General features: G+C 45.0%; 2 protein-coding genes across 2 annotated transcripts; one reads left to right on the forward strand and one right to left on the reverse strand.

The window, feature by feature from the left end:
• Positions 1 to 19,680: 19,680 nt before the first annotated feature.
• Positions 19,681 to 20,541, reverse strand: LOC120846496. Its single transcript, XM_040218276.2, has one exon. It carries the CDS (start codon positions 20,539 to 20,541, stop codon positions 19,681 to 19,683), a length of 861 nt encoding a protein of 286 aa, XP_040074210.2.
• A 1,685-nt stretch (positions 20,542 to 22,226) lies between these two features.
• Positions 22,227 to 107,107, forward strand: LOC8040416. The gene is made up of 4 exons (XM_042292730.1): positions 22,227 to 22,265; positions 70,655 to 70,851; positions 87,457 to 87,741; positions 106,906 to 107,107. Exons 1-4 carry the CDS (start codon positions 22,227 to 22,229, stop codon positions 107,105 to 107,107), a joined length of 723 nt encoding a protein of 240 aa, XP_042148664.1.
• The last annotated feature ends 37,072 nt before the right edge of the window (positions 107,108 to 144,179 follow it).

Below are 144,179 nucleotides of genomic sequence, written 5' to 3' on the forward strand. Positions count from 1 at the left end.
CATCAAACAAAAATAAAATCCAATAAACCTGGAATTTCCAGCGAAAGAAAAAACTCTGAAAAACACCTTTTGAATTTCCCAAAAAAATAAACTCCGAAAGCACTGAACCCTAGTTATAAGTGTCTATTGCGTGGAATTCACATGAAATAGCAACGTTATTGTACTTGGGAATTACTCAAAGTATACGAACCGTTAGAATGGGAACTACCAGTCTTAGTGCACGTATTATTTTTGCTCAAAATATGTATCCTTGAAATTTGCTAATTGTGCTTCATAAATCGAAACACCCCCTCCTCCTTACTTTCGTGGTCTACAAGGAGATAGACGCTTGGAAAGCATTTTATGGGCTCTCATTATAGAACAGGCCCCAGTAGCTTGGTGCAGTGAGCTGGTATTGCCGTCTCTAAAGAAAAAAATAAGATAAGAAACCTAACCTCCCCCAGGGTTTTCAACCACCATTTCCCGAAAGGATAAAATAAGGGTCTTTTGAACGGCGCATCGTGCCAAGTACTCCCATTTTATTTTTTTGAAATATTGTGGTTGGCATCTTCGGTGGTTCCTATCTTTTCTTTCTTTGCAAAGGTAATGGCTCCGGCGGTCTGGAAATGCGAGAATTATTACATTTCACAAGTAAGAGAATTCAACATTACGAGCACAGAAAAAGAAATGCAGTAAACTTCAACAAATAACCCTCAAAGTGGTTCTATGATTAGACCTATTATTTTTAACGAAGAGCCCAATTTAACCCACTGGTTGGTGAGGCAACTCCAGTCGACGTAGCGTTTTTACCAGCGAACTCTAGAACTCAAAAAAAAAAAAAATCTAGAAATAAGATGAGCGAACAAAAAAAAAATATATATATATATATATATATTGGAAACAATTGAGGAAAAACAATATGCGGGCTTGGGAAATCTTTCGAACGTGTGCAAACCCTTTCGAAATATACCTGCACACGTCCTGCGCCCAAAAAATCCGCCCTTCTTAGAATCATATCATCCTACTAAAAATGCATCGAGTGCATAGTATAATATTGTTTGGTCTCGGCACCTTCATCCCCTTACCCCTTCAAGAAAATCTTCATGGGCTCGAAAAAACTAAACACGAAAAATTAATTATCTTTATTCATACACAAGACCTAAAGGAAACTGCGCGGAATAAGTGTATTTCTTGCTCTTTTTTCTTTCTCCTTGTTTGGCTGTTGCAACCCTACCGAAAAATCCGGTATAACTTTCCCTATCCGGAATATGGAACCGGAAATTTGTTACTGGAAACTCGAAATCCAGATTGCAGACAAAGGAATAATTTCTGAAAACCTAAATTCCAGATAAAGTCCAGATAGAATCCAGATAGATTTCCGGTTCCATAATCCGGATAGCGAAAAGTTATACCGGATTTTTCGGTAGGGAAGTCAAGAATATTTAGCCAACAAGCTGAAGCTTTCCCAGCGATCCTCGAAAAAGCTCGTAGCTACGCGTACCTAGGGAACTGTCGAACAACCCGTATCAAATACTGTCAGGCGTGGGAATTAAGCCGGCGACTCTCATGTCCCAAACTAAAACCGAAATTGATTTTCTACGAGGTACGCACACTCTGTACGCATTTGGCATAATTACTTTGCGGGCGCCATCTTTTTTTTTTTTTTTTTTTACTAGTTGCCTGAACGTGAACGTGGGAGTGTGTGCGCACGTGCAATAAAACCTTAGCATTGTGGGCGCGTGTGCGCACATTGACTAAACCTATAGGAGCCCGGCAAATTAAACTTTTTTCTTTTGATCAGTGTCATCGCCGTCGATATCGTGTGCATATATAAGTTCTTCGAATGATTATGGGTCATGATTAGGCGCTCAGTCTTAATTTATTTTTAAACTTCTAGCTTTTTTTCGGTAACCGGTCGAAATCAGTAAAAGTATATATTTGTAAAGGATCGGTGGCATCTGCCACGTCAGGTAAAAAAAAAACGTGAATTATTACCTTCTGTTTAGGGCGCATACTTGAAACTCGATCCGTTTTTACCGCGAGGGTTTGGAAGTCATCTTGAGATTCTGACAGTCTAGCGAACACAGCGAGGAATTTGGAAACCGAATAAACAGGCCAGGGCTTTTTTAAAGTCCACCAAGCAATATCGGCGGTCGCTATTTCTTGGGAAAGAAGCGTGTGATTATATCTGAGTCCTTTCCGAACGCTGGCGAAGTGTTCCTGTCAAATACATGCTCAGAGCACGTGCCCAAACAATGGCGGACTTGGATATTTGGCGCCAGGGTATTGAACCGAACCCGAACCGTGAACCCAAAAACGGAAAAAAAACTTTATTTTTGCACGAACCGGAGTTGAACCGGAACGAAATAATATTTTTCGTTTCGGAGCGGAACCGATATGTTTTCCATTCGGTTTTCGGTTCATACGTGAAGTCAGGTCGCGTAAAAAGTGCGTGGCGAAAAACACAGTAGCTCAAAGAAATAAACTAAAAATGTAAAGAAAAAAAATCTTATTTTCGCGCAAACCAGGGAAAGCCGTGCGCTTGTTAAGAGACCACGTGTCCAATGTGCTATGTCCCTGATCAGAAAGCTAGGATGGAAGAAACCAGTGCTTGATTGTCGAACGCGGTGGGTGTCCACGCTGCACATGCTCACCAGGCTACTTGAACTAGGAGGCTTTGCTGGAGGGTTGCTTTGAAAAGAAGAAAGCTCCAGGTGGACTGAAGACGTATGAGCGGAAGTTGAAATGCTCGCAGTATCGCTTCGCCTGGCAGAAGTGGCGACGAAGACATTGCAGGAGGAACAGATCACTGCAGGAGGTTTCTACGGAGCATGGCTGACATATTCCATGGACACTTCCAAGGTATCCTCGCCGTTAGCAAAGGCCTTCGTCCAGTCAATGAAAAGGAGGGAGCGACAACCTCTTCACACGGATGTCTCTGTGGAGCAGTGTACATGGAACCCCTTTACCGCCTTCTTCTTTCCCCTGAGCAAAAGTACCGGGCCACGTTGCATTTGACAAAGACTTGGAGGCGGATCACAGCTCTGCAGTGCGAGCAAGATTCTACCCTGTCTTCTGAAAACTGCGGCGGCTTCAGAAGATCCGGAAGGCACACCGGAAGTGCTCCTCTGGGAAAGAATGGTTGAGACTGGCGTGCACATTCACGGTACCAGTAGCCCACTTAATAGCTCTTGTGCTGTATACTTCTTCTTGTCTTTTTTTGCGTTATGTTACATATTTAACTAAGGTGAACCACTTGATATGGCATTGCTACTGAAAATGCTAGAAAAGGAGCGGCGGCTTTCAAGGCACGCTACCGTGTTGCCGTTTTGGGAGGAGAGAAGGGAACGCCATTTCGAACTCTACGCATTGGCACAAGTAGCCCTGGGAGTGCCTGCTGCCCAGGTCAGCGTAGAGCGAGCCTTTTCTGCACTGAAGTTCATTCTATCGTCTCAAAGGTGCCGCCTTTCCCCGGATATGCTTGACGACGTTCTGCTTCTTCGGTCGGTTGCCTGACATTGAACTGCGTTTTTAGCAACGCCCCGAAATGCCCCAGCACTAGCGCGTTCGATCCACAGAGTAATGTTAGCCTTTGTTTTTTATATGTAACACTTGCATAAAACATGCATAGTTTATTTTTTGGGATAAAAGATAAGCTATGCATGCAAACAAGCTGTCGTGAAATGTTTTTTTTTTAGCATATGAGTACGAACCGGTTGGAACCGGTTTGTACCTTTTGTTTTTCACCCCGGAGTTTAACCGGAGCTGAACCACTTTCCCTGAACCGGAACGAAAACCGGAACGAAAAACATTTCGGTTCGACACCCTGCTTGGCGCAACAGCCACTGGTTTGTGCACACCTTGAAAAAGGGTCTCTATAGTGCTCCCTTCGTCACCTTGTGCTGTTGTTGTGCACCCCGACCGTATCTTGATGGCATAACACGCTGTATATACTGCCATCGCGAAGTGAACTTGTTCCAGCAGGCCACGAACGCCACCCGTCAGACCAAGTAACGGCTCTGCCCGCAACGCGAGTGAAGCATTAAAGGGATACGGAATCGAAACTTGAAATATAGAGAAAACATCAAGAAATGAGTTCAATATGATCAGCTAAGCCTGTAATGAATAATCGCACGGTCGTATTTTGAGCAGATGGCTATATTTTATGCTCTAAATGCCGCGATTTTGGCGAGCGCTTCAAAACCAGCCATGGAGGAGCGCGATGCATCTCGGGAGATCCGGCAGACGTCTTGACGTCATCATGCCTCGGACGACCAAGCGTACCGTAGTGACGAGTTTTGCCACTTGGAGGCGTCAACGCGTTACAATCTCGCTTTGTCGAAGTACCCAAGGGCTGTAGAGATCGCGGGGCCAGCACGCGCACCAAACCTGAGAACAACCGAAGCACGCGTTTGCACGTCGCGCGAGACCTGAAACCAAGGTGGCTCACTTCGTTTTGGCTCTTTCCACCAAGACGCCTCGGTATTGCGTTCAGGCCTAGGCAATCTATACCAGTGAGCGGACATACCGCTGCGGCGCTGCTTTCAGAGGCATGTTGTCGTCACGACATTCCATTGAAGCTTCATAACCAACTACCAGGTGGTTTTTGATTATCGTTTAATTCACTTTAAAATATGTTTTCTTGCGTTTTCTAGCGCAATAATTATGTTTCTGTGGTTGTGCTGCTACCTGCGTCGTGTTGAAACAAAGAAATGAGCTCCAGAATTTGGTTTCCGTACCCCTTTAATATGACAGTCGTCTTTCGTCGTAGGCTTGCGCTAAATAATATGCGACTTTTAGATGAGATATATACGCCTAATTACGACTAATAATATTTAAAATAATCCTTCATTTTCAAAAGAAAATTTAATCTACAGGGTGAACCCCCCCCCCCCCCCCCCGCCCCCCGACACGCACACATACACACACGCACACACAAATTACAAGGTTTTATTTTTATTTTTTTATTTACCGCAAAAAGAACGCTCGCGTCGCAGAACGTTGATTCTCTGCCCTGATGTAGCGCTACAGCGCTATATTTAGGCGGAGAATCAACGTTCCGCGACGGTTCGAACCAGATGCCAAAGTTTCAGCGCCAATTTTTGTCGTATTCAAGAGTTTTAAGTGACTTTCTGAAAACTTTTATGAGAAAATGGCAGCCGACCGAGCTCTCAACTACATGGAGTTCTATGACTACAGTTGCCGAAAACGGGCGAAAATGGGCCCCGTTTGTCCGTCGAAAGTTTGGAAAAATCGCTTAGAACTTTTGACTAAGACAACGGTTAGTGCTGAAACTTTTGCATCTGGTCAGGAACTCTAGCGCTACATTTGGGCGCAGAATGAGCATTCGGGGAGGCGTAGTTTACCTTTGCGGTGAAAAGAACTGCGTTCCTTTGCACAAATTTGTGTCTTATTGGGAGAAATTCGGCCTACGATGAAAATATTCTTAAGAGAAAATCTTGGCATCGTAACCGCGTCTGACGTTACCCCAAGACTGGGGCACAAAAATAAAATTCAATGTAGGGATAAAAAGGATGACCCCGGGGAAGGGAGCAGACAGCGACCCAAGTTTAATTTAAAAGAGCTGGAAGACAATGGGGGAGAGGGGGGGGGGGGGGGGGGGGGGAAGAACACCTTAGTTAAAAGGGACTTGAATGTAAAAATCTTGGACAGAAATCTGTCTGATTTGGGGAAACAATCCAAAAGAAAAAAGAATACTAAAAAAAAAATCTCGGGAGCAAATTTGAGTTTCCAACGGTTATGGGACAGCGAGAGCTTCGACCTCTTCTTTTTCTTCTACGGAGTTGATGTTTTGTTAATGTGACACCATGGCCTGCGCCACGTTAAGAAAACGTCTACTCTATAGAAGAGGAAGAAGCGGTCGAAGCGCTCGCTGTCCCATTACATTGTAATACCCTAGTTACACGGGAGCTTTCAACTGCCATTGAGTCAACGACAGTTGACTCAATCGCGATCGGCCGGAGTTACACGGCGGCGCCAACTGTCATCGAGCCGCTAATGACAGTTGAGTTCAACTGAGCTCCCCTACCTCAGTTCAACTGAACGGACTTCCCCAACTGAGGTAAAATGGCGCCTGTCCGCGGGACCGCTGCCGCCGACCATCGTTTCCGAGGTACTTACTGTTTCGGAATGCAGGGGGAGGCGTCTAAAAGGAATCGTAGCAGCAAAATATCCGGTAAGGTATAGATTTAGGCGTCCGAGCTGCCGCTAAAACGATCTCGGCCAGCCGGCAAGCCACCAAACGAGCGAAGATGGCGGTGGGACCGGTTGTATGAATGGACAAATAGTAATGGGTGCACCCATCGTAGCGGGCGGTAGTTTGCGCCACCTATCCTAAAATATGTGCAACCTAGCCCTGAATCTGCTTTGGTACTCATGTAAACGCCGCTAAAAAGCAACAAGGTATAGAACGTATTGTCCGATATACTTATAATAAATAAAATGTGTGTCTCCGAGTAAATTAGTTTACCAATTAAACTGATCACGTGGCACAAGAACTAGTTTCGTTTTAGCTTCAACTGGGTTCTAGAGAGCCGTGTAGCACCATCTCAGTTCAGTTCAGTTCAATCACAGTTGGGGCCGGTAACTGTGATTGAACTCAACGACAGTTCAAAGCGCCCGTGTAACTAGGGTATAAGTCACCCCCTGAAGAAGTCAAGTCAACCTCGAAACGTTGGGAACTGTTTGTCCCTGAGCTCCTGGTTCGAGTTTTCATTGTTTTCGGATAGTTTAAAATAGTATTGATAGGAAAAAAGGGGAGAGACACCATCTCGACGTGTCATTATTTCATCATGTTAAACATCCACCAGCCTTGTGCAGACTGTTTTTTCAGGAGTTATATATTTTACTTTTGATAGCCTCAACAACCATGGCGCGAAAGTTACGCTGAAGCTTGAAACAGCATCACTTCCGCTTACTTGCTTTTGCTTTTAAATTTCGTTCGCATTCTGTCTGGCTGTGATAATGACTGCGGTACCTCTTGCGTATGCGCACGAATAATTTAGGCACAGCTTGGTAAAACCGCTTCGCGTGTCTACTATTCTTCCCAGAATGCACGCGTATAGCGATCATTACTACAACTGAAGGAAGCCTAGCGAATGAGGGGACACGGGAAGCCGTTTGTCCCCAAACGTGCGATTCACTCTAGAATCCTAGGCGGGTGAGAAACGCCATGCTCGCTGTCACAGGGCAGATAAAATTTTCTCTATCAAAATATGTCTTTGCCTCATCATTCGCTGCGCTCCCTCTGTAACTTAAAACGTCTCTAGAGAGCACAATCTCAAGTAATTCAATCTCTAGTAGAAACTCGGAAACTGCTAGAATTAAGAAACGCGCAGGACGTGGCGAGTTCAGAACACCTGAATATCGCTCCTCATTCCTTCAGATTAATGTAATGGCTGATAAAAACGCCGAATAATAAATCAGCGAGAAGCCACGCCCCGCATTTTTTTTTTAACTGTCAGTGATCATAGCCTGTGCTAAAATCGGAAACTCTTTTGCTAGCACATTATCGCTACGGTTAGCATACCACAACATGCCGGTTGTTCCGATTATTACTCCAACATAATACACGGACGACAAAAAGGCGGCGCAGACTCAGCGAGGCTATCCTGGAAGTACTATGCACTCCATAAAGACCGCTTACAGCGCTTTCAAGTCCCCACTTTTGTAAGCTTATCGGGAGCCTGCGCGCATAGCCCCCGCCACCGGCGCCACGCGTGGGACCATTTGCTCGTCGGCAACACTAAACGACCATTAGGAGCGACATCTTCTCATGGACTCTGGGATGTAAAGAGCCCGCATTACAGAGAGTCTCCAACTGCTCGTTCGGGGTGACGAGGTTTATCGGCCGCGTTTGCAGCACGCTTAGAGGAGGTGGCAAAAACGTTGATCGTCTGCCAGAGTTTTTATTCCGCTTGCTTTCCTCTTAGCCACGTAAAAACGCAGAGCATGCGCACTTGCGACGAATTTGTTACGTCAACAATTTGTCACCAATATTTCCCATTATTTTTTACCCGTCCGATACTGTTTAAAGTATTGAGGGACTCACGGCGTCGTCAGCATCGGGCATTGACGGCATAAGCGCAAAATGTCTTAAGAGCACTAAAATGTACTCATCAATCATCGTGTTTTCAGTGTTTCAGCAATATTTATATCAGGGTGTCCCTTGAAACGACGGGAAAATGGGAAAGGTTGTTCCATATCACGAAGCTGGTGACCGTGTTAGCTCATAAAATTATAGGCCACTATTTCTTACCAGCTTACCCTGCGAAATTATGGAGCACGTCATTTCTTCGCAGCTATCGCGTTTCTCTTAGAATCGAACTCTTTTTTCCGCCCTTGAAGAATGTGGATTTCGAAAATGATTTTCATCCGACAACCAACTCCTAGTCTTCGCCAGTAACGTCCACTCAACACGGGACCACGTATCTCGAACTGATTGCGCAATCCTAGACTTCTCAAAGGCATTCGATAAAATGTCCTATAAACTGTTACTGTAGAGCCTTAGCTTGTTAAGTATTCGTCCAAATATTTTATTTTGGTTAGAGTGTTTCTTGGCTAATAGATAGCAATTTTTAACCGTAGATGACAATAACTCAAGGTCTGTACCCGTAAACTCCGGTGTGCCGCAAGGCTCTGTACGTGCTTTTTTTGTTATTTATAATCGTCATTAAAGACCTACCAACTTGTGTCTGCTCTTCCATAAGCCTGTTTACCAACAATTAAGTTCGTTATCGTGGAAGGAACGAAAATTCTGTCGTCGAATGGCATTTCTTCTTCGTGTGATGCATGACAAACGAAACTAAATATGAACAAGTGTAAGGCAATTATATTATCACGGAAGGGTAAAGCGTGTCCTATATAACATATAAAAAAATTAACTCCTTTGAAATCGTAGTTTCTTCGAATCTGTCATAAAAAACTCGCCCCAATTATGTTATTAACAACACAAACCGCGCACCTGAGACGTAACTTTTCGCAGGCTCCGCGTTTATTAAAACTCATTCTTTATAAAACACGAGTTCAATCAAAAATGGAATATTTAGTCCGTGACCCTGGTGCAGAAAGTTGCACATCTTCACTTGAAGCGTCACCTTATCAAACTATCGTCGAACATTGAGTGTCACATCCATGACATCGAGTCTCAATTCGCCACACGATCTCTCGTTTGTGTTTATTTCATAAAGTTGATTACGGTAATCTAAGCCTAAAAAAAAAACAACTAATAATTGGACCAGTCTACGTCTCCTCTCACCTCGAGCACACCTGCGAAGTTGGCACAGCCACTTGCCACTCAAATTATTTTTTTCATCTCCTGCATCCCTATAGAACGTCTCGTGAATAGAACTGCCTTCCCCATCCACAGCATTTATCGCACATTTTGCCCTTTTTTCAAGCAAACACTAACAAGTTATTATTCGTGTATTTGAGCCGTATTAACTATTCGGTTATTACGTTTGTACTTCTGTCCCCATTCCCCTCTACAATGCTTCGGGCCTGAGGGCACAATAAACAAAAAATAAATAAATGAATCCCCGCACGAGGTGTCCGCCATTACATTGCAAATACTGGCCACTGTTTGAGTTGAACCCTCTGTTCAATCGAGGCTCTCTTGTCGGCTAATGAGAAGAGGGCTAGCGGCGGAGAAGGTGTCGACGACGAGCCCCACTCCAGCGCATGCGCGCATTTACTTCGCGGTTCGTCGCCAATTCGCGACATGGCAGCTTGGATTCCGAGGAACCGCGGCTAGGGCACTAATTGTTCCTCGTCTCCGCGGATCCTCACCTCTTGACTCGGGGACCGTACGTGCGTCCGTGAATAACCTTTCATCCTTAATTACCGGCGTGAGAAGAAATGAGCCTAATTATGGGCGCTATTAGCTCGCCCGAGAACAGGGCATGCTGCTCCCGTGATGAAGCTGTAGAGCACGCGACGGACTTTTATCGCGGGCTGACTTTGCAACGTGGGCCTCAGCAAGGGTACGTTTTATCAAAAGCTACAAAAGACTGGCGTCTGGCGTTTCCGCTGTTAGCTTTTTTCCACATTTTGATATGAACACACTGTGTCTATTAGATAAAGTACAGTAAATAAAGGAGAAAGAGTCAGAGCTGTAGGAAAAGGTATTATCAGGAATTGACTACGTGTCTGACAAATACGCCTACGAACCACGCATAACTAGAATCGCTTAGTATAGTAAAATAAAAATATTAGCCCGCTTGTAATGCCGCTGATCCCTTGGGAAGTGGCAGTCTTTTCCTATCCGTAACCTTTTCTTTTTCTTTTTTTTTTTTTTTTGTTTTTTACAGGAAAGAGAATTGAGCCGTCCAACAGCTGTATTTTAGACCTCTAACACTAAAAAAATAATTGGGTCGATGCGCACGGAACCCACTTTTCGAGATCAACTTGGCTGGCTTCCCTTTTTACTTTTCTCGCTTTATTCACGTGTCAGATTGTAAAACTTATCCGGAGGCTAAATATGTTATAAGCGTCGAAACCTATTTTGTAAAGCGATAGGATCCACAATAAAAACTTTGTCGTTTATATAAAAAAACAGTATTTTGAACAACGTAGAGTGTTTAATAAAACACGACCTGAAGAGGGGCACCGGATGCAAACATTGAAACTCCACACGGCAATGATTTTATATTCGCTTTTACAATTTCACTGCCGATAAAAGAACAAAACAAAAAAACGACAATATTTTTAGAAATTGTCTAGGTGTACCCTACGTGGGTTTCTATTTAATCAAACAGTATACACACCTATTCTCCCGTCCGTTCTTCACCTTAAGGCTTCGAGATACTCTAAAGGCATTTAAAAAGAAAGAATCCGTGAAATACTGAGAACGTCAATTCATGACGTTCTCAGTGTGTGTTTTATACATCTATTCAAACGAGACCGTCACCTTTGGCTCGATGCAAATTTGTTTAAATGAATTTCCGACTCATGCAGACATATTTTTAAATTTTGCTGCGTTCAAACGACTACTTGATATGCATATTTTTGGTTTCGGATTTTTGAAAGGTTTTAATTTCGAGAGCATATGGGGGGGGGGGGGGGGGGGGGGTGAGATTGTTTACTGTTTCATGTGTTTTTTTTCCCCTTTCTTTAAACTGTTTTGTGCCACCACACCGTAACCAATAGGTTGTTCTGGGGCATGATACAAATAAAGGAGTATTATTATTATTATTAATTTTATTATTATTAACATTTTTATTTGTTTTTGCTTTTTTGATTGACCTTGTCTTTGTAGCTCTAGGACATTCTAGATGATGTACGGTTTTCTTTATTTCTATCATTCAGTATTGTAGTGCTATCGTTGTTCTTTCAGTGTTAGAGTGACCTTGTTTCTTTTTAAGAGATCCTTCTTGGTGTTCGGTTTTCTTCGCTTGTATTTTTATGTTTTTCAGATTTTTTAAATATTTTTCTTTTTTTTATTTCAAATAATTTATGGTTTTTGTTTTGTTTTCATGTGAATAGTTGGGGTATTTTCTACGCCGCTGGCGGGTCCAATCCCACAAGCCTCTATTGGCTTTTGACGGACCCGCATTTGTATATATGGTCTCCTTCACTCGTCTGAAGAAGCCCACAAGCCCAACACTAAGTACAAAGATGAGTAACGTCGATTTGTTTTACCAGAATGTCCATGGCCTGCGGACGAAAGCTGAATGTTTCTTTGACATCATTACTCTTTCTAATTAGTCAATTGTTTGCTTAACGGAAACTTGGTTATGTCCTAGTGTTAGTTCCTCCGACTACTTTCCGCCTTGTCCTGATGTCTGCCGTCATGATCGTGATTTCTTTTCCCGGGGCCGAATAGGAGGCGGTGTATTGGTCGCGGTTAACAAACAATATAGTTGACGAAGACGTGAGGATCTGGAGAGATTTTCCGAGTCTCTGTGGGTGGAAATCGAGTGTTCTAGGAGAAAACGTATTTTAACAGGTCTGTTTTACCTTCTTCCTCAAACGACACCAGATGATTTCCAAAGATACCTCGCTGACATTGAAAATACAATTAATGATTCACAAGGGAGCAATATCTTAATCTTGGGGGATTTTAACGCTCCAGGTATTAACTGGACACAGTTCAATGTCCTTACTGGCAAATTTTATTGTAAACAAAAGTGCAACTATCTCCTCACCTTTACTTCCTGTTTAGATCTTAGACAGCACAATAACATTGTAAACGACCAAGGTAATGCTCTAGATTTATGCTTTTCAAACACGGAGGGTATACGTGTGGCTTGAAATGAACATTCTATGGTTCCTGAGGATAGCTATCACCCTGCTCTTGGTGTAGTTCTTTCTGTTTTTGATCCTCCGGTCCTCAGTCCCTCTAATGGTCCTTCCCCGCACACATCGTATAAGTATTCAGCGGGGGACTACACTGGAATGTATCACCATCTTTCGGGTGTTGACTGGGCTTCTATCTTGGAGTTGTCTGATATCAACGAGCAAGTATATCTCCTCACATCTGTTGTTCAGGAGGCCATGGATATATATATCCCTCTTAAAACGTCTGAAAAATCTCGCTTCTTTATCTGCTTCTCTCGTGAACTCAGAACGCTTTTAAAACCGAAAGAGTTTTTTGCCCAGGAGGTTTAAGAAAAGTGGTCTTTCAAAGGGGGAAGCTGAATTTAAAACTTGCAGAAAGCGATGTAAGAAAATTTTAAACCGTGATAGCCGGGCGCATTCTGACTCAGTAGAATCAGATCTTGTTAAAAATCCCAAGAAATTTTGGAGGTACGCTAGATCGCGCATGGGAAAAAATATTCAGTCCGAAATCGTCTTGAATCAGCATAGCGACAGTGCGAAGGGCATGTCTGAGTTGTTTGCGGATCACTTTGCGTCAATTTACATTAATAATAATAACTGCTCCTCAACTATTTTGCCTCACTCGGACGCACTTGGTGACTCATTAGGTTCTGTGGTTGTCGATGAGGAATCTGTTAGATTATGTATTAAGAAAATGAAACCCACATTGTCTGCAGGTCATGACGGGATACCCGCTGCAATGGTTAAGGGTTATCATGAATTACTTACGCATATACATTGCACAATTTTCAATAACTCCTTGACATCAGGAATATTCCCTGACGACTGGAAACTGGCAGTGGTTGTTCCGGTCCTGAAATCTGGAAATAGTGATCAGTCGAAGCGTTGATGCAGTATTTGCTTTTTTCTCTCACACCTGGTGATGTCTCTGTTTTGTGCTTTTGATTTTCCTTGTTAATTTTAGTCTTTTATACTCGTTAATATTTTTATTCTCAGACTGGTGAACTACGTTCTCCTTCTGCACTCGTATGTACGCGTGTTTGTATGTGTGTGTTTTTGCTCTTTTTTTGTGTGTCAGCACTAAGACCGATTGGTTGTTTCTGGACACTTTAATAAATATTGATTGATTGATTATTATTATTAGTATGGCCAGGCAAGGCAGCGCACAGTGACGTCAGGTTGAAGTAAGTGTATCAGCTTCTGGGACGTTTTCTTTCCACAAGCACGCGGTTCTCGGTATAGACGTTTGAGGAGTTACTCAAAAGTTTTTCTTTTATTTCTAAATATTTTCTAGAGCATTTCATGTCTTCCATCTTATAAAAGTTTTCAGCATATGCTTCTGAAATATTAAAATTTATACTGAATTGAATTTATTCTTGTTTACGCTCGAGTAACCACGACAACAGTCGTGTTGGAATAAATTTGCAAAGTCGGGGTTTATTCATGAACGGGAAAATAATATGCAAACTGATAAACTAACTCGATGTTATACCAAAATCCAGGAAAAAGAAGCGGGCAACTAGACGTTGCGCGTGGGTCTTCTTTTCTTTTTCTTTTCTCGGGTTTATTCTGATGGAGGCTTTACCTACGGATGTGTCCACAGAATATATTGGACGAGCTAACACGCGACAGTTGTTCAAACACTTTTAACGGGAATTGGTAACCATGTTTCTGAAATCATGGAACGCGCGTATTCAGAAAACACAACGAAGCCTCCATCCAGTCTTGCATAAGGTAACCATACTGATGAAAGGATGTCTCTCTACGTAAAAAATGTAATCACGAAATGTCTGAGGTAGCAATGCAAGCTCCCTGTCAGGACGCTAAGAGTATACGTCCGGCCGCGGGTTATACATCTCTCTTTTGAGTCGCAGATCACATATTGAACGAGTCGTTACCAGAGTGTGCGGTTAGTCTCCCTCTCTCTATCTTTCCTTTTCTTCAATGCCATGTGGGAGACAAGGCCTGCGCATTACGTCATCGTTTGTGGATCCCTGAACCTCTCAAGCGCCTCTCTCTTCTCTCGCTCTCTCTCTCTTTCTCGTATTACACGTCGGCAGGGCGACGACCCCCCAGAGCAAACGCCCCCGCCAAGACCCTGTTTCGAATCTCAAGCGCAAAACAGGAATGTGGAAAAAAAACAAAAAAACATGTAAACGTGTTGGCGTCCCACGCTGAGCGAGCGTCTGCTGGTTTCTCGCTTTGTGACTCGCTTTGAGTGCATCCCTCCTGCAGCGGAATCTGTGTTCCGCCTGAAATTCCCCGGCACTGCCGCGTTGCGTCGCTTGTCGCCATCGATCAATGTCATCGCGGCCGTATACGGCGAGCCACTGATTGGGCCGTGTCGCCGTCGTTGACTTCGATGCCGGTTCATTAACTTCCTAGCTCCCGTCGTGTCACTTAGTTCTACGACTTGGCGTCTTGCAGCGAGCGTCCCAGCTGTCAACCTTTATTTGACGGAGGTAACAACTGCCGAGCTGTTTCCGTGATAGCTTCTTTTCCATTTCGTTTTTTTTTTTTTTGGTCATAATATTTATTTGCCTTCTTAGAGCCAAAAAATAAAAAAATAAAACTACGAAACATTAGGCACGAATTATTCGCTCGTCTTCATCCGAAATCATTAAATGCTTAGAAGCGACAAGTCGGGGTTCACGACGAAAGCTTTCACCGCTTAGAGTTTTAGCATTTCGCATACAGTATACGAGCGAACGTAAGCACTGTGCGTTTTGCGTTAGCGTTGCGTGTTCGACCCTGCGCGTGCGCGGAGCACTCAAACTGAGTCTTGGGTCGGCGAACGGCGACGACGCGCACACGCAACGTGGACCACGCAAAGCTAATGCAAACGAACAGCGCTTGCGTTTGCTCCTATACGCAATACACTCTAAGTAATGCCTGCGCGTCTTATTACCCGCAAAACGCTCGAAGAGCCGATCTCTATGATCTAAGAAATGAGCTCAGCGAATGAGGTGTCGGAGCATGTGTTTAGACCTCAAAATTAAGTCTGCGCTGTGGCATTACGCAATGCAAGCATGCCGCTTTGCATCGCGTAATGCCACAGCGCGGACTTCATTTTTAGGTCTAAACGGATGTTCCACCTCATCATTCGGTAAGCGAATTTCGTAGATTGCAGAAATTGGCTCTTCGAATGACTTGCGGGAAAGTAGACGCGCAGGCATTTCTTAGAGTGTACTAAAACTGACAGCGCACGAAACGCAGGACAGGGCAAACCTCGAGCTTCTCATAATCGCTCCGCAGCCAATGACATACCGGCATTAAGAACCGTGTTGCTTGGCCCGCGTAAATTCTGCACTCTAAGAAATCTGGAGCGTTTGATCTCCCGCAAAAAAACTTGGTAAATTTAATGGCCGTAACGTACGGAGATCGCTCGGCAAAAAAAAAAAAAGAAAGCCGTTTACAAATCGCTGTAACGCCGAATTGGAGCGCAGCTCTTGAGGAGGAGGAGTGAAGGGTACTGAGGGGGGTCACGTGACCTCGGGGGGGGGGGGGGGGGTCACGACCCCCCCCCCCTCCGGTTACGCCGACGCCGACGCCGCTCAGGCTGGAAACGGGCCCCTAAGAGCTGTGCTCTAAAACGTTGCTGATAATGGCATAAAAAAAACGGTCTGCGACGTGACACTGAGCACTGCGAAACGTCTTGCTCAATGTCACAACGCAGACGTCTTTTTTAGGCTCAATGGAATTATTGGCCCCGTCATTCGCCGAGCGACCTCTGTAGATTCCGGCCATTGGCTCACCCAAGTACTTTGGGGGAGAGCAGGCACTCCGGATTTCTTAGAGTGTATACACGCATCGCAGGACGCTCAAACTCCAAGAGAATGTGACGCTAGCAGTTGGGATAGAACGCGAAATTTTGAGAACATGACGTAACCAGGATCAAAAGATAAGAAGAAAAGAGCAAATATCTCTATGGAGCCAACGGTTCACCTAAAGTTAATATTGTCAAAACAAGAAACGGTGTTGCGTAGGAATGTGATATTTCTATAAGGGAAAAAAGAACATGAGGCAGCAAGAAAGATAATGTATTTTTTTTGCTTTTTTTTTTTTTTTTTTTTTTTGGGGGGGGGGGGGGGGGGGGGGACAAGTTTCTTTCTCGGAAACAAACCCCAGAAGGCGCGCCCAGAACCGTGTTCCTTGCTATGACGATACTAGGCTGAGATAAACGTGGGTTCATAAAAAATATCTTGTTTTCTCTCTCTTTTATCTCTTGATTCGAACTAACGTCATGCTTTCAAAGTTTTGCGTTCTCTAACAACCACCAGTCCCACACAGTTTCAGCTTCCTGTGATGAGCAGTTTATTTACGAGGTCGGAAAATCACGACTCGGTTTTGGCCAGAAACAAGCGGTACGTCCGAACGATACACAATCGCACGCTAGTTGATACGACGTTCATCCGGATCGAAACAAATCTGACACGAGATTGATCCCTGGATTCTACAGCGCGGGTTTTCAGTCCAAAATTGCGCTATATTGTTGTGCGCCCTCAACTATCGATTTCACTTTGGCGATGTGAGTCGTATATCATGGATATAGAGCTCTTGCCGTGGTTCGATAGCCATAAACGGGCAAGAAAATAGAATAGAGGAATGGGCAACAGACAAGCAGAGTTGAACTACCTGCTTTTCTTGTTACGGGTTGCGTACTCTATATTCTCTACAAATTGCTTCGAAACTGTTACAAAAAGGGAAACTTTTCATTCTGGGGTCTGTGAACCACATATTGTGCTGATGACACCTTACTTTGTAAATCTCAATTGGCCGACCAGTTCAACGAGTTTTTCTGCAGTATTTTCACTGATGAGGATATTCTTTTAAATTCGACTAAATCCGAAATGCCAGTTCAAAACAATATGGAAGATATTGTAATTTTTGCCTATGGGGTTATATGTGCCATTGACCAATTGCTACTAACTCTAGTCCTTGCCCGGATGTCGTATCCAGAAAGTTATTAAAGCTAACCAAATCAATTTCTGGCCCTCTTCTGTGAAGGCTGTTCCAACAATTCCTCTCCATGGTTGAATTACCTGACGATTGAAAATATGCCCATGTTGTTCCTATATTTAAAACGGGAGATAAAAATTTATTTGACAACTACAGACCCATCTCACTCACCTGCATTTCATGTAAACTTCTATAACACATTATATCGTCGCAGAACATGACCCACCTAACTACCAACACCATTCATTTTATTAACCAGCACGCCTTTCTGCGCGGATGTTCATGTGAGACGCAGCTGTTTGAGTTGTTAAATGACCATCATTGCGTTCGCCACTCCAGACACGACGATGCCATTTTTATTTACTTCACGAAAGAGTTTGATCGCGTACCACATAACCGGTTGATATATCAGCTGGCTAAACTAAACTTATCCACTCGTGTTGTTAAATGGATTAAAAACTTTTTGACTAGCAGACGCCAACCAGTTGTAATTAGCAAACGCCACTCCCCCTCTCTTCCCATGACGTCAGCTGTCCCGCAGAAGTCTGTACTGGGTCCTGTGATTTTTCTTATGTACATCAATGATCTTCACCCTAACATCAAACCCCGCTCTCGCCTTTTCGTGGATGATTGCGTCATCTACCGTCTCGTTATGGACTCTCACGATAGTACAATTTTTTTCAAAATGACTTAGACACAGCTTCAAATCGGTGTGGCACGTGGCTGATGAAAATAATTACACATAAAACAAAAGCTCTGACCCTTCACTTCGAAACGACATCTCACCCCTCACACGTGCTTCATTGGTAGTGACGCCGTTGAAAATGTCTCATCCTTTAAATATCTTGGCGTTCATCTCTCGTCGGACTTAGCGTAGAATCTTCACATTGAACACATTGCTAACAAGACGTCCCGAACTCTTGGCTTTATCAAACGAACACTGTTCCAAGCAAACTCACATACAAAGCTTTCTGCCTACACTGCCCTTGTCAGAGCTAAACTTGAGTGTGTCTCAGACATTTGCCACCCTCATCAAATATATCTGGCAGATAAGACTGAATCTATTCAAAACAACGCTGCTAGATTTGTAGCTTGTGACTACTCTCAATTCACATGTGTAAGCAATTAAAACTTCGACTTAACTTGTAACCTTTTCATACAAGAAGGCACCTCGCACGCTTATCGTTTATTCATAAACTTTATTACAGTCCCGCGCCTTTTAGGAACTCTTTCCCACTACCGGCTCACCATATATCGTCCCGCTTAGATCACCCATTCAAAATTAGCCCCATATTTGCACAACCCAACATGTTTAAAAACTCTCCACTAGTCCTCGCTATATCGGACTGGAACAGCCTCCCCAGACAAATTGTTTCCATCAGGGACCCTTAGTCTTTTGTCTCCGCTCTCAACAGGAATAGTCTTGAACCTTGAATACTCTTGCATCCCTGCAACATCTATTGTTTTCAGTGTCTTGTTTTCGATGTACATGTTTTATTGTGCGCCATTTTTTTATATCATGTTTGAATGCCAAAATTGCACAGAACTTCAACTGAAGTTTTACCTTTACTTTTTATCTTTTATCTTTTGGTTGCCACTTGGCTCAGTTGAACGAATCCTCGTATCACGTTGCCCTTACGTAATGGCCGAAAGGGCCTTTATGTTGAATATAAATAAATAAATTAGTGCGCTGCAATACACTAATGGGTGATAAACAGCCACGTGGCTTCCTCGTCTTTTTAAAGCAAGATGTTCAATCGTCCTCAGGTTCTAGCTGGTGTCTAGAACCTTATATTATTGTGAGCGATGCTATATGCACTACGTAGTGCACTTTCGACGGAAATTGCTATATGCACTACGTGGAGAGCTCATGCCGCTCGAGCCACCCTTTTTCGAACTGCGCGTGTGTCACTGGGGAGCTCGTGAACACAGCCCCCCGCGTGCGTTCACGCCGCTTCGCGGCGACAGTATGCGGCTGCTAATTAGAAAAATTAACCAGTACACGCTGCTTCGCGGCGTCCAGCCGGCAACCCAAGCCCCGCTGTCCCCGATCTGTGAAGTCTGCGAAGTTTCGTCGACAACATTCGGTGTTTTTTTTTTTTTTTTTTTTTTAGTGTTCATCGCAAAAAAGAAATATAAATATCGCCAAATGCCTCGACAAAACAACGTTCAAAAAAAAATAAAAAAAGGTAGGCCCACCGTGATTCGAGCCCGCGTCCACTTGCGTACGAAGCGAACACCTTAACCCCTACGCTATGCCACTTTTTTTTTTTTTTCTTTATTGCATGGAAGCACAGACGGGTGGGCACATGGGTCATAGTTGCAGTTTTGAAACGAGAATATACTGAGATTATACAAGCTTATTCAGATACATTTTCACCAACACTTTTACAATTCAGACACATTTGCACAGCTCTTCGGGTGCGCAGGACTGAATCGGCTGTATCAGAAATCAGGAAACGAAAGGCACTTTTCAAGTCGCCAGTACCATCTTGGCTTTTCCCCGAGTTCATCAAGGACACTTATTACGTGATTGCATGTTTCGATAAAATTTGATTTGGTAGTCCTTGGTGGTTCAGCGTTTCTGTCTATCATGCGAGTCTTCCAGAGACTGTGCATACCAAGCAAAATAAAAAAATCTGCGGGAAATGTGTCTGGATCTTCCACAGGAAGAAAACGAATAGAGTATGCGTTGATATACAAGTCCTTTTTGATAGTCCTTTGAAGCACATCCCAGAAAAGGTATGCATCTGTGCAAAAAATAAAGCAATGCTCAATAGTCTCTGGCGTGTTGCATAAACGACAGTTGACCGACCACGGTACAAATATTCCTTTGTCACGTAGCCATGGTTTTACGGGTAGTGTGTTAGTATGAAGCTTAAAGAAAAATGTTTTTGCAGTCGGGGGAACGCGCATCCTGCGAACTCGTTTTAAAACATCTTGATCTGTACTGTTTGGATAGTGGCTGCGATATAAAGGGTCTGGAAATAGCGAATCTATTAGGTTATGGTAGAGCTCTTTTCTGGAAACGGTGAATAAATAATCCAAAGAAAAACGCACTTTCAAAAACTCAAAAGCTTCGACGACTTCTTTGAGAAAGCCAAAACGTCGCGGCATTGCCACATGATCGGATGAAACAACGAGGTCAGGGAGGAGATCCATCAAGTGAGTTTGGAAAAAGGTCCTAATGAACGGGTGGGAAGACGTTCTGAGGAACATGAAACGTGAAACAATTTTCCGTACAAATAAGTGGGTTAAGCCTAGTCCTCCCGCTTCGATAGACCGAAACAGATTGTCGCGCCGCATTTGCTCCCATGAAGAGTCCCATATGAAGGTCGCAAATATCCTATGGAAACGCTGTAGGTGTCTTCGGGCACAGTGAATAACCTGAAGCACGTACCACAGTTTTGCGACTAGGAAGATGTTACATGCAGTAGCGCGGCCAAACACCGAAAGATGATTAGGCTTCAGCATGTCCGCTCTGCGCTTAAGATTTTTGACACTTTCTGTCCAGTAGCGTGAGCTATTTCGAACACATTCTAGTGGCGCGCCAAGGTAAGTAGTTGGCACGCCAGACCACGCCATTCCTGCATAATCCGAGGGCGTTGTCCCCCAAGTCCCATACCAAAGTCCACAGCACTTGGAGGTGTTAACCAGCGCTCCAGCTGCCTTACAAAATTGCTGGGTTAATTGTAATGCAGCGTCGATACTTTGCTTATCGACACAGACAAAAGCTACATCATCGGCATAAGCCAGAACTTTCACTTCACGAGATAACAATTTATAACCTTTTACGTCTGTACTTTTCAGTATACTTAAACACAGAGGCTCCAAATATAATGCAAAACAGAAGGGGAGACAAGGGACATCCTTGCTTTACAGATGAATGAAGGTGAACTGGTTTGGAAAGAGCTCCGTTAACTATTAATCGAGTTGTTGCTTCGGAATAACATATTTTTATACCGTTAAGGAGGACCTTTCCTACGTTTATGTGTTCTAAAAGAGCAAACAAAAAGAAATGGCTTACGCGATCGAAAGCTTTCGCTAGGGCAATTTGAAGCATGGCTACTTGGTCTTGTAAACTGTCGCAGCAATGAAGAACTGATCGCGCTACGTGAATGTTTGTCTGGATTGTGCGGCCTTTAATCCCGCATGTTTGATGAGCTCCAACCACTCTTGAAATGGCACATTGTAAACGTTTAGTAAGAATTTTGGCAAATATTTTGTAATCGACATTGCAGAGCGCTATTGGGCGATACCCTTCAACAGTCCTTAACTTGTCGGAGTCGGAGCTTTTTGGTATTAACACGGTGTGACTTTGATAGAACGATGGAGGTAACCTGCCATACTCAAGTGAAGCTGTGAAAAGTTCAAGGAGGAATGGGCATATCATGTCTATGTGTTGCTTATAAAATTCTGCTGAGAGGCCATCTGGTCCAGGTGCCTTCGAGCTAGGAAGAGACCCCACGGCCTGGCATATCTCTTTGAGAAAAAACGGTCTAGTAAATAGTTCGGAGTCCTCGTCACTCAAGCTGGGCAGCAGTGAAACGAGAGGCGCATACTCTTCATTTGATGAGGGGGAGACCTGACTAAATAAGTTTTGATAGTGTTGTGTGAATGTGTTCATAATGTTTTCGGTATTTCTTGAGTAAGCGCCGTTACATAGCAACTCCGGAATTTCTTTAGCTAAGGCGTGCCTGAGCTCGTCATCTAAAGTCTTTTTAGTAGGTTGTTCGGCCGACACAAGGCGTTGACATCTTGATCGCACAGCCGCTCCTCGGTAACGCTGAAGCTCGTGGCGTTGGAGCTCAGATTTGAGAAAGCAAATTTCCTCATGAAAACTACCTGGTTTTTCGCATTCCAGCTCATACAGTTCGTGAAGGCTATGTGTAAGTGCACGCCTGTCAGCTTTCTCATGATATGCCTGAATACACGCACACTCAATTGCGATGTTTTTAGCTTCTTGCTTAAAACTATCCCACTGTGCAAAAATGGAAAGATCGGTATTACTACGAATAGCCATAAAACAGGTAATTAGTCTCTCATTAAAGTCATTGTTTTTAAGGATATTGCTGTTTAACTTCCACAGCGCCCATTTTGGCCTAGATATTTGTTTGCGTTTCTCGCCTAGCCTCACAGTTACAACACAATGGTCAGAGAAGGATACCGGCGTTACCAAATATTCAAACGTGTGTTCCAAAAGACAACTAGACACGTATATTCTATCAAGGCGTGCGTGGCCAGAACTTTGCAGGTGCGTGAAGCGATTGATGGACGTTCGAGAAGCACTGACGTCACTTAGGCAGTGTTGGCGCACAAGATTCTCGAGAGCGATACTGCTGTTGTCGCGTCTCAGACTGATCGTCGAGCGGTCGTGGGCTTCGCATACACAGTTAAAGTCGCCAAATAGGACAATACATTTGTCGGTGTCAAGAAAAGCATCTAAATTTTGGAAAAGTGAAAGTCGACTAGAAGAGTCATTATAGGCATAAACGCAAATCAGCCGCCAGTGAATTCCCTCTAAGTAAATGTCACAACAGATAAAACGACCTTCAGTGTCAACCGTGTACGAGAGCGAGGTGTAGTTCAAGCCTTTGCGAAGAAACAAGAAACAACCAGCCGATAGCCCCACAGCGTGACTCACACAAACTTCATACCTGTGTAGAAAAGGCTGGAGCGCACTTGTTGTGGCCTCCTCCGACTCTATCTTTGTCTCCTGAATCGCAACAATGTCCAGCCGCTCACGTTGCAAGAGCCGACAAAGTTGCACCTGCCTCGCACGAGATCTTAAACCTCGGACGTTTAGTGTTGTGAAATTTAGGGGAATATTCTTAGCTTCTATCCGTCCTCATAGAGGCCGCATTTCTGCGTTGAACGACACTCGCCACACTTTAGGTAGCTCCTGGCTTCGCATTCGGCTTGGCACGGGACCCCGATGCCTTCTTTTTGGCGACGTCTCCGTCGCCAACACGGTTGAGTAGTGTTGAGGACCCGCTTGAACACGAAGGTGCCTCAGTGTCAACCGTTGCCGGTCGCTTGAGTGGTTGGCTGCTGCTCGAGGAAGGGCCGTCCTCGCTAACTGCGTGCTGAGGTGTAGTCGGAGCCTTGGAGACAGTCGGTACGGGAGTCGCATCAGGTTCCACGTGCGCATTCTGTGTGGTGCTGGTGTTTGGGGATGCTGCAGGTTCCAACACTGGAAATTCTTCATTCTTGTCGATGTTTTGTGATGGCTGGGTGTCTGTACTGTCCCCGGGCCGTGCGTCTCCTGAAGGATGGGCCGATTCGACGGGTGGCAATTCCCCGGTGACGTCAGCTACCTCACTGACGTCCATTAGGAGCTCCGCCGCTGTGTCATCTTCGTGTGTTTGACGTTGTCGTAACATGTCCGCATAGGTGGCGCCGTTGACACACTCCTCAGTTTGGTGGCCATACCGCCGGCAGTTGGAGCACCTCGGTGTTCTACAGTAGCGTCGAAATGTCCCACTTTGTTGCAGCGCAAGCACAACGGAGGTCGGCCAGGAATAAGGACGAGGCTCTGGCATCCGTAGACTTGAAGGAGATGTGGTATCTGACTGGCATTGACACCATCCCCTAATACCAGTACTACCTCTCGATTTAGAGTCTCCATGTGCTCAAGCTCGCTGCACCTCCATTTTTCTCTCTTGATCGATCGCACTTTGCCAAACGGGGCGAGAGCTTCGATAACTCGTCGATCCTCTAGATGCTGTGGAAGCCAAAGAAGCTTTAGGTTTACTTCTTGCTTGTCCGGGTCAATGATGAGGCACTTTCGGCCTTTCACGCGGAGCTCTCGTTGAGCGACGAGCTTTGCCTTGGTAACAGCGTTGACACACGTCAGCATCCAGACGTGAGACATCTGGAACTGTCCGAGGCTCATAACGTCCTTCAATTCGACGATGCCACGTAGGGCGTCTCGAAAATCAGGAGCTCGATACGGGCGCGCCGAGAGGTCCCCATGCAAGAAAACGGAATTCAGGCTCAGGTTACCTGATGTCAGACGTGGCAGGATTATCCGGTAGTCTTCTGTAACGTTATCAGACGTCATAACGTTTCCTCGGCCAGCGGCCGATAAATTTTCCCCGGAGAACATGGAAAACGTGGCCGTTCGAAACGGCGTCTTCTTCTTTCTCCTACGCTATGCCACCGCTTAGGAAACTCGTCGTGACTATAGATGTTCTTTCTATACACGCGCCAGAATACAGCCACTATTGCTGACATTCTCTTCTTTTACCAAGATACCGAGCCACTGAAATTGGTGTGGACGAGCCTCCACAAAGGCCAATGCTGGGGAGAAAGACAGAATAAAACCTAGGATGGCAATGACCTAGCCTGCTATGGTAATAATGAAGTGAAGTAAACGTAATAAGGGGAAACAAAAACTGAAGGTCAGTTATGGCGGCGCCCATGCACAGCTGCTGCAAAGCGTATATTCGTTTTATACAAGACAAACGTAGTGCATATAGCAATTTGCGGCCGAGCTGCGCTCCGGAGTGCATATAGCATTACTCTATTATTATATTTGATATCTTCTCTTTATGTACTTGACTGTCGTAACATATAGACCGCATTTTATATCTTGCATTATTTGTTTGTTTTACACGGGGTAAATTCTAAGCAGGGTTGGGCAGTATCGCGATGCAAATGTATCGCGATAGTATTTTAGGAATACATTTTTTATCTCTATTTCTGTATCGAAATACATTTTGAATGTTTATTTGTATCGCAATACAATCAGGGTGGAATGTACTTCGTTACATTTCTTGAGAAGTACTCCCCCCCCCCCCCCTAAAAAGAAAAACAAAAAAACAACAAAAGCTTTTATTTTATTTGTTTTTTTTACTTCTGAGGGCACCAGGGTCAAGGAGATGCTGAAGCATTGTTACCATGCTGACCAAGGTTCCTTCCGATTCTCCAGACTATTTTTCTATGCGTCCTCTTCCCTCTTCTGTTGTTGCGCAGGTGGCGTGACAGAAGTGAAGTCAGAGCATCTTGTGCCGCAGGTCCTTAGGTAGGGGTTTCTTGAGTCATTGTTTGCGGGCATCCAAAGCCCGCTGCTAACAGTCTCTCTTGCCTTAACGTACACAGTACACCCATCCGGCAAAGCTGAGTCACAGTCCGTTGCAGCACGAGCCTGGCGGTGGTTGATTTGAAATAGTAGGATAACTCGCGCAGTGAAGTTCAACACAAATTCGAACGCGTCTGCGGCTGCGCCCGTAATATTGCACGGCTCAAGGGTACGTCATCAGCCGACGTGAAAGTGACCCACTGTTCTGGTGATCAGAAACCCAGGAAGGAGGTCAGACGTGGCCTCGCTGTGCCGACCGAGACTTCGTACACCTGCGACTCGTCTCGAGCGCGCTGTTTCTCGAAGAGCTCGCACCACTGCCGGCGATATCAGGTCGCAATACACGAGGTCTCTATTTGGAGTATGCAAGGCAAAACTTGATGACTGCAATCCATGCGTCGATGGCGGAGGGTCATCCGGAAGCACCTTCACAACAGGAATACCACCGTATCGTTTTTTCAACCGTAACAAAAGATAAGACATGTGTTCCAGGATGTTTCAGGTGGTCCACCATTCTCAAAAATTCTGCACGATCTTCAACGAGGTAACCTACAACTTCTGCAGGGAAGATAATCCTGTTAAAGCCCTCCTCTCTTAAACTGCGAAGGGAGCCGTGTTGGGGCAAGTTGAAAGGGGGAAAGGATCTGGGAAATAAGGGAGTGAGGAAAAGTGGAAAGCGCGAAGTGTGCGTCGGCCTTTAAAGTTTCAACTTCAAGCCCACACCTACAGATAAAGAATACCAGTTCATTCCACCGTGACGTCATGTGATAAATGTTGACAGGGGCGTCCTTATTTGACAGGGGCGAGGTGACGTTTTGATGGGATTTAGGATGACAGAGAATTTATCTACAGGTCGAAGTCTTTTCGCATCCCTCGTCAGACAGACAGGATGTCAGGGAAGAGACCACGGTCAGTCCTTGATGGAACGTTTTTCTGAGCCCCTTGAAGACTCCTCGTCGTCCGAAATCACTACCTTCAAGGCAAAGTGCCAAGCCTACGGGAAAGTAATTCCAGGATCAAAAACTTCCACTTATAATTCCAAGCTTCATCTAATTTAGTCTGAAATAAATTTGAAAATGTATTGCAGTATCAGTATTTCTGTATTTGTATTTCTGCCCTCCCTAAAATGTATTCCTGTATTCGTATTTCCAAATACCTTTTGCCTCTATTTAAAATGTATTTCCGATCCGTATCGCATTACACTTTTACAGATTTATATCAGTATCAGTATTTTAGGTACTATTTTAAAGTATCCCAGTATTTGTATTTCCAAATACATTTTTGAGTATTTCTGCCCAACCCTGATTCTAAGGCATAAATACGAATCTGCGCTTTAAACAAATGTATTCAGAAGATTATTTGGAGAGCATAAAATACTTTTCTTAACATCTGCACTTTGTATACAAATGTCTGTTTCGAGGTTGTAATTGACTTTTTAATCAGATACTTTGTAAACGCATATTTATTTGTATTTCGATAATTTCTTTTGTATGTTATGTTCATTGCTGGTGCCCTCTAGTTTCATGTTTTTTTTGGATATTTCATATCTTAACCATTTTAGTGACTGTTATAGTCACTAAAATGGGCAGTTTTTTTTTTTTCTTGTGTGCTTACATTTCAGTACATTGCGCTTAGAATTTAACTACTTGGAATTAAAATACCTAACATTTTAAACTGCGTTAATTCACTAACTTGTTTGCCCTCTTTCTCAAAAGAAAAAAAAAAGTTTTAGCCGATGGTGGGATCCGTAGAGAAAAAACGTACGCAACACTGAGAACGCCGTGATGGCATCAAGGCTCGTTGTAAAATTTCAAAGTTATGCGATTATTTACGAAATCAGTCTTTTCCTGAAGTAAGAAAAGACAGTGTGCCGTTGTGTGCAGCTTATCTAGGTAGGAACTACAAATGCACCCTACTTTCAAGCATAGCTCGAGCTGAAATGTGTGTGCGTGCGTTCTGAAATATTAGGCTTCCGACACCGCTGAACCAATCTATTTTCAGGCATTATTTAGAAACACAAAGTCACGCGCAAGCTGAAAACAAAGCTGCTGAATATTTCATAATTTAATGTATTCGCAAAGACGGATTGCTTCTTTCTTTTTGTTGCAAAGATCATTAATTTTCTCAGTCATACTTCCCACTGTTTTTACCGCTACCGAACTTTTTGCCACCGGCTCGCCGAGTCGCTCGCAACTTCACAAGCTCCATCATGAAGACGAAGCGGTCGTGCCACAATGCGGTGATCCCCGCGAACTTATCGTGATAAGGTGCCGGCGGTCCTGCCTCCGCTCATAAAACATCCAATCCATCAACGCTCTCGCATTTTTTTTTTTCTAATTTCTCGCGTTTCTTTTTACCAATCCTATTTTTGATCACCTTTCCGCAAATAAACCACACACACACACACACACAAAAAAAAAAAAAACGTACGCCACGTGCCGCACTTTTCAGGGCAGTGCTCGGGGCTCCACGGTAAGCTTGCCGATTGTGAGTCTGGTCGGTATACACCGCAAACGTACATTTGTCCTTCGGGCAGACGCTTGCAACGTTATCACACGGTTAGGCCGCAAATGAACAGCGCTTGTGCTCTCTATTTTCTCGTTATATTGTCTCGTTGCACCGTTTTATTTGTAACTAAACACGCGCCAACTGGTCCAACAAAGTACTTGGCTACTCTACGATATTGAGAGTGAGCGGAGACGAAATGATTGGCCAGGTCGATAGAGAAAAAAAGGTAAAAAAAGCTATTTTTTAATCTAATTATTAATTTCCATTTCGGTCCAACGTTCACTCATGAACAGACGCGGGGCGTGTCAAATCCCGGGCATTTTATTCTTGACGCGCAGCCGAGGACTATTGCGGAATGAGCCGATCAGTACGTCGAAGGACCAATCACGAAGTGAGGAGCGTGAACGTGATTAAGCCCGCACCCTGCGTTTTTTGAGCTGTCACTGACAATAAGCGCTAATCACCAGACGGAGGAGTGTATTGTGTAGTTGCGAAAATCTAACATGTTTTAAAGTGCGCGTCATTTCATGGCTGTTACGCCAATGATCGCAGGACGCCATATTTTTGAGTGCACTCTGAGTACACCGGGTGACTAAGAGAAAAAAGAACGGTGTTGTTTTATTGTTGTTGTTGTTGATATTTTCTTTTTTCACCACAGAAACAAACTACGAATTGCCGAACGCTTATTCTCCGCGCAAGTATAGTACTAGAGATTTGAGCCAAAACGCCAAAGGTGCATAACGTGCCCTTCTCTAATTCAAATATCTTAAACGACTTTCGAATGTTTTTTCTAATAAATAGATTCAGGTTAACAGAATTGGATTGATCCTGCCGATGAATGGTGGTTGCCTCCGGAAACGAGCTTGATTTTCTTACTAAAAAAGTCAAAAATCGCTCCTAAATTTGATTCTGACAGCGGGTGCTAGGGCTCCTGGGTCTTATGATGTAATAGGGCGTTCTATTTCGAGGCACAAAGCCGAGTTTTTTTTTAATACAATTTGACTGAAGTTGGGTTACTTCCAATAGTAGACTGTCCATATGTCTGAAACATACAAAAACGGAAACTTTGTAATAGATCGACTCATTAAGGTTCAGTACCGAGCATTAATTACAAAAGATACGCTAAACTGCAGATGTTAGTGCTCTCAGATATGCATTACATCTGTAGAAGAATTCCGTTGCTGCCAATTTAATTCAAATGTCAATCTACCCTCACAAAGTTTGTGGGTACCTTGAAACAAATATGCAGCATACAGAGTAAATTTAGCATGTTCGTATTCTGGGATATAAATTACATCATCTGTAGGACTGCGTCGCTACCGAATCAGTTCCTCAATGTTTTGTGATTTTGTGGCACATATTTGTGCTGTACTAAGACATTTCGCCGTTTAAACTGAAACACAAGCAAGACCTCTCGCATCTTTTTGCACGTTGACTAGATTGTCGGTTTTGGAAAACACTGCAATGACTAGGTATTTCTGGAACGTCAGCTCAAGCGGTTGTGTGTTCGTGTATTATTTTGCAGTAAACTCAAAAAGGCATAATTACATACACTGCAAAAAATGTAAAAATCTGGAGCATCTAGTTATCTCTCAAAGAACTTGGGAAAGCTAATCACTGCAATCTTAAAATGGAGTTCAATGATTGACGGGGCTGAAACAATCCTTAGACCCTAAAATACTCTCTGCAATGTTGCACTGTGCTTTGTGAAACGTCATACTCAATGCCGCAGGGCAACTTGGAGTTAGATGTTAGCTACAATACTTTTTTAGTTTGTTCTCATGGAACAAATAATTGAAGTGCACATGTTAAATTCTCAAAAAAAAATCGTTTTGTCGCGTTTTCAATAAATGACAAATTCTCCATTTTATGCAGAAAATACCTTATTGAGAGCGAGAAAAAGCAGTTTGGGCATCCGTGCCCGCAACTTACGAAATAGCCAAACATTTAATCCACCTAATTTCTTCAACAGATCAAAAAATTAGAAAAGTAATTTTTATTGTTGCTGATAAATTAGTTTTTAAAGATGAGCCTTCTCTGACTATGGACATTTTCTGCCTCTTAGGTGACGCACGACGGCGTTCGCCAACGAGGCGTCAACGGTGTGAGACACCGCCGCAAGGTCTTCCATCCTCTCCTGAAAACAACCTTTATATATTTAAAGTGGACGTTATCCTGGCTTTCATGCATCCGTATCCCCTTTCCTTTACATAATGAAACTGGTGTCTGAATTTTACTCTAGTTCTGCCCAGGTAACTGCCGACGAGCGCATGTCCTGCACCATCTGCTTCTCGAGTTTGGGAATGCATACTGCGCGTCGGCCCCGTCTGTCGTATGTCCAGATGCAAAAAAGATTCAGAGAGGATAGTTCTCCATCGACGCAAAAAGATAACAGTGATGTAGCTTCTCCATTTAACTTCAATGTGTTTTGAAAGAACTAAGATGGATTGAAGTTCGTTGGCACATTTTCCAAGGACGCGCTGCCAGATAGTGACTCCTGGCTGGCTCAGTTGGTAGAGCGCACCACTGGAAATAGAGAGGTCCCGGGTTCGATGCCAGGACCAGGCAGATTTTTTCGTTCACGCACCAGACATCTAGCTGTGTTTGGAGATTTGTGTTTGTCCTATTTCCCCTTTATTCCCCTTCTCTAGGGACTATTTCCATCATTCTTGTCATGCTCGCTTGCAAGTTTGCATTTAATTACATTATCAATCATAACCTTAAAAATGCAAGCCGTTCACCCTTGTTGCTGTTAAAATGGTGGCAGCTGATAAAACCCGTCTGCTCTACTGACGTCTGACTCCTGGTTAGCTCAGTTGGTAGAGCGCTCCACTGGAAATGGAGAGCTCCCTGGCTAGATACCAGGACCAGGCAGATTTTTTAGGTCGCGCACCAGTCACCTAGCTGTGTTTGGGGATTTCTTTGTCGTTTGTCCCCCTTGTTCCACTTCTCCAGGGATTATTTTCGTAAAAAACTGTGCCTTTTTCCAAATTCTGTAAATTGAACAAGTCTCAGAGGCTTGACCCATTTTACAGAAGTAGTTGGCGTCAAAACTGGAATTGAAACATCAGCCATGAAACCATTATTAAAAAAGTTAATGAGCAATTTGTTTAATGAACCGAGTTATTATGACGTTTATTAACTCCTCTAATGTTCCTCCGAGCCTGGCACTTGGATGGCGAAGACGGCACCCGCGTAATTGGCACCTCTTATCAAGCAGACTTCCTCTAATAATACGAGTGAGTTCAGAATTCGAGACATGTTCTGTTCGCTTCCAGTGTCTTTCGGAGCCTAAAATATTGCACATGTACGTGACCTCAGGGATGCGATGCGTCCGCCGCAAAGAGTGGAATGCTTTTTCCATCAATACACTGTTTTTGGTAGACTATATGTACGATCAAAATACATTTAAGTTCAATGGGAAAGCTGCACCACCTATCGCTTTACATCTGCGAAGAGTTAACCGGTCTGAATTGTGTTTATATCTGGACTTACGACAGACGAGGACGACTCGCGGTATTCATTCCCACACTTGGGAAGCAGACGATGCAGGCCATGCGCTCGTCGGTGGTTACCTGGGAAGAAATAGTGTAAAATTCAGACGCCAGTATCATTACGTAACGTAAAGAGGAGGCGGATGCATGGAAGTCAGAATAACGTCTACTTCAACTATATAAAGAGTGTTTTCAGGAGACCATTGAAGACCTTGCATGCGGTGACGTCTCACAACGTGATACTCCTCCGCAAAATCACGAGCCTCTCCGACCTCGCCTCGTTGGCAAACGCCGGCAGACGTCGCGTACGAGGCGGACTCCTGGAGGCATGGTCGGAGAGGCTCATCTTTAAAAAATAATTTCCCAGGAACAACAAAAAGTGTGTTTATAATTTCTGATATGTTGAAAAAATGATGTGGTTTTAATTTTTGGCTATTTCAAGAGTTTAGGGGTACCGCTGTCCACATTGTTCTTTCTGGTTCTCAATTTGGCCGCTTCTGCATTAACTGGAGAATTTGTCATTTAGTTGAAACGTAACAAAACGTGGCTTCAAAAATTTAATACGAGCAATTCAATTACTAGTTTTAAGAGAAAAAAAAAGACATTGTAGAGGACACCCAAATCCAAGTGGGTTAAAAAAAAAGAAAAAGAAATCTTATAAAGTATTTTCGTTTTTGGAGCTCCTACTTGGACTCAAAAAGGCGTCTTTTAATGTTTATATTTTAGTGTAAGATAGGGAATACTATTTGGTAATGTGACGCCCACCTATATTTGTGTTGTGCGCAACCGTTTTTTTTTTCACAGTATATTTCTTAACAACTTGGGTAATATGCAAAAAATATTTTTTTTTCACAGTTTAAAAGTTTTTTGTTGAAACTTTTTTTCTTTTTTTTACATATCGCAAACATTAAAAAGTTTCCGCGTCTCCTTTGTCATGGAATGAGCCTACACCTATTGGCTCTCCTCGAGAGCTTTGCGAAAAATATCGGTGCTACCAGGGATGGGCAAAATACATGCAAATATGTATCTAAATACAAATACAAAATACTTCGTCAAAAATGTATTTAATCACAAATCTAATTACATTTACAAAAAGGCATTTAAATACAGGATACAAATACAACCAAATCTATTTGGTCCCCTCCAAATACTTTTCCAAATACATTCCTCAAAATTTGCGTCAGCGACTTCAGGGCACCTGCAACGGGTTTCTGGGTATCTCATTTTAATTTTGCATCGCACACTCGGGAGTTAGTGTGCGAGGCTCTAGTAACGTAATAGAAATATAATCACAAAAAAAAAATGTAATCAGCTTGGACGTAATAGGTGAAAAAAGTAAAAAGCTTCAAGCAGCTTTTTTTTTTTTTTCGATTACATTTTGGTATAGACCAACAAAGAACCGAGACGACCAAGACTCGCAGCACTAGCTAAAGAATTTTTTATTGTTGCAACTCGCACCAGTTACGAAAAACTGGACGACCCGCGCATTTAGAATGTTCCAGGTAAAAATATGGACGAAAGTCAGGCTGGAAAGCATCACAAGTTGTCACAGGCACTTATTTAGCCAGGCTGCCTGTGAACGTCGATTTCTTCAGTCTTCTTGCCCTGGACTATCACAGTAATCACAAAGTCACTAAACGCTTGTGCTTGATTGAGAGACACTGCATTCGGTGCTGAACGTAGTTTTCTTCCTGTTCTGGACAGTGACAATACATTTGAGGGATGTATTTTCGCCCACAAAATTGTATTTAATTACAATTGTATTCGAAATACCCACCTATTAGTATGTAAATACACACGTCAAATACATTACCCAATTTGTAATTAAATACAAATGCAAAATACACAAAGTATTTGAAATACGTATTTCAACTACTTGTATTTGAAATACTGTTTTATCTCTGGGTGCAACCAATTCATTATCTCGAAGACATAAAACAATGTCGACAGAAACTAAGCCCCGTGAGTAGCAAGATACGGTGGGATAGATAAAATACACTACATAAATAACACCAGGTGTACGTGTTGACTGCTGCTAAGCTCCACAAAATAGCGAGATACGTTGAGACCGGCGGGAGAGCGGAATACCATGCATAAATACGTGGTGCTTATATCATCCTGCTGAGTTACGTATAATTTTCCGCAATTAGCTTCATATACACCTTCTATGTTTTTTTTCGTATGCATAAACGTTTTCTGAGAAAACATTTTTTTTTAGCGTAAGTGCATCGAAGAGTGCTAGACATCCTTATGTTTACACGTAAATATTTAATTTCCTCGTGGATGCTAGGAACGGTTGTCTAGTATCAATATAAATAAATAAACTGCACTTATTAATAACATGAGCAAAAAACCTGAGCAAACACTTTTAGGGTTTCTTCGAGAGTTCCAGAGTTTCGCAAATTGTGATTTCATTTTTTGTGCTTATTTCTCATACAGTAACCAAAGATAATTCATACTAGTCTCTTTATGAAAATTGCATACGATATCAACTACTATTCAGCTCACTTTCAGTTTTGTTTTGTCTTTCAGAAAGCACGCAAAAATACTTAAAAATACAAATGAACCCGTAGTTAATCGGCTAGTGTGGGTTCATTAAAAAAAGAAAACTTGTCTAACATTCAGAGCGTTTAGTAACATGTGGATTAAAGGACAAACTGAAAAAGCTACTTAACAGAATATAGACAGAATTTATTTCAAGCTATATAAGTTAACTGAACTAAAGCGGTGGCTCATGAGGTGAAGAGGAAAGGGTCTGTGCATTCGGAGTTGTCTCCTTGAGTTTACACAGTTCTAATGCAATTAGGGTTCGGTCTACCCAGAAGCAACCTTACAGAAACGTGCGGAAAACATGTCGTTATAATTACGCACCAAGCTTCCCCCGCTGCTTTCTAGTACTTTATTGATAACCTTCTAATCAAATGTGCGTCAGTTAAGCAGAAAGAACGTGACGCGTGCTACATGACGCACGTTCTACGCAGTTGTAATCGTAATTTAGGCTGCAGGGCATTGCGACACGCTTACTTTTCGTTCGCATTCCATTTCGTGTTTCTGTAGTTCACGGAAGCCTTACACGGGCATAATACCCCTGTCAGACGGGCAGGTTGAAGGCGTCCAAGACGAATTCCTTCAAAGGATTGGCGAACTTACGCACAACTGCCCATTCTTTAATTACAGCGAAAAAACGCGGGCAAGCTGGTGAACTAACTTCATAATGATAAACCCAAGACTGGGACGAATTAAAAAAAAAAAAAAAGGCCAACCGCACACACCGAGACAGTCCGTCTAATTTTAATTTTTTTTTTTTTTAATTGGTTCTCAGCTTTCAGTTATCGTTGTTTTTCTCCGTCTTTTTAGGAAGTTTACTTTGAAGGCTATTGACGTGCCCATCTGTCAGGGGGTTTAACTTAGCTTAACACTCCGTTGTCTTGAACGACTTCAGTGCCGCTGTAGCACGGAAGCCCCTGTCCAGATATAATGTGCGTATTTGTTCGACGCAGTACAAGAGTTCTCGCACCTGTAAGCAACCGACTATGTTGATTGCGCTTGATAGACCTGACCTCTGGACGTGGTAGATGTTACTTCACTGACATTTCTTTAATGAATGAATACAGCGACAGGCTGAAGCTTGCGGTCAGCATAAACCTTGTGGTGAGTTTGCCCTGCCGCACAACTGATCTGGAAGGGCAACACGGAGCCAGCGGTTATTTAATTAAACGTATGGACTTGGCGGCCGGTTTGGCAGCCTGCCGCAAAGTTCCCGCGCGCCGCCTCTGTTGTGCCTCGTCAATGCGACGCCCTCGAGGTGCACGTGGCTTGGCGCTCTTGGCCACCACGCGGTCAAACCAAGGCAGGCTGGGTTGGAGGTTGGGCAACCTGGCTGACCCGGATCAAGGGCGCCACCGGAGTACCCACTACTTCAATGTCCTTCTAAGGGGCATAAGCGGTGGCGCTATACATCAACTCATGTTTACAAACAAACTGGAGCGCCCCTAGCGGTCGCCACCGGCGCCACGCGTGCGCGAAGGAGTGTGGGCAAAAAGCTCGCCGTCGCCCGTAAACAAACCATTGGAATGCGATGTTGACGGCGTCGGTGTGAGCCCCCGTGCTCTTTTTCGCGTTGGAATGGTCGATTGTACGTCTTCCTGGTAATGTCTGTCTACTGTGGCGACCTCAGCGAAATTACCGAGGCTCGTTACACCGCAAAACTTGGCGTGAATAATGTGATATGCGGCGATTAATCCCGCGTGGGCGCCGCAGAATGGACGCTAAAGCCTGATTCGAAACGCTGAGATTCAGCTCGCTATTTTCAGTCATGACGTCGCTCGAGCTGCAAAAGTGTGAACCGCAGCTGAGATGTCGACGTTGATACTGAAAATCGCAACCAGAATCGGACCAAGTAAATCAGGCATAACAAGTCGGTGATGACCACTGGTAACAATTATAAACATATGTTTGCATCTACAGCCTATTTATTCCAACCAAGCTTCAAACTTAAAAGTATTTTGAGTCCTGCCCTTACTTCTTATTGCAATGACCGGGCGTTTGGCATACGGTCGACGTCGTTTGAACAAGCAGAAAACAGCAAGCAGAAATGTTTAAGAGCAGACGACAATGCGAACGATCAGGCGACCGTTCGAACTAAAGACGCACCGAACGTAGCCCGCAGGTGGTCCGTACAACTCTCCGGTTTTCCCGCGTTCGTGTTGGAACAAAATAAATAAATCTGACGACCACAAGTATCCGTGAATTCAACCCAAAGTGCTTCCCGCACAAGCGATCGTGGTCCGACGGCGTCTGGGTTTCCTTTTTCACGGCCCTAACCACGTTCTCGGTCGAACCGCGAAGACAGAAAACACATGAAAACTTACCTTCACGCCTTTCCCAGCTCTTTTGGCACCGCCCTAGTCGCGGTATTTTTACAAGAAAGCAGGTTTTTGTCTGCTTTCTTCAACAACAACACAGGAATGCACGTCTCGCATGGTGAGTTCCGCCCACAGCCCCAGACCGCAAGTGCGCCCGACGCGCCACAAGCGCGCCGTGACGTAACAGAGCTGAGTTCGTGTATGCGGAGGTTTTTCAAGACAATTTTCTCGAGTTAAAAAAAAAAAAAAAAAGAAGCATTCGCTATCTGTGACACCATTGTTTTCAAGTTGATTTTTCTTTTAACATAGTTCTTGTTCTTTTCTTTTTTATGTGTGTTTTCTTTGCTGGTATATATTTTAGCGCGCTACCGTATACCCTCTTGGAAACCAATTTAAATGAAAAAAAAAAGATATGTAATACCAAATGCTTTCTTCCCCCGCCAGGGCTGCACAAGTTGATTTTTTTTTCCTCGGGTTTTTAATAGTAGGGTTTTGCCGAACATTGCACATTTAAAAAAAAAAATAAAAAAAAATAAGGACGTCACAACACAGTGCACACTGAGCGATTCTGTTGCCGTGAGGACTCAGTCTGTGATTCTTATTACCCAACTCCGAGTTTTAACGCTCCAAACGCGTCCGAATCCTCTGCTAACTCATGCAAAAAAAAAGCGTGAACCAAGAGCGCGTTTTTGACTGGTGTGTTTAGCATCCTATCCCGCCCATACATCAAAAGTCGTCCCGAAGTGGCAACAAATGCCGTAACAGAAGACGCAGTGTCATGCTGTCGGATGTCGCGATCTGTCGGCTGGTTGTAGAAATGCTGGTGAAAAGCACGAGCGAACTCGATTGTCGCTGTCGTCACGGCGTCCAGACTTCTGACTGCCGTAGCTCCCGTGGGCTGCCGCACTGGAGCGAGACCTGCAGCAGAACAGGCGTCTTCCACATTTACCACCGTCGCTGGGACACCGCTAGGATTATGGTGCCTGGATCGCGTCTTTGACTGGTGTGTTTAGCGTCCTATCCCGCCCATACATCAAAAGTGGTCCGCAAGTGGCAACAAATGACGTCACACAAGCCGGAGTGTCATGCTGTTGCCTGTCGCGATCCTGGCGGTTGGCCGTAGAAATGCTGGCGAAAATGCACAAGCGAACGTGAGTGTCGCTGTCGTCACGGCATCCCAGGCGTTCCAACTTCCGGCTGCCCTAGCTTCCGTGAACTGTCACAGTGGAGAGCGTCCTGTAGCAGAACAGGCGTCTGCCATATATACAACAACTGTTGGGACGCCGCCAGGGTCGCGACCGGCGACAGCATGACACTTCTATGACGTCATCAGGCGGAAATCGAGGGACCACTTTTTTGGCCGCGGTAAACACACCAGTCGGAGACGCGTTTCAGGCACCATACTAGGATCGCGGCCGGCGGCACCATGACACTTGTATGACGTCATCAGGCGGAAATCGTGCTACCCCTTTTTTGGGACTCGGTCAACACACGAGTCGGAGGCGCGTTCCCGGCACCATGGTTCAAAGAAGTCGCGGGGCGTTGTGAGTCCTGAGCTGCTCTTATACCGCTTCGCGGCCAATGAGATGGCGGCGCTAATAAGAACGCCAAAAAACAGAGCACAAAAAGAGATACATAACATGAACATAATAAATAGGGTTCCGTGTTTTCGGGGTCTATTTTTCTCCGAAATCGTTCTTTTTTTTTTTTTCCTGATTTATTTTTTTAAACGGGTTCGGTGTTTTTCGGTGTTAAATTCAGGAATCAGAAAAATAATCGGCGTTTATTGGGACTCATGTTTTAGAACATAAGACACGGGAATGGATTTCCCACCCTTCAGAAAACATCGGATATTTTCTGAATACTGGTGCCGTAAAAGAATGAGAATGTGATATGAGATCTGGTTCTTATGAATGAAACAGCCTCACGGACAGTTCAGTGGTGTTTTGATTTAGGGTTAACATAAATGAAACTGTAAACATGTCATCTACTGAAAATGTATATTCGTCGTTATTGCTATCAGTGCTCATCACCAGCGCAAGGTGCGTTCGTTTGTCATGACGTGCACAGTGTATATAAAATCACATACGGCAATAAACTTTCAGTTCCGTTCCAACCGGGCTAGCTTAAGGACATTTTACATGGCTGTGGGACCGTTCGTCGAATGACAATTCGTCAGACGTCAGCTGGTAGCAAGGCTAATCGCCACATAGGGCAATTCGTCTTAGGGCAGTTCGTCACTGCTACGAGTTGCCCTATTACGAATTGTCTTTTGACGGACGACCCGTATCCCCTATTACATCGGCGACGAGGAGGATCTACGGACGGAGAGTCACGGTCAAGCAAGGTAAGATGTCGGTCGGCAGGATCGGTGAATATCGTCTCGGCAAGAACGCGCGTCCTGGGATGAGTACGTCGAACGGCTAGAAATGTTCTCCGCAGCAAACAAGATAACGGACGAGCAGAAACAAGCGGTTCTTCTTAGTTGTTGCAGCTTGGACACTTGCGGCTAATCGTGACCTTTTTCAAGCCAGCAAGATAGACGGCGGCAACCTACGACGACATCAAGATGACGGTGCGGAAGCACAGGAATCCGAGGCCTTCGGAGCTTTACGCGAGATTTTTATTCTAAAAGAAGCCAAGCCCAGGGTCGGTCAGCAGCGCAGCATGTGACGGCGGCACTCCGTAAGCTGGTTGAAAACTGGTTTTGGTAACAAACAGCTTCCACTGGACATCATGATGAGGGATCGTTTCGTATAAGGCATCAAGAACGACGCGGTTTAACAGCGCCTGCTCGCAGAACACGACCTTACGTTCGAGGTGGCGTAAGACATGACATTAACAGCGGAAGCAAAAGCGAAGCAGCCGCGCGATATACGCAAGCAAGCTCAAGAGTGAACCAAAAACGGCGAGGATCTGATTTAAACGACACGCATAAAACTGGACACCATGGCGGACGACGTCACCTGATTCTGCTGCAACGGTAAGCACGCTCCGTATTTGTGGTGTTTTAGAAATAGGAGAGTAAAACATCTCGGAAGTCTACAACTGACCAGGGAACGAGGGAGGGGAAGAGTTAGAATAGTTGGCGCAGGCTGCCGCCAGTTACAAAGAGTATAATAGCCATTAACATTCATCCATCCAGTAGAAGCTATTGTTAAATTGCTATGCCTGTTTTCTCAAGGGAAAGACAGAAATGGCGGAACTCTTTTATCGACTGTTGAACAGCGACCAAGAATGGAAATGGGCAGATGAGCACCGGGGGCATTTCAAAAGCTGAAGGATTTGCTTAGCTCTGAAGCAGTACGTGCTTGTTTTCTATGACCTCAAGCGTCCGTTGGTTTTATGCTGCGGCACGTTCTTGTAGGGGTGAAAGCCGTTCAGGGCTGATGACCAAAAAAAAAGAAACCTATAGCTTACGCCTCACAAGCTCTCAGCTCAAGTGAACGACGAAGTTTTAGCAGTCGTCTTTGGGGTAAAAATATTTCACCTGGCCGGACGAGACTTTACCATAGCAACGGACCATAAGCCGCTGTGTGGGTTGTACAACACAGACAAACGGGTGCCAGAAGTGCTTCCCCCCAGGATGTTTCACTGGATTGTATTTTATAGGGCTTATAATTGTCGGATTCAGTGAAGGCAAGGCGAAAGCAACTCCATCGGTGATGTACTCAGTCGTCTGCCGGTCGTAGGAAACGAGAAGAAGTCACAGCCACCGCGGGACGTGCCGCTGCTAGAAGCTGTCGAGTACATTCCACTATATGAGCAAATCTCGCAAATCTGACCAAGAAAGACGGAGTCTTATCCAAGGTCAAGGATTGGATCCTCATTGGCTGACCGCCGAAGCAACCAGACAATAGGTTCGCGCCTTACGAGGTAAGGAATATTGAGTTGTCATTGCATCGTGATTGCATAGGGTGGAAAACCGTGTTCTCATCCCTCAAGGAGCCAGAGAAATGGTGCTTCAGTCGCTACATGCAATTCACACTATAATGAGTACCATTAAAGCTTCAGCAGGAGGGCTTATGTGGTGGCCAAGGATGGACCACGAAATTAAAGAATTTCTGCGGTCCTGTCAGCCATGTCATAGTAACCACAAACGGGACCCCAAGGCTCCGGTGCATTTTTGTATCAAGCCAGATCAACCATGGAGTCGACTAAACATAGACTTCGCGGAGGCGGTCAAGGAAGAAGTGTTTCTAACCGGGGTTGATGCGTACAGCAACTGGGAAGAGTTGAATCATGCCATCAATGAAGGCTTCGGCTGCTGTCACCAGCTTAAGGAAGATGTTAGCGACGCACGGGGTGCCAGACGTAATCGTCTTTGTTAATGATACAACGTTCACAAGTGCCGAATTACAAACGTTCCTGAAATTAAACTTCGTTCGCACAGTGTTCGCAGCACCTTCACATCCCACCAGTAATGGCATGGCCGAACGGATTGTAAGAGAAATCAAAGAAGCTTTAAGGAAACAACAGGAAGGCACAACTCAGTGAAAGATTGCGCGTTTTTCGTTTAGGCAACACACCATGCAGCATTCTGTCACGAAAAATTCAACGGCTGAACTAATGATGGGGTAAAGGTTGTGGAAAGCCTTGGACAGACTGAACCCAGACCGTCAGAGTGAACCTGAGCTTCCGGCTCCGCCAACAATGTGGTTTTCAGAGGGTGACGCGGTCTAAGACAAGAGCTTCAATCCAGGGCTGGTCAGCGGGGAGCGCCATCACAAGCACCGGAACCAGCTGAGACGAGCTTGGACGGCGCCTCAAGGGGACGACAGCACAAGGACGGGCTACCACGTGAGGCAGGACCTCCAGAGAAACTGGAGGCGAGTTTAAAGTCAGCAACGCAAGCTCCGACTCCACCACGAAGATCGACACGCAATCGATAGTCTGTTCTAGTTATAGCATTAAAAATTAGCACAACGTAGTTCATTGTTTTGTGTAACTGTTCGTAGGAGAAATCAGTGTTATGTACTGAAAACGAAAATTCGTTGTTTTCGCTATCAGTGTCCATTCCCAACGCAAGCCGCGTTCACTTATCATGACGTGTACAGTGTATACAAAAGCACATGCGGCAATAAACGTTCAGTTCTGTTCCAACCGGGCTGTCTAAAGGATCTACAGTCGAGACAGGTTATAACGAAGTCAACGGGAATCGGAAATCACTCCGCTATATCCGCTATTTCGTTCTAACTGACTTCGGTTATAACGAAGGGCAAAAGAGAATAGGAAATCGTGATCGCTTCGATGTAGCCGCTATTTTGTTATAACCGACTTCGTTATAACCGGTCTCGTCAGTATTGCAAAACACAAATTTTCATCCCGTATAGCTTCGGCTTTTCTTAGTGAAGGAGAGCTCCAATTCAGTGTTTTTCGCTTTTGGCTGATTTTCATAAAACACTCTCGGGGATTAGTTTACGGAGTCTATAGGTATATAGCGCAAACACAGAACCCTAATAATAAGCCGCACCCTGCAGTTCTCTAAGCTGACAGCGATTGACGGTCTAAGAAACACAAGGCGTTCTTATTCTATGTTCAGGCCTCTTTGTATTTAGTCTGTCGGCGATAATAAGGTGCACGACACTCGCCTCACTCTGCACTTCTTAAGCTGTCAGTCACTCTAATAGACCAACTCCACCTTCTGACGTCACGCCCCTGCGGTGGCGCTGCTGTCGGCACTGTACATGCGCAAATGCTTCGTCTCGGGCAAATCTGGTTTCTGCGCACGCGCAATGCCCACACCTTTGTGTATACAGCGTGTTGGTCGATAAGTGAACAAAGTTCTCATGCGAACGTTCACTCGACATTTTGATTATTATTGTTACCCTATGTAAAAACTTCCAACTCTTTTTTTTTTCTTTTCTTTTTTTAACAACAGCTTTAGTTTGATGTTTGTGTGCCTGATCAAGGACGCTTGACCTTTTGCTTTTTTTCTGTCTAAGTTTATAGGGCTTCCAGGAACCAATTAGGTTTTATTCCTAAAGCAAATCTCCAAACATTGCGCACCTCCTCACTAATCGCAGAGTGCACCAGAGGAAGACGTGACCTGCAACGCGAAATAGTTCTAGTAATCCAACTAGCAGGCACAGCCCGACCCCAGTCGGTGTTGCTACGGTGACTGGGGCGGTTTAAAGCGAGTAGGCCCTCTTTTTCCTTGTGGGTAAACAATCTTGTCGGCTGAGCGTCTGACAGAGGTCAACTTAATCCTGTAGATAAAATTTCGTGTGAAGTTTTCTCGGTCAAGTACCCCTCTCTTCGTCGCTACCTGGATAGGCATGCAAGCACGATCGTGCGATTATGCTCCCGTGAAGCGCGATACGTCTAAATAAATAAATGAAGAAGGCAGTCTGGTAAGTCTGCCTTCAACGTAATGACATCATGGCCCGCTACAATTGAAGCCAAGTATTTAAAAAAATGAAATGTGTATTCCAGTGCAAGTATGTCTAATCAACGGATATTAGATGCCCACGAAATAATTCCAAGTATAATTCCAAAAGTATTCCGAAATATTTAAGAAAAGAGACTCGCAGCGGTTTTATTGCAGGCCCCGGAAAGGGGGGAAGAGCGGCCGGGGGGGGGGGGGGGGGGGGGGGGGGGAGGAGCGGGACGAAACAACAAGCAGTTATACTCTGTTCCACCCTAAATGAACAATAGCGAACGCCACGAGCTGTACCAGTCAATTCCGCGTTGATAATGTAGCCAACCGTAGGGTCACGGGAAAAGCACTCGGAGATAGATTGGCTGGGTTGTGTCTTAGAGTCCACTGAGGTCTATTAAATACTGTAAGGGAAAAGAGTGTGGTACTCAATGCGATCGTTCTCGTGTCGCAGGGAGCTCCCCCTAGTAACTCGGCCACCCCGCAACTCGGAGCAGGTGGAGCGAAAGCTTGCGCTGCAGAACCCAGGAACCCTGTGTTTTCAATCCCCACCCCTGCCCGTTTCAATATGGATGAGCATCGTACCGACGTGCGTTCTTTGTATCACTGCGAGACCGTACTGGATAAATTTCTTATTTGCAGCGGAGACGCCAGACAGCCACTAGGGCTGATTGAATTCCCGCTGACTATTCAACCCACCCAATACAGTTTATAGAATAATTAACGAATGAACAAAAAAAAGAAAAAAGAAAGACGTTTACAAATCTTTGTGATGGGAATTAGAGCGCAGCTCTTGAGGAGGAGGAGGGGAGAATACGGAGGGTAAGGTATGCAACTCCTCCTCCTCCTGCCCTCCTCCTCCTTATCCGTACCCTCCCCTCCCCTCCTGCGTACCCTCCCATTCTCCTCCTCCGTACTCTTCCCCCCTCCCACAGTTTCCCCGCTAAATTTAGCTAGAAAATTAACGCTACGTGACTTAAACAGCATTTCAATCCCCCCTAAATTTAGCGGGGAAAATGACGTCACATGACTTCGTTTAGTTCTATGAACAAATACAGTTTCTCTGCCAGATTGAGTGGAAAAATTGGCGTCACGTGATTTCAACATCAATCCAGTTCCCCGCTAAATTTAGCGGGGAATCGAATAGGTTTTAAGGTCACGTGACGTCAATTTTCCCCCTAAATTTAGCGCTTTTACGCCGACGCCCACGCCGCGAAGCACGGAACTTTGCGCCTAAGAGCTGCGCACTAAAATATCTTGTAAACTTATCTCACTGGAAACAGTATCTTGGAAGTTCGACTGAACTTATTATGCAGAGAAGCCCATGAGTCGCCGTCCTACGGGTATTAAAGAAGATCTCAAAGTGAGTATTATACTGAAACTTCATTCCTATTGCAAGAGGTGCGTTATATGTCTCAAATAACGCTTGTATATGTTTAAATATGTTGAAAGCAGCAACCCAGAAAGATGTCGTCTGCCGGTCATGAGATTGAAGTTTATTCAGTATTATAAATGAAAGGTGAGCAACATTCGTGCGAGTTTCACTGCGACGCCCATCAAACCCAACATGCTTTATACTTTACGTGTTTAGGCCTAAAATTTCATTAAAAAGATGTAATAAGAGGTCTAACGCAAGTGTAACACGCAATTGAATCGGTCCATAAACATATGCCAATATAGATTTACTCGCTAACATTAGCGGAGAAACGCTTCTTGCAAACTTTTGCCCGATACAATAAAATGAGACAAAGAGGAGTGCTCTTCAAGTTTCCCACCATGGCTAGGCTGACAACAAAAGGCAATCCCTTCCACTGTGTCCCTGCAGCCATCAAGTATAAACACATTTCCTCACATTTCCTGAACCCCAGTTTCATCAAAAAGATCAAGCACCCTCGGGGTTGTTTTTTCTTCCTGTTTTTAGTAGTTTTTTTTTAAGACTAAATAGACACCAGTTCGTCCTTTTTGGTATTTTAACAATAATCCCAAAGAAAATATTGTTGTTTACAATGTTTCTATTTCTATTTTACTATAGAAGTCAGATCATGGATATATTTATTCAACGTTCAAACTTCAAACAGACGAACTTTTTATCTCTCCTCCCATCCGCTTTCCTTGCCTAGCACTGTTCGGTTTCGTATCGACCTTTACTTTTCATTTTGAGTGTCAAAGTGACCGCTCCTTCGTCGTTAATACTTTTTAGATCGGCGAGCTCTATTTTCCGGTAGGCCAAACTCAGGGCAGCTGCAGAATTGAGAGCTGCAGTATAAGCACTGTTGCCTGTGAATGCTAGCTGCTGATTCGCCCGAAGCAAGTTAGCTGTCGGATGTGGCAATTGGTAACAGGGGATAGTCAGACAAAGCACGTAAAACGCGAATGAAATAAAACTTAAAACGACTAAATAGAAGGAAAAAAAAGAAATAAAAACACGCGTCGAGTGTTGGGGCGTGTTTACCGAGGCCATAAATAGCTTTTCGTACCTTTGAATACCTTACTAAATGTCATCTCAAACAATAAATTAATACATTCAATCGCTTTTCTTAACTTTCTTTTTGGGATCCCGATCGAATATTGCGTCGAGGGGAGATAGGAGATATCAGTATCAAGATATTCACTTCATCGTAAGCTTTTCTATTCTTCGCCATGACCGCTAAACTCAACTGTATCGCGAATCACGCTTATCGTGGCGATTATTGAGCCTATTTGTTTTATATATGAAAACAGTTAAACCAACCAGGAATGCGTTGAGAAAACGCGACACAATAATACACATTTTAGTGCTGAGAGCATACTCAACATCACCTAATGAATTCATGTCATCAAGTAAGCAAAAAAAAAAAAAAAAAAACATCGCTTGTCCGTGTTTCCTCATTCATTCGTGTTTGCGCATAGAGGTTTGTTTGCGCAAATAGGTTGCCTCAGCATCATGGACAAATTATCCAAACAACAATTATCGTTAAAGAAAAAAGACGGTATGCAGCATAAAGACCGTACACCACTGGGGTTTGTGTTCCTTATGATGAGGTCAAAAGGTATCAATTTCTTTCTTTCCTTCTTTTTTCTTTTTTTTTTTTGTAAGTTGACTATTTGATTTGATTAAAGCATTTTTTTTTAGGTTATTCAAGATTGTTCACGCCTCAAAAAGGTACGAATGGCGAATAACAGGAACTCATACGAGATTACTCGATATTAGTGCTGTGTTATCGGGTTATCGGGTTCAGCGGTTCGTGGGTACAGCGTTTGCGCCAACCGGACGTTGAACCTGAAACGGTCGCGTTCTAATCTCCACGCAATAGTCTGTACGAATTACGGCTCGAAATACCTGTCTCTGCGACCGTCTGAATAAAAAAATAACCGCAAGGATCCTGGTCGAACAGGATTTTCTCGACTGAACGCAAGAAGCGTTGCATTCCTTAAGTCACCCATTTGTGTTTTTTTTGTTTTGTTTTGTTTGTTTTTTTTCCTAAGAAAACGCTCGAAGCGCTCTTTGTCTTAAGTGCTATATCTTACGGGAAATACGTTTAATGCCTAAATCGAAAAGCACACTCGAGGGATTGTAATTTTTGACATTAGTTGACTATGTAGGTCACACGGGTTGTAAATGTATCGAGACATACAATACAGATAATAATCATATACTCTGCTTGTTTGTTTGTTTGTTCGTTTGTTTGTTCGTTTGTGCTTCTTGCATTCAAGTATCTCAAGGTAACGCCTGCCACACTCCTGCCCATCTGTGGAGCAGCAGGGAACCTGTGTCATATTTATTTGGCAATCGTCCACTGTTTTCTCACCTGGTCACTGAATGTGAAAGCCTTTTCGCGGACACCGAGAGGAAATATAACGAGCAATAGTTTTGTTTCTTTTAATTATTGTGCGTCCTTTTGGTTGTTGGTCTCTCCGCTTGACTAGATCAGTCAAGAGTCAGTCTTCTGCGCAAAAAAATAGTGACGCATGAGACACTAATTTATCAATTCCTTTAATTTTTTCGCGAACCCTGCTTCAAGGACGTTTCAAAACGTATACCGTAGAACGGATCGAAAATTGTTCATTAAATCGCCAACTGTCTAGTAGTACGTTTAGAATGAGATATAAAAGACTGGTTTCTGCATTACTCTGATTTCTGCAATGTTCTACTAAGCCGTCTGACACTTGATGTCAGTGAGCCCACTTTGCACTGTACTTGGTATATTAATAAGAGATATTAAGTATATTGAGTATATTGCTGTCCAATTTTTATATGGGAAAGCACGTTACTATACCAAAGAACTTCACCATAGCATGCTCTACGTGAGGTGGTCGCATCCGCACGGTGCGGCATTCCTCAAGACCAAAAAAACTTCGCAACAATCACGAGGAAAAATTCCAGGTTGCGCCAATCCTTTGTCACTTTTTACCGAAACTTGAAGGAACGACATACTTTAATTGAACATTTGCTGCTACGCAAGAAGTTTCCGATTATCTCTTCTCGGGTGATAGTTTTAGTAACTACACTCCTTTCTTTCAGTTTATCTCGCTATTACATGATGGAAGAGGTTCGGCTTTACAGACGCCTCTCACCGCGAATATCGCGGTGGGAAGCTCGCGAGGGGCGCTGCTGTTTTCCTCGCTATGTGTAGTGCCCGTGCCACCCACGCGGCAATGTTTTAATTGTCATGGTGCATAGAAGTTTGGCATGGTACGTGCTTGCAACGGCAGAGGAAGTTGAAGTATCCTTACACAGGGTTGTAAAAAAATTCCGCTAGGCGGCGACACCCAAACTTCTCGCCGCGAATAAACCATTGCCTGATTTCGAGCACGTGCTCGTTGGCTTTCGCAGCGCCTTGGCTGTCCACGCACGCCCCACGCTCACGAGAGGCCGAAACGGTATTCGCAACTCCAACGCCCTCAAGGTGGCGGGGCGGAAGTTCCAAGATGGCGGAAGAGAAGGGGATAGATTCTCCAGGATTTCCCGTGCGCCTTCTCGCTGACGCTTCTCAGTGCGCTAGAAATGATTTGTTTCTCTACAAGGGCGAAGCGGCTAGGGCAGGATCGTAGTACACGCGACGGAGATGTTGATGCGCGTTCGGAAAACGAGTACGCTGATAATTAAAAGTTGCAGAAACCTCGACTTACGAAGCTTTGTGGTGGGCGAGCGCGTTTTAGGCACCGGCCACGTCACTGTTTGTGGCACAATATTTTTTAGGGTGATGGAGATATCGTATTTGCGCTTTACCTGGCCATTAGTACTATAAAAAGCGAGCCGCACACGGTGACCATCACGTTTCCGAAGAGCAGCGTTCAGACTTGGATGTCTTCGTGTCAAAGATTCGCAATTCGCTGCTCGCCGTCTCGGTTTTAACCCCTGGCATCACGTGATCAAACTACAGTATGGTTATTGATAGGAAGTTTTTTACCGCAGGCTACCGTGCGGTTTAAATTTACAACCAGAAGCTCGCGCTGCGCCTTTGAAGCAAAATTTTCAGCACACGCCAGGAGTGTTGCCGTGCTCACGGTAGCCAATGGTAGCCTGAGGTAACACTATGTAAAACTGTCTATTAACATAATCGGCATGTTTAGGGATTTTGTTTACTGCTCTGTCAAAAATAAATATTTTAATAAACCGTGCATTTTTTGTACCATGTTATTTTCAGCGCTGCGGCCTCTCTCGCCAAAACTTCCCGTTCTAAGCTTTCGTCACGAACGGCTGGCTAACACAGACGCGCTTAAAATGCTTCGAGCAGTTCTTTATTTGCTTTGCAATTACCTGAAAGCAAGTACGCGTATCCTGTCTTTTGAAAGTGCTTAGAATACATGCTCATGTTCCTTGTAACGGCCTTGAGACGCGAACCCATTCCCGATGTGTATCGTCGACATAGTGTTGCGCGACCAGTTCTTTCTTATTTAGGGCAAAAAATAGACTTTTCGGAGGCCCTACGCTAGAGCTCTACGTTACTAGCGGGAGCGGTTGCCGTCACTTTGTACACAGATTGAGCTGGCCAGAGTAAGTTGGCCCTGGAGCTGGCGGCCACGCACGAGATCAGAAGTCCGCGGCGTATGCGATATTGCCGCCCGCGGAGCTGGCCAAGTAAGCAGCGAGCGCGTGGCCTAACGGTTATCGTGCCTGTCTCCCACGTGAAAAGCCAGAATTCGATTTCTGGGAGCGACGTGTCTTTTATTTATCCCTGCAATTAACTGCTCTGGTAAATTCGAGAACTCTGTTGCATGTTCGAGGTTAGAATGCTCTATGCGCGAACCTTTTACACCGATTGTTCGAGAAGCCCACGCGTGTACAAAAGGGGCTCCGCGTGGCAAGCCGCGGTCAGTTGCGCCCATGCGTTCGAATCTGCTGTCACGCCAACTTCGACGCCTGTGACGCTCTGCTTTCTTCTGCTCCCTTTTTATTTTTGGGCACACGTTCGCCCCATTAAACGTTTCAGTCTTCCCTAGTTATTCTTTGTTTCACCTTGTCATTCGTGACATTTTGGTGTAGGTGCGGGGTAGTGCATGTACGTGCAGCGTTCCCTTCCAAGAGCCCGCAGTGCAAGTCCGATTCTTAGCCCGGTGAGAAGACCACTCTACGCGGAACCTGAAACTCGAACCAGCCGATGCACCAAGGGAGAGAATCCTGAATACGGCTTGCTGCTGGACAAGCCCCAGCCGAACAAGACGACGATGGCCAAGCAGGCGCAGACCCCGGCCGCTCCTGCCGTCGTATACCTGCCCGTCGCACCCAGAACTTCGACGCCTTTTCACGGAGACGCCCACGAAGACATCGAGGACTGGCTGCACCACTACGAACGCGTGGCTCGCCATAACGGGTGGACAGCTGAGCAGTGCTTACAAAACATATACTTCTCGCTGGAAGGGACTGCGAGGTACTGGCTGGAGAACCAAGAGGCTTCTTTAACTTCGTGGGAGGTGTGCAAGCAAGAACTAAAGACGTGTACCAGCCAACACCGACGCGAGAGGGCCGAAGACATCCTTCAAACAAAGTCCCAGGGCCCTAATGAAAGCATCACCAGCTTCGTCGAGGATGTTCTTCGCCTGAGCGCCGGCGCCGACCCTCAGGCTGCAGAAGAGAAGAAACTGCGACACCTGATGAGCGGTGTGAAAAGCGAGATATCCAACGGTCTCATTCACAATCACCCGACAACTGTCGACGGGTTCGTCACGGAGGCGACGAATTTGGAACGTGCCCTACTAGCACGCGCCAGACACTACGAGCGACACCCTGACGTAACTACTCTGGCGACATCCGGATCCGGCCTTGGTACCGATTTCCCTGGCAACTGTGACATTATTCGTGAAGTCGTCCGGGAAGAAATCCGCAAGATCCTCCCCGCTGCGGATCGCCCGTCCTCAATTTCGCTCGCCGAGGTCGTCCGAGAGGAGGTTCACCGAGTCTTCGAACCTGAAGTCCCGATCAACAAGACGACGCCAGAGAAACCGTCTTTGAGCTACGCCGCCATGGCCCGACGTCCACCGCAAGCTAACCGCCCGGCCACGGCGCCGCCCTGACGAGACCCTCCGAGGCCGCAGTATCCTCGACGCCAGGAAGGACAAGTCCAGGACGTCCACCCGGAGCGACCCTCGCCAAGGAAGTCCGACGTGTGGAAAACGGCCGATCGACGCCCGTTGTGCTACCACTGCGGGGAAGCCGACCATATTTACCGCCGTTGTCCCTACCGGCAAATGGGGCTGCGTGGGTTCCACCCGAACGATCCACGCCCGAGGTACGGCGAACGCCCTCATGACATCGAGGACCACCTCCAACGCTTTCCACCCCCCCCCCCTCCCCCCAGTGCCGTCTGTCCGCCGTGAATCCCGCTCACCATTGCCACGACGTTCAGCGTCTCCAGCTCCCCGACTTCGCCGAGAGAGCCTCTCTCCCCTGCGTCGCCGGGAAAACTAAGTGCGGCAACGCCTGGAGGTGGCGTTGCCAAAGACGACCGAAGCAAAAAGCCTCCAAGAACGCCGGAAAGCTCCCACTCGCCCGACACCCCACATCGCAACGACGACCCTGCAACGATGTCCAACAACCTAAACGTGGTTATCGACGGCCTCCACGCATCGGCACTCGTGGACACCGGAGCAGATTGTTCAGTCTTGAGTGGAAGGCTCTCTCGCCGCCTTGGAAAAGTGACAACGCCGTGGGAAGGCCCTCAAATACGAACCGCCGGTGGACACCTTATCACACCAGTCGGGAGATGCACTGCTCGCGTCAAGATCCATGGTGAGACATGTCCTGTGAAGTTCGTCGTTCCGCAAGACTGTGCGAGAGACGTTATCCTCGGAATAGACTTTCTCTGCGAGTATGGCGCCGTCATCGACCTCGGGGCAAACCAGTTGACACTGCGAAAGCCTGTTCTGCCGCCGGTGGAGACCACCACGACGTCAACGGCAATCCGAGTTATCGCCGACCATGTGAACCTGACGCCACGGTCGAGCGTCCTCGTCACCGTCCCCCGCATCGACGATACGTTAGACCGAATGCGCAGCTCCCGATATTTTTCGTCGATGGACCTGAATAGTGGTTACTGGCAGATTGAAGTCGACGAAAGCGACCGCGAAAAAAGTGCCTGCGTCACTCTCGACGGGCTGTACGAATTCAAAGTGATGCCTTTCGGACTTAGTACATTACCAGCCACCTTTCAGCGTGTCATGGACACCGTGCTGGCAGGTCTGAAATGACAGAGCTGCCTCGTCTACCTGGATGATGTCGTGGTATTTTTAAGGGATTTCAACGAACACCTGAGACGACTTCGAGCCGTGCTTCAAGCCGTCAAGATCGCCGGCCTAACGCTCAAACCAACAAAGTGTCGGTTCGCCTATGGTAAACTAAAGTTCCTTGGCCACGTCGTGAACAGCAAAGGCGTTCTCCCTGACTTCGAGAAGACCCGCGCCGTAGCTACCTTTACGCCGCCGTCTGACAAGAAGGCCGTGAGAAGATTCCTCGGACTCTGTGCCTACTACAGGCGGTTTGTTCGGGACCTCGCCAAGCTGTCTTCACCGCTGACGCACCTCACGAAGGACGCCGTAAAGTTTGAATGGACAGAAGAACACCAACGGTCATTTAATGAGCTGGAACGAAGACCCCGATTCTTGGCCTTTTCGACCAGTTCGCTGAAACAGAGATCCATACGGACGCCAGTAACACCGGACTTGGCGCGGTACTAGTGCAAATTCAAGACGGGGCAGAGCGAGTCATCGCATACGCGAGTCGGACGCTGTCTAAGGCGGAGACGAGCTACTCAAGGACTGAGAAGGAGTGTCTTGCTGTCGTCTGGTCAATAACAAAGTTCCGCCCATATTTCTATGGAAGTCCTTTTCGCGTAGTCACGGACCACCACTCGCTCTGCTGACTCGTCAACCTGAAGGACCCCTCCGGACGCCTCGCGCGGTTGAGCCTACGACTGCAGGAGTTCGACCTGAACGTAGTGTACAAGTCCGGCAGGAAGCACAACGACGCCGACTGCCTGTCAAGGGCCCCAGTCGAGGCCGGTCCTGCCTGCATCGAAGGCGACGACGGTGAGTGTTTCCTCGGCGCTCTGGACATCCGTGACATGGCAGCACTCCAACGAGACGACCCTGAACTGCGAGCGCTCATCGAGCACCTAGAGGGTCAAGCGAGTGCGGTTCCCCGTGGTTTCTGACGAATCCTGCCTAGCTTCTCCATACGGAAAGGGGTGCTGCACAAAGAGAACTTCGTCAACAACAACACAGCATGGCTGTTGGTTATTTCTTCTAGTCTTCGAGAAGAAATTGTCCAAGGATGCCACGACGACCCCACGGCTGGACACCTTGGCTACAGCAGAACGCTCGCCAGGGTTCGAAAAAAATACTACTGGCCGAGGCTACCGAAGACCATTCACCTCTACACTCGATCATGCCGCGAGTGTCAGCGACGCAAGAAACCGCCGACCAAGCCGTCAGGACCTCTGCATCCAATTTCTCCCCCGTCCCCGCCGTTTCAGCAGGTCGGAATGGATTTACTTGACCCTTTTTCACCGTCAACGTTGGGAAACCGCTGGATAACCGTCGCCACAGATTATCTCACACAGTACGCCAAGACGAAAGCCCTTCCATCAGGCACGGCTGTTGAAGTCGCCAAGTTTTTCATCGAGTCCGTGGTCCTCCGACACGGCACCCCCGAAGTCGTCATTACCGACCGTGGATCATCGTTAATGGCAGAGCTGACGCGAGAGGTCCTCCGTCTCAGTGGCACCGGCCACCGTCGAACCACTGCTTACCATCCGCAGACAAATGGACTAATAGAACGGCTAAACAAAACTATCGCCGACATGATCTCCATGTATGTCGACGTAGAGCACAAAACTTGGGACGAGGCGTTACCCTATGTCACGTTTGCTTACAACACGGTGGTGCAAGTGACCACAGGAGTTAACCCCGTTTCAGCTGGTGCATGGCAGAAAAGTAACGACCATGCTCGACGCGATGCTACCCCATGAACCAGTTGACAATGGGATCCCCGACGCTTAGGTGGTTGCCCAACGAGCCGGAGAAGTTCGCCAGCTCGCCAGACTCCGAATTCAAGATCAACAACGTGTCGACGCTACCCGGTACAACCTTTGCCGGATCGACGTTCGCTTTAAGCCCGGAGATGTGGGTTTGGACCCCGATACGACGACGCGGCCCAAGCGAGAAACTCATGAAGCGCTACTTCGGACCCTACAAGGTACTTCTTCGACTTGGAGATCTGAACTACGAGGTGATGCCCGATGGAACAAGAACATCATCACGCCGCCCACCACGACCTGAAGTCGTCCACGTTGTGCGCCTGAAGCCGTACGCTCGACAAGACTGTGGACCTTATATGTTCCAAATTACTCTTAAGCTTATTGTTCTTTTTTTATTTTGTTTTGTTTTGTGTTACATCGGGGCTATGCACTTTTTAAAGGGGGAGTAATGCCGCGCGCGCAGCTGGCCAAGCAGGCGGCGCGCGCGTGGCCTAACAGTTATCGTGCCTGCCTCCCACGCGAAAAGCCAGGGTTCGATTCCTGGGACCGACATGTCTTTTGTTTATCCCTGCAATTAACTGTTCTGGTGAATTTGAGAACTCTGTTGCATGTTCGAAGTTACAATGTTCTATGCGCGAACCTTCTACGCCGATTGTTCGAGAAGCCCACGCGTGTACAAAAGGGGCTCCGCGTGGCAAGCCGCAGTCAGTTTCGCCCCAGCGTTCGACTCTGCTGTCACGCCGACTTCGACGCCTGCGACGCGCTGCTTTTTTCTGTTCCGTTCTTATTTTTGGGCACAAGGTCGCCCCATTAAACGTTTCAGTTTTCCCTAGTTATTCTTTGTTTCCCCTTTTCATTCGTGACAATATACAAAAAGTCCCTAATAAAATTAGATATCCCGGTCCTTCGTGCAATGTTGTTTCAAGACGGAGCAAAAGAATCCCTATTTTAACGCGCTCACGTTTTTGGTTAAAACGGCTTCTCGCATCACGCACCGTTTCCGTTCCGCCGCCGCCGCTCCCATGTCCCGCTCCCCTGGTTCTCCGTTCGTCCGCGAGAGGGCGAGCGGCGGGCTGGAGTTGCGATGGGAAGCTGGCGCCGCTCTAATCATGACAGTGATTCAGCGAGAGGAGGACGCCAGAACGCCATAGCTCTGACTGGAACGACTAGTGGGTAGACGGAAATCTAGGTCTCTATTCACTGTTCGAATGTATTCGAGTGCAAGCGACGAACGCCGGACGCCTACCTTCGGCGTTCGAACGCTTTCGAAGAGTGAGTAGAGACAAAGTCAGCAAGCTCCTCTTCCTCAATTTATACTCGCATGGGAGTACGAACTAATAAACAGTCCGCAACAAAGTGCGGATGTTGCTCTTCATGTCGCGTGGAAAAACCTATTTTGTGTATTTCCGCGTATTACCGCAGCGACGACGTGCTCTTCCAAGTCTTTAGCAGAAGAAGTCATCTTCTTTCCACCGTGACACCTGTTGTCGCCTGCTTCCATTCTTCGAGAACGACGCGAAGGGGGGGGGGGGGGGGGGGGGGGGGGGGGCGGCGAGAGGGACAGAGCGAGTGCCGTGACGTAGTCGGGGCGAGAAGCGTTGGAAGCGTCCAGCGGAACGACAACAGCCGTCGATCGAGAAGCGACTCCCTGGAACCGGTTTATTGTAGCAGCCTGGCGGGCCCTGGTCGGCGGCCGCAGCGACGTCAGTCTCCAGTATGACGATAGCTCAACGGGCTCGACTCAGCTGGATCGTCGCCCTGCAGGCAGTCGTGGTGAGCTTTGGGACCTCCTGGGGTATTCCGAAAGAACGTCCGCGACCCCGCGTGTGTGACCGACATTCGAAGCCAGGTGGGCGCGCCGCAACTTCGTTGTCTCGAGGCGACCGAAGACCTAAAGGCCACGACGCAGATGCCACTGGGGGTCTTGGAGAGCGCCAACCGCGTGCCTCATTCGAAGACAATATTCACGTGCGCGATACATTTCCTGGCGTTGGAACTCGTCTTAGCAGTTAATTTTAAACGGTAAAGAGCACAAGCGCAAAGTCTTTTTGGTCGGTGCATTTGCCGCACGAATGTTCATAGAGCCAATGTTTGCTTGAATCCAAAGTGTTGCACTTGGAGCCTTCGCTATAGTCTATTCTAAAATTTTGGATAAGATACCTCTCTCTGGCTTCAAATAAATGCTTCCTATGTGTAGTATACTGTACTTTATGGCTGTGAGCGTAACCGTAGCAAAGCTTGAGGTCATTTGTAACTTGTCGCTCGTTGTACAAAGAGAGAAAACACCGAATGACATGATGGTTTTGGATCCCACGTAAACCAGGTTAGGTCTGGTACATATGAAATGCGTTCATTCGCGATAAATACTCTAACTTATTCGCTACATAAATTTCTCGCTCTGTCGACCGCGTGCCTAAGCAGCTTTGACAACGTCATGCCCGCTTTTAAGCAGAGGCCACTAAGGGTCACCTAATTCGGAAGAACGGCGATTTATTCACGTGTCCCTGTGCTAAACCTTCTTAGTTAGTCGCAGAAATGATCGCACGTTCCTTTTTGATATGCGCTGGTTTCAAGGCGGGCTCCGTTGCAAAGCACAGACGCGGTCTGTTTCCAAAGTAGTTATTTGACCTTGCGATGTCGTTCCTCGATTGCGGCGCTGGCGCCATAAGCCGGGAATCGAGGCAATTTTCATGTAATCAAACGCGTCCTATATAAACAAGAGCCGTCGACGCTGTCGCCTCTGCGTTTTTCTAAGAACACGTTTACACTTCGCAATGATTGTTCGTTTTGATTTCGATTTCGTTACACTAACTTAAATGCAGTGGCTTACACCAAAAATATATCAGTTTCGAAAATTTGGATTTGGCATATTCAGTCACAAATAATGAAGTGAAAATAGGAATAAGTCTTTATTTTTACGGATTACGGCTGTCGCTCTCTGGTGTTGTGAAGTGACGATTTGACGTCTTGGTAGAGTAGTGGCTCAATGTACTTTAATTTGATACTCGTGATATATCGTTAATTCATCTTATACTGCCGACCAAATGCTTACGTAAATAACCTGTACGGCAGGTGGGTGAGGACTGTCAAGCGGTGCAATTTTGTGATTATAACTATTGTTTTTAGGTGAGCCGTAATTTGCGTGAATCAAGCAATTATATATTTTTTTTTAATCGGTTTGCCAGCGCAAACGTATACTTCCTCTTTTACTTTTGAATTCATACACCTATGTGAACTTCCTGTAACCTTTGAAAAATGACATAGAAGTTTGTAGGGCTGCATATAATGATCTGGGCTCCGACAGCAATATGTTTAAATACATCCTTACAAAATTCAACTTTGTAAGGATTTACTAAACACTAGCTTGAATACATAAAATTGAAAGAATAAAACACGGTGTTTTATTTTTTTCAATTTTGTGTATTTATGTTCAACCCGCTCGCCTTCACGAGTACTAGTTGAAGCTAGGTAAGAAAAACAAATCGGGCTAGTTAAATTAACCCGAGCTACAGTCTCTTGAATACATTTGAGGTGTAAATTATACTTCGTAATGTGAAGCATCTTTTCAATCCATCAAGTTGAATTTTTTTTTTTTACAACTTACGGTTTAAAACAAATTGCCTTGTGTGTCCTTTCCACCACGATATTAAAAAAAAAAAAAAAAAAAAATCGATCACCAGGATTTACTGACGAGCTCGGCGACTGTCGATGTTAAAAAGCAAAACAAGAAAAGTATAGGTTTACACCTCCTGCGACGTGAAGCGCACAGCATCATGTTTGATATGCTCACGTCACGGTCGTGTGTCACGTGGAAGAATTTATGTTTAGATCAACTCGCCGCTTCGGACTTACTATTCACCAATATATCTTCGTTATTCTGAATGACCGAATCTTACACTGCTTTATGGGGAAGTGTGAGTAGATAGAGTATACCTTGCTAAATATCAAGACCATCAGTCAAGTTTATGATTGAGTGACTTCGTTTCAACTTTAGTTCAGACGCCGCCGACGGTAGCTGTTGATGGGACCAATCAGGCGGCGTTAAAACCTCATCATCATGGTGGTCGTCATGTTTCTGTACGTGTGCTATCATCGATGAGCCAATCAGGAACGGAAATGGTATAGTGACTTGCATTTTTATTGTATTAATATGTACATACGTCGCGTAGACAGGTAGAAGATCTCGGCTGTTTTTATATTTTTTTTTTGGCATTGAGACGTATCAATCACAATGAAACGATATGCAACCATAAATGTATTGCTGCAGGATTATCGCCATCGGCGAAATTCGGGCCATTATTTTAAAGATAGTAGAGGTATTGAATAAGGTACGTACAATACATTACAAATGGGTACGTACTGCACATGTCGCTTTCCACAATCAAGTGCCGATGATATTGGCAACGTATAATATAGGCCTCGTGACCGGGATTGCAAAACAACTCGTATATACAGGTAGTATTGTATATAGATATTCTCGAGCACTCCCAACCACTGAATTGCGTTGGGTTTGATATTCAGAACATTTGTACGAGTAAAAGCTACGTACTTGTTAAAGCTATATATAACAATCAACCATGAGTTGCGTCACCGCGCTCTGTGCATGTTGCACGATCAAGGGGAGCTCGATCACGAGGCAGAGGACAAATGTTGGATAGGTTGAGTCGAGTCATGTGGCGGAGGGCCAATAGTTGATTGATTCAGCCGTTACGTAGCTCACTCAAACATAAAATGACTTCGTTCATGGTAATGTCGTCCGGCATTAAAACGAACATGTCGGAGGTAAAAATTTGACTTCCAAATGAGTCGGAGCCAAATTGGGATGACGAAATGTTTATTGTCTTTTGTGTGAGTCATGCCAAACATCTTGCCGGCGGTCTTCCAAATAAAATAGCGGGGAAAAAACTTCTGCCTAACGAATGCGTGTCAAGATTTGTATGCTATCCCTCTAATGACCTGACCAATACGACAACGAAAGACAGGTGGGGTTTTGAGTGGTAGGTGACTTTCATCGTGGCAAAAACCTGAGACTTATATCCCTGTCAGACTACGCATTACGGGCTTTCAGAACGAACTCCTTCAAAGGGTTGGCGAACCAGCGCACGCCGATAACAGCAAGGTGGCGAGCTAATTCTCCGATTCTTTTTCCCGTCAGGTTTTTGGTATTATAAATATTTACCAGCTAGCTTATTTTTTCACATGTCATGGCAACTGACATGTGTTTTGCATGTCTGCATTTTTTTATCAAACTGCTACCGTGTAAAAAATATTCCCAACTGATTAATGAACACTTTGATGCCTCAGTCCTCTTATTTTATTCCCTTCCTATCAAGGTACATTTGACATCCTTTTGTGAGGTTTTGTTTGACTAATGTTAGACCAAATAGTGGTTTGGTGTTTAATTTACGCCACTTCGTTTCATGGGCATGCATAAAAGATGGCTACAATTCCTTTGAAACAGTATACGTACTACCTTTGGCTTTCGTGAAATCTCAAACTTTACACATTCATACCTAATTCATGTCACTTCCTCATTTGGTTGTCTGTAACTCTTATAAATTGCTACATCAATCTTTTGTGTTAAATTGAACTACAAAACTTTGCACGCATTGTATACAATAAAAAAAAACTCGGAAACCATTTACTTCCGCTATGAACTAATTTTCCTGGACTGCTGTGTTTCCTTGAAAATAAACTAGAGTACGGTAATGCTCTAGATATCCCTGGCTTGAACCTGAAAATAAATCAGCGCAAAACCTGAGAGGAGAAGTATGCTTCGATTTCGTGATAATTTATATTAAATTTCACTTGCTACATGACTTACACAAAATTCGCAAATTGTTTATCTGAGACCCGACATTAATGCTTGCAGGGTAATTATAAAGAAAGAGCGTAATACATTTTAGCGAAATATAAAATGGAGTGGCGCCAAGGAGCCATCAGCGCTTCACTTGAGGGCAGCATTAATTGTAGAGCCAATACGTTAGACAATCTCGGGGACCTGCAATCAACAATAAACGTTCCTATGGCCATCTATTCAAGTCGTCTTAGGTGTGATGAGCTTGCAAACAAATGAAGCGTACAAAAGCAAATCTTTTAGATGCCTAGCAATTTTATTCAAGCATTTTGTTCAACACACCAAGTTGCATTTTTTTTAAACAACCCACATATTAAGTTTGACCCCATGCCTTTCCTACTAATCTGGAAATTTTATTGAGTTGCTTCTGCGCGCCCATAAGAAGCGGCAACAAAGAGCATCTTCCTTTATACGTCAAGCCCCGCTTCAAAGAGACCAACGCTAAACGTCATCAAGGGGCACTCGGCAAACAACTCAGAGCCTTCGGGTAGCATCTGGCGCCCAAAGACGTAAACAGCGAATTCTGGGCTCTGCGCCATTGTCGTCCTTCGGTCGATCCCGCAATCAATGTCCGAGGCGGGGACGACGCGCCAGCGCCCATCAAGGGCCGCCCGTCCCTTTCCTCCTAAATGTTTCCACAAAAGTCACGACGAGCCGCTCGAGGGAAGCTGTCATTAGCACGTCCGATAGGAGCCATGGGGCCCACCCTGCCGTCGGTCGATCATCTCTACTCTCCACGTCACCTTCCGATGTACCGCAACGGACGCTAGAAGCCATCCTACAGCAGATCTATAGCGCTTTGAGATCGTATCACGTGACTGCACTCCCCGTGCATCGCTTAGCGCCTCCCAAATGACACGTGACGCTCACACGGATTTTGATTGGCTACGATGGCTCGTAATGTCCACCGCGGTCCATTGACGAAGACCACCACCTAGTGTGGTGGTCTTCGTTGACGCCCTTGAGTCCTTCCTTCTTTCTGATCGGATGGCGCGCCTCTTTCTAAGCCGTCTGTGTGTGTCTGGAGTAGATTTCACAAACCTGCAGAGGGTTCGAGGTCAACAGGGTTCGACGTTTTTTCCAAACATTTTTAACGCGTAAAGTTCCACAAAAGTTCGACTAAAAAATCGACTAATATGCGCATGCGTAGAAATTGGGAACGAGCTCACGCCGCTTAGCGGAAGAGGGCTGCAATACTTGTTAGGTGGATTGTTTTAATGTTTCACAATAACGAGCTAACTAAAGTATTCAAATGAGATATACTCTAAAAAAATCAGAGGAAGATTCATTGGTGTATTCTTAGGGATCGCGTTATAACGACCCTCGGAAACGCCGCAAACGTCCCTTTTTGTGAAACGCTAACGCTAACCCCTTCACTTATTTCTTTTTGGCTCTCTTTTTTTGCTTCCTCTATTTTTTGCTGCCTCTTTTTGGCCTCGGTACGGGGTCGGCGTTAGCGTTTCACAAAAATGCGAGCGTGTGGCATTTCCAAGGGTTATGCTAACGGATTCCCCATGAATCCGCCAATAAATCTCATTGTAATTTGTTTCGCCCCTTTTCTGTACTCTGCTTGTCAGAGTACGTCGATGCCCTTGGATACGGTCATCCATATCACTCGTGAAAAGAACCACATCCATACCACTCGTGGAAGGAACCGCATCCATATCACTCGTGGAGTGAATCGCATTCCTCGTTCTAACTACACATACACATATCACCAGCCCGCGCACCGCCACTACGGAAACACAGAGCGAAGAACAACCGGCGACAGCAGAACGGCAACCGAGCGCTCCCCGCAAAGCGTTTCGCGCCGCGGCGAAACGCTTCCTTGATAACAAAGCTGTAGTGCTGAATGAGATGGCGTCATCAGAGAAGGCCAACGCTGGGCACAGATTTGACACGGCGATTGCGTCGAACTTCGGCTGAAGCTTGGCTCGAAGCCGAGCGCTGACGCAGCACCAGTTTCCCATCTGTGTCCAGCGTTGGCCTTCTCCTGATTAAGCAATCTCATTAAGCACTACGGCTTTGCTATCTAGGAGGTGTTGCGTGGTGCCTCCTGATCTCTGGCTCCGTGCCAGGTGTGTGCGTGACTTTGTCGTAAACAAAAGGACTCGTTTTGACGAAAACCTGGTGGTGTCTGTCAGTTTGTCAGTGCCAGGGTGAGAGGAAGAGGTTGACGCGTGCTGACGTCAGCGCTTCGGACCAACGGGAGCTTCGCTCGTGACAACTGACAAACGAAAGACACCGCCGGGTATTCGTCAAAACGAGTGTTCTAATGCTAACGCATTAAAAAAAAAAAAAAAAAAAAAGTCCGTTAGATCATTTTTGTGCCAAACAGGAGACAATCAACCACGGCTGAAAATATAGGAATAAAAGTGAATACCGACACTCAGAATCCGATTAAAAACGACAATAATACGGTGTTTGCAGTGACAATTATCGTGACATTTCACGTGCTTGTTGTACCTGCGTACATGTCTTTTTTAATATAATTATTTAATTGTATTTTGAGCTTTGTCGTTTACTAGGGCGCGTTTATTGTTCGCCGTGATTGACTGTATCTATGTTATGCAGGAAAGCGAACTCACGGAATCCTTTTTGGAGTGGTTGTTTGATTTTGTAGTGTGTATACATTGGTAACAATTTTATGGAATATATCTTAAAATATGCTTCATAAATTGTTTTTGTTTTTTTCACAAAAATATGAAAGTTTTGTCTGAAAGTTGGGCAACACTGACTATAAGTCGAACTTTGTCGAACTTTGCCAAAAGTTAGAAGGTTTACTGAACAAGTATAACGTGGAGGTTCGACGAGAGTTTGACATCCCTGGTATACTTAGACTGCTCCTAGCACGAGTGCATCGGGCTGAAGGGGACCACCGTTTCATGCCGCTTGTGTAAGAGCGACCATGATGCCGCAGAAACTCTTCCGCAATTAATTGTTACAGTGCGAAGACGATTCCTACGTCACACTACCTTTTTGGCTGTGCGGGAATGTTTTGAAGCAAGGCAGGCAAGATATTCCAACTTGCGTTTCTCCTTTGTGTAAATACCTAATGAAAGGACGGGATGCCGTCTAGAAAACGACTCACTCAAGGCCCGTTCACAAGCTTACGATTGCTTACGACCGAGTACTTGTGATATCTCACGGCGTGAAAACAAACTGGAATGCCGGCGCCACCTATGATGAGACCCTGGAACTGCATTTGACTATAGAGCGAAGGTTTTGCAGTATTTGGGAGATCAAATGTACGTACTATCTCTCATAAAAGGCTATTTATGACATTGTCAAACGTTGTTGTTGTTTTTTAAACCAATTATAAAAAAATGATACGCGAAAGAAAATATCAAATCTACGGAAAAGCCAAGTGTACCCGATAGATCGTGCCGGTGCGTTCTTTCGTCGTAAAAGGTTTTAAAAAAGTTTCAAGGCACACACTTTTAATAAGTCACATTTGATGTGACGAAGGAATAGCGTGAGTTAGCTTCAACTCATGCGACCCTCGTGAGCAGCTAAACCGAACTCCATATGGCGCTTTACACTTTCAGATTCCAAAAATATGTCTTCGACGGCGTCAAAATAAATGTTTAGCTTTTATCACTGACATCCTAAGAAGCGCAAGACGTGTCGAGTCCCCAAAATATCTTTATTTCTCATCAGCAAAAATCGCGGCATTCGCCGATAAAAATGCAGAACAAGTCACAAGGCGAGGAGCGTGAAGCTAATAAGTCACGACCCGAGTTTCTAAAGTTGCCAGTGACTTTATTGATTATAAACCTAATATTAGTCACAAACACGAAAATAAAGAACACACCTTTTATTACTTTCTTGATCTGATTCGCCTCATGATAAAGCCTTGCCAACTTCAACTTCAAACTGAAGCGAGCAGAGTTGGCCATAATCATATTCACCTCAAGAACCGTAGCAAAAATAGTCCGGTTCCTCGCGGAACGTTACTAATTTCCCCCTTAGTGCGTTGAATTAAGATATATTTAGGTGCATCTTTCATTTGATTGGCGCAATGTTACCACGACGTACAGATTTCAAACGCCAGACGCATCGTTTCTTCCCTCGACAACCAAGTCTTGGGAGAACCACATCGCACAACGCATAAAGAATGAGCGAAGCTTGATATTTTTCTATCGATGCGACGACGAGTATACGTCTTCAATTACTTGCGCAACGCCTGACTATAATTATGGCTGGTTCTGTCCAAACATTTCAGGTCCTACTACAACTATGGGCTCATCATTGCTCTGCATATTCAAGAAAGGTGAAGAATAGGGTCACAACTCCATAAATAATTTTTTTTAAAGTGAGCTTGTATAAATATTAAATTAAAAAAAAAATAAAATGCCTACCACCACGTCCATTGCTTACTTGATAGTCTTAGGTTCTACGCAATTTAAATCGAACTATTTATGTCTTGTGTTAATCATTAGTTTTCGATTAATCTGAATCCAATATTTTTTTACCTAAATTTTCACGACATTCAAAACTACGGATAAGTTTTTACCGGGAACATCTGGGACATCTACAAATCTGGGACATGTACCAATCCTTCTGCAAATAAAGATTGTAGTTTTACACTGCTCAAACAGGAACTTTATATATTTTTTTTATGTAACGAAAGACTTCCTGATTAAACGAGGTCGAGCTCTAAAGGGTTTGATAAAACACATCATGAATGTAGCAAAAATACAAAAAAAAAAAACAGCGTGGGAAAAGAAGAAAAAAATGTAATGCAAACGACTGCAGCCGGAAACAGCCCAGTAAAAAAAAAAAAAAAAAAAAAGAAAGGTCAAGTAGCCGCTTTAACTCAACAAAATAATGCCAAAACAGAGCACATGACCTCAGAGGAGGCCTTTGGATAATGGAGTACAGCCTCAATGTTCGAGGTTCAGATTGATTATCACTTGATTCGTTCGCTTTTCCGCGGCGGCCTGCAGCCCTGGGAAGCAGAACGCTGCGACACAACCTTCCGCTTTTTATTTATTTCTTTATTTTTCAATCGATGACTATTTCTTGCGCGAGTTTATGTCTTTTGATCTTCGCTAATAGATCTCCACTATTAAATTCTTACCACATTCAGTTATGCATTACGTGTGTCTGCATTGGATGACAACTTTACTTAGGCTTACCTGACAGCGCGGTGAGAGTGGCTCCACACGAAAAAAAAAAAATATATATATATATATAGCTCGTGTGACCTTAGAAAACCCACCGGTCAATGAAGTTTGGTTTGACATGGGGCGCCATCTCATTGGGAATTTTCGCAACTCTGAGACGGCCCGCGACCGCGATCATTGGACCCTATCTCGATCTCAAATCTCCGAGCTCCGTTCCGAACTGTGACGTGGCGCTCGGGTCCAATCGCTTGGTGACATGGACTTCCCAAAGTTGCACTTTTTTGCTACCAGCCGCCATGACTATAACAGCCGACCGAGGTGCCTCCTACTCACTCCCCTGGGGCCATAAAAAAAGCTACTATTTTCTTTTTTTCGTCTTTTACTTGAAAAAAACATAGAAGTTCGCTTTTTCTCTCGCTCTAATGTTAATTAAGCAATGTCGATCAGGGAACTTTAACTCCAGCGATGTATACCACTTCAAGGAGTCAACCTTTCTTTGACGTAGGGTATTATTTCTGGTTTCCAGTGGCAGTCACCGTCATTATATCTTCTAGATTGCCCTGAAGTTGCTCTTTTTTTGCTGAGATACATCACCGTGAGGCATATATATATATATATATATATGGTCACTGACAGCATAATCACGCTTCTAACTTCCTGATTGGTTAATGAGCGTCCTTATCGGCGAATACCGATGTCTCATTGGCTGCGATGCGATAGTAAGATTAGGGAGTTTTAGGGAACCGTTTTTGCACATTCCATGTGGTACGTTATGCCCTCCGGTGCGAACTGCGCATGCGCTACCGCAGAAGACTCGCGCATGCGCAGTTCGTACCGGAGGGCCCGTCGTACCGTAACGGATGTGCAAAAACGGTTCCCTAAAACTCCCTATTCACACCACGCCCTTCCTTTCTGAATGCTGTCAGTGAATATGGAAGAAACTATATGCAGCGTTCCACGTACACAACCACGCCTTCATCCGGCGATCGAAAAAAAGAAAGAAAAGGAAAACCTGGTCAAATATCTACAAAAGTCTGGGACAGGAAATAAGACGATCCGATGGCTTCGTTTAGACCCTACCTGACCGCCTACCCAGGAGGTCGGTAAACTAAATTTCAATGGTTGGAACGCAGAGCGTACTGATTGGTTGTTTTGCGCCTGACATGTCTGCTTACAATATACCTTAGTTGCAATGAAAACGTACCAACTTAGACGTAACCAAAAGTGTTGGAATCAGTTTTACGAGCTATATTTTAATCTCGAAACATATGCACATACCACAATACATTCCATACGCGTAATGACGGGAGGCTTTGGACGTACGGGAGCTCTGTTATTACGGCTATGAAGGCATACATTACTTTTAATACAATTTTAGGTTGAACGTCAATTTTAGCGGCCTTGTTTTTAGGCACAAAGAAAAAACGAAGTTGCATTTTTTTTTTTGCATCTTGCGTACCCGTTGTAACACCCTTAACCTGTACTCATCATTCTATTAAATAAAAAAATTAAAAAAAACGTAAAAAATTTTTTTTGTTTTGTTTCGGTTGTAATTATAGTATAATAAAAGTTTGGAGTCGCCTAAGTCCTTACCGTAAGTGATGATAACGACGATACCCTATATTCAACGACAAAGGGCGGTTCATCCTGTTTTTAAATTTCAGCTGCCTTTCTAATCTATAACTCAGATTTATCGGTGCATTAAATGCTCTCTGAAGTGGTGCCTATTTGCCTTATCCTACTGCGCGCACCCAGTTGGCATTTGCGATTCGTTCAGCGGACGGCCAACCTGATCGGACAAAGGATGTGGCGCAACCAGGGTGGCTACATCTGTCTTTAACTTTAGTGTACTCAAAGAACTCACTTTTATAAGCCCAGATATTTCAAAGCCCTAAGCTCAACATTCCTCTCCCCTTCCCCCCAATCCCCACTCCCCCCCCCCCCCCCCCCCAAAAAAAAAAATGTTACCCAACTAAAACATTTTCTAATAGCGGAAAAGTGCAACCATCTCTACTTTTTTTTTTTTTTTTTTTTCTGGTTTAATATAGATTACAACGAAGAGAGTACAAAAAGTACATAAACCATCATCAAAATGTTACATGTACTATTTTATGCTGAAAATAATACATACTAGATACTCATATCTTAAATGGGCCCTTTTCCACTTCGGAAAAGAGACGTCCCAAGTGCCACTAGCTGGCAAACAAACAAAGCACTTTATTTCAGACAATGCTGGTGTCTTAGGTCCTAATAATGTGTATTGATTCATATTTCGGCTTTGTGCGATTCATGACATAAGCTTCCCCGAAAAATGGCAAAGACAAAACCACGTGCCTGCACATATTCATGCAATGTCCTGTTTTTTTTTTTTGTTTTTTTTTTTTTTAGTGCGTCTGCAGCGTATATGTTCGCAAAACATCCCGCTTTTCCCGAAGAAAATAATCCCTGGAGAAGGGGAACAAAAGACATAAAGACCAAAGAGAAATATTCAAATAAAGCTAGGTGACAGGTTCGCGACCAAAAAAACGTCCACCTGGTCCTGGTATAAAACCAGGGACCTCCCCGTTTTCAGTGAAGCGCTCTACCAATTGAGCTAACCAGGAGCTAGACATCAGTAAAGCAAACGAGTTTTAACAGCTGCCTCCAGACTAATTAATACCAAGAAGGGAGAACGGCCTGCATTTTAAGGTTATGATGATAATGCAATTAATGCGAAAGTAAAAGGGAGCTGTACAAGAATAACGATAATAATCCCTGGCAAAGGGGCATAAGAGGGACAGGAACAAACTCAAATTTTCAAACACAGCTTGGTGAGTTGTACGTGACCGAAAAAATTCACCTGGTCCTGGAATCGAACCAAGGACCTCTCCAGCTCCAATGGGGCGCTCTACTAACTGAGCTAACCAGGAGCTAGACGCAGTACAGCAAACGGGTTTTATCAACTGCCACCAGTCTAACAATAACAAGAGTGAACGGCCTGCATTTTAAGGTTATGATGATAATCCAATTAATTGAAAGGGGCAAGCGAGCTGGACAAGAAGGACGAAAACAATCCCTGGAGAGGGGAAACAAGGTGAACAAAGGACAAACACAACTTTCCACGAACAGTTAGGTCAATGGTGTGCAACCGAAAAAATTCGCCTATTCCGTGTATCGAACCAGGGGCCTTTCCATTTCCAGTGGAGTGCTCTACCAACGAAGCTAACCAGGAGTTAGATGTCAGTAGAGCAAACGGGTTTTATCAGCTGCGACCCGTCTAACACCAGCAAGGATGAACGCGTCCTGCATAATAAAGTTATGATGATAATGCATTTAATGCAAAGGTGCAAGCGAGCTTTACAAGTATGACGAATATTATCCCTGAAGGAACGGGTCTAACGACAAAGGACAACGGACAAAGGACTCCTGGTTAGCTCAGTTGGTAGAGCGCTCCCCTGGAAATGGAGAGGTTCCTGGTTTGATACCCGGACCAGGCGTATTTTTCGGCTACGCACCAGTCACCTAGCTGTGTTTGGAGATTTGTTTTTGCCCTATGTCTCCCTCGTTGCTCCATTCCAGGGAGTATTTTCGCCATTCTTCCCCAGCTCGCTTGCACCTTTGCATTAATTGCGTTATTACCACAACCGCTTTTCCTGCTTTACATTTTTTCCCGTTGGTTACAATACTATGGGTGTAATAAATTAATGTCACAAACTTCCGCAACACCTGGTACTTCTAGAAGGCCAGGGTGGCCTTCTAAACTTTCCTATTTCTTGTAGACTAGGGTGGATGAGAATAATACCTTTTCTGACAAAAAAAAAGTAATTTATTCAAACCAGAATTGCGTGACTTAAATCACCTTGTCTAAAAAAGATAGTAGTTCCTCCATTGTATTCGTTAGACATGAACCGAAGATTGGTTCTTCAATCAACTCAGTGAGAGAACAGTGGGGTACAGAATTTGACTGGCAAATCAATTACACTGTAAAGTACGGTTTGCTTCAGAACTTTTTTTTTATCTGGATGTAAGCCTAATAGAACTGGCACTAGAACAAAAGCAGCTTGGTTTTTCAGAAATGAAAAAGTTATCCTGCTGTATTACTTCAGCAATAGGTTTGTGAAGACAGCTTTCGCTCATTTTTTCTTCTTTCTTTAATAAAGAAAGGGTAAATAAACAAAATATTCGGGTGTATTTGTGCGGGGAAGGTATCATTCCCATCGTAGTAAAACCGGTGTGATTTATATCATAATTTAAATCCCAATTTAAATCCTCTTGGCTGTTATTATCCACCCTGCTTTCAACATATAACTTAACAATTATTTAATCTTGTAAATGCACAGCAGTACGGAAAAAATGAAAAAAACTAAAGAATCCCGCTAAGTAATTAGCCTCAAATGGTAAGGGTAAGGTAAGGTATTTGTTCAAACCTAAAAAAAAGAAAAAAAAAAGGTTTGCGTTGTGCCATTGCATGAGCAGGTATGTAGACGCTTTAAATTTCTTAGAGTTCGCATGGTTACACGAGTTGGGCTGAAAAAAAGTTTTCGCGTTATCTCAATAAACTTAATATGGGAATCGCAACTCGCAAAAGAGACAAAGAGAAGTAAAACATGAGATTCTTTTCCTATTTCTCAGATGTCCAAATGCATCATATACTCTAGCCCCACTTCCTCTTTGCACGCTCAAAAAATAAGTCCCAAAAGTCCCGCCTAACTCGCACGAAACTTCAATGCAATTTTTTTTTTTTTATGTTTGTCAAAAATTGGGAGCACAAGCTTATCAGATTCTATCATAAGCACTACACTCAAGCGGAGGCTTAACGATGGAACTTTGTCTTGAGACAGATTGAGTCCGTGATTTATGCTTGTGCGCAAGAAGGGTTATATTTGCCTAGAGTAAAGGGCGATATTTTTGTGATCGTTCGCGTTAGCCATGCAGTCTTTATTCATACGTTGCAGCCAAGACCCACACCACCATCATCCAACCAACCAAATTTAATAATCCGTCGTTGTGGTGCGCAGCGACAGGCTTGCTTGCGGAAGATAATTATTTAATTAAAGGCGCAGTGCCCATATTTCTTTACCTCTGCAAATACATCGAATGTCATTTCAGACGTAACAAACTCAGTGCACATGACTCTTATTCTGCCTGAAATATCTATGCAGTTTTATGGTCCAAATTTATGAGGTTTTGATAGGAGCACTCTGTCCTAAGTGCGTCTTGTTTACCGGCGCATGAACTTGGGAAGTTGATCACTCTTGGCACCGCAATGCTCTAAGTCGAGAAGATATATCGATAATGTCGATCGTTAAATATGAAAGAACGAGATCTGACCTACTTTAAGGGCAGAGCCACTATTCGATCGACGCCTCAAGATTTAAAACGCGACACATTAATTAATTATCTTTTTTCTTATATGTGATATTTTTAGAATGAAGTCACATTTTGAGAATTTACGTGCCTAACGAATAAAGGCGCCATCTTGCTCGCTGCAGCGAAATATTGAGATTGCTTTGAATTGGGAAACAGTGACATTTAATTTTATCAGATATGTCTCGATGCCCGTATGAACAATACGGGTAAAACTGAAAGTTATTTTTTGTACTCTTGCAAACTATTTTGTTTGCTAAAATAACTATTTTACCCCGGCCATTTTGAAACATATATCTATTATAAAATGGTGCATTATACCATACTCCTTGTACAACGTGGTCTTTTGTGAAAATATATTTCATAATAATCCTAAATTTCAAACGCACGTACAACTTCTTGCGTGGTATTACAATTAGAAATCATCAAGCGATTTGCATCACTTAAAAAGCAAGAGACTACCAAACCCGCCAGAGACCGCCATCTAGCGCAGTAAGGATCCGCATTGCCTTTCTGGTCTAGTCACCCCACTTTCATAGAGCAACACAGCCTTATTGTCCGTTCTTGGGTGTAGGAAGTGTTGATGCCTTACAAAGCTTCGATGCGTTCAGCTCTGCCTTAAGAAGTCAACATACTTCAAAAATAAAACCAAGTTGTTCAGTTCCGTTAAAAAAATAAAACTGTTTTCATTTGCCGTCATGCTTCACTATCTCGGCAGTCGTTTTATCTGGCATCAAAAAAACGATTAAAAAAAAGTGTCTTTAATACAAAAAAACAACCCTCCGACCATCGGAAAATGTTCAAAATATTGTTGATCAGCTAACCCTATGTTTTTTTTTGGTCACATAAAAACGCGTTGTTGTTTCTACACCCACTGACTGGCGGCCCTCTTGCCTGATATTCTGACCAAAGAATGTTAACTGGGAGTAAGGTGTAACAGATGACACCAAGTCTGAAAATGTTTCCCTTAGAATCCATAACCAACCTAAATGTCTGCGACCATCAACAATGTTATAGACGAGAGAAGAAAAAAAGTCCCAATAAAAATCCTATCCTCATTTAGTCGCAGCTTTGGCGAACGATTTCACAACCTTAACAACAGTAAATAAATAAATCAAGCAAGACGTTTGAGGAGTTAAAGACGTCTGCCACACACACAGGCGTAGCTTTAGGATACGAACGACTCTAAAACAAACAAGTTTTTTTTTCTTTTCTTTCTCACGCACGTTGTGCTCTGCGGGGACCCTTTTTTCAGAGCGCGAAGTGTGCAAGACGTCTTCCGTTCTCTCTGCCCGCAAGGACAGGTGACGATCCTGGTGGCGGGGGCCCGGGACGGCGCGTCGGTGCCGATCGTGACTCCGTCCAAGGACCGGACGCGGTTCGCCAACATCTCCATCCACGGGCACCACTCTCCGCGCAAGCCCCTGCCCAGCGTGCATAAGCTCAACGCCTCGTGCCTCCACGACAACAGCTTCTGCGAGTCGCTGCCGGGATACCCGGAGTAAGATGCCGCTGTTCACTCATTTCCGTGTGCACGCGGGAGGTGCGCCACGCGAAGGGTCTAAGGCACTGGTTAAGTGGCCGGCGAAGAATACGGCGCAGTGCGAACTTTTCCTGCAGTTTTTCTTTTGTGCTCCCAATCGCATTGTACTGCTCCGAAAATCCGCGGTCACAACTGCCCGTACATCAAACAAAGGGCACGGCGTTCGCTGCAGGCATGAAGACAGAATCATTGGCGGCCTCAAGCATGTCCCAATCATGTTTGCTTCCTACAAATGTGCTCTGAGAACATGCCTGCAGGCGGTCGTTGTATGATCGAAGAAGGTACGAACAGTTTTACCACAACTTAGCTTCGTTTCGTAAATCCGGTATACACTTTCTACGATTGCTGCAAAAAGGACTGATTCGCACAGTTTTGTTTGAGTGTGATTCAGTGTGTGGAGGCCGCTTGTAACTAACCACGTACGACGAGGGGACTCCCTGGCACACTGGCACAGCATCTACCGGTAGCCTTCGAATACTCGAATGCACGTATTTGATTTTTTAAGTGCTATTTTTTTTATACCCTATATAGTATCCAAATAATCTTGAAAATATTGTGTAAGTTATATTTTGTGATAAGTCGTGCGTCGATTCGATTTCCCAAACACTGCAAAAACCTTCAGTTTAGTTATGCGCAGATCGCAAATGTTTTAGGGGTACACCTATAGACGGCGCTATAGTGCCGCCTCTCGTCGTAAGCGTTTAAAGCGGTGAGAATAGACTCGAGATCACACTCAAACGGAAATATGCGAACCTTGCCTTTGAGATGTAAAACGAGCTAAAAAAATGTGTTTTTTTTTGTTTTTTTTTTGTTTTTTTAATACATATTTAGATTTATTGTGCAATCTTTACTCATAATCACAAAAAAAAGTAAAAAAAATCCGGCTCTTTTTGGAACGTGACTAAGTTCCGCCTTCATGCGTTGAATTAAAATACATGCAGATGCACCCTGATTAGCTTTGTGTCATTTTATGAAGACGTAGACGTTTCAAACGCCAAAAGCATTCATTATTTTCCTTCGACTACCAAACATTGTAAGAACTACTTCGTACGGCGCATGAATAATACGCAAAACGTCGGTCGTACGGCGCATGAATAATACGCAAAACGTCGTTTCTCTTTTTTATTTTATGTGCCAACGAGTAAGTGTGTACAAAGGTCTACATCGTCTATAGCCGTGTGGCGTGGGTGATCTTGTTGTCTCGTTCAAGTGCACTTATTTGTTTATTAGAACAGCATTTATAAGACGCATCATTATATGGCGAATGATCATCAACCTACCACCGACGCACGTTCTTCACAGACTGCTAACATTATGTCCAGATGGGTAGGAGTTAAAGAATACTTTAAATATGCGAAGTTGGTTCACACAAAAAAAAATCATATTTTAATGTGTATCTTTTGTTTGGCGCAGTCCGTTTTTATGTTCATTTTCACTTAACTTAATGTTACTTTTAATGCGTTCCTTGTTAGTTTTTTATGTTCCCTTCTTTGCACTAAAAATACGTGTTTGTGTTCGTTTATCGTTACTAACAGGTGTGCCACTTTATTGCCTAATGTCGTTATAAGGCACAGCTAGAAAAACAAGAAGTACAAATACACTGGAAAAAGTCGCCGTGTGCTTTGATATAGAGCAGTAAACATTCTAACTTCCTTCCAGCTCACTCGATAAGCATTCCAATGAAATCAAAGCACAAAAAAAATTATCCTAATTTTAAAAGTTACAGGAAGATTCATTTGTGGATTTTTACAAAAGCCGTTAGTATGAAACTTGGAAATGCCACACACGTCCCTATTCGGGAAACGCTAACGCTGACCCCTTAGCTTTTCTCTTTTGGCTTTTTCTTTTGCCTTTCTATTTTGGCTTCCTCTATTTTTTGCTGCCTCTTTTTGGCCTCGTTACGGGGTCGGCGTTAGCGCTTCACAAAGGGGGACACGTGTCGCGTTTCCAAAGGTCGTGCTAATGGATTTCCCAAAAATCCACCGATAAGTCTTCCTGTAATTTTTTTCACATGTTTTTTGCACGCTGCCTTTTAGAGTACGTCGACGCCCTTGGATATGCTCATCCATATCACTCGTGGAAAACACCACATCTATACCACTCGTGAAAGGAACCGCATCTATATCATTCATGGAGTAAATCGCATTTATCGTTTTAGCTAAACACACACACACACCACAGCCCACGCACGCACCGCCACTACGGAAACCCAGAGTGAAGAACAACCGGCGACGGCAGAGCGTCAACTGAGTACGCCCGCATTCCACCGCGCCGTGGCACAACACCTCCTAGATAACAAAGCCGTAAAGCTGAATGAGGTGGCGTCATCACAGAAGGCCAACGCTGGCCACATATTGGATACGGCGACTGCGCCGACGTTCGGCTTCAACGACCCGAAGCCGAGCCCTGACGCAGCCCTCCTTTCCAGTCTGTGTCCAGCGTTGGCAATCTCGTTTGACGCCATCTCATTCAGCACTACGGCTTTAGTACAGGAGGTGTTGCGCGGTGCCGCCTCCTCTCTGGCTCCACCCCAGTTGTGCGCGTGACTGACGTAAACGATAGGGCTTGTTGTGACAAAAACCCGGCGGTGTCTGTCAGTTTGTCAGCGCCGGGAAGAAAGGGAGAGGTTGGCGCGTTCTGACGTCAGGGCTTCGGACCAATAAGAACGTCGCACTCGTCACCCTCTTTCCCTCCTTCTCCATCTTTTCCCTGCGCCTACGAACGAAAGACACCACCAAATTTTCGTCAAAACAAGCGTTCTTATGCTAACGCATTAAAAGAAATAAGATACGCAAAAAGAGACAGACTTTCATGGACAAGCGGTTCGTGAAGAAGCATAGACCAGCGTCTCTAGCTACTGAGAGCTTGAGAAATGCGGGGCTCGGCGTTTTAACGAGATGGCATGAAGGAGTTGGTGCCGCGAAAAAGCCGGCGTCGGTGGCGTGGCGCGAAAATCATGATTGGTCGATAGGGTCAAGACGTCAGAGCCCCATACCCTCCGCGAGAATTTGAAAGAACCCACAACGCTCCCGTAAACCGTGACGTCACGCGTGGAATGAAAGTGATTAAAACGTGACATGTAACGCGAATTAGAAGTCGCAGCATACCTTAATTAAAGGACTTTACTTTATAAAATAATTCATTTTGCCTAAAGAAAAATTTGAAGAATTTTAGGCGGGATTCGAACCCACGAGCCAGACACGCTACAGTACTAGGCCACGGAAGGCGCACGCTCGCATGGCGAATGGGAAGGCGATGCGAACGGGGCCTGATAACGCTGTCGCGTTTTATGTTCGCGCTTTCTGCTTCGTAATTAGTTCGCCGGCGTTCCCATCGGCTGATGCCGCAGTTGTATGCGGCTAGAAAATAAGGGACAGCAGGAGACAAGAGTGCGCGGGGGACGTCAGAACGGCGAGCTCTGGTTCGAATGATTAGTGGGTAGACCTAAAGTTAGCTGCCTTTGTCTCCACTGCACTCGTCGAACGCGTTCAAACGTGGAACGCAGGCGTCCGGTATTTGGCGCTTGCATTCGGACGGGTTCGACGGGTGTCGTGCCGACGGGCATTGGCTCTGTAGCCAAAACAGGGTTGTCGGGACTCGTCTTGAAACTATAGTAACTACAGTTGACTGCAGACCACATGAAACATGCGAAGCCGCGTTACCCGTGTGAAGTTTCACACAGAGCACGCGAATAACAAATCACTGCCATTTGCAAAGGTACACAGCGAATGACAAAGCACTGCTTCGACCCACCTTCAAGAATCTACTGAGTGATCACGTGTCTACCTTCCCGCCGGAAAACGCTTCCAAAACAAAACCACTCTCCGATACCAGCTGAAGGTAACTCGCAAATGCTAAAGCCTGAAGAGATCTCGTGACCAAGAAATGTGGTCCACGCTTTGGTCGCTTAACATGATATCTTACTTGATAAGCCAGCGCAGATGACTTTTTTTTTTTTTTCTTTTTTTGTAATTGAATTATTTTTCGAGTGTCTTCACTCATTAGGTTTTCTTCGACGACTGATGCGATTAACTTTACGCATGCTCTGCAAGGGCGTATAAACCATTAAAAAGAGTGCTCGTTCATCGACGAGCCCTCTTCCCGCTCGTCCATCGAGGTCGGCGTTCTCAGTATGCCCCGGCGCGGCGCTCTTTTTGCGTCAATTCATCCTCAGGATCTATAGCGGTCTCTTTCTCGAACTCAACGTGAAAAGTGAGCCATTGCGCGCTCCGCTTGCGTGCATCTGTTATGTGATGGCGTCACCTCCTCCAGAGTCCAGAACACGCCACAGCGTCCGCTCTCTATACGCGCAGCTGGTTCGCGCTGACGTCACGTAACCTGTGTAAACATGTTTCACCAATCACGACGCGGTTCCCTTCGCCGCATGAGCTCTCCCTCTGGCCCGGGTTTCACCCACTGAACGGGAGCGCTACCGAAGCGCTTACGGGCGAACGCTCACGATCTCAGGGTTTGCTGCACCCAATAAATGCTATCGCATTAAAAGGAGCCTAAGCTGCAACACTCAACGTGATGTTAATTTACAGGAAGTTCCCGAAAAAAGAAAATCTTAGTTTTTCGGCCCGGCTAAATAAACTGTATACACGGCGTGCAAGTTGGACTGCTCTTTGCTCTCCTCGTGCGTTTGTTTGCCCCTAAACGCGCGCACGTGCTTTTGTTTGCCCACGACCTCAACCATTGACGGCGCACGCTTGGCTGCCTCGTCATCACGCGCTCTCTGCGACTTCTCTGCGTTGCTCTTTGATTGGCGCGCTCAGCTCCTTGCGTTCCGATGAGACAAGAACGTATTTTGGAACACTTGCTCGCCATGTGCAGCGCAGAAAACTCAATCTCCGTGACAATGTGACGCTAGCAGTTTAGATATAACGCTAAAGTTTTAGAATATGACAGTACCTGGGACAAAGCGTAATTGAGAAAAACAAAATATTTTTTTATGAGTCGACGTCCACCAAAGGCTAATATCGTCAAAAAAAGAAATGCCAGTCTAGGCGCCGGAAGCAACAACTTGAGCGGGGAAAAAAAATATTTTTATCAAGCAAAAGGAAAAGCTGACAAGGAGTTTTCACTGAAATGGAGGCTACAGGCGTCCACTGTCTCCTTTCTTGTTTTGACGATATTAGGCTTAGGCGGACAACGGCTCATGGTAAAATTTCGTTTTTTTTTTTCTTTCTTTTTCAATTATTTTTTTATTCGTGTAACGTCATGTTCTAAAACATTCGCGTTTTATCTTAACCACTTGCGTCACCTTCTCACGGAGTTTGAGCTTTCTGCGATATATATTTTATGTATCCGGGCCGGAAAAACACGATTCTTTTTTCTCGGGAACTCCCTTTACATACGAGTTCCCAGCGTGGACCCCAACTTACCTTTAAACGTTAACTTTATTGGCGCCTCGCCATTCGCCGCTCTTGTTCGACGAATCGCTGTAAAAGAGCTCTCCATGTGCTTTCCGACGCAATAATCGTGCGAGCGTTATTAATCAAAACCCCGACCCAGACCCGAATGATTCAGCACGTTTCTGCCGTTTTGGACCAACTCCAACATACATACATGCACACCATGTTTATTAACACTTCACAGTTGGAACTCCACTCTTTTTGTAACAGAATTCATTACCTGCCTTGTGCGAACAAACGAACCCTGTTTTAACACCAGCGTTCATATCATCATTATGTAGTATTATCGTAAACTGGTCATATATGAACTTTAGGGTCCTTTTTCCCCCGAAAATTATTTATTACAGATCGATGCACTAATGATGTCCCCTAAAGTTTGCTCGTTACGGCATTTTCGGTGTAGGGTCGATACTTGTACGTGCAAAGCTCCCCGAGCCTTTGACGTAGTTCTCATTACGTGAAAGCAACACGATTGTATAATGAGCAAATTGAAGCACCTTTCTCAGATATCTTTTCTGATTCCATGTAGCTTAGGAGCATTTCTTATATATATATATATATATATATATATATATATATATATATATTGTTGGATAGAAGACGACGAGGGGCCGAGAGAGGATTGTCAAGCGCGTGCACTTGGCTCGGTTCAGTGGCTACTCAGAGCATTGCTCAGTGTATGGCAGCGAATCATCTACGCCATTAAATCACTCTTTATCACCCTCACAATATATATATATATATATATATATATATATATATAGAGAGAGAGAGAGAGAGAGAGAGAGAGAGACTATATATATATATATATATATATATATATATATATATATATATCTTATATATATACCTTAAAACGGAGGTAAATGCTTTAAAACATATTTACCAGAGATATTTTGAGCGGGGACCGCTCTTCATCCCCAGGTATATATATTTATATTCACAAAATATTCGCCCTTATAGGAGATGGTCGTCCAAAGTCTCCAAAAAAGTGATCTGCAGATACGTTTCGAGCCTGGTAGGCTCTTCATCAGTCCAAACAAGAACACTTCGTTTTCCTTTTCCTTCTATCAAAGAAAAAACGGCCGAAAAGAAGAAGCAATTGGAAAAATGCTTACCGTTTAGCGGGTATCTACTCAACGAATTTCTCGCTTAAAAGTTTAATATATACCGATAAAAAAGCAGCAAATAGTATTGAAGTGATTAAATATAATATTAGTAACGCCATTATTTTCACAAAACCAGTTTTTGGGACATGGGGTTGGACATAAGCCAACTATAGACGCTTTGCAGCAGCTGTGCATGGACGCCGCCATAACTGACCTTCAGTTTTTGTTTCCTCTTATTTCGTTTATTTCACTTCATCATTACCATAGCAGGCCAGGTTATTTCCACATTAGATTCAACTGTGTCCTTTTCTAAAGCGTCGGCCTTTGTAGAAGATTGTCAACTACTGTTTCAGTTGCTCGGCATCTCGGTAAGACAAGAGAAGGTCAGCAATGGCGGCTGTAATTTGGCGCGTGTGTAAAGCGTCTATATTTGGTGTCATGTGAAGCCAATAAGAGGCCCATTGTTAAGCCTTTGCTCGTGTCACATAAAACAATGAAGCGAGAAAAAAAACAGTGCGGCACCAAGAAGATCTCAATTAAATGTCAATAAAAAAAGACGGCAATGACCCTTTCGAACTGTTAACTCCCCTTCGGTTCTAAAGTATTAAATTTATAAATAAATTCAGATTCTTTATTTTTTCGATCTCTGGTGGTTTGAAAGCCCCCCTGGAGTATAATAAAATTAAAATCAGAAAGTCCGTTATTGCCTGCGGAGTTTAAGTGACCAGTAACTGGTCCGGCAACGTGTTCACGTATGTGACTTTTATGTAGATTCATACGTTTTCTTTTGCTTGTTTTAGTTTCTCCTATGTATTGAATTAAGCAGTTTTTGCATTGAATCAAACAAATAACATTTTCCGAATTACAGTAAAAGGTATCATTTATTTTCCAGTAAAAGTTATTTCCTGTGCTACGAATGGAGTTAGCTATAATTTTATCAACACATAAGCTGCAATGGTTAATATTGCATTTTATGCAACCAAGAGGGACCAGGATACGTCCGATGGAGTTTCGGGACTGTCTAAAAAAATCCAATAAATTACGTGGTCTCTTAAACGCTATACCAGGTGGTCGAGGGATAACAGCCTTTAAAGCAGTGTCCGTGTGTAAAATATTCATGTGTCGTCTAAGAATATTGTTTATGTTTGGAAGTTTTGACTGCTAAGGTAAGATTAGTCGTAATTCATGGTGATTTCATTTCGGTAGCTCTACTAAACACGCGTTTCGAGAGATCGCTCGACTTTTTTATTATGAATTATTTATTAACGGTAAGGGGTATCCACGGTTAATGAAATCCTCTCCTAGTGCTTTAGCTTTTATATCAAAATCCTTATCTTCTGAATATAAGCGTCTTAATCGCAGCATTTGGCCGTATGGTATATCTTTTTTGTTTTTTATTGGATGACAGCTTTTATAATGTAGAAACTGACGTCTATGTGTAGGTTTTCTATATAAGGTTGTTTTCAAACCATTTTCAGTAAGTCCTATCTTAATATCTAAAAACTCTATTTCTGTATCGGAGTATTTATATGTAAATTCAATATAAAGATTAAATTTTTTTTGCAAAATTAAAAAATTCAAAGAGTTTATCTTCCCCATTACTCCAAATTATAAATATGTCGTCGAGGAAACGTTTATAAAAAAGGGGTTTATGCGGAAAAAGGAGTTAAGTAGCCGCTCCTCTAAAGACGTCATATATATATATTTGCATAGGAGGGACAGAAACGTGATCCCATCGCTGCGCCATGTATTTGCAAATAGTGCTCATTCATAAGTGTGAAGTTATTAAGCTCTAAAGCTAGTGCATAAAAATATTTAAGACGCTTTTACTAACAGTAAGGTCGTTTTCGTTAACAATATTCAGGACTGTTTGGATACCTTCATCATATTAGTGTAAAGAGACACTACGTCCATTGTAACCAGCAACGTACTATTAGCCCTAAAATCTATATATATATATATATATCATTTTGTTTAGCCTACACAGCGACGTAGGTACGCTAGTGACTGATTTAACGACCCGGAAGGAAACTCATTCAAAGAATGTTCCAGATTCTACGACATCGTTTCAACTCAATTACTTGGAGATTCCCGTGTATATTCTCTCAAATGAAATTAGCTTCAACTTTTATTTATATCCTACATTTATTCTCTAACTAGCCTAAGCTATAGAGTGTTCAAGTGTGCGTTTTGGTTTCAATGGCGTGCGTGCATTTCCTCCTCGGGGCAAAAAAATAAATACGTACCGAAGATTTTTATACAAAACTCCTATCGTCATGTAATGAGTTCGAAGCAGTGATCACCACCGGGAAAAGTTTTTGTCTACATTTTAACCGTTTTACCGTCTCGCCTTTCCAGCGACATTTTTTCTTTTTTTTCTTTTATGTCGCTGGACTCTTCATGACTTCTTTCTTTGTATACTTATTTATGCAATCATTTTGCTTTGCTTTCTGTTCCAGCTGAAAGCTTTTGAAATCTTTCCTCTTCTGTGTCGAGAGAACTGCCGAATATTCGAACAAGATTATTCCGTCTCATTCCCCAGCTTCAAGTGCGTGGGTGCAGCGAATCGAGGCTCGCTGCAGGGCTTTCAAGTCTTTCATACTTGCCGACTAGCTCAGGAGACTTGGAAGATGGAGCGCCGAGGCTCTCGCGATTCCCCAGCCCCGGGGGAGTAACACTTCATGTGGAGAGCGAGTCGTCTGTTTCCTGGGCGGGAGTTGCGGTGACGTCCAAGCGACGCTGAGCTATGATTGGCTTTGATTGAGAGGATGGTGGGTAGACCTCAATGCCTTGAGGTCTACCCACTATTTTTTTAATCAGCCAATAAGAGCTCGGCGTTCTCACATCCATCGCAACCCCTTTGCAAGAAGCAGACGCACCGGCGCTCCGCATTATTTTGATGCTTCGGGAACGTGTCTTTAAGCCTGGCTCCGATAGTGTTTTCATGACATTTTAAAGCTAAGAGCGACTTTTTTGTATAAAAAAAAAAGAACAACGATGAAGCAAACGGTATGTTGTGGTTCTTAATAGGTTAATGATAGGATCAAAAGAAGGGAGTCAGGTCCACTGACTATCCCCAATGGTTCATAGTTCATTTAGATTTTTTTTTTTTTGTAATAAACGAATAGAAATCTTAAAAAAAAGTCAGAAACATGACAGCCTTTTATTTTGTGTTGAGAAGTGGATATGTATGCATCGCGTTTTGTATGTATATGTCTTATTTTTGTCTCGTTTTTTTTTTTATTTCGAAAAATTTAGGGTAAGAAAGAGTGGTATATAGGCCGACTGCACTGCTACAACTGGGATAAACTGCGACGCTCTGGGGTGGAGGTTTTGTGAAAGCGAAGTTTTCGACCGTATTATTTAGTATTCAAGTTTCAATATCAGAGCTTAACCTTTTCTTTTTTTTTACTTTAAATAGTTTTATGTGCATTTGGAAGCGGTACGGCATGTAAATCGTGAGAGCTATCAGTACTATTCAGTGTCTGTAATCGCTTTTACTCGTTACTATTAAGTTAATTCACACATATCGCCTCGTTATTGGTTTTTGGGCGTTCTTATTGGCTCATGCCGCCATCTCATTGGCTGCGGAACGCTAATGCGATGCCCCTGGTACTCGTCACGCCCTGCGTTTCTTAAAATGTCGGTGGCTATATACAGGGTGTCCCAAAAGACAATTTACAGTTTTTCTTTGCATAGTTCTTTTCACCGCAAAAAAAAAAAAAAAAAAGTAAATTTTGCATTGCCGAACGCTCATTTTCCGTCCAAAGGTAGCGCTGAAGGTTCGAACCAGATGCCAAAGTTTCAGCCCGATTCGATACGTTATTCAAAATTTATAAGCGATTTTCTGAAAATTTCAATGGCAAAATGGAGCTTATTTTTGCAAGTTTTCGGTTTCTGGCGCCATAGAGATCCATGTATTCGAGAGCTCCGTCGGTCACCGTTCTCCCATTGAAATTTTCAGAAACTCACTTATAACTTTTCAATAACATATCGGTTCGTGTTGAAACTTTGGCGTCCGGTTCGTACCTCCATAGAGCTACCTTCGGGCGGAGAATGAGCGTTCAGCAATGCGTAGTTTATTTTTTGCAATAAAAAAAAACCTGTACATCTTTTTGTGGGGGCCACCCTGCACATGCATTTCATTTCTTGTTAAAGGGATACTTCAACGAAATTTGAAATATACCCGTCGTGTTCAAAACTAGGTTGAGTATCATCCACAATATCCATAAATGATAATCGCACGTTTGTATTTTGAGCCTGACGGCTGTATCTTTCGTTATAAACGGCCCACTCTGGCAAGCGCTCGGAGAACAGCCAGCGAAGAGCATGTGACACCCAACGCAATCGTGACGTAGTTCGTCTCGAGACGAGCAAAGCTACAGCGAGGCTCACGTCGAGAGTATGGCCTAGTCGTTCCAGCCATCGAAGCGGCTGCTTTTGTACAAATTTTGAGCGACGGGTTAATCTTATATAATCTTCTAGGGGGACAATAGCGACTTCTTGGACACACAAAAGGTATTCTTGGGAACAGGGGAGTTTATCCTTCCCCTCTTCTCTCGTCGTGGCCGGAGGCGAGACAGTTACCGTCACTAGCTGTCAAGGTTCCTCGACGGTATTACAAACGAGGCGTTAGCGACATCCACCAGGTGCTCTTTGCTAGTCGTTTAATTCGTTTTAAAATTTCTTTTCGTGACTTTTTTAACAAGATATTGGTGTGTTCGATGTTATATTGCTTTTTTGAACACATATAGACCAAAAAATGAGCGCCAACATTTCGTTGTAGTATCCCTTAAAGCTACAAATGTTTTCGTTTGCGTCATTTCCTACTGTGGGATCTCTAAGAAACTATCCTGGGGTACATTTTAAAGCGTAGAATGCTTTACAACGGAAGCCGCTATTCCCAGAAAATTTTCCACCCGTGCGTCCGCGAGGATACCACATGACACATGACATTGTGGCACGTGACGTCACGCTCTCATGTAACTCAACGGCTTGACACCGTATAACGTCGTGTTACGTTTAGTGTCGTTTGAGTAAAGTTAAACAATCGCTCCTGAAATGCCGCATTCCGTGCAACTTGGAAGTTGAGAGTCGTTTACAGATATAATGCGAAAGCATTAACTGTCCCATGGGGCGATGCCGGCGTTGTCTGTAGCAGCGAAAAAGGCACCTAAATTGTGTCTGTAGCAGCGAAAAGCGGCACGTAAATTCCCATTGGCTGAACGAAACGACACCTAAATTTCCATTTGCTGCGACGCGTCATGTGTCTCCATAGCAACGGAGTCATCGTTGCTAAAAGGCCAGCCGAACTGCTGAAGGCGCAGCGGGAAGGGGGAAGGGGGGGGGGGGGGGGGGGGGGTATGCGCTGGCCTGACGTTAGGCCTAACGTTAGGTCCAACGCCATCAAACGATACACGCAGCTAGGGCGATGATAATGGTGTGAGGACACGTGATTTCAGCACGCGCCGCGCCGAGTGTCGCACTTTCCCCGCTGCCTCACAAAGCGGCGCAGCAGGCAGCAGCGAGCCAGGGCGGTCTGCCCGGCGCACCGCCGCACTCCCTACCGGAGCTGCGGCCGCTTCTGCACCTCTCGACGCCGAGGAACATGGCGGCGCCTGAAGCATCTATATCGTCGGCGGCCGCAACCTCGGCAGTAGCGAAACGTGGCCGTCCACGCCAGTACACCGCAGACGATCTAAGAGAGCGGAAGCTCGCTTGCACTTTCGCATTTAATTGCATTATAATCATAGCGATATTAATGCTTTCGCATTCCCAACTCATAAGAAGTGCTTAGGTGTTCTCGGAATTTTTTGACTACAGAGTTTTTAAGCTTTTAAAACAGCGTTACCTAACGAATTCCCATAAGCATCGTCATGGCAAAACACGAGACAAACAAATTAGACGTTCATGTTTAGAGAACGTAAGGTCGGTCTGCCTTCGAGATGTGGCGACGCTGGTTGACGCTGTAGATGAGAAGTTTAGCTATGGTGTGGTACGACTGCTAGCCTGGCGTTTTTAACGTGCGCCATGCTGTAGTTATTCACGACCGCACGCCGGTACGTTGGTCATCCAGATTGAAACGGGCAAGGGTGGGGATTGAACCCCCGATCCGTGGGTTTCGCACTGCGAACTTTCACTCCTCGTGCTACGAGCTGCTGTGCGCTAGCACACTCAGTTACCGATTCCACATTGTCGTTGCACGCAAACAATTTTTATTAAGTATGCGGCATACTTGCGGCATAAATCTTGAAAGAGTCTGCTCAGTTTAATCGAGCTGCAGGCGTTCAACTTAAATTCAAGCGTTGTGCAAAAAAACAAGAAAACCTAATGAAGCATATATTACGTCGGTGTCTCGCAGAAATCAAAGAACATGTATTAACAAGGTTGTCAAACATACTAGAATGACAAACAATAGGAAGTGTTTCTTCTCGTGGTTCTTGCTTTGTCTTGTTGATTTTATATATAAGCTGGCCGAATTTACGTCGGTAAGATTAAAGCGCGGTGGCAAGGCGAGACGACATAGCACGACAAAGAAGTCGGAAGGAAGTACCCAAGCAGATATCTGACATCGCTGAGCGACTAACTGATTATGTTCATTTCCACTATCTGCCTACCGTAGTGTCATGTCCTCCGCTGCCGCCTAGTTGCCACGTATGCCGAGACTCCTCGGCAAACAACGTCGAGAGCTCTCTGAGTGGAACACTCTGGCAGAATGAAATCAAGCCCGCGCGGCACGTTTCCCCCAAAGATCTGAAGATTGCATTCCCCGTTGGAGGAGCACGGACGCGCTAACTTCTCTGCCTAACCTCTTTAGGACAGCTCTCCCGGACCGGGCGGAGACAATGGACACTGGGCAGGAGTGGTTGAGCCCTCCGGGCAACAGGAAACTGGAAGAGAGGAGAGTGGATAGGCTCCATACGACGGAATTGTGTTCCTTTCGCTGTATAAGGCGATATCCCTTATTCACGCCGGAAGTAAGGGGGTGTCACAGTGGAAAGAGAAGAAATAAACAGTAGCTGCCAATCACTATGGCCCTTCTATCTATCTATCTCTCTCTCACTCTATATATATATATATATATATGTCTACCCATCTATACCTATCTATCTATCTATCTGTCTATCTCCATCTATTTCTATCTATATGTATTTCGATCTCTATCTATCTATCTATCTATCTATCTATCTATTTTGCTCCCCATATAAATGTGATTACTACGCTGTACACTGTAACCAACGTTTCTAGAACCCCTCAGTTGGGAAATTGCCATAGAGACTGCTCTAAAAAAGTGGCGCTGATCCGTACTCGAGAACCGAGCTAATGACGACCACAACGCCGCCATTTCTCCCGCAGCGGCCGTTCGAGGAACTGCACGTGACTTCTATTTTGGCTTTAATCGGCCATTTTGGCTCTGAACCAGATACCGGGGAAGGAGTTTCACTGGTGCCACCCCGTCTCCCAAGCAGACGCGTTAAGATACACCTCGGTAAGAAGTTAAGATACACCTAGGTCGGGATGCGCTACCTGAAATCAACACTGAGGCATAGTTGTATAAAAACAATATTAATTATGCTGCAAAACCGTGCAAACTACATATTTTAGAAGACATCACGCGCCCTTCATTTTCTACTAAACTCCAATAAAAGTTACTACAAAAAAAAAAGTTTTTTCCGTTGGTTTTTACGCAAAAACATGCTTTCGAAAAGCTCAAGGTGACCACAGTAAAGACAAATGATATAAAGTGGCGCTGTTGTCGTATTTAGCTCGGTCTCGGTGGACGACAGTGGCGCAGGTTTCAACGCCAAGTTTCCTTATTGAGGGTTCTAGTAACGTTGATTGTAACCGATTTGCGAGAGTGGTTGATGTGTTCTTGTTACAAGCACGCAAGTAGTTATTATACGAAGGACTCCTGGCAGCAATAGCGGGGGTGAAGATGGTGAGGCTTTCGAGCCTCCGTTGATAGTGCAGGGGTTGAGAAGCCCAATGAAACAAACAGCCGCACGGGGTTGGCGTTAATGCTCTGGGGACGCGGCAGACTAGTACTGGGCCATATGGTAATGACGTTTGATGAGGCATGGTCAGGTGGTAGTAAGATTTTATAGTATGTCCAAGTCTGTCTCTGCTTTGAGTGTTCGTGAGCCCCCCGTTTTATAGACGCGGTGACATTTTCACATATTTGCATCGCCGACGGGAACTTTTTTGTGATTGGTGTCGACTGTTAGCATCGATAGAGGTCGAATGGGGTCTGTCATTGTCCCAAGGGCTATGTCCTCGCAGCAGCAGCTTCGCTTTATGTGAAAATAGAAGGAAGACGAAGATTGTGATGCTGATAACTTCGGTAGATGTTTGAAAGCCTTGGTACCGGGTCTTCAAGGGGGCGGGGGAAGGGGGGGGGGGGGGGGGCGTTTCTGTCGAGCGACGGTTTTGCATGCGCCCGTCCCTGTAAGTGGGCCGTCAGCAGAAAACGACCTCGTTGGGGATGTAGAAACATGGCGACGACAAAACGACCACAACCACCGCCTTTTCGATTACGAGGCCGGGGGCTGAACTTTCTGCGTCACCTACAGAGGCGAGCTGCGAACAAGATGGCAGAATCATCTGCGAGCTCGCCTCAAGCATGTTCCAAGCCCGCTTGCTTCATACTTCCAGTACGCATACTTCGAACCAGGGTGTCGAACCAGAACCGAACCGAACCGAAAACCGGAACCGAAACGGTATTTTTTCCGGAACTGAACCCGAACCCGAACCGTTATATTGTTATCGCGATGAACCCGAACCGGAACTGAACCGGAAAAAAATAACGGTTACCGGCTCATGTCAAAACGGTTCGGCCACGCGCTGTTGACAATGAATGTGCTATCAATGCCATTTGTTTTTTAAGTGCCGTCAACTGACACACACCTCGCTTACATATTTTTCTTCTCCACTCAGTCTTAGGAATATAAACGCTGCATCCATGAATCTTGGCAAACGCTGCATCCATGAATCTTGACATAGGAACCAGTATTGCGCTAGTCGCGGCTTGCACGGAAAAAAAAAATTGAAAGGCTGTGCAAAAAAAAAAAAAAAAAATCGCGTTTTGGGATTTTATTTTTCTACAATCTCGTAAATCCTAAATGCTGCGGTGTGCTCATTTCATAACACGTTTCTAGAACGCGCGAGTTCTTGAAGCTTGCTTCCATCGGAATGAGAAAAGAAAAGGCTGTGGAGTTTGATAATAATGCATCCGGTTTCGTATCGGCACTTAGAAGCTAACATATTTGTGAGACAGCGAACTCTTCTATTTTAATATTTAACCTATTACGTCCTTCTGGCGTTGCGTTCGGTGAAGTGTTTTTCATATTCCGTATCTTGTTTAATGAAAACTTCTTTAAGGGCCTAATTTGAGTTACCGAAGGCTAGTTCAAATAAAGAAAGCTGTATTTTCTCCCCACTGTTCCTTCAATTGCTTACACGCCGAGGTGGCGGGATAGTAAGCGAGTTCTACTTGTAAGTGGGTTTGTAAGGAGGTCGCGGATTTTACAGCTACTGCGTCGGACCCAATTAGACGAAGTCCGAATGCGTAAACGTCGGTGAGGTAACCTTTGAGTGCACATAAAGAAACCATTCCTGGTAGAAATCCCTGAGCCTTACACTACGATGTATCCCGTTTCGTATGTGCTGATTTCAGATGTTTTATTTGTAATTTATTTTGATGTTGCAATTTGCCATTTATAATTTCCGAACCGGTTCGCGAACCGGTTCAGCGCCCCGAACCGGTTCGCGAACCGGTTCGCGGATCGAATTAATCGAACCGGAACTGAACCGGAACAAAATAAATTTACCTGAACCGGAACCGGAACCGAACCCGTATTTTTTTCGGTTCGACACACTGCTTTGAACATACCTTCGGACAGCTTTTGAATGACCAACGTGACAGTAGCGTTATGTGAAGAAGAAACGCGTCTCAGACCGCGTTTGTAACCCGTCTTTCGTAGCATGTGTTAGAAGTGCGGTCGCGGCTTTAGGGTGGTCTTTGTTTTTGTTCCGATGTACAGGGAGTTCGTGACGAGCGTGATGCGACTCCGAGGCTCGGCGTTCCGGAGCTACTTCCAGGACGTGGACCGCGAGGAGCTGCTGACGGACGACCTGCCACCAGCGGCGTCGCCGTCCGAGCAGCGGGTGCGAGTGCCGTTCGGCGGCGACGTGGCCGAGGCTCAGGTGTGCGACGTCCGCGTCGAAGTCCGCTACCCGCGCTTCGGCCTCGACAAGGACGGCGCCATGAAGCTCATCGTCAACGACGGAGGGGAGTACCGCCAGCCCGTGCGCATCGAAGTCTGCAGGTGAGCAGAAATCCGCACACGATGTAGTCTCCTAGCTAACACTCTATCGCACTAAAGTCGGTGACAGAAAGTATAAAAAGTGAAGGCTCCTCCAACCTCTCTCCACTTTGGCAGAGCGGACGCTGGAGAGGAGCAACACCTCCTAGATGAAAAAGCCATAGTGCTGATACAGATGTCATCATCAGCGAAGGCCAGTGCTGGTAAAAAATTGGACACCACGATTGCATCAACGTTCGGCATAAACTTGACTCCAAGCCAAGCTCTGGCGCAGCACTCGTTTCCAATCTGTGACCAGCGTTGGCCTTCGATGGCAATGCAAAAATGTCAGCATTATGGCCTTGTCTTCAAGGCGGTGTTGAGAGGAGGCGACCATCTCTCCAGCGTTCCCTCTACTAAAGGGGAAAGAGGTGGGAGAAGCTTCCACTTTGCTCTTAACCTGTCACTGACTATACTGTAACCGTCTATACTTAAACTGTCATCGTCTCTGTTTCTCTCTGTCTGTGTTTTGTCCTTATCGTTCTAGCTGACCGTTTACTTTAGCATTATGTACCAACTAGCTCAACTTCAGCCTGTTATTCACCGTCTATAGTTGCGCGCACTAGAAGCCACAGGCGGGAGAGAGACAAAAGCATCTTTTGTGAGAATTTCGAGTGGCGGGCTATTCTTCAAGGGGGACAAAGGCGACGCCGAAGGTACAGAAAAGACGGTTCGGGTAAGAGTGCAGTTTCTTCTTTCTCACCTCTCTAACTGCTCGGGTTACGCTCTCGCTTCTGCACCTTTGTTAACGCTGCACGCCACTAGTGAGATAAAGTGTAGGTATTTTGGAATGTGATATTACAAAATGAAAGTTAGGCGTTTTCATTTTCATGCGAAAATGTAACAATATATGCACATGTTTGATCTAGATCTTGTGTGTCTGCGATGCTCTTCAGCACGAGCTCTTACAATTGACCCATATCGTGTTTCTCTACGCTCTGGTGGCAATTCGTGCATCAAGGGGTCCATGAAGACGATTTTTAAATTTGTTTGTAAAGGGTGTTTTCTCACTCACCATGCAGGCCGGCGGCCTGGCAATGTGCTCAATCTTTTTATACAGTTCGATCAAGCTTATTATTTCGTATAAAATAAATCAACGCCATAGAAACTGACGTTAGGCTTTCCCGCCATAGAAAATCTCAAAAAACGGAGGGAACGTCAACAGTAGTTTCGTTTGATTTACCTGCACCTCCTGCACCGGAGCAGAAAAGTGTAGGGCAGTGTACTTCCGGTACGTGTATTGAGATACGACCGGAAGAACACCGTCCTTCACTTTTCTGCTCCAGAGCAGGAGGTGCAGATAAATCGAGTAAAGCTACAGAACCGTCGGTTTCGGTAGTATTAAGTGCTCATGAGAGTAGATGGTGCGGTAAGCTGTAGCGGCGCCTTGTGCTTTTAGAGCGTTGTATACCGCTTTGCGAGTCTTGCGACAGCGAGGAAACGTAACTGTGTGTATATTCTGTCGATATCGTTTATGACCAATCGCGTTGCGAACGGCGCTATCGCATTACAAAGAACAATAATGGTTGTGTCTCTGTCACGTACCAAGTGAGGCAAAACACCGTGACAGGCTTAACGCGGACGCCATCAGCTTTAGTAACCCAATACTTGACACAAATGTGGTCCTGGTCGAGGATGCTCGGCGAAAAAGCAACGGAGCCTTGGTCTCCCTCAGAGGCGTTTACAGCTGTCATTGTTCCCGCATACTCTTGCACAACGCTTCAGTACACAACCGGCACAGAAAGGTTTCGTTGGATGAAAGGCTGGATGGATATGCTGGAAAGATCGGGACGTGCTAGACAAGGTCTGACAAAAGCTTTTTGACGTGGACCCGGAGGTGTATTGGAAACTGCAGCGCGTCAGCCTGGTAGTTTCTGCAGCTCCCTTCACGCGTGGAAACAAGAATTGCGCGACAAAACGGACAAAGCAACGATGCGCCATTTTTGCTTTTCAAGAGAGAAAAAAAAACTGTTGTTGCCACACTGAACGTTTTTCTAGTCAGTCCACACAGAATATTCATAAGTGAAAAGCGCTCGGCTATTTGAGTCCACGCGTCAGCGGACTGAAACAGTATTTCCTTTATGCGGTAGCATTAGTATTCACATGACATGGGAAAGCTGACGGCGTCCGTCTGTGGACAAAACAGTGGAAAGGGAAGCGCGCCGCCTAGAGGGGGAGAGTAGTGAAGGTCAAAGGCGAGAGGGAGCTGACGTCACAAGGCGGAAGCCAATGCGCGCGCGGATTCTGAGCCGAGTCTGAGCTTGCAGGACTGTGGAGCGCGTACGCCTTGGTTTGTACTTTAAAATGCTGCGTGAACCAAGTACTAGCGCTGGTTCAAGTTGGCGGCAAAACATTTAAAGAAGATTCATTGATGGATCCTTAAAGAATGCGTTGGCGTGGCCCTGGTGCTGGGGAAACGTCACACGCGTCCCCCTTTTGGAAGCTCTAACACTGACCCCGTAACGAAGCCAAAAAAAGGCAGCAAAAAATAAAGGAAGCAAAAGGGAAAGCCAACACAAAAAAGTGAACGGGTCAGCGTTTTCCAAAGGGGGACGGGTGCAGCGCTTTCCAAGGGTCATGCCAACGCATACCCCGAGGATCCACCAATGGATTTTTCTTTAATGTTTTCCGTTACAGTAAAGCTTTCTGCCCAAAATGTACGGTTTCCGTTCTTATTTAATTTAAACAGATTTTTTTTATCGGGTTTACGATATAAAAACGAAGACGAGCGGACTCCGTTGATTTCGACCATTCACCCGGCCAGTCTCAACTGATGTCACGGTCCACGTGTCTCAAAAGCTGGATTTTTATTTTTCGCAGTTTCGGGCGTCGCTGTTATCTGTCTCGCCGTGATTACTTCTGAATCTGTGAAATAAATTTGTGCGGCGCGCAAGCGCGACTTGGGACTAAAACTTCGTCAACGTTACATGGAAGACACTTGACATCAATTTCAGTCCTTAAACTGAGCTTCCAAATTTACTTAATGTCCCTTTAAATCATGATTCTAAGCTACAAAAAGAACCTACATTTTTTTGTTGTTGTTGTTTTAAGAGATGGGGTTAGGGGTGTGGCTAGGAGGAGAAGCGGGTAATTTCTTAAGGCTCAAGCACTCCCCCCTGCCCCCCCCCCCCCTTTTTTTTTGTTTTTCTTTTTTTTTCTGAAATGGAGTTGACCCTACTGAGGAAGAGAACCAACCATCACGCATCTAACAGTTAAGTTGGAAAGTATACCTATGGGGACAAGCACAGCGTGAAATATTTGCACTTCTGTCGCTGCGCTCGGCTCATATAGCCGAACTATGCGTCATCGTTTGGCTGGTGCTTGCGTCCAGTAAGTGAAGTACCAATCGAACACGAATCCCAGCCGAACGCTAACGCGGCACTCGTTTACAACCTGCGTTCCGAGCTCAATTAAGGAAGATGACGCAAATAATCCAGTCCACGAACCTTGCGTTGGGTAAACAGTACTGTTCACTGAGAAGTATGACAAAACGCCCCGCTATATTTTGATAGCCCCCCCCTCCTCCTCACGTAATTATCATCCCAGCCGACCCCTCTCCCCCCTCACACACACACACACACACACACATATTTTTTCTCAAAGACAATATTTTGCTACGTCGCTGGAGCATTTTATGTAGGACAGCGCTTGTTTGGCTGAATGTTGCATGCCTTCGTATTCCGTGCGCCTCTTGTTCGCACTCGTACCACCCGAAGGCATTTCCCTGGACACTCGGCCCTTTTTAAAATTAAATTACTTGCATCTCGTTTTTTTTTTATTATTAACATATTTTTGGAAAGACTCGCCGTTTCAATTAAAATTCGTTCACCCTCATTCGCCCTTTAAATTGCAAAACGGCTGCCAAGCCATCGATCCAATACGTGGGAAATGCACGAAACAAACAACAAAAATCTTATTTTCATTTCGCGAGTGCTCCTACGAACTAGTTGACCGAGAGAGACAGTTTCTGAACGCGCGAAACTAGGCACAGATAATGAAATCTCGTTTAGCGGCGTTCGGCCGACAACTCCGGCAAAGCAACACTAGAAAGTAAAAACGCGGAGACTTTCGGAGCACGTGTGACTGCTTCTAGAAAGAGTTTCTTAAAACGAATACTGCTTCTTTTTAAAAAATCTTGAACAAATTTTTCTAAGGCCGGGAATTTAATTTAGCATTACGCAGCAGAGTAGCCTTATTGAAAACTTAACAAATTCTTCGGTACCTCTTTAAAATGGGGGCAAACTAATGTGCAGCCACCTTGGCCCCGGTAGAGACTGAAGACAGCGCAGTATTTCTAGAATAATCTCACATCAAAAGCAATAATATTATTTACTAAATAAACCGTCCCTACCTCCCTTGCACAATCACCCTCCCCTTCCCCGCCCAACAATTTCTTGCACACTACCGCTGCGGTGGAGATTGACTACCCATACTTATGTTCCATTGACTATGACCGGCTGATCCTGGAAGCAGGGCGGTCGGTCATAGGCTGCCTCTTGCTTGAGCTGGCAGCCTGCTTGAAACTTTATTAGCAGCTGGAGATTTAGAGCCGCTGATCTCACGAGCCCGTCCGCGACGAGAAGTTTTGACCTTAACCGGCATCTCATGAGCAGTTCGGCTGGGCAGTATCCATTTTTCAGGGGTGTCGTCACATAAAAGAGTCGTATTTGATAGGGATATCTCGTCTTGTCTACAGGGTATTGAACCGAACTCGGACCGTGAACCGGAAACCGGAAAAGACCGTTATTTTCGCGCGAACCGGCGTTGAACCGGTACGAAATAATTTTTTTCGCTCCGGAGCGGAACCGATATGTTTTCCATGCTGCTTTCGGTTCATACGCGGAATCAGGTTGCGTGAAAAAGGCGTGACGAAAAACACAGTAACCAAAATAGTCAACCGAAAAAAAAAAAAGAAAAAAAATATTTTTGCGCAAATTGGAGTTGAACCGGACCGAAAGAATTATTTTTTCGTTCCTGGGCAAAACTGATTACTTATTTTTGCGATGTTTCGTTCATATGGGAAGTCAAAAAGCGAGAAAAATAGGTAGCGGAAAGCTCTGTAACGTTGCATAATCAGGTTATCACATAGCGGTCGTCTTCATAATTTATAAAGTTCGTCTTCAGCACTCAAACAAAATGAGCACAGTAACTAAAAATTCTCCGGGATTCCTGGGCTTATTTATTTCTTAAACAAATACCCACAATCGTCCCAACCTTTTCTTGGGACCGGAAATGGCTCATCAAAGAAAATTTATTACTAGAACATACCCAATTTGTACGTCAGCAAAAGTGACCAATTAATGAGCCTAGTTTGGCGGCAAAACGGTGAGTTGGGCTGGTTGATGTTTTTATCTCAAACTAAACGCAAAAAAAAACCAAGGACAACGTGTCTAGTGTTGTCTATACCTCTCTTTTTCCTTGTTTGTTTTGGCGTTCAGTCCGAGCTCTGTTTGGTGTTTCTTGTCTTCAATTTTGTAGAGTTGTGTGCAATTTACTTGAAGCGCCTCGATTTCCTTGTACAACTGATCAGATAAGAAAGCGATACAAAGGCCGATGTATATTTTAGAACCTGCACTAGTTGCCATATTGTGGCGCGTCCAATCTGCTTTTAAAAAAAACTCAACGGATTTATTAATCTGTCCGAAATTAAAGTCTAGCACCGGAAAGGGGAGGGGGAATTCAATCAACAGTTACAGCAACAGAAAATAGCAAAACAGCTTCAATCTCTGGTAGCAGAAACAACAAGGACCAAAACGTTTTCTCCTCAGAAACGCAAATATCAACGCGCACAGCTCTTCTGAGCTTTGCTAGACAAGTAGCCGCGGTTTCGAAGGGACGCTACCGTGTTGCCGTTTTGGGAGGAGAGAAGGGAACGCCATCCAGAACTCTACGCATTGGCACAAGTAGCCCTGGGAGTACCTGCGACCCAGGTCAGCGTGGAGCGAGCCTTTACTGCCCTAAGTTGGTTCTATCGTCTCAGAGGTGCCGTCTTTCCCCGGATATGCATGACGGCGTCCTGCTTCTTCGGTCAGCTATTAAACTGCGCTTTCACACAAGTCCCGAGGTGCCCCAGCACTAGCTCGTTCGTTCCACACAGTGATGTGAACCTTTGCATTCTATATGTAACACTTTCGTAAAATATCCATAGTTTATCTTCTGCTGTTGTCAATTATTTTTGTAGTATATGAGTACGAACCGGTTCAAACCGGTTTGAACCTTTATTTTTTTTTTTCACTCCGGGGCTGAACCGTTTTCCCTGAACCGGAACGAAAATTTGGAACGAAAAACATTTCGGTTCGACACCCTGCTTGTCTATGGAAGTCCTTATTATCTTCAATGCACCCTCCCCAAGTCGGTTGCTTCGTGGATAATGAGGACTCTATGTAATATGTCGGAAGCCGTATTTTCTAGCGAACCTGGTGAACTTTGAGCTGAAATCGTAAAAACCTCGTGAAAGTTTCGGATCTTTGTTTGATGTGGAAGTTTTTGAAATTCCGTGTCGACAGAATAAAGACGCGGTAATTCACGACTACTACAGGTAGAATAAATTCATTTCCACCCGTTGCCAAGGTTTTTCTGGGAGTTCCGTTGAGTTTAGCGGCATTGGCCTGTCCTGTTCGTTGATGTTTCGATACAAAACTTTGGAGCTTTTAAATTCCTCTTCAACATGTTTCTACGTTCCGGGAAGCCATGTTGTGTTTTTAGCTCGTGCCCCAGACTTCTTAATTATAAAGTGTTCCTCATGAAGAAGAAGACGCAGAATTTTGTATCTGCAAGATGTTGGCTCGACGATTCTTGCTGCGAACATGAGCAAGTCGGCTTTTATGGTGAACTCATGATGATACAAGTAGAAAGGCTTAAGTTCGTTGTTGAGGTCACGCAGGCAGGGCCACGTTTTCTTCCAATACGCCAGGGTTCTCAAACACGCGGCCCGCGGGCCGCATGCGGCCCGCGACGCTCTGGGAGGCGGCTCGCAAGCATTCCGCGCCTACGAGCCCTCGTTTCCAGGCCTCGAACGCTACATGCGCCATAAATGATAGTTTCATATCGTCAATTCATTTCCGCTCAAACGGGAACTCTGCTTTCACGCATTTTGCGCTATATTGCTTATCGTTTGGACGGAGAAGTGCTTTGTTGAAATATGGCCTTCTTATTATTTTCCCATGTAAATCAACCTGAATGGTAATAATACCACTACTAGGCTACAAGCGCGAGCTCTTTGCCCAAAGAGGCGCCTCGGCTGCACAAACTCTTGCTTCAGCACGAGTAACTGCCAAGAATAAAGCTATGAGCTCGGGCTCCTAGTGTCAAATAATACCTTTAAAATAAAAAGAAAGTTATTATAGTGTTGCTACATAAAAATAGTCAGGAAAGCAGAAACTGCGTACGAAGAGAAAGTTTTCTATGCCTATTGAGCCTATTGAATTGCGTGGCGGGGAAAGGACGGTTTGCTTGCTCTCGTTCTATTCAAAATTGCCAGTACTGTGGTGTAGCGATGTTTTAAATCTGCTTGTAACAGCAAGTGTGGGCCTAAAGTAGTCGTATGTGCAAATGAAGGCTAAAGATGGCAAAACGGTGAGCTTACAAAAAGCAGACAGCACAATAATCCGTGCCTAGAAGATCTCTGGGCTATCGCTGGGACAGTCGACTGCTTTCCAACGTAAAACACCACTGCTGTTGCGTTTTTTTTTTGTTTGTTTGTTTTCTTGAAATAGCAACATATTGCCCCCCCTCCCCCACTGGCCCTCGTCCATTCGGGGATGGGCTACCTGGCCCCCACACTCGAATGAGTTTGAGACCCCTGCAATACGCTCTTATTCGTTCTTATATTTAGTCCGCTCTCTGGCTGTCGATGAGCCACTGGAGGCTGAAACTCGTAGCCGGTAGGGTTGACCTTACTAATTCAACGAAGGTCTCAACTTCCTTCTCCAGTGCAGATGGCCCTTCCAGGCGGAATGGTGCTCTTGAGAGTATGTGGGCGGCCGTAATCTTCTCTCGTGAAACATGGGCTACCCCATAAAGGTATTTTATCGTGCGCATACCTATCACCTCAAGTCGTGGTTCATTGAGCGACTTGAATGAAACTACACTAACTAGTGGTTTGTGGTAAAACAAAAACTCCAAAAAAGAGTAATCAAAATGGTGTGTTTTTGTTGTTTTTTTGTTTGACGTTTAGGGGAAGAATCTGTTAGCGCCCGGAGTTTGCTTCGACGGACGGGATCGAATACCACTCTCTCGCGACATAACACCCACTCGTCTTCAGTGCAATTATCATGGGTGCGCATCAGTCGGTTTCTTCATTGACGGGGTAGGTGACGCCAGTGTCCTCCCTCCGTGAAAGTTCTTTATTTGTACTTTTATACAGTGGAATTGGGACGCAACGGGGCGAGTTTTAAGAAAACTGTTATGCGTTCTGAAGCTGCAGGGAGTATTCACCAGGGAATTTTCTCAACCCATTGACCGGTGATGGGAAGCTTTTGGATTTACCGGCGTTTCTTTTGGGTTACTAGATGAAATGAGCTGAACTCCTCCATTAGCCGGCTTTCTGAGAAGTTGTATGATGGAACCCCGGACAGAAGCTCACCGGACAAAAGCGCTCACCGGATTTTTCACAGACCCGGACAAAAGCTCACCTCTTCTACTCGTGAACCCAGAAGAAAGCTCACACAGATCAAATTGTTTGCTTTTGAATATGAGCTCAAATAACATAAAACATAAGCGGCGCATTCTACGAAAAAGTATTATGACCTGCGCAAGGTATGTTTCTTGTTTATAAAAAAATCTACACTACATAAAGGCACATTGACAGGGGCACATATTAATTGTTCCTTTATTTGTTGTGTAAAGTAACGAAAAAAAGTAACGGCATTACTTTTTTGTAGTAACTGTTACAGCTTACCCTTTCAATTTTGTAACTGTAACAAGGAGTAACGTTCCCCTGTCTGCCTCCATCGTAGAATAAAGAGGTAACACTATACCCGTTTTCACCTAAAAACAAACAAAAGTGCGTGTGTCCCTCTTGTCACATGCTTATTGGTCAGATGGCGTCGCTCCTATTAATCTGTTCTGCACAGTAGTTCCGATAAAAGTTTGCTCTCAGAGAAGCTAGTGTTATTTAAGCTCAAATAAATTCGTCCTTCTCGGTAGGTTAAACAATAGATCTGCTTAATACGCGTGTATTCACCTAATTGAAAGCCGCACAAAATCTGTGGATCGATGTTCGTAGCCAGCCGACCAGCCGCTGTTGCTCGCAATGTTACTAGATCGGCTCAGTTGAGAAGCTCCGCATTAGCCGCGCTTCGGAAAGCCGACCCCCGCTTTCGCGCGAGCGTGGTGGCACTGTCGTCGCAGCCCGCCCGGTACGCATGGCCGGCCAAGCTCTGGGCAAGCTTGAGACGCTGGTTTTTGATTGCGAAATCAGGCGGTCGGAAGCACGTCGGCGGCCCTTAAGCACTTCTTTTAAGACATTAACTCTGCAAGTAGATTCTGCTGCAGTCACATGATTGTAAATATGCAAGCTTACGATTTCTTCGATTTTTACTGTATAATTCAACGAATAGGAGCTTAGGTGCCTAGTTTTGGGTCGAGCTGCCGAGTGAGATTTTATGCTCATGTAAAATCAAAGTAAAACGGTATACTTATGTCATAGTTTGTCTCTTATATTCGTCTATGACCAGCATCCACAAGCAGGGGCTCACATGCGCTGTCAGCGCCATATCCAGTTCTCGATAAACGCTCTCACATGTTTGTCACACGAAAAAAAACAAAAAAAGTTTTTTACCTTTTATTTGTTGCCGGAACAAATCTTCGGCAAGGCTAATATTGTAGGTGAATACTGTGCAACGTTTATTTATTTTTAATGAAAAAATCGAGACCAGACTGCAAAACACCGAAGCTGAAGATACCTGTAGTTGATGATCACAGGACCCGAGCCGTCTTGTTTGCAGTGCCACATTGTCCGTCATCTCTCGATTGCTGTCTCTCGCGTAGAAGTGCATTAGCGTTAAAACGAAGATGCAGTGAAGTTTTCAAAGTGGTCTTCGTACCCCAGCCATCATATGTCGCAATCTCAGGGTAGCTAAATATGTTTTTATTTTGACTTGAAATAGATCGCAGAAGCGTCATGATATCAATAAAACAACCTTATCATTACATTATGTTAAGCACTACTGCAACATTAAAAAATAGTGGTTGACATAAAGCAAATTAAAATTAACGCGCGCTTATAAACACGTCAACAAACATGTTGATGTCAGGCACATGGAACATGCATACGCTTACACAAATGAACTCAATTCACATAAACGACGACAGTGTCTCACGATTCGCACACTGTTAGTACCACGAAGCTGTAGCAGGTACTGTAAAATACAGGTTCTAATATCTACCAGACGTTCACAAGTAGATCTCCAATGTATACACACGCGAATCCGCGCTGATCAACTGGTCGGAAGTGATATGTCTCGAAATTCTTACCCCTTAGTCACATTTCTCCGAAATGGCAGGCACGCGTAAGGAACTGAAGTTGTCACACAGAAAGAAAACACACAAGAAGAATAACCCAGTCGTTTTCACCAGCAGCGAGGCTCAACATAGCCGAATACAAATACAGAAGCAGCCCGCTTCCTTCAAATGGCGAAGACGTCTTCAAGTTGGCATTCTTTCCTAATACGGCATCGTTATGTATGCAGCAGTTTACGCTTCAGCTTCTGGCACAAACACAGAACACCAGAAGAGGAAGTTCACGGTATTTTAGTCCGCAAACGATCAAAACACAACTGTGCATGTGCCGAAAACCACGAATGATAGACGCAACCATTTCTCCGAGTTGCTTGCCTCGGTGTCGAATGTCAGAAACTGCCAAAACTACGAAGGCCCGGTGGGCGTGAATTTACCTCAAAAGTCACAGAAAACATTTCCTCAATCCGCACATAATCACACTGGCAACAGTCGTTGGTAATACACTTTGTGAACCCACACAAAAACGATGTGTTTCGCGGCGTATTCACGGGTACCGACGCCACTCAGACCTATCAGGTAGGGCGGGCTGCGACACGAGCGCCGTTACGCGGCAGTGGATGGCAGCGCGTCACTTTTTTCCCTGAGCTTGTCAACTTATCCGATCCAGCAACGATGGCTGCTCGCGTTCCAAAATGGCGACTCCGGCTCCTGAAGACGTTTCCCCTCGGGTGAACAACAAACGTCACGCTAGTGGAAATGTCCCGTGGAGTCAGACAAGGCGGTCTGTTTTGAACGCTTATTCTTATATGCGGCGGCAATACCAAGAAAAAATTGTGGTGGAAGTCGTCAACCTGACTGTCGACGCGACTGGGATCAGTGTTAGCTCGGTCTACGAGTTCAAGCGTAGCTTAAAACGTGCCAACGGAGCTGTGAACACTCATTCGAAGAAGCGCCCGAAATATGCTGGCAAGCGGAAGAGGATATCAAATCAGGGCATGTGCACGTTGACGGCCGTGAGAAGCTGCCTGCACAACTTCTACCATCTGGGGGAGATTCTGACGCTGAAGAAAACCGCCGCTTTTCTCCAAGAAGACGATGTGCTGCCGTCCTGCTCCGGTACTACCCTGTATCGCCTGCTGAAAAAGCATGGGATTCGAAAGACAAGAATGAAATCGCAACTCCTTCCTAATCGAGGGTGATGACACCCTCAAGTAAAGGAGGCATTATTTGAGGGCAATCGGGAAGCAGAGACGAGAACCGGAAGATATACTTCCAGGGCTTGGGAGAATGCCGGCCTCACAGTGGACAAGGTGTGGACTGATAGCGCCATAAAGTCAGCAAGTCAAGCCTTTCTGTTGGACAGACGACCGGGCTGAAGGCTCCTTCTGGAAAAGGTGAAAGAGTGAGTGTCACTCATGCAGGTAGTGACACTGGCTTCGTGTTTAGCTCCTCAGACTTTGAGCAGAGTCCCGATGCAATTCGAGAACGCTCGACGAGCTTCTTCATCTTGTGACATTCATTTTGTGATGCAAAACGAAAAGGTTTTGGCTGCTGCGTCACAGACGATGCCATCGAGTTCCGACCGAAGAAGTTTGAGGGTCGGACTCCGTCGGTGCCCACATTGCTGTGCTGTAGGCAGCAGAATATATTTATTTGTACGCGGTTCGTAATGCCTCTAATTCTGAATATCATGTTTTATTTCATCACTCCTATGTGAATAAACCTTGCGTGTCCTTGTCTCGATCGAGTCCTACGAAAACCTGCCTGCTTTCTCGTGTCAAAAGCCAGAATATGCAGTTTCCCGGTTTCACGCACCTAGCTCGTTCTGGTCTCCAGGCATGATCAGTCGACACTAAAGTCACTGACATGATTAGAAAAGCAGGGATGTCTTTTAGTCCTCTCGCCTCCTGCGCGAGATTCCATAACGTTTGGGTGTCTCCTGAGCCTACAGCATGCAGGTGCAGCAAAAGCCTGACAGTTTGGTCATCCGCGCCAAACATACCGGGCCTAAATTTGACCCTCTCGGCTTCGTCCTAAAAAGTTGTATGTGTTATTGGTAATGTCAGAGCACTTTTTTCCCCCAATATATTGTTGTTATAAGCTCTTTTTTTTTTACATTTTTGAGGACACTCTGAAGTTTCCGGTTGAAACGAGACGGCGAATTTAACACCGTCTTTAGTAGGTTATTACATTTTTTTTAACTTATCTAATAATTTTTTTACGCATTTTCTAGTGTTGTTTAAGGGTGTAAATGCGTTAAAAATGTCGTAAAAATCTTATTCCCTTCTTTTTAAACACGCTACTATATTAAGACTTAAAACTTGTGTGTTAGTAGTAGCAGAAACAAATTATATTTTCAATGTATATTGATACAAATATGTTTGTTTTTTTGTTTCCTGGAATATATGGTCAATATTGAACTTTTAGTAAAGCACTCAGTTAAAAAGAAATAACTCCTAAAGGTGGTCGATCTAGAAATACATACTCAACGGTCCTAGGTAGCTTTGAATACACAGGAAACGAGCAAAGTTTTAAGAAATAATATTTTTAGAAAACGAGAAAAAAATTTAATTCTTTCCATTGGTAAAATTTCTGTAAAATATTCCGTTTTAAGAAAACAAAATGTGTGAATGGTGTAAAAATACGTACTTTGCAGTTAGTTAAATTAAGAACTCAAAAAAGAAAGTTTTAAACATATGATATTTCTTGAAAGTAAAAAGAATGATAATTTTGATCCAATGAAAGTATTGAACTGATTTCGAAATGATGAGCTTTCAAAGTGAAAATTAAAAGGTGATTAGTCTAAAAATACATACTTTACGGCCCCATATAGCTTGTAACTCAGACAGCACACAAAGAATGTTTGAAAAAAGTATTAATTTTTAGGCAAGAAAATGCGTTTTTTTTTAATTTTGGCAATAGGGTTTTTTGAAACAAACAATATGTCTCCTAAAAACTATCTAAAACAAAATTCACCAAATTTGTTTTGTACGTTTAAATCATTTAACTGTTTTGCATATCAAAAAAGTTTAATAAAAGTCTAGGAGGATAAGGTAAAAGAGAGGCCTTAACCCCCTTAGTGGTGGCTCTCTCGTGTCGCCCAGCAAAAGTACAAAAATATAAAGTTGCATAAAACACAACTGGAGACTCTTGGGCGATATCAGTATCCGGTTTCATGAATGAATGAAGGCCCCGGAAATCCCCCTTAAAAGTGAACGGCGCAACAGGTGTGAGGTTGTTCCCACAAAGATGCAGACGGATGCACTATACCACCTGCTATCGTCGTCTCCTTTATATATCTGACAAAAGTCTAAGGCAAGGTGAAAACGGCTGGGAGGAGCTTGTCCTACCTGCAGAGTGAACTTCCCACCTTCCGTACACTTCGGCGTCCCGTTCACCTCGAACTCGCGGGCGCATCCAAAGCACGACGGAAGGCATGGAGCGCGTGCTGGAGGTCGGGTGTTCGAAAGGACACGCCCTGCTCTTCTCAATCTGTCAGATACTAGAGCTGGCGTCGTCTGCTTTGGAGTTCAGTAGCATCGTTTCCCAACGTATGCAATGACGCCCGTCTCTGCCTCAGGGCGAGATGATGATGGACCAAAGAAGAAAAAATATATTATTTTCAATTTTAAAAATTGCTACTTTTCAATAAATGCTGACTTTTTGTTTAAATTCTAAACAATGTATAACTGTTAAGCGTTGTGTGTGCGTGCGTGTGTGTGTGTGTGTGTGTGTGTGTGTGTGTGTGCGTGTAACAAAACACCACTCCTTATTTTAGTATTTTGCAATCTGTTAATGGTTGCAAAATTTCAAAGGGTATCTGATAATATTTTTTATTAGTTAACTATCGCATCTTCCGGACTATAGTCTGCACTCGGTGCGTAGTCCGCATGCCGTGCATAATGCGTACTTAGTGCCTAGTCCGAACTTTATACACTTCGCCCATTGACAAATGCCTGCTCCACTGGCTCACAACGAAGCTTGTATCATACATAAATCAATATTAATATGGTCCCTTCTTCATAAAATCCTTCACGACTTGTCACAGTACATGATCTAGAAGAAAAAAAAACTATCCTTGCATAATCCGCACCTGTAGATAGTCCGCATCGGGTAGAATTTCAACTTCCAAAGATCTATACTCCGCAAACTACAGTCGTGAAAATATGGTACATATAACCGTGAAGTATGTGTTTTCGATCCGGACACATTTTTTAACGTATTGTTTTACAATAATTTCAATACTGACTATTGATTACCATAAAAGGAAAAAAAATCGCTTTTAAAACGTTTTATTTTTTTTTTCTCACTTTGCTCATTCGTTGTGTGAATTCTATACTCTCCATAACCGATGAGTGCGCGTTTTTAAACCGACCGCCTTTATCAGCCTTGTTTTTCTGAAAACTGAGTATTTTACTAAATTTTCAATACAAACGCAGTCACGCATTTCTTTATCAGAATACTTTTTTTTTAATATGCTTTATTTCCCAGATCGCACACATATTTTTTGAAGTTTTCATTATGATAGCGTGTTTTCCGAAATAAAAGTAGAATATAAGTTTTTAGGACATTTCGCACGAATCATGCACCCTTAAAAACACTCGGAAATGCGTGACAAAACCTGTTAGATCATTTAGAAGGATATAGCGACATACTAAAAGCCGTTTTTATTTTGCAGGCTCGTTTCACATCTTTCTTGAAAGAAAAATATATATTTTACTTCGTCGGGCCTGTTTTCCTGATATTCAAGGGCTCCTGAACAAATATTTAAAAAGGTATAGCCAAAGTATATTTCAAAAGGTACGGTTACATCACCAATAACATATACAATTTTCTTTTCTTTAGACCAAATTTGTTATGGTCGAATTTAGGTCTGGATCGTTTGGCGTGGAGTGACCTAGAAGGCCAGGAGCGCCTGGAGAACGAGCATCCGTAGGGGACGCCATGCTGTTCTCATCTTGTCTGCGACTATTATATTTTCAGAACGAAACTTTAAACTGATTTTTCTGTAAAAGTAACAGGGAGCTATCTTGCGCCATCCTGGCGATGATGGAGCGCGTGCTAAATCTGGTATGGTATTGTGCGCCATAGGTCACCCTGACTATACGGTGAGCACTGTACAGTAGTAAGTGAAAACACACCAGCTGGTCGCTGACAATTCCGTCATCGCAATTATGTGTGCGTCAAGCATCGCAAGAAACCGACTCATATGTGACGACAAAAATATGGCGATAAAAAAAAAAACAGCGAGAGAAAAATTGGCGGTCCTAAAACAGATTGATACATTGGCCAGGCTATACACGCTATGTGCCTGTTTCGACTGCAAGGGACGCATAACAATGCAAATACCGTCCGTTAAAATTATACCAGACTTTTGAGAAGAATTCGGCTCACCGTGAAGCTATTTTCCTCGTTCGAAGGGCGTCCCGCATTTTACTCCACTTGTGTACCTGTCACGTGGCGTTCAAGCATGCGTGTCTCTGCTCCGGCGCCCCGGGATATGTTCAATTTGCTGAGGCAGCGACACCGCTTTGGCGGGAAGTTACACTCCGTCGCGCAATCGAAACGCACTGAGTCGGTTTGTTTGCTAAGAGAATTTAAATGAACATGGTGTGGCGCTGAGTTTATTGCCTTCTATTTCCGTGTCTGAGAAACTCTCGTGTGGTGACGAGCTTTTTTTTTTCTTTTTTTTTTTTTTTTGGCTCGGAAAGTCAGGACAAGTAAATAAACTTCAGCGACACACTGAAAAGCCATTAAAACGGTGCCCAGACTGCGACTTGTCTAGAACCGAACTTTGCCCACACTTTGTTCTGGGTCTTTTTCTTTTTTTTTTAATCGTTACACGCATATGAAGATAGGAAGAATTGTTGGCTGGCAAGTAAATATGATGCTTTTATACCGTAGTTACACTAGCGCTCCGAATTTTCGTTAAGCCAACGACAGTTGACTTAGTTGACTTAATCGCGATCGGCCGGAGCTACACGGCGGCACCAGTTGTCATGGAGTTGCTAATGATCATTGAGTTCAACTGAGCTGGCCTACCTCCGTTAAACTCTATATACTGCACCTTGTGAGGTAACGCGGGGACGGCTACAAGCCCGAGCTTCCTGCTCTAGAGCGCATCTCGGCGGCACAAGCTCTCGTGCACTAAGGGCAGCGGCCGACGCTATGAGCTCGCGCTTCTAGCATTCGCTGCGGTACAACATCAGGTGAAATGGTTTATAACTGATGGGGCAGAGCCGTATATTGAGAGAGTTTGGCCATTCATTGGGAAGTTTAGGAGACAAATGAGGAGGCGCCATTGGCCGAGTGCGAGTTTTGTGTTCCAGGGCGTCTTCGCAGATTCAGATGTGGCCCGCCAGAAGCCGCGAATAATACCCCGGCGGTGGTCGCGAGAAACAGAATTAGTTATGACGAAAGTAATCCCTGGAGAAGGGGAACAAGAGGGACAAAGGACAAACATAAATCTCCAAACACAGCTAGGTGACTGGTGAGCGACCGAAAAAATCCGCCTGGTCCGGGTATCGAACCCGGGACCTCTCCATTACAAGTGGAGCGCTCTACCAACTGAGCTAACCAGGGGTTAGACGTCAGTAGAGCAAACGGGTTTTATCAGCTGCCACCAGTCGAACACCAACAAGGGTGAAGCTTGCAATTTAAAGTTATAACTATAATGCAATTACATGCAAAGGTGCAAGCGAGCTGGACAAGAATGACGAAAGTAATCCCTGGAGAAGGGGAACAAGAGGGACAAAGGACAAACATAAATCTTGCATTTAATTGCATTATAGAATTAGTTAGTGCATCGGAGTAACTCTCGTGACTTAAAATATGGTGCACGTTAGAGCGCAGCTCTTAGGCGCCCGTTTCCGGGTTTCGTGGTGCCTTCGTCACCGTCAGCGTAACCGGCCCGCTAAATTTAGCGGAAAAATTGACGTCACGTGACCTTAACACCAATGCAGTTCCCCACTAAGTTTAGCGGGGAAATTCAGTTTCTGCGCTAGATTAAGCGGACAAATTTTGTTTCTCCGCTAGATTTATCGGAAAAAATTGACGTCACGTGACTTCAACACCAATTCAGTCCCCCGCTGCGTTACCTGTACGCCGATTGAATTCCCCGGTAAATTTAGCGCGGAAATCCTGTTTCTTCGATTGATTTAGCGGACAAATTCAGTTTCTCCGCTAGATTTAGCGAAAACATTGATGTCACGTGACCTCAACACCAATTCAATCCCCCGCTAAATTTAGCGGGGACTTTTTCTGCTAGATGTCAATTTTCCCGCCAAATCTAGCGGAGAAACTGATTTTGTTCGTAAGTGACGTAACACGAAGTCATGTGACGTCATTTTCCCCCGTTTAATTTAGCGGGAAAACTGAATTAAAGGAGGACGGAAAGAAGGAATGGAGGAGGAGAGGGTACGAAGGAGGAGGATGGGCATACCCTCCCATTCATCCCCTCCCCTCCTCCTGCTCAAGAGCTGCGCTCTAATTTCGCGTTACAGAGATTTGTAAACGTCTTTAATTTTTTTCGATCACGGTAATGCCAGATCAAATCCTAGGAGAACGATCGACGTGATCCGTCCGCCAGGCGCCGGGGGCCGGAAGTCAGCCGTCCAGGCGGTCAGGCTACGTCCGAGCAAAACAGAGTTCGAGCGGCACATTCAATTCTGACATCCTTTGCACGACCATAACCGAAACATCACGCGCACTATATGTTCAGCTATGAAGTGTTACTCCATTTAACTCTTACGCGCTTATTAATATTGTTTCTCGCTACCACCGCTAGGGGATTGTTTTCGGCTACTGGTTGGCCAAGAGAGCACGTCATGCCTTTTATCTGCGTCTCGTGCACGCCCTGGCTCTGCCCGCTCCTCCCATGGACCAAACTCTCTCTATATACGGCTCTGTAATAGGGGTTCGCCCCAATCACGTGGCCCCAATAGAGCTAAAAACGGCGGCGTCCACCGCATCGCTGCACGTAACCAGTGCCAGCGAAGTACTTGCTATTGCGGGAGATTGGGGGAGGTATCTAGAAAGTATCGTAGCAGCAAATATTGTCGGGAGAGGTATGATTCGGGGCCAAGACTGCCGCTAGAACGACCACGTCACGTAGCGAAAGCCGAAACTCGGCGAGGGCAGCCATTGTAACGTCAGTGCCGATAAGACTTCCGTTGTGTCTCTCTTGCTTGAATTCGTGTGAAACGTTCTCATTGTCGTTTGTGTTTTTTCTGTAAAAAGAAAACAATTTTTTTTATGCTATTGTTTATATTGAACTAAAAGCGTGCATATAATTCATTTGCATCGCTATTCAAAAAAGAAAAGAAGGGGACATCAATCTTGATTTTGTTTTGGTTTCAACTGTGTTCCTTGTCGCGCATCGCAACTGTGGTTGTTAGGCTTATGCACCGTATAACACCGGACAAGTTAGTTGAGCTCAATGACAGCTGGGAGATGTCAACGATCGTAGGCTTAATGACAGTTAAGAGCGCTAGTGTAGCCAGGGTATTAAACTATTCCAACGAAGTGAAAAGTTGCCGTAAGTACACTATTGTTTGTTTTTTACTCGACAGAGGACGGATTTTTAAAGACGTCAACTTAGTATAGGATGAAAACTCACTTCGTGATCCTATAAACCATATGACTGAAGTTGTTGCGTCTCTCTTGCAGGAACGAAGGCGGAACCTGCGACCGCATCCACGACATGCTCCCGGCAGGCCATTCCACCCGCTGCGCCACCAAGTACGTGAACAGAGTGCTGGTCGCCCTGTCCACCGAAGACAACCGCGTGGAGCCCATGCCGACCAGGTTCTCTTTCCCAGCCGCGTGCGTCTGCTTTGTACGCACCTACTACTACCCCGGAAAGCTCTGATCCTGCTCTCCAATGGATCACTGTGTTCCGCTGTGAAATCAGGACGTGCTCGAAAAACGAGACGATCTAAGGTCAAGACGATCGGGATTCTAGCCAGAGCCCTGGTGGAAGACTCCGAGGAGGAGGCCACATCTTGTGAGCCACAAGCGACGCGTGTGAACTCTTGCGACCTCAACAGTGGTCGGGGTGCTTTCGCCACTCGAGTCGAGACACCTGAGGACGTCGGAACGTCTACTTTGTGAAAGATCTTGCCCACATCAAGGCCTTGAAGAACAGTGTAGGCCACGAGTGGTTCTCTCGTGTCCCGCCCCGTACCTTGTTCGGGTGCAGGAGCAAAACGGGTCTGGACACTGTAAGCCAAGTCCCACGTCTTCACGGTGCAGGCCCATGTCTTTACGCTAGTGTGTCGCGTGATGTTTGAAGAGTAACGCTGATGCCCCAAGTTGAGAATGTTCGGGGGCATTGTGAGGGACGTTACACTTCCCGCAAAAGTTTTGTTTGTGGTTGTAAGGTTTTGCGGTCATCATGCGTTAACTCAGTTATCAAAGCCTTCCTTTTGAATTCCCCTCATTCAAGCGTTTATACTATTTCAGCCTTTTTAAAAAAGAACTGAAAGTGACAGAAAATACAATACGAAAAAAATGCTGCAAGAATCAGATGCGTTTTACACGTGAAAAAGAGTCCCAATTTTATTGCGAAACATTTTTGCACCCCCCATAGTATGTTCTCTTTTATACTTAAGCGCGACCGACAACGCTCCAAGCATGTTTCTATGAACGATGTCTGCACTGCACAAAATTGCGTACTTCGCAGAAAACCTAAAGCACAGAGCTCGATCTTCAAGCTTCTGCTATATCTTCCTTAGCAAACACTGTCATCCTCCTCTTTCTTTGTAGCTTCTGCTACGCTCGCGCTAGTAAAACAAGGTATTGAGTAATAAAGAAGACTTTTAGAGTGCGTTGGCAGGCTCAATAGCCCGCTTAAATTGATGTGATTTCTTTTTTTAACAGCTTTAGATTTATAGTGCACCCGTCAACCTAACCGGAATCCTACCTTACAAGCTTGAGAGATTATATCAGCGCCGAGAAGAGAGCGTTAAGGAGGTAGGCCAGTTAGCAACAGTTAATTTGGTCTAAGCAATCGACGTCATAGTTTTGGCACGAAACATCGAGGAAAACATGTTTGGTAATGGGCTCACGTCAAGCGCGCGGAATGTTGCAAAACCGTGCTTATCGGGAAATCTAGTTATCCTTGTTAGCTAGAGAAAAAAATATTATTTTCAATTTCACTTGTCAGGACTACTTTTCTAGGCTTGAAAACCTTTGAGAGATCACATTTGAGATGCAAAACATGGTGTATGGAAAAATAGAATTGGTTATGCTGCGAGTTTTGAGGGTCAGAAGGAGTTTTTAACCAAATAAGTCCATCTACAGTGAGTGAAACTACAATTTTCAGGATTTTTTTTTTTTGGGGGGGGGGGTGGGGGGATGGAATGTTGATGTCCACACGGGAAGGGTAGATAGCGTGACTTGGTTGAAACACCCGTCTTTTACCAAAAGCCAAATGTTTTGTATAGATGCTCAAACAGCGATAATTTCACCTGCATTAAAAGGAGACTACTTTGTATCAATTGTAAAGGAACAATGTAACCAATGAATTACGACTATTGAACTGGGATCTTGATTATGTTGTCTCATTCAGCGCCACAACTCTGTCTCCCAAAATATAGGATACCCGCAGCTAATGAACAAATGCATATTTCATTCCTACATTTATATAGTTAAGCATCTTTTTTTTTAGAAAACTTTTTTTTTAAATTTCTAAAAAACGCATGTCGTGCCTCCTTCAGACCCAAATGAACAACGACATTTCCTTCAAGCTCCAGGCACGCAGAACTACAACTTGTTGGCTACCACCAATGATTGTTGACTGTTATTGGCCACCTTAATTCACTTCATTAAAAAGTTAGTAATTTAAATCATGGTATTTTGCAGAAAGCAAAAGTGTGTGTAGGGGTTCCATAGGTCCTGTAGATCGACACATTATGGCTTATTTTATGACGGCGCGTTTTCTGTGGCTGTGTCTTCTTCCTGTGACAATATTATCTCCACTCAATGCCTGCAGCTGTGACAAACGAAAACGGCAAAACAATCGCCCTAAAATGGCAAACAGCAGACCATGCAAGAGAAGTCGCGCCCCTACTGGATGGATCTGATGACTGTATGCTGTGTCATCCTCATCCCCATGAGCCGAATATTTTCTTGGTGCGCTAAACAGCTTCGGAATCTCCTTGCCCTAAATCACTAGAAGAGCCGCATCTCATTTGGCGTCCTATCAGAGAAACATCGGCAAAGCAGCCGATAAATTCGCACGCTATCGATTTAACATAGGGCAAGGGTGACCCAGTTTCTTCTGCGTGTAAGTGTGTGTGTGTGTGTGTGCTCGACGACGTTTTGGTACGGTCGGCTTTGTGCTTAAACGCAGAACTTTAAGATAGAGCCAACGTCGCCCCAGTTTTTTGTTCCCAGGAACCCAAGCATGTTGCTGGTATTGTGCGACTGATCTCAGTGTTCTCCTTCCATGTGAAGAGAGCAGTCTATGTTGCTTTGATGTGAGTGATGAGAAAACGAAGATGTACAATAAAACGGTTGTAGACGGGAGCACTACTGTCGACTTTGACCTGTGTTGCGTCAGCCGCACGAGCATTTAAACGGAGAGAAAACAAAAATAGCAAGCCCGCTTTTGCGATTACGGTAAGCTCAACACAGCTCTGCCACAAGAGAAGACATCTCTACTTGCTTACGGGTAACAATCATTTCTCGTTGACATAATGCTTCGCGGTGGACGGTAAGAAAAGAAAAGAAGGAGCATTAAAAATGTAATTTTCGCGAAATTTGTCAACCTCGTCCGCCCCTACATCACCGCCTTGTCAACAAGAGATACAGCAAAATACAAAGCAAGTGCTTCTCGCATGTCGTTTGTTCACTCGTTGGTGCCGGACTCCAACAGACCCCTTTCGAAAGACACGTGCCTACTATTAGAAGGTCGAAACCCCTGCACAATGGCGGAACAACTGGATCCAGGAACGTGCAAGTGATTTCATAAGATAGCAAACGTTGGAGCGCGACCAAGACTACGAGCCGACGAGCAAATCGAACAGCGTCCAACGTGCAACGTCAATGAACTCATCACTTTTTTCTGTTCGCGTTTTTTTTTTTTCAGTGTGTCATGACGTTGAGGTTTAAGTCCGCCATTGTGAAAAAAATTTCAGAGATGCCAACAAAAGGCATAATTTGGAAAGGTGTCTATCAACTTTTCCCCTCTTTGTTTTTATTTCGTAGCCGATGTCATGAAACGTTTCGTCCAAGCTTTAATGCGACTTGATACGGCTGAAAAAAAGTAGATGTATGCATATTGTAAACGTGGTGAAACTAAACTACAAATCATGACCCACAAGCTGAAAATTAGCACCAATACCACCAAATTCTTGGTTAACTCATGTTAAGATGACGGACTGTCTCCATGGAGACTAATCACACGCAAGTTTTTGGTAAATATTCAAGCATAAAAGAAATCAACGAAGCTTCCTTACCGTTTCAACTAAAGATGTTCTATATAATTTATATCATGTTTAATGCAATTCTTATCGAGTGACGCACCGTTAACTTTGCCTTGTGCTCCCTTTCGTGACAAAGTTTTATCTGAATCCAAAAACCTAACCTTTCAAAGACGACGGTCATATCTCGCATGAAAGTGGTGGTTTCCAAGTCATCGCATTTAAGCAAGCTGACTCTTTCTGGTAAAGGTTGCACCGAATCGAAACAAGCCGTAGTGACTGGCTTATATCTAAAAGTACTACAACTGATGATATGACTGCACTGTGAGTCGCTTGTGCTGAAACGTTTTTACTGTTTATCATCGATGGCAACAAAGCAAAAATTCCACTGCGTTCCTGCACAGCACGGGCACATTGACCATATGCTTCTTTTCATATTAAGTCCAGACACAGCCGACAGTGCAAGGTAATGGAACCGATCAAGGAGCGAAAGCGCAAGTCACAGGATATTTTCTGTTTGTGGGTTCAGCCATGATAGAAAACTTACAAAAACATGACGAACACCATGATGGTGCACTTTTGACGCTGTCTGATTGGTCCGATCCGCTCGTAGCGTCGGCTGTGTCTTGACTTAATGTGAAACGAAGTTTAATATTGGCAGAGCTCATGACTCTAGTATTTACAATAATAGTTATAAGAAATAACAAAGAACATGCATGCGAGCTGGTGAAGTTTAAACATCTTGGAAACCCCAAATTTAGAAGTTGCGCGTGCGCGTGCGCGTGTCACCCTGTCAACGTTTTTTTTCCCTAAATCTCAGGCTTTTAAGAGGTTGAAAGTAAGTATTATTCGTAACCAGTCATAAGCTAAAGTAGCTGGCAGTTACATTCATGTAACGGCCAGCTAGTTTACCTGACGACAGTCGAGCCGCGCTCGACTGTCGTAAGGTTGAAAGAAATAGTCCCCTTTTATCCTCGCAATTTCGCCGCGACAAAAATCTTTTGAATCAGCGGCGGTCTGTGCGAGCATACCTCGACAAAACTAGGACCAGTACGCCTCTGCAAGATCATGTACATTCCAACCCGATATCGTTTTATGACCTATTTAATTTACAAGCCTTCTCTACTATAAGACCTTCGCAAACACCGCCTTCTGCGCGCCGCCATCTTTGTCTGCTGGGCTGTGGAGCGCTCTCTGAGCATGCGCTGTTGCTCTGATGTGTGGCATATAAAACGCTGCGCATGCGTCCACAGCTCAGTGAATCAGAATTTTTTTTCTCGGGTGATAAGTGAGGGAAAGGTCCACATTTCCAGTAGTCACAATCTGCGCGAGCGCAGTAGTTTTTCTTTTTTTTTTTCACGAAATATGAGACAGTCACGCAACGAACGTGTCTACGGCCCAGTGACTCAGCATTTTTCGCCTAAGTGATAAGCGTTGGAAAGGTCTGTTGTCCGTGATAGTTTAAGAATGCAGTAGGGGCTCTTCCCACAGCACCCACTCGGTGTCTTCCATCGTGCTTTGGCTTCGTGTGCGCCAAAGTGTTATCAAGGGTAAAAAGCTGCGACTGGCGGTGGAGCCTCCACTGTGTTCTTAACTTGTCGCCGACTATAATCAGTGACAGGTTAAAAATGCAAAAGCTCGGCCTCCAGCGCCAACTATTTAACTTCGCTAACAACTCAGTGTCTCGGAGCATGCACAGTCACTTCACGGTGGAAAGCAGCGAGGGTGTGCTGAAAGCGGAACTCCATGCTGCATTTACAACCTTTCACCGACTAGGTTCTGCTCGTACATGTAAACTACTATAATAAATAAAAGTAACACCTTAAGCAACACCGACCATTTTGATGTCTACCTATCGGCGGTGCGGTGAAAATAAAGGTTAGGGTTGTGCGAATATTCGAAATTTTGAATAGTAGTTCCGAATAATACACTATTCGATATTCGCTTCGAGAGAGCTTCACTATTCACGTTTTTCCAAGTGTTGATTGCGGTGGGTTAGCTCCGTTGAGTGCGCTTCTTACCGAGCACCAGTGCACTGCGGAGAAGAAATACCCGCGGAAGCAAGCTCTGCAGGTGTTGCTTCCCCACATTACATGGGTGCTTGGTAAGAAGCGCACTCAACGGAGTAACCCGCCGCAATTTTGGAAAAGTATGAATATCGCAGTTGCGTGCTTGGACGAAAACCATACATTCAGAGCGGGATGGTGCACGCGTGCCGGGTGCATATGAAACAAAAATTTAAACTTTGTGAATGTGTATACTGTAAAACCCTTTATTTTCGGGGCCCCTATTTTTCGCGAATCGGTCACAGAGGACATATCGCGGTCACTAAAGTTCGCGAATTCCAGATACCTGCATTGAAAATCTTGAAGACAGAAAATTTTCGCGTGCCTTTAAGTTTCGCGAATTTTTCAATTCGAGATATTCGCGAAAATTAAGGGCTCGTGAACATTAAGTGTTTTTGCAGTATCTACATTGTAGTAAAAGTTCTAAAATTAAACTGACTGTTTTGCAAGAGTATATGTTGGGCAGAGATGCCCTTACAACCTGCGTTCATCATGCGCGAGTCATTCTTTTTTAACTCGAAATTAAAGAAAGAATATTTAAGATTTGTAATTTCACTCAATTGGGTATAGTTTATCCGTTTCCATTGGATTCATTTTATGTCAAACTTGTTGTTTACTTACCCTCCCAAGACATCAGACCTTCTGAGGTCACAGTTCAAAAATATAGATAGATTAAACTAGACTTATAAATGAACAGGTGGAACAACCTTCACAAGTTTTGTCTAAGCATTATGTTTTCGTGGAAAAACTATTCGATATTCGATTAGAAAATATTCGTCCAAAACCTCTATTTGCTTCGAATACGCTTCGAACTGAGCTGGAGCTTGCGCCCTGGTACTACACTCTTTAAGAAAAGCGTACCAAAAGAAGGGACCGGAAATTTTCACCTCCCCAGAGCGCGAGTATGGCGCGAGGAGTCCTTTTCGAGCCAGTACTAAATTCATCAACGCGTGTGCACCAGACGGCATCTCATATCTTCGATTCGTCCGAAGTTCCGCCGAGATATTTTGACGAGCCCTCCGCGATGTTGGTCATCTCAACTTCATTTTTTGTTTTAATAGCAAACAAGCCTGACGGATGCCACTGTGGCGTCCCAAATTAAAACCAGATGTTTTTAATTTAACCATTTCGCATACTGCGGAAAATATGTTCTTTTTAAAAATGAAAAAAGGCCATTATTTTAAATATAGTTTACGAACAGACACGTGAGTAACTTGAAAGAAAATGAAAGGATATGACCCTATGATTTGTAATCTACAAAAAACCACACATCTACACTGATTATCTATACTGGGTTTAAGAAAAGGAAACCTCGTGTTTGTCGCGACACCCACTCCGGTCCAAAGTTCAAGGGCTCTGACAGATTTCAACCGAGGACGAAACGCCGCATATCTTTAAATAACCCGGCAAAGCAGCCGCGTCATTTATCGACCGCGACGACTCCGACACGCAGCAATCACCCGCCAATCCTTTCTTCTCTCGACCAAGTCCCCGTTTCCCTCAGATTGCCCCGAGTTGCTCCACGCCTCCAAACCCGTGCAAGAAGGCAGACCGGGAGGAAGCGATAACTGCTTGGCACGCCAGGGCAAGACAGCCGCCGTCCGCTTCCGCAATAACCGAGCGTAAAGCGCGAGACACATGCGCGTCAAAACTGTCCGATCCGGCGTGCGAACTGTCGGGAAGATGGCTGCTCCGAATCGCCGCACAGGACGGTTCGCGACACATGGTTTCCGACGCGTCGTTGCGTCGCTCCGTTCAGCTCCGCCCAGTTTCGGGTGTCCCTCTACTAAATGGATGGATGGATGCTAATGGCTATATTTATAACGGGCGGTAGCTCGCGCCACCTAGCCTAGGACACTAAAATACTTCCCTCGCCCTTCTTGGTTGTTCTGGCTTTAAAACAAACATAATATTTTTATTACCTTCTATTAAAGTGTGCGTGTGTGAAGATTTTCCGTGAGGCTGTTTTTCTGCTCAAAATCACTTAATCGCGAAGGACCGCAGCGGACCTAAGAGCCATCCAAGAGAAACGAGCACTGCGTAGAAATCACGTGACTACGTACCGCGCACATAACTGCGTCTCTCCCGAAGCTCACATGACATTGAAATGGCTCGTAGCGTCCGCTGCTGTCCATCGAAGGTAAAACGGAGTATATTCGGGTTTCGACGGGCTCGATCGGTCCCAGAAGGCAGGCTTGCTTTGGCGCTCGAAATCAGCAGCTCGTTCTGTGCGCGCGGGAAAACTCGATGGCGTCGGTTTCCTTCACAACCACGACCCGCCGCGCGTGACGCACAGCGCACCGCCACATCCGCTTCCCCGAACCACATGGCGCCTCCTCGCCCGATCGGTCCGAAAGACACTTGACAACATGACCTTCGCCATCCGTGCTCATTGGCTGCGGCCACTGCGGCCTTCCGAAAATCGGACCGTGCGTGCGGCGATATCTGGCAAGTTGGACGCACGCGGGCGCCGGACGGAGCCCCCGTCCGACGCTCCGGTGCGACGAAAACCCTCGCCCTCGGACGTCGTTCCGGCGGTTCGCACGTCGGATCGCATGGCTTTTTCGCGCATGTGTCTCGCGCTTAAGAAACAACTTCGGATCGCCTCTGCTCGCACAAGCTGGCGTGGGCTTCGCTTGGCCGCGCCGCGCACCCACCCGTACGCCGCCGATAGCGTCGGCGAAGCAGCAGTCAGCGCTGTCAATGCCGCACGGCTCCTCGCCTCGGCCACCGCTTGTTCCTAGCTGCCGCGCTACTACAAGGTCCGCACGCGCAGACGCATACTAGCCGAAGCGGCCGCAGCAGCCGCACCAACTCCCAAGGGCAGCTAACCTTGAGGCGCTGCATCGCTGCATCGAACTTGACCACACACCGTCTTCGGGTCTTCGCGCGCCCGGACTGGCCGGCTTGGGCTTCGTCTTCGGCGGAGGTGCCCGGTTGGAGCTCGAGCACGCCGGCTGTTTTGGATATGGCCCCCTCCTCCGCGTTCGCGGTAAGTGTTGGCTGCTTCTATGTCATGGGATCGCTTGCCGGCCGGAATACGGAAACGGTTCTGCGGGCTTTAGATAGAGCCCCAATGTTTCTCTTTCTTTTTCTGTGCGAGACGAACGCGCCGGACGGGTTTTTTTTCTTCCAGTGTTTGCCCCGCGGCCATCACTCCCAAACTGCCTGGGTATTTATTCAACGGACGCTGGACGTTCGACCGTTGGGCGCCGCGTCGTTTTCAAAAGTTCGTAGGAGTCTCTTTGTTTTACTCGAAGAAAAGGAACGTTGTTGGACTCGCACCTACTGCTATATCTTGCGACGTGTCCGGTAATCTCACGCATGTGTGCTATTGTCACGAGAGGAAGAAACAGGAAAAAATTTGTTTATGGCAACGCGCATGATAGAGATAGAATGTTTCGCGTTTTTGTCGGCACGCTACGGTTTTTGCATGAAGGTAAGAGGTATTGGTGCTTGTATCGAGTAATTCTCGATGAGGGTTTCAAACTGGAATACTCTCGGGTGACGTCAAATTTGACTTGTGTGACAGGTGACCTGGCTCGCTTTATCTTCCATCGTGATGGTGAAAACGGCACTGCGTGGCACGTTACGAAGAGAGAAATAACAATGTGCGTGGTGTTCAGAGATATTGGTTAGATAATGAATCTGGGTAAAACGGACACTCGAGGAGGGGTGGTCAGAGTAGTCTTATGTAAGCTGTTGGTTGGGAAACTTCCAATGACGATGGGGTGTGAAAAGCACCCACTTGTTGCACTTGAACGCTCCGTGATATACCAAAAATGGCGTCATGTCGTGCTTGCCCACTGCTGCTTTATCTCGCGATGTAATCTCGCGCACCTGTGCAGTCTCACGCACCTGTGCTATTCTCACTAGCGAAAGACACAAGTAACCTACATGGCAACGCGCAAAAAAAAATAAAATGTGGAGGCTTTTTTTTTTTTTTTTTTTTTTATGATCAGTACGAATAAACGATTGCGAGTGGGGGACCCGGCGGCCGCCATGTTCCTCATCTAGTGAGCAAGCACGTGCAATGGTACCTGCCGAAGCTATCCTCACGTGTTTTCTGCACGTGCTTGCACGCTTTGGGGCGCCATATTCGCCTTGTTACTTTAGATCATCAATTTGACTAAAAAAAAAGGTGATTTTATATTTACGCTTCTTTCGTACATGTCTTGCAATTTCCTTTTCCCTTTTTTACTCTTGTCACTGACGCGTAAATCCTCAAACTTGGTTTCGCGTTCAAGGCACTTATTTCGACGTATACGTTCTAAAAATTAAGGTCCACGTTCTTTTCGGCGATGGCTTTAATGTTTGAAATTTACATAAGAAATCAGCCGTACGTTCAACCGAAACGCCAGGGCTAATATAGCATATAGTTCACGTTCACCGCTGCAGTCACTTGCCCCGCTTCCAGTCCGTTTCATCTGAATCGAACACCAATTTCTCCGTGCGCCAAAAGAAAAACGAATATGTAATTCGTTTCTTGCTATTTCTTCACCTCCTATATATCAAACAATTCGCACCTTTTAGAATACATTCCTTTCCAACTCCCAAACTGTCAGCAGACTGGTTATCGTGTGTGGGGAAGAAAACCCTCTGCCCAACTTTCGATTTCACCGCAGCAGGTCAATTCTGTGTCGCCTTTTGCGTCACGCAATATATGTCGATTCTCCGAACGGAAAAATTACGCGCAATATTGGTCCAACTCTCGCAGACGGCCTCTGCTCCGCTTTCGAAAATGGTAAGTTGCGGTTGTGGGCGGCTTCGCAAAAATCAATGCTACCAGGAATTGTTTACCAACTTTATGTTGCTTTTTTTTGCTTTTAATATCTCCCGGTGTCACGCGAATATCTCGAGTTACGACCCATGGGAGCGCTTGTTTTCCAACGAACCGCGAATCTTGGATTCTGTATTTTTAAACGATTGCAGTAGTCATATTCGTGGCCTTATGTAGGGCAGAGTTTGTGGTGACGTAATGGCTTTACTGACCACGCCCGTTATAATTAAAAGTGGAATGGAAATTAAGCGGGTTAATAAGAAGCAAGACAATGCGATTATAGTAAAACTGAAATGTGTATACACTCAATGTTTAAATGTATGTTGTGCGGAACACAATATAAGTTTCATGGCCGCGTAAGTTCCAGATGGTTGTGGCCGTGAACTTGCGTAAAAATTTAACGACCAAAAAAAAAAAAAATTTTTTTATTTTTAGGGTACATGGTTGCATTTGAGGACAATCACAAATGGAGGAGGACAACTAAACACCACCATGCGCTCTATTCTTCAATTTAGTACCAACTCGCCCAACAATACCTATTGTTTTGTTGTTGTTTTTTGTCTGTTCCATTTATTGGCATGTTTTTTTGGTACTTTTACTATTTTCTCTAGCTCCGGGCCCCTTTAAACTTTTGTGTTCGCTATTGTTTTTCAAACGAACTATGTGTGTGCGACAGCTTCGATCGCATTGTACCTACAGTGCGTTAGAAGCTCCGTCTTTATTAAGCATCCCCAGCTAAAAAAAAAAAACGATATATATTAAACACTAATTAAAACAACAGATGTTTATAGTCGGTTACAGGTCAAGAAGGTAGCGGCAAATGCCCCTCAAAGGGAATCATATCCCTCCGCCACCTCCGCATCCAATAGCGTCCCATCGTTGACGTGCGGCCACGCTCGAGAAGGGTCTTGCCTTTCTCTACATATTTGCTTTATCTTTCGACTTTGACTTAGCATTGTGGAAGCCACGAGAGGGAGATTACAGTTTTCCCCCTCTGATAGAAACAAATACGACTTTCGGGGATTAGCTTCCCCCTCCGATGAATACAAAGGCTGCTTTCAGGGGCTCGGTTCTTCCTCCAATGAATACGAAGGTCGCTTTCTTAAAAAGTGGGATCGGAGACAAGTTGGAATCCATTGAAGCGGAACAAGGAGCGTTTCCAGTGAACTCTTCTTTCGACTGCGGAGAGATTTGAAACGGGTGCATCACGCTTGTGGGAGGAGCTTCTCCAACCTTCTTGACTTGTAACCGACTATAGTAGGGCATTAATACGCACACTGTGAAACATTTTTTACATCTTTAATGTTCTATATTAATAGAGATAGACGCGGCATGGCTGAACTCACCATACGTATCTTCACATTTACGAAAATTTGCGTTTCTACAAAAACATCCCTCGAAACGAGTATCCTGGTTATCGTTTTAACATCAAAGCATCATTAGTCGTTCAAGTGTTGCGAAGTTTAATCTTTTTTAGACCGGGACATTTCGTTTGTAGATGATTTATATATTCGACTTCTGTGCCACGGTGCCTTTCAATCAATGCACACTGTACATCCTAAAGCGCTCTTCTACTCTACTAGGCGATGCGTGCAACCGGATGGAAGTCGTCAACTCAATTTCATTGACAGGCAAAAAAATGTTAAAGTTGATATACGTCGACCCCGTCAAACGAGATTGTCTGTTTTTCTGCACCTTCATGTGACGTAAAAGCTGATATTCTGCAGGAGATTGACAAATTTTATGACATTAGCTGGCCTAGAGTTCACGTTGTAGACAACAAAACTCCCTTCCCGCTTTTCCCCTCGCGCTTCAGTCCCTTTCCCTGTAAAATGGTAAAGTTGTTCCCGCCACTGCGCGACTATAACCTACCGGCCTGCACCAGCCGTGCTTTTCCTTTAATCATATTTAACGAAACCATATAATTACCAACGGATAGAGCAACAAGTTTTATTTGTATATGTAATACAAGTGTATATAATTCGCTATTTTGATTATCGTACCATTAGCTTGGCATTAATGCATGTCCCTCAGCTTTTTATTAATTTGATTATTTGCGAGCTGTCAATGCGACCAAACATTTAGGATTGTAATGCCAGGCAGAAAATACAGGCAGCAATCGCTGACTCTGAGTACCTCATGTACCAAGCAGATCAAGGTATTTGTAACACAGTGCAAACAGTTGGAGAAAGTTGGGACTTGTCCTTTGAAACGATGGCGGTCTTTTCTTGGTTCTTCCACCGCCTCAACAGGGACGATGCTTTCAATTCGATTAGGTGGTAGCCCCGCGTATAATATGAGCTGAAACACCTGACCCGGCCTGTTTGTGCGTCTGCGGTCCCCACTAGTCACACTATCTCTCAATTTGTCCAATAGTCCGAAGTGGAATCACAACGTGGCATTCCAGTCCTAGTTCGGACCACAGTTTTCTAAAAGCTTGCAGGTCCGCCAAAAGAAGTATGAAGGACTGTTTCATTTCATATTGCCCGCGATAGTACATGATGTTCATTCCATTAATTACAACCTGCCTCGAGCTAAGGACAGACAGATCGACGCAGCAGATGCTCTGGATTCTGATTTCTATTTGTTTAGGGTCGATTGGTTCATTTCTTAGCCCCATTCACAATTCGTAACAACCAAGGTTTCGTAAGAATTACTGTCCTTGGAACCATCCCCAATAAATATTATTTTATTGCAGTCACAGAGGTATATTTACTCCGCTACTTCAGGGTTGATGAGGTTGAAATATGAATCTAAATGTAATTTCGGTTGACGTTTTTTTTTTTTGTTTCTTTTTTGTTTTTTGGTTGATATAATAATATGTTCTTGATTACTACAGGCGGGACATATGGTAATTTAGACTACATATGGAATGAAGACTTTTATATTATTTTATTAAGAGGGCATTGGTACAACGCCCCTTGCTACACAAGGAGGGAAAGAGAACGGTTGGGAATGAAAAGGAATGAGTTTGGGAAAAACTCTGCCACTTGTGTGGTCCAGTAAGTGCATGCCGAGACAATAAGAGGTGAAATGCCCTTCCCATGACATGAAGACAACTGACGGATGAGAACCAGACAGGAAAGATATGACCTTCCTGTCTAGTTCGAACTTTCGGTCTTCCTGTTTCTTCTTCTTTCCTTTCCTTCACCCTACAACCAAAGAGTAAGACGGGTGCTTCACTGAGTGCGTCCTGTCAAATGCATTCTTCGGATTGCAAAGATATTTTTAAGACTTAAGAAAATATGCACTTTAGTCATTAATGAGCCGTATCCTTTTCGGAAGTGCAGAGAGCGACACAACTAGCGCGAACAATTTATCATCTTTTTTCCTGTTTTCATTTTGGACTTTGTATCATGAACATTAAGAGTATGGTGCTAGGGTGGCAAATTTTTATTCGGGACAACAAATCAAATGGTAACTATGCAATTGTCGTTTATTTTATTTATATGTGGTCATGCGGAGTATGCAGAGTGCTTTATTACGCGCCTGACTTATTTTATTTTTTGTACAATAAGCACTTTATCCTGCTCATGCAGAATGGAGTAGAACCTTGAGATGTCCCCATATAGACATTTCCGGGTTTATTAAATATAAAAAAAAAAAATGTAGTGCTCGGTTCTGCTAGCTGTATAGATTAAATGGGAAAATGTGCCGATGTTGTTCGTGCTAGCTTTTTCACGCAGTATACGGTGAGTGTGTGCCAGCTCTCTTGCATATTTCTTATATTGTTATTCAATTAATGGGTACAAAATTGTATCAACGCGCTGCTGAAAGGACTCCTGTTTGAGAGGCGAAACAGATAAAACATAGAATCTGCGTTTTCTCGCGGATCCGGCTTGAAGCCTATAGTTCAGACAGTGGAGTTGATTGCGTTCATAGCGACGAGGACGACAGCAGCGACAGCCACCGGGAGAACTGTTCGCCGTTCATAACATGGCGAGCATCGTAAAAGGCAGCTTCGTGAAGCAGTCATTAGTTAGGGCTGTCCGGGTCGTGTCTGTCCTTTTGGTTGCTGGGGAAGCAGCTACAGCCGCAAATATCTCAACACGCAGAAACAACAGACACCAGTTGGATTGATTTGCTTTTGTAGCTATTTAGCTATTTCAGGAAGAAGAGCCTGGGAAGAGGGTTTAACCTGGATTTCAAAACTTTATCGTGTAAAAAGTCGTTAGCTCTAGAGGTTAATCGAAATCTAGAAATCTGTGACGTAAAAGTTTAACTCCGGTCTTTGTGCATTTGCGAAATTCGATTATCCAACTTTTGTTGGACGGGTCTTTTGCGCTCCCAACAACGCGGCCCTTGAGCGCTAGTCAAAGCTTGACGCGAGCCATCTTCCCTTCCTCTGAAATGCGGCAAAAAGCTGTCTCCAAGTATAATCGACAACTTGGAGTCTCGTTGTTTTGTTGGTGGGTTTTCTTTTTTACTTCTAGAAGCGCTAAACAGTGCACACCCTTCCCGTATTCTTGCTTTCTTTACTGCGAAGAGGGAACTTCTACCAGGAGAGGAAAGTTTCGCGCGCTACTGCCGTGCACACATGCGCAAAAAATGCAGTCACCGAAAGCGATGATTGCGATGAAAGTAAGTTCGAACGAAAAGGAAAGACCCCATCTATTTGCTAGTGTGTGTGTGTGGGTATGTGTGCGCGTGCGTGCATGTGTGCTTGTGTGTATTTGTGTTTTTATAAATGTATTTTGTAGGAAGTTGCACTTTTTCGGTCATTCGTTTTCTTGAGCATAGCACTCTCGAAAGATTAAATAATCGATCAGCGTCCTCACTTGCAATATAGAATAGCATAGTTACGCCTCCATCGACGCCCCGTTCGGTGGACTGTAGTTTGAGGCTCACATCGGTTCTTTGCAAATAGACTATTGGCAAAACTCGTGCGAAGACAAAGATGACTTTCAAAAGGAAGAATTTTTTTTTTCTGAATTTGCGCACTTCGAGGCAATATCGCCAAATGTTATAGCCAAACGACGCCGAAATAGTGTTGCTAATTACATCTGCGAAAGGAAGTTTCCTCATCAATGGCGCGATTACACTTGCAGATTCGCGGGCGGATCCGCGCTGGCGCCGAGCGGATTTTGGAGCCGGGTGACGAAATCGACTCGTCGATGGCGGAAAATCTGGAAATGGATCCCGAACTGATCCAGGTTGTCCACCAGCTATAGGAGCGGATCTCGCCACCCGGCTTCAGGATCCGCTCGTCACCGGCGCGAAACCGCTCACGAATCCGCAAGTGCAAACTTGTTATCACTGATATTAAAATATTATCACCTTCACTTCCTGACAAAATATTTCGTCAAAGTTTAAGATTAGAACGATCCTACTACGTGTTGTTGAGTGCACGCTCATTCAAAAAAAGGCTTGCCTCATCTCACAAATAGGCATTATCTTTCCTATTAGAAACCTGCCTGCGCCAAATTTTGGTTCTTAGGGATCCTATCTCGTGTTCTATATATTCGAACAATTGTGATTCTGTTTGAAAGTCTAGGCTTGGCGTATCCCTCGCGCAACACTGTCACAAAAATGATGGCCTTCCTCAAGAGTAAGCGAGGCTCCGGGGAAACTTTTTCGTCTATTCATGAATTTCTTATTGGCCCTCAAATACCGTGAATCTTTTGTACAGTCCCAATTAGAAACCTGTCCTAATGTGTTACGGCTTCATGCTTTAGTCGCTGGCGCTGTTTCCGCTTTAATATAAGTACCGAGCTATGTGATTACAGCCGTTCATTCGTAAAACCAAGTTTTGCCTGCACCATTCTACTATTGCGGATTTCACACCTTCAGGTGTGATGTGAAGGGCACAAGATATTCATCATTCCATTGTGACTGTCCTGTGCCACAGGCCTCAAAGTACACTATCCATTACCATATGATGTCATGTCCATGTTGTGCTACGGATCTCCAGGCCCACTATTTATCAAAATAATGTCATGTCGACGCAACATACCTTAAAGCCAGATATCCATCAGCGTAAAATGTTATGTCCAAATTGTGCCATGGCGTTTGAATTACACCATCCGTCAGCATAAAGTGTCATGTATAAGCGGGGCCACAGGTTTCGAAGCCCATTGTGCATCAGCATAAGATGTCGCGTCCACGACAAAAAGTCGGATTGACCGGGATCCGGCCAACTCGTCGAAAGCCAACTCTTTGACGGCCAACTCGTCGACGTCCCGTTCTTCCAATAGGGCAATTCGTATTAGGGCAATTCATCGAAGGGCAATTTGTCGAAATGCGAAATCGGCCCAAGGGCGATTCGTCGAATGGGTTGAATGACTGTCCGAAGTAAAAGTTCGTGGTTCCTTTTTATCTTCTGACCTAAATTTTTATTCGTGTTTGGACTAGGGACAGCGTTCTTGTTAAGTTACAACATTGAAAGGAAAACTACAAGAGGGCAAAGTTAAAAGAGAACCTTTAGACAAGTTGAAAAATGTGTCATCTCATGATCGTCCTTTTGTTACGTTTCTTTATTACTTATTTTTCAGTGTTGGACAACATACTCGATAAAAGTATTTAAGTTAAGTTACTAAATAGCTGCTTCATAAAGTATTTAAAATACTACTCAGGTTACTTTCACTGTGAAGTACCCTGAGTAGAGCACAGATACTTAGAAATGTAATTCAAGTACTTTTGAAGATACTTCCTCATTGCGTAATCTGTATCGACGTCAGTGACAATCACAAATACATAGCTGCGCAAATCTGGGTTACCAGAGTGGTTTATTAGCAAGCAACAACACAAAACGAAAAAATTAAAGTATCGTAGGGCTATTTTATGCAGTCTAACTGTAAGGAGCAAAATATTGTCACGAATGGCAAACGATGAGGTGGCGAATATCTGAAGAAACTAAACCTTTATTGGGGCGAACTTGTGCCCAAAACAAAATAGAGAAAAGCTAGCGTCGCGGGCGTCGATGTTCTCGAAACAGCAGGATCGAGCGCTGGGGCCAGACTGACTCCGGACCGCCACTCGGAGCACCTTTTGTCCCCGCGTGGGTTTCTGGAACATTCGGCGTAGAACGTTCGGCGAGTAGAACATTCGTAACTTGATGAGACGACAAAAGTTCTCGAACTTACAAGAATATCAAGTTGAAAGAATAAATAAAAGAGGAGTCCGCTCCCTGGTATCGAACCCGGAGCCTCCGCGCGAGAGCAAAGTGTGATAAATATTCGGCCACGCGCTCGCTGGGCAACGCGCGTATCTATATCACTGATAGATGTTTCCAAACTTTTCTGGGACAACAAGAAAGAGGTCGCTTTAGCTATGGGGGAGGAGATCAGACCGTGGTGCCCCAAGCGGGTTAACTTTAGAACTACATGGGTGGGGACAACAAATACAATGACTCAGCGCTCGGCTGACTTAACCGAACGCGGCGTCAGCGTTCGGCTGGAGTTCGTGTTCTCCGGTGAGGGGGAGAATGGCTCTTTCGTTACCACTCCGGCCTGCATGAACAATGCAGGCAGCATCCACGGTGACAGTGCCCAGCTCAGCACAAAAGCCCGAGTGGGTCAAGCTCGCATCCTCTGACGACTGCTTTCGGGAAAAATCCGGCACTTAACGTCACTTCACTAATTGTTGGTATTTTAACATTACACTGCGCCCCGCGCTCTATTAAAAAAGATGGCATGAACATGCCCATAAGGCCTGTGGGCATGTGCACAGGCCTTGTGTTGGGTAAACACAGAGGTGTGGGGGTGACAAACGGGTTCGAGCGCCTCGCCAATACTGAAATCGCTGAATATCACGTCCTGCGGCGCACCTTATACGCATCGTAAACGCACTTGGGATACGGATATGAGCGAATGGATAACAAAGAGAAACCACATAATAGCCACGGCAGTGGTCGCACCTTCTTCAAGTAGGTTGCGTTTAGAAAGGCACTCAACGCTGGGGACACTTTGTTGGCATTTTCAGAGGTCATCCAGCTCGTAGTTCGTTTCCTGTACTGTTCTATGCTTATTAATGGTCGCTTCAGACAGTGTTCGCGAGAGCATTAAGTGCCGGACTGACGGCACGAAGAAAAGAAACAAAAGGAAAACCTCGACGTTTTGCCCTAGCGGGGTAAAATATACAAAAAGCAAAACAAAAATATTGTTTTTGTTTTGTCCACGCCTCACTTTCCTTTATTTATTAATTTCTCGACACTCAAGTGTGCACTGTTGTCGTAAGTCGTTTCCCGGTCTGCATTGCGCCTCAGAGTGGCATCTTTACTTCTATAAAACCGCACCTTTTGTTTGAGAATTTTTTTGGGGGGAAACTCTATAAAAACAAAAGGTGCTTTTGGGAAGGCTAAGCGAGAACCTTCATTGTACGAACTTTGGGCTGAAATATGAGTCACAATCGGCAAAAAAGTGATGTTTTGACGAGCTCAGCCAAAGTCACCATAGCTAATCAGAGCTAGCAACAGGATTTGGTTACTCGAAAGAATGTCCACGTTTGCTCGTGCCACGCCCACGCCACTACATACCGGAAAACTTGGAAAATGGCGGAATGTCAAAAATGTATTTAAGATGATGAGTACAACATACTCGGAATTTTAATTAAAATAGAGTATCAAACACTCGATCAAAAGTATTTGCAATATACCAAGACACTTTAAAAAGTATTTGAAATACAGTATCTTGAGTAGAGTATTTGAGATAGGCACAAGTCTGTTATTTTGTAATGAGCCGCCGCAGGCTGTCGCCGCGAACCGGCGTCAACTGATGGGCCGGGTAGGCTAACACGCGCCCCAGTGACACAAGAGCGACGTAGTGACCGTGCCATGCACCGTGAAAGTGACGAAAGCGGCAAGTGGTTACCTTCGCAAGAGAGAGCAGACTGGAGGTCAGTTTCTTAAGAAGTGCTTATTGTATACATTTTTTTTACGAAGGACAGAACACAGGTTATTATAGGGCAGTATTTGCTTTAAAATTTATGGACAGAAATCATATATTTTGCTTTAAAACAGTGCCGACCAGTTGGCCTCTTTGACGAGTTCTCCTTCGACGAGTTGCCCTATGACGAATGGGCCTATTCGACGAATGGGCCAATGACGAGTTGGCCGTCGACGAGTTGGCTTTCGACGAGTTGGCCTAGACCCAGATTTGCTATATGGATGTTAAACTGGCCATTAGCAGATAGTCACCATCGCAATCCGCCACTTCTTTCAATGGGGTACGACTGCTAAAAAAGTTTAACCGTTCAGCAATCATCACAAATTACATAAAAGTGAGCTAGTACAAACGCCCATCTTTACCTATCGATACCGGACTGCCCGCAATCGCAGCGCAAGCTATCGCTCCACATGCTGACGAGCCGTCCACGATGCAGAGCGCGATCTAAGAATTCCATTCGAGGCATCTATGGCACCGAGGCAAAGGAATGTGGAGCTTATCCGCCGGACCGCGCATACTTCGACGTTACAGCGACCGGTGCAATCCCTGCAGTCTTCCGCGTCGGCATGCGGCCTTTTACCCCTTCACACGTGCGAACCGACCCACGTGTCTCTTGAACGATGGCGACCCTGGTTTCTATCGGAACTGGTTTGGAAATAGCGCGCTTGCTCGTTTTGCGGCTGGGTCATCGAGGCTCTGCGCTACACTGGGCGAGTCAGAGCTCCATTCCTTGTAATTTAAAGACCTGTTCGAGGATGTTCGTGTCTACTTCCGGAGGGCGTTCGTTTCAAGGGAGCTAGCAGCACAAAGAAACAAGGTAGTTATTGTGATGAAAAGCAGAAACCGTTGTTTTTTTATTGCATGAAACTAGTTGCGTGCACTTGCATCTCCTTGGGAAAAAGTACTAACTCAGCGAGCGAATACCACATTAACTATGCCATGCCAAAAAGCGGCTTCGAATGACCGTTTGCATGGGATTGCTTTCCCGCTACGCTGTGACACCATTTCAGAACCAACAGGTTTTCCTGTAGAAAATAGAAATGTACAGCAATCTTAATAAATCTCTACATTGGATTTTTTCTTTTTTTTTTGCGGACGCTGTTATAGATATCTAAACCGTCATCAGATGTCTTAGCGAGTATACAAATTTATCCAATTACACCAGTTTTCTGATATTATTTGTTAAAAGAAACCTGCTAAGGCTTAAGAACTGAGAATATATTTTTTTCATGCACATTAATGCAAGGCTGCGTGTACCGAGTGGCAAGTGAGGCAGGATTAAAACTCTCACTAGTGGACAACTTATGAAACTTCCTTGTTATCCTGTCATTAATCCTTCGAATTATCATTTTATTCTAACCCATAGACTTATCTGCCAGGTTTAAATTTTAGAAACAAATAAGTTGAACAAATGGCGTTAGATAACTTTGTTTTTTACTTCCAGCAATTGAGAGCTTTACTAAAGCGTCATTTTTGAACTTCATTTCTATTGGCAAAAAAAAAAAGATTTTATAAAAAGGCAACTAACTTAGTAAATCAATTGGCTTCTTCCTACATCTTTGCCTGCTCTTTTTACAAGGACACCAAGACATTTCAGGTCTACTGCAAGTCGCATATTCCTAACTCGCTTCAAAATTTACACCGATAGAAAAAATATATATATATTTCATTTGCCTTCAGTTGTTTTGATAGCCGCCAGCACATACTTACTTTTTCTCACTCTCTCTCTCGCTCCGCGTAAAATACCGTCAGAGGCAGCTTAGCATCGCAAGGTCACTGCAAACTCGATCTTCCAAAGGCCGTTGCCACTGTGAAAACGTACGCAACTGTGAAAAAAAAAAAAAAGTAAACAGAGTGTTGGCTGTTTTTCTCGCTTGGAAAGCCGGAACGAAAACTAACACACGAGCAGTCATTTATTCCACACTTTTACGGAATTTTTTTTTATTTTTTTTATTTTACACGTCTATTTTGAGTTTACAGCAAGTTCCCGAGACACACACATACAAATACATGCGCACGCACAAGCACACAGACACACGAAGTCAGCCCTGTTTTCGGGTTTCGATATAACTCGGCGCGCTATCGCACTTTCTCTCATTGAAGCTGGTGTATTCCGTTTCGTGAGAGCAAGCCAGTTGGCGAACGTTCGCTCGGTGCGATGTCGAGGCTTGCGGCGGTTCAGTACGCATGCCCCCGACCCTAAAATTCAAACTTGCCCGAAGGGGTAATTAAACTGTGCTCGAGATAAGGTTCTGTTTTCGATCCTAAACTTCCCCACTTCATTCGCAGTTTAGGTATCTATCGTCGTCATGGCTTGCGCGCTTGCGTGTTGTTTGTATAATTGTTTTTTTTTTTTTTGAGTGGCTGGATCTTTTTGTCTTTTGAACTGACTCATAAAACACTGAGGTGGAGCTCAGGGAAGTCGTTAAAGAGCCAACATTAAATGTCCCGAAGATCAATGAAGCCTAACGCCCTTATGTGGTAATTGATCACAGGGCACCCTGCTGATAATGCCATCTTTTCGTGTGTTTTTTTCCCCCTTGGAGCAAGTCAAAGTTAGGACACCACAACTCGCCGCTATCTAGAGAAGCGAAAGTTTCAATCGTAATGCATCGTTGTTATTTTATTTTTAAATTGAATTTACAAAATTCCTCACAATCGAAACCCAATCTTGATCTGGAGCCTGGGGCAATTAGAATTAAAAGCAAAGCATTCTCATTGTGTCCCAGAATATGCAGAGTATTTGTCGTGGCGTATGCACTGTCTTTGATGCTCCTGTTGTTTGTTTTATTACCTTGGGATTGATTTGGAGATGAACGTTAAATCTCGTTCAGTTGAGTTCAGTTTTCTTTTTCCCACAAAGGGGACCAGAAAGCCATCTGCAGACATGTTTGAAGAATACAAATGCATGAGGCAAACGTGCTTGGAACATGCTCGTGACGTGTACGCAGATACTTCTGACGTCATGACTTTTGCGAGCATCGTGTCTTTTCCGACTTAAAGAATACCCAGACTGAAAGAAAAAAGAAAGTTGACAAAACATAAAGACAGCGCTAGATTTAGCTTTCACAATCGAAACGGATGCGAGAAGAGATCAAAGGGGCGGAAATGGCGCGAACATTTAGTTCGGACTTCACCACGACAGTTTGCATCTGGAATCCTTCCAGAGGTGCTGACATAATTGCTATCCGCGACGAGCATCACGGTGTCGGGAACCAACGAAACGGCCCTAATTATAAGCTTCTAGTGCCGGTGGCGATGCCCGTCGTAACAGCACCGCGTGAATGACAGCTTCTGTTGCGTCACATTCGAAAAATAAAAGACGAAGAAAGAGTTGGATCGTGTACAGTTCTGACGTAACTATATACATAGCGCGATACACGTTTCGCGTCGTGTTTGCACAAAACGTGTTCGTTGTCGTTCCGTAAAAATTGCAGTTTACCCATTTGCCAGTATTTACAAGTATGCAAGCTTTGATTCCTTTCAAACTCTACTTAAGCATTCCATAGGAAAAACAAATAAAAATTATAATTTTACTTTTTGTTTTATATATGATTGTAAGCTACTTAATGACATTGTGTACACATTTTTAATACTTCCAGTTGAAGAAGCTTTCGTGATTAGTGCCTTTTTTCTTCTTTTCTTAACACAGTTTTCTCTGTGCAAACTTATATGTTGATCTGTTGTAATTTAATTGCCTCAGTTTCATTATTGAGAACACAAATCAATGCGATTTCAATCGTCATTTAAATTGTGGCTTATATTGTGATTTAAAGTGTGGTTTAAATTGTGATTTAAATCAAACCAGTTTTTATATCGTGATTTATACGAAACCTTTCCAGCAAATACAATCCGAAATATTTTTTTACTTGCCGTTTGTTTGCCATTGGATGTTTTTTTATGTGCACTTGTTTTCGTATTTAAGCTAATTATCGCTCAAGAAAGATTTACCTAAGGCTGAACACGAGCAAAAAAGAAGTCCTGCAAATCGAAGCGTTGAGCATGATTTCTGTCCACTCTGTTCGTCAGCTACGTAACGTCCCAGCATTAGAAATCCATTACTAAGAAAGAAACTAGAAGATTAATGTTCTACTGAAATCAAGTCAGAAATCGAAAGAAAAATCAAAACAACGTTTTTAAGGAAATAAATAATCTTTTTTCTTTAGTTTTAGTGTGGCGAAGACTAAAGCAATAAAAATATGTTCAGAAAACTGCACTTCTACATTTAGAATATGTAATCCTTCCGCGTCGTATTACATATACTGGTAAGGAATCATTGTTCTCTACTACAGTGAGTTAAATTAAATTAATCTGACTTTAAAAAAAATGTATCATTGAAATAAAATACCAGACTTGTTTGATTTGAAAAAAAAGGCGTTTTTTGTGTTTGTTTGTTTTTTACCCTGCTCTTGAGGTAATGTATGTATCTTAACTAAAGAAAACAGTGGTCATTTAAGCTTGGCCAGTGCTTTTATTCTTAGATAGGAAATGGAGACCACGACAACGGGACACCGTGTCAGCTTTTCAACGTTGTCCCTTTGGCTTCGAGTGCCACTGCCATCGTTTCGGCAGCTCTCTGATCTTTCTGGCGTAGAAAGAACTCGGCCGCACGACTGCAGCGGGATCAACTTGTCCGTGCCGTGCGTTTGTCACCGGTTGTCGTCTTTCGCGAAACTGTTGACACTGTTTGTACATTCTTGTTTGTAATATCGTTTGTTGCCCATAGTGTGCTTGCAATCTTCTCAATATTTCTGCTGGTTTAGCTTCCTCTTTCGCAAGAAGCTCGATTATAAATGTTTCCGTGCTTCCGATGTTTGTTATTTTTTTCGATTACGGGGGTGTTTCTTTTTTGGGGGGCTTATTTTTTCCACAAATTTGGTATTTTTGTGTAAATTTACACACAAAAAAACAGAGAATATGTGGGTTAAAAATAAACCCCGAAAAAAGAAACACCCCCGAATTCGGGAAAAAAAAATGTAAACATCGAAAACACATAACTTGATTATGAATCGCTGCCTCACAGCTAAAGACATTGCTCGCCGCCATGAAAGCTGGAACTGCTGCAAATTCGTCAGATACACGTCGTTCCGGGTGCAGGATACTCAAGAAGAAGTACTTTAACGCCCACCGCAAGTTTCATCAGGCTACACTTGTTCGGTGATTTCTTGTTGACAAACGTCCGGGTGCAGCCTTGAACGACCATTAAAATAGAGCCTCTTATAAAAAGGTTGCGAGTGGAGTGAAACATGCCTGTCTATGTTTGTTTTGCAAGATATAATATTCTAACTCGGGGGTCTCCAAACCCCGGCCCGCGGGCCAGATTCGGCCCGCGGAAGCGTTCCGGTCCGCCTGCGGATGGCCGTAATCTTTACGGTGAAGTCCGACCGCTGCCCGCTGCTCCAAACGCAAAAACAAGCGCGCTTAAAAAATACGCCACCGCGATGCGTACCAAAACGCAAACAAAGATAAAATAAATAGCTAGATGCATCAAAACGCGGGTTCTCTCGCCAAAATATTTACTGTACTTTGTCATCCTCGGCATTAATATTCGTAGTTCCCAGTTTCGTTCTGCTTCTAGTCTCCCCTATCATAACTCTTGCACATAGTAGTCGTCAGATCTACCATTCTCAGTAGTTTTCTACCCTGTGTGAGTATGCTAAAATTCCTATGCGTTTGTATTTATGCCTGTCGAGTTCTTTGAGTCACAATAATTTTTACCATAAGATACATATAAAAGTAACTTCAAAAGTAATTCGCTACTTTTTTTCGGTAATTAGTAATTTTCTCAATTACTTTCTATTTGAGTAATTTCTACTCTACTCAAACTACTTTGGACGTCAATACTGAGTAACTTAGCTTAATTACATTTTTTGAGTGACCTGTACATGTCTGGCTCAGGCAGGCCATGGGGCGTCGCCATGTTGGAACGCGTCCCGGATGCTAGGCCAGGCCGTATTCTCCTTGCGGACGGCTCTCCCTCGCCCTTCTTGGGTGATTTGGGAAAGGCACACCCCTCGAAATCTTGACCTGGACGCGTCCGCCCTTCCGGGGAGCCAACCTACATCCGACCACCCCAGGCGCGTCCATTCCTCCAGTTTATATAAGACGGCCCAAATCCAACGGGAGCGACTGTCGCTGGTGGAAGCTGTGCTCGGAGGAGCCTTTCTTTTTCTGATCCTCCGCCTCCGTGATACTGTCAATAGCGGCAGCGCGGACTCCGACTGGTGATCCTGTCAAAAGAGACAGCGCCGTCATCTCCACCATTGTTGGCACTCGGGCAAACGTGTGGCATTATCGTCAAATAAACGTTGATATCCGGACCCAAGGAGCCTTCTGTGTTTTTAAGTGGTACCCCCAAAAGGGAACTTTCATCTAGCGCCCAGCGTGGGGCCTTTTCTGGGTTTAAAGTGATTCCCGCGATCGTTAGCCTGTCAAACACATCCTTCAGATTTCGTGGATGATCTTTGAAGATCGTTGTTGGAGTAGGGCCCATCTCGCTAACCGTCCTGCGGGTTCGCGAAGTCTGGACAGCCATATTATGTTCATGGTGATCTGTTTCGACCGAAAGGTGATCGGCGGACTCCGTGGAGTCGGGCGGTGCGGTCGCCGAGCGTACGACCGCTGGTATTGCAGTAAACGCCGAGTGTCGGGATGTATCGGGTACTGATACTGATATGCTGAATTGATTTCTACTAAACACCGACGGGTTCCTGCTGAAGTACATCCCATCTGAGGAACGACACAGATAATATGTTCAAGGTGGTGGTGCCAAAAAATTTAAGGTGCGCAGTAATGCATTACTATCACGACTCGCACTTGGACGGGCATGCAAGTGGCTCTAAGACTTACACACAAAGGTATGCCACATCGCACCCTGGCCGGGCATGAAAAGGGACGTATTCCATTACGCCCGCACGTACCACTTGATAAAGCTGCAAACCAAGAGGCGGCAAACCTCTGGGCCTAGTGCAGCCGATCCACAGCGAGGAACCATAATCTTAGGTAGCTTGCGACCTGGTCGGCCCTTTACCAAGGAGCCCCAAAGGACACCAGTATCTGCTGGTTGTCACTGACGACTTCACCAAATGGGTAGAACTATCCCACTACTAAAGCTGACGGCAAGAGCAATCACGGAAAAGCTCATAGAGGTGTTCACCCGATTCGGATTCGCTGAAGCTCTTCTAACAGGTAGGGAAAGCTACTTCTTCGGGAAGGTACTTGTGGACGCTTGCAAAGCGTTGGGCATTGAGCGCAAAACAGACACACTGTACCACCCACAGGCGAACATCACGGAGCGATGTAACAGAAACATGAAACCCATGCTGGCAGCATTTGCCGAAAAGCACCGGGACTGGGAGTCATACATTTCGAGATTGGGTTCGCTCTCCATTCCACTGTCAATCGCTCGACAGGCTTCACCCCCGCCTTCCTCTCATTCGGAAGAGAATTGCCGAATCCAATGGACCGCGTCCTCAGGGCAAACGTCGGGGTGAGCGACCCACAGTCGAAACAGACTGAACATGCGCGCACGCTACAAACCCGGATGACGAAAGCTTTCTCAGAGGCCCGTCGCAATCTCGGGGTAGCGCGAGCTGAACAAAAGGTTCAGTACGACCGCTCTCACCGAGATCTCCGCTATAAAGTAGGCGATATTGTGCTCGGACGAAACCATGTTCTGAGCGATGCCAGCAAAGGCTTTCCTGCTTCACTGGCACCAAAGTGGTTGGGCCCGTGTTGAGTGCACGAAGTATTTTCACCACTCGTGTACAAGCTGACTGAGAAGGACTCGAGCCGGGGGGAGGAGGAGGAGGAGGAGGAGGAGGAGGAGGAGGAGGAGGGAGGGAGGGAGGGAGGGAGGGAAGGAAGGGGAGGGGGGGAACGGATAGCCTTCACAGCGCTGACGTGGGAAGGGCGATCCGGAGGCCTGGACGCGTACTACTGCGAGCTCTGAACGACGGGCGACAACCAGGGTTGGCTGGCCCGGAATGCCGACTCTAGAGGACGGGCAACCGGGAAGTACAGTAAGCCCATTCGCTGTCTCTCGTTACAGAGTCTCTCCCTGGGAAACGAACGAAGCACAGACCGACCGGGCGGTGATTATGATAGAGCGTCCAGAACAACACGCTCCTCTTCACAATCTGCGAACTCGCAAAAACTAATATCCGGAGTTTTCGTTGAGGCAGCTCCAGTAAATGACAAAATGTCACATTAAGGAAAGTGCAAAGCACAATGCACCAGCTGCTTCGCGAACGCGTCAGACATCATTGTTTTCCGGCGAGCAATGACCTGACTAGAAGGTTACCTCAGCGTTTGCTCCGGATCTACCCGTAGGGAGTCCCTCTTTCTACGGCATCTGAGGGAAAGGGTAGGCGTAACGACCATTCGTCAGTTCTTTTCACCTACGCTCACGTGTGCAGCACGTCACCGCAAGAGCGCGGTGCGAGTGCCGTCACAATAAGCCTTCTGCGTCACAAGCGGTCGGAAACCAAGGGATCATTCTACCGCGGTACGAGACGACCCCTCCAAGAGCACCTAAGAGGATCATCCAGCAAGGACGTTGCTTTGCGCCGTTCGGGGGCTGCTGTCTCCTGGCTACGGCGGTTCAGCGGCGTCCATGGACCACGGTTCCGCGTGACTCGTCAAACAGCCCCGCGACCCCGGCCGGCCGTGGGCCGAACCAGCGACCCGTCGTCTTCGTGCGCCGTCGGGATAGTCATCCGGTCAGAGGACTGCCGCTCTTCATCCACAAGACCCGCGCCGCAGTCGGACAGCTCGCCGACCACCAGGGACCAGATGTTCCCGTTCGTCCCGTGGCAAGTCCCACGATCCACTTCCACCAAGGACGTTACGCCATGGTGAGCGAGCGACTGCGTCGTCGGGAACGTCACCGAAGGCGGCAAATTATTTGTTCCACCATGCGTGTGGGATCTAGCGCCGCGGCGTTTGTTTTCTTTTCGAGAGTCGGTAGATTAATTTTTCTTAAACCTACCTCATTCGAGAAAACAATTGAATATCATTGTTATTGCCTCGAGGCGCATCGTACGTGCAATATCTGAATTTTATACGCCCCTCTGCATGAGTAATTGAATTTATACTGCTCCAATCGCCCTCTAGCGTAAACGCTGTTTTCGGTGGCAACATCGTAGCTCTGACGTCACACAACACAAAGCGAGCATTTCTGTCTCGTCGTTTACCTGCTAGTGAACGCTTCAGCGTGCCTCGTTTTTGTTGTTGTGCTCGACTTGTTTCGTGGTTGGGTGAGATTTTTTGTTGCGCGGTTGGGTGCCACAACCACCGGGCAGCACATGCGAGCCAAGACATGACGTTCCACCCTTTTCCGCGAGACGTGCAGTGACGAGCAAAATGGATCGTCGCCGTGCGTAGGGACTGGGGTTCCCGTCAAGGTCGAGATCCCGCTTATGCAGCAACCATCTCACAAAAGAGAGCTACGAGCTGAGCTATAAGCGGACTGAAGGCTCGTAAGCTGAGGTGTGATGCTGTGCCAACGATATTAAACTACGTCCATCCACTCCTCGCCCAAATCGGATCAATCAATTTGTTTATGCAGCGAAACCGAAACCAACTAGACCACTTGAAAACGATACCAGAAGTTGTATTTAGCACGCGTGCCCCCGCAGGGGGCACCTGTGAAAGCAGGTGTTTGGAGAGTGGCGTCTCCACGGACCCCGAGCCCCGCAGGGGGCGCCTGCACCTTGGGCGCTAGGTGCTTGGTGAGTAGCGTCACCACGGACCCCAGCCACGTGGGCCACCATACCCGCACGCAGGGGGCACCTACTTTTGTAGGTGCTTGGTGGGTGGCGTCACTACGAACCCCGAGCCATGTGGGTTCGCCCACCCACGTCTGGCTGTGCGTGGCGTACCCGTGTCCGGGGAAAAGGGGACCCTGGTGGTTGAGCTAAGCCCGGGGTATGTCTGGACCCTTCGGGGCCCCCCGGGCGAGGCAATACACCGCTTCGGCCCCTGCTTCTCGTAGACGGGTGTCCTGGCTTGGCCCGACCAGGATGATTCAGTCAGTCGCCTCTTCTACCCTGTTCTTCCTCCTTTCACTTTTCCTTCCACCTCCTTTTTCTTTCTTTCCCTCTACACTCTCTTCCTTCCTTTTTCACCTTCTTAGGCGGCAAGGGCTAACCTTGGGTGGCGACAGATAACTTTCTTGAACCACACTTGGTTATAGTTACTGGGTAGCACTGGTAGAGTAGCATACCCAGCCAAGCTATACTTGCTATGGGGTGCTACCTACCCCCTTGTTGGGCTCGGTGGTGGGCGGTGCGCCACGGTTTCTGAAAACCTCCCCATCTTTATGGGTTCCAAGCAAAACCAACTTGATCGGCCTCCCAAAAGAGTCCGCACCGAAGTTTTAACCTCAGACAAGACTCCAAGTAACCAATCCAAGTACCCAAAGTTTTTGGTGATTCATTCCGAAGGTGAAAAGCAGTTATCAAAATTATCGCCCTTCCTCGTTGCGAAAGTACTCGAAAGTGTTGTGGGCAAAAGCTTCAAAGCCAAAAAAATGTCTACTGGCGACCTTCTGGTGGAAATTGAAACCAGCGAACAGAGTGCGGCCCTCCTTGCACTGAGTGCGGTATCCGACCATAAGGTGTCAGTCACGCCACATCGCACACTGAATACGATTCAGGGAGTTATCTCTGAGGATGACCTTTTAGAGTCAACTGACGACGAAATTGCTGAAGGTCTTTCTGACCAAGGGGTCGTGGCCGCAAGGCGTATCTGCATGCGACGAGACGGGCAGGAATTAAGAACAAAGCACATAGTTCTAACCTTTGAAGCCACCAAACTTCCTGAAGCCGTCAAGGCTGGATACCTCCACTGTAGGGTTCGACCATATATCCCTAACCCCCGGAGATGTTTTCAGTGTCAGAAATATGGACATGGTTCCCAGAATTGCCGTGGGAAAGCCACATGTGCAAAATGCAGCAAAACCGACCACAAGACGGATTCTTGCACAAACAGTGCACAGTGTGCAAACTGCAATGAGACCCACCCAGCGTACTCCAGATCATGTAGGGTATGGAAAGATGAAAAAGAAGTTCTGACACTAAAAGTAAAAGGAAACTTAACATACCAAGAGGCACGTCGCCGTTTCGCTTTCTTGCGGAAGGGCGGCTATGCGCAGGTGGTGCAGCGGGGACATGCACCACTGAAGGTTGCAGTGGCTACCCAAACGTCCTTTTTGGACTACCGGAAGCCACAGCAGTCCCCCACGCCCAAGCTGAAAATTCAGCTGCCCGGGCGTGCAGTAACGGCTGGGGGATCTACTGCCTCCTCCAGCCAGACCACCACCCCTCCCGCTCTCACGGGGCAGCAGTCTGTCCCAGTTAGTGGCGAGGGGGCACAGACGGCATCCCCCTCACAGGATGGGTCGGCAACGCCAAGCCTGGCCGTAGCCCGCGATCCCCTTCAAGGGAGAGGGGCCCACGCCCTCAGGAGAGGAAATCCACATCCAAGGAGCGGCATGGTTCCTGTGCCACTCCAACACCCAAAGGACAGGAAGAGGAAGTCTCCGGCACTTCCCTGCCTGGCACCTCCACCGCCTTTTTGGCTGGAGGTGGTCGAGGCCGACGCCTGGCACCTCGAGGCCAGAGTCTTTCCACACCTTCCGGAAAGGTCTCGCCACAGGAGTCGGAACCTATGGATGAGAATACCCAGGCGTCCTCTCATGCGTCTGACACAGAAGACATGGAGTGGCAGGCTCCCAAGGCCCGCCATAAAAGTAAAAAACAAATAATACCTCCAAAGTAACAATCTCTAACACATGACTGCAACATTTCTTCAATGGAATTGCAGGGGATTGCTTACTAATCTTGACGACGTTGACTATCTTCTGCAGGAACACAAACCTGCAGCCCTGTGTTTACAGGAAACACATTTAAATGCCACACATACCAACTTTTTCCGAAATTTTACTGTCTTCCGAAAGGACCGCCCAAATGCTACCATTTCATCTGGAGGAGTAGCGATAGTGGTTCCAAGGCTGGCTGCTTGTACGGCCATACCCTTACACACTCCTTTAGAAGCAGTGGCAGTGCGTGTTCTAGTACATAAAGCCATTTCTGTTTGTTCACTATATTTATCACCCTCACAAGCTATAACCAGTGCAGAACTTCACTCTCTTTTAGATCAACTTCCAAAGCCCTTTCTTTTGATGGGGGATTTTAATGCCCACAATACCCTTTGGGGTGGGAATCGAACTGATGTTCGTGGGAAAATAATCGAATCAGTTTTAACTTCTCGAAGCCTTTGTCTTTTTAATACTGGTACGTCAACTTATTTTAGCACCTCATCCTTATCATCGACCTCCATCGACCTCTCCATTGGTAGTGCCTCGTTGCTGCCTGACTTCTCATGGAGTGTAGATCAGAATCCCTGTGGTAGCGATCACTTTCCCATTGTTTTAAAAAGCACAGTCTCTTTTAAGTCATTACAAACTCGAACTCTACGTTGGAAGTTAGAAAAGGCTGACTGGGCCACTTTTAAAAAGGAGTCAGAGTTGCATCCAGATACATTAGTTAGCTTAGATGTCAATGAAGCCTGTGAAGTCCTGACTAATGTAATTGTCCAAGCAGCACAGCGCTCTATTCCAAAAACGACAGGACGCTTACCATCAAAACCAAAGCCTTGGTGGAATGAGGAGTGTAGCCTAGCTCGTAAGCGGCAAAACTGTGCATGGACAATAGTGCGCCGTTACCCAACAGTTGAAAATGTCATTAATTTTAAAAAGCTACGTGCTAAGGCCCGCTGTGTAAGGCGCCAATCAAAAAAAACCACCTGGATGTCGTATACTTCCTCAGTCAACAGTTCCACAGGTGTAAAAGTCGTATGGGACAGGATCCATAGAATTAGAGGGGATTACCGTGCATTTACTATCCCTCTCTTTACACTAGATGGTAGTCGTGTTCCCACACTAGAACAGCAGGCAAATATTCTTGGGGAACACTTCATGTCTGTTTCGGGATCTGAGCATTATTCAGACACATTTCTAAAATACAAGGCTGCCAAAGAGAAAGTACCAATAAAATGTACCGGTGGTTCTAACGAGGCTTATAATCAACCATTTTCCCTTGTGGAACTAATGGTTGCCCTTGACAAGGGAAGGAACTCGTCCCCAGGGCCAGACCTTATTCATTACAGTATGCTTCAGCATTTACATCCTGCAACATTAGATACCATCCTGTTTTTTTTTAACTCTAAGGAGCAGTGGAGCTTATCCCATTCTCTGGAAAAGGGCAATTGTGATTCCTTTGCTAAAGTCTGGAAAGGATCCATCATTACCCTCCAGCTACAGACCAATCGCACTAACCAGTTCTCTGGGAAAAACGTTTGAACGAATGGTGACCTCCAGATTGGTGTATTTTTTAGAACAGGAAAACTTCTTCGACAAATTTCAATGTGGGTATCGGACAGGGCGATCAACTGTTGATCACCTTGTTCGCCTAGAAAAAACAGTCAGGGATGCCTTTGTTAACAGACAACATTGTTTATCGGTGTTTTTCGATATTGAGAAGGCATATGATACCACATGGCGGTACGGAATTTTAAGTGATTTAGTTTCAGCTGGAATTCGTGGGAAAATGCTAGCTCTTATCAAAAGCTTCCTCGGTGAGCGCTCGTTCCAAGTGAGGTTGGGCACGACACTTTCTGAAACGTTTGTCCAAGAGAATGGTGTTCCCCAAGGGTCAGTGCTCAGTGTTTTTCTGTTTCTGATCAAAATGAACTCTCTTGGACAGGTTCTTCCCCGATCTCTCTCCTATGCACTTTATGTTGATGATGTGCAAATTTCCTGCTCTTCGTGTAATTCAGCTATTTGTGAACGCCAAGTTCAACTAGGTATTAATGGAATGACACGTTGGGCAGATGCATGGTTTCCGTTTCTCGGCAGAGAAAACAGTCTGTGTTCTGTTTTCTCTTCGAAGGGGTATCATTATAGAACCCACTCTAACTTTGGGAGGTCAGACCCTAAACGTACGTCCTGAGCATAAATTTTTAGGGGTTATTTTTGATAAGAAACTTAGCTTCCGTAGTCACATCTTGCAACTAAAAAAGAAATGCCTGCTAGCATTGAATATTTTAAAAGTTCTTTCTCACAAGTCCTGGGGTAGTGACAGAAGGTGCCTGCTGCGTTTGTATCAGTGCCTTGTTCGATCGAAATTAGATTATGGTTGCATAGTGTACGGCTCGGCACGGCCGTCTCTTCTTCAGGTCTTGGATCCTGTCCACCACCTGGGACTACGACTTGCAACGGGGGCTTTCCGGACCTCTTCAGTCCCCAGTCTCTACGCTGAATCTAATGAATGCTCTCTTGGAAAAAGACGTCTGTTCTTGTGCCTTCAATATCACTTAAGAGTTCGCTCCATGCCTCGACATCCTGCACTCGAAGTATTTCTGGACACGCGGTATGAAAGAACGTACCAGAACAAACCCTCTGTTGTACCTTCCTTTCCTCTGCGCCTTAAATCTGAGGCCAAGTATTTTGCAATAGACTTATCGAGTCCGGTAGCAGCGTTGCCCAGCCCAGTTGCACCCTGGAACATCACATCTATTCCGATTAATTTTTCTCTTTCCAAGTATGACAAGAAGAATGTACCAGCAGAAGATCTCAGGCAAGAGTTCTTACAAATCTCCGAAAACTACAAAAACTTGGTACAGTTCTACACGGATGGAACGAAGGGGAGCAGCAGTGTTGGATCTGCTGTAGTCGGGCCGTCATGCAATATTGTAACGCGGCTCAGCAACCAAGCCACCATCTTTTCTGCAGAGTTATATGCCCTACTGGTAGCTGTGGATACTATCATCAAAAGGAATATCAAGGCCGCCGTAATTTTCTCAGATTCTCTCAGTGCACTCCGTGCACTTGCATCCCTAGATCGATCAAAAGATGCTTTTATTCTGCAAATACGTAACAAGATTGTAGCTGCCACAAACTCCAACATCACCATTAATTTCTGTTGGGTCCCTAGCCACGTCGGTATAGGCGGAAATGAGGAGGCCGATAAGGCTGCTAGAACATGTCAGAACATGGACACAGAGGTTACCTCCATCCCATACCAGGATTACAGGTCCTCATTGAAAAAGTTGATTAAAAAGAAATGGCAGGAGGAATGGGACACTGAAGTCCATAATAAACTCCATTGCGTGAAACCTGTTCTGTCCGAGTGGGCCAGTTGCCGACATAACGAGCGTTTTTATGAAGTTGTTCTCTGTCGCCTGAGAATTGGTCACACTCAACTCACACATGGCTTCCTTCTGCGAGCAGAGGATGCTCCAATGTGTGAAGAATGTGGTGAAACACTCTCCGTCTTGCACATTCTCATTCAATGTCCGAAATATCATGAAGAGCGTCGCACCAACTTTTCACGGTTTTTTAGAGAACAGATCCCATTCCACCCAGCCCTTTTGCTGGGAGAGGAGCCTCTTGTTCCTCATAACCAAGTTTTTAACTTCCTAAACAGCATTGGCCTATTACAGCACATCTAAGTGAATTTTCTTTGTATTGTTCACATTTTATGAAAGATTTTAAACTCTCATATTATGCCTCACCTTTAAATAGCACCGCAGTTTTTTCTTCTACCATTGTTCTGGCGCACTATGGCCTTAGCAGCCGCTGCGCCATTAAAACCCAAAATCAATCAATCAATCAAGCACGCGTGCAGCCAAATTCTGTTTGACCCGCATGTGCAAATAAAGCGTGGCTACGATTCACCAAGCTCGTCCAAGTCAAGTGACGACATGCATTTGAACGATTCGCCGGTTGCCTTCGACCCGCGGTCATCGCCTCTGAGGGAAAGACCCGCAGCCTCATCACCGATCCAGTGGATCCGCCGATATGTGTACCCAGATACCGCTTCGTGTACCCAGTTGCCTCTTCAGAGGCGAAATCTGCATCCTTGGCTTTGCAAGCGCTCCTAATTCCATCGGTGGCCGTCGCAGTTGTATTTGCCCGAAACAACATATGTTTGCTCGAAGCTTATGGCTGATTTCGAGTAATATCCTGCTAAAAGGCGTGACTTTTTTTGCACACGCTTGGGAACTGCTATAAAAGAACCATATTTCAGTAGGGTACAGCCCAGGACAGTGGTTCTCAACCATCGATGTTTCGCGGACCCCTTGTGGATCGGCGGAGACGATGGAGGACCCCGTTCGTGGTGAGGGGAGAGGAAAGGTATAGGTTAAATATAGTAATGATTTAATAGATGAATATAACTAAGGGCCAGTGTGAAGTATACCTCTCTTATTGTCGTTCACACGAAAAAACTAGCCCGAAAACTGAAACATTTATTTTCGACCTGAAAAAGAAAAAAAAAAAAACTTTTATTGCCGGGTGAGGCAGGGCTTCGCGGATCCCTAGAAGGCCTTCGCGGACCCCCGTTTGAGCCTAGGAGACTATATAATACGAAATAAAATACAAGACATCCATCGACCAACGCTTGTTATCCCGACCATCCGACAAACTTTTGCGTTTTGTGACGTCACGCAGCAGCTACGGATGTCAGCCATTGACACTGGCGAAATTCGGGGTGCAGTATCGTACATACGCTAATGAAAGGTTTAGTTAATAACGGGAGATCATATAGACCATTCCATTTAGCGCTCTCTGGGCGGCACCATTTTGTTCGACAGCAGCGCCCTCTCCATACATCCGGGAAGTTCAGCGGGTTCGGCGGGGTAAAACGAGAGAGAGAGGGCACGCGCCCGACTCCGCTAGCAGACGACAAACCGGGAGGTTGCCATTCTCCATCTTTGGGCTGTACCGGCGGGCTGTACGGAACATCGAACTCTCGCTCGTGGCTGCCGTTGTGAAGTGGTTCGCGTTCTTAGAATAGTTATGCCTACTCCAAAATCAGCCCATAGCTCTCTGTTGTTCTATTTCAGTAAATGATCAAATATCATATCTTTTTTCCATTACTTAAATAGCAGTTGAGTCAGCCAGCAGTGCTACCCTCAACTACTTCGTGTATTGCGACAGGAGAGCACGTTTTTATTATTTCAGACTTCCACTCATGGTCGCTAAAGGCCTACATCAGTACAAACGTTGTATAGTAAAAAGAGTACAGCAACCGGATTTACTTTTCGCCGGACAGACCGGCCAATCTGACACAGTTTTTTTTTTTTTTTTTTTTTTTGCACGCAGGTAACAGCGCAATTGGACCCTGTTAGTATTTGTATCTAGCATAGTACTAAACAATAACTAGCATGCCAAAATCTGCGCATCTGCGCTTTAAATTTTCAAAATGACGCGATTTTAAACAGTTTGCACGCCAGCTGGATGCTAAAGGTACAGGCCACTCGGCGGAGCAGACGACATTAGGGGTGAGAGGAGAGGGCATTTTTTCTTTCTATTACCCTCTCTGCTATGACCCTAATGGAACGGTCTATATCAAAATAAAAATGTTTGTCTACATGAAGGGCTTTCTCGACGTAACGAGCGAAAAAACTTAAGTAGTTTCGATTGGACAATCCCTTTAAGGAGGGGAGAGTGTGGGAACCACGTGTTCCCCACATCCCTATCTAGCCCTATCTAGGGCAGGCAGTGGAGCGTTGCCATATCAGGGCGCGTCCCGGATGCGAGGCGAGGCCGTATTCTCTTGCGGACGGCTCTCCATCGCCCTTCTCGGGTGATTTGCCGAAGGCACACCCCTCGGGATCTTGACATGGACGCGTCCGCCTTCCAGGGAGCCAACCTACATCCGACCACCCCAGGCGCGTCCATTCCCGCAGGCTATATAAGACGGCCTAAATCCAACGGGACGGA

Source organism: Ixodes scapularis, unplaced genomic scaffold (assembly GCF_016920785.2).
Source record: "Ixodes scapularis isolate PalLabHiFi unplaced genomic scaffold, ASM1692078v2 PGA_scaffold3__209_contigs__length_174095766, whole genome shotgun sequence".
NCBI classification, from domain to species: domain Eukaryota; kingdom Metazoa; phylum Arthropoda; class Arachnida; order Ixodida; family Ixodidae; genus Ixodes; species Ixodes scapularis.

Bases quoted from the DNA above. Each gene is read 5' to 3' on its own strand.
- LOC120846496 (XM_040218276.2), bottom strand. From the start codon at position 20,541: ATGCGGCGCGACAATCTGTTTCGGTCTATCGAAGCGGGAGGACTAGGC.
- LOC8040416 (XM_042292730.1), top strand. From the start codon at position 22,227: ATGGAAAGATCGGTATTACTACGAATAGCCATAAAACAG. The intron at 22,266-70,654 runs GTAATTAGTCTC...CCGCAAGGACAG, and splicing joins TACGAATAGCCATAAAACAG to GTGACGATCCTGGTGGCGGG. The intron at 87,742-106,905 runs GTGAGCAGAAAT...TCTCTCTTGCAG, and splicing joins GTGCGCATCGAAGTCTGCAG to GAACGAAGGCGGAACCTGCG.